Source organism: Pelodiscus sinensis, chromosome 3, assembly GCF_049634645.1.
Source record: "Pelodiscus sinensis isolate JC-2024 chromosome 3, ASM4963464v1, whole genome shotgun sequence".
Taxonomy (NCBI): Eukaryota; Metazoa; Chordata; order Testudines; family Trionychidae; genus Pelodiscus; species Pelodiscus sinensis.
Genome location: NC_134713.1, coordinates 123,402,647 through 123,546,825, shown reverse-complemented (window position 1 = coordinate 123,546,825; position 144,179 = coordinate 123,402,647). Strand labels below are relative to the sequence as shown.

Below are 144,179 nucleotides of genomic sequence, written 5' to 3'. Positions count from 1 at the left end.
ATTGTAAGGGTATGTCTACACTGCAATAAAACATTCATAGATGGTCCAGATCAGCTGATCCAGGCTTCTGGGCTCTAGCTGCAGGGCCATAAATTTACAGCATAGACATTTGGGTTCTGGATGGAGCTCAAGCTCTGGGACCCTCCTCCTCACAGGTGGGAAGGCAGGTTTGCAGAAATGTTGGTGATGACCAGAATTTCCAGAGCCTGCACCCTTCCCTAACTCAACCCTCCTTCCCCACCTGCTTACGGTTCTGAGAGGGTGTTTGCATGCTGGGTGAAGACTCTGGGTTGGAGCAGGAGATTGGGGAGCAGGAGGAAGTGCAGGCTCTGTGAGGAAGTTTGGATGCAGGAGGGGTGAGGGTGGGACTCTGGGGAGGTTTGGGTGCAGGTGGGGGTCTGGAATGCAGGTTCTGGGATGGAGTCTGGGTGCTGTCTCTGGCCTGGAATAGAGAGGGGTCCCAGGGTACAGGCCCTGGGAGAGAGTTTGGGGACTGTAGGGGGGCAGGAGTTTGTGGGCAGGATGGGGGATGGGAGAGGATGCAGGCTGTGGAGGGAGTGGGGTGCACAATCGGGTGAGGGAGAGTGGGAGATGCAGGGCACAGCACCGGCAGGCAGTGAGTTTTGGTAGAATCCAACCCCAGGCCAGAAATATTCCTGGTGCTGGGGCACCAAGGGCCCATATAACTGTCCACCTATGCTCACAGGGCCTCAGAGTCAGAGCCTAAGCTGTAGCCGGAGCCTGAACGTCTGCACTGCAATACCATAGCCCCTCAGCCACAGCCTTGCAAGCCCAAATCAGCTGACCTGGGCCAGCTACCCGTGTTTTATTGCAGTGTAGACACACCCAAGGCTTTTGGTATAAAGGAGAAATCAAATTGCCAGGTGTCTTGTCTGATGAAGAACTACAGGGTTGGGCCTGTAATGTCTTTCATCCCAAGCACTTTACAATTGCTGGTACAAACCAAGTACAGGCAGTCCCCGGGTTACATGGATCCGACTTACATCGGATCCCTACTTACAAACAGGGTGAGGCAACCCCGCACTAGCTGCTTCCCCCCCGCAGACCAGGGAGATGCGAAGCTAGCGCCCCCCCAGCAGACCAGGGAGATGTGGAGCAGCTTTTCTCAGCAGACACCTCAGCTTGAGAATAAAGGACTGAGGGAAGTGAGGTGTGGAAGAATAAAATTGAGCTCTGGAGAAATGTTTGGCTAGAGTTTCCCCTACAATATGTACCAGTTCCGACTTACATACAAATTCAACTTAAGAACAAACCTACAGTCCCTATCTTGTACGTAACCCAGGGACTGCCTGTACACAGTAGGTCCAGGAAGCATGACACTCCCGGTTGATAGATAGCCACTACAGCGATGAAAAGTGGTAGCTATTTGACAGGAAGAGAAACACCACACAAGAGCTTAGGGCCAGGAAGTATAGAATATCCCTTCCCTTTGATTCTGCAGGGGCAGCTTTTGGTAGGCAGAATGTAGTTATTCAGGCTAACATTTACTGATGACTACAGGGAAGATATCCCTACTTTTACCAAAAGACCCTATGGCTCTATAATGATCAGATGAGGAGGATCTTTTTTATGTGCTTATTTTTTTAATATCCCTACAACAGCAAAGGGGCCCTCGGGAATTTGGGGAACTGGTTCAGAAAGAAAAGTACCACCTACTAGATAATCAGTACGTCTGCATACTGCATTTACTGCAAGTCTTCCATCTAAGCACTGATCCATTCTAACCTGATTTCACTTAAGAGAGCTGACAGGATCATAGCACAAGGAGGGGAGCAAGCTACATACATGAAAAGCAGCATGACGTTATTTATATGCTTGTTCGCATTTTTAGTGTATATAAGTATAATAAATTGTGTCATTAAAAATTATCATATGTGCATTAATCAAGTGTATCTTGACTTTACCTCAGTGTGGTGTCTTGCATATACTTAGAGAATCCTTTCTAATTGGCTCTTCTGACTGAAATTTGATAAAGCATTGTAGAAATTCTTACTGTAACTTCAGGAATAGCCATGTAGCTATTTTGGTGTAAAACTGGAGGAGCGGAGTGGTGAATTGGGCCCCCAAATTTTGGATGGATTTGAAAAAAAAAATGGGATATATTCAGGCCATTAGCAACATTTGAAGTTATGTATGTCATAATAAAGATAATCAAATCCCTTTCGTTAGGACGTAGGTTGATCGCCTGCAAGGAACAAGAAGGAATTCTGTGTTCATGCATAGCACTGAATAATTGACTACATGAATTATGAGGTGGGGGTTGGGTTCCCTCAGTAGCACTGGATATTGTCCATTGTCAGAGGCAGAATACCAAATCTGATGGACCAATGGTCTGATATGAGATGCCAAATCCTTCTTTGCCATGGGGAAAACAGATATTTCAGTAACGAATAACATCTTTAATAGAATAGGACCTGCCCCATCCAGATCTAGCAGTCCTTATTAACAACCTGAGTAGACAATGGGACTTGGTTAGCATTTGTTTTTATAGACTTAATCAGGTAGAAGAACCAGAGACCTTGAAATTTTGCAGAGGTGAGTAGATTCCATATTGGTTAGTTTGAGGTTACCTTTGCAGTTACCTGGGGCAGAATTTCACCAGGCCAACAAGTGCTCTATGTCATTACTTTTGCTCTGACAGTAGTTGCTTTAGAAATTCTACATAGCTGGCAGTAATACAGGATGGATAAAAATCTTTTTTTTAATTAAAAAATCAGATTTGATTTGATTTTGAGGAAAATACCTATCTAAAGATAGTTTTAATTAAGATACAGTATAGCTCAGGGGTGGATAATAATTTTTGATGGAGGACCACTCCAAAATTTTGGAAAGTGGTCAAGGGCTGCACTCTTCAATGATATTAATGGAGGAGGTACGGGTTCTGGGATGGAGATTGAGAGCAGAAGGGAGCTTGGGTTAAGGAGGGCATGTGGGGTCTAGGAGCAATATTCCCTCTAAGATTTTCCATCCATGAGTGGAGTGAGTTTTGTCTTGCGCACCAGTGTTGAGTCATGTGTGCTTGCTCAGTCATGTGCCACCGTTGCACCCACCAATTACTAACATTATATATGTCATGGAAGAAAGAATAATAAAACAGCCCTTTCCCAGTCACAAAGACTAAAAAGAGCTGTGAAATCAGAACTTTCACCTAAGCATCCTTCTTATTATGGCTGACTCTAAGGGTACGTCTAGACTACATGCCTCTGCCGACAGAGGCATGTAAAATAGGCTACCCGACATAGTCAATGAAGTGGGGATTTAAATATCCCCCGCTTCATTAAAATAAAAATGGCCACCGCACTGTGCCAGCTCAGCTGATCGTCGGCACAGCGCGAGAGTCAAGACGTGGATCGGTCGACAAGGGAAGCCTTTGTCAACGGCTCCCTTATGCCTCGTGAAATGAGGTTTACAGGAGCAGTTGACAAAGGCTTCCCTTGTTGACCGATCCGCATCTTGATTCGCGCGCTGTGCCAACGATCAGCTCAGTCGGCACAGCACGGCGGCCATTTTTATTTTAATGAAGCTGGGGATATTTAAATCCCCACTTCATTGACTATGTCGGGTAGCCTATTTTACATGCCTCTGTCCGCAGAGGCATGTAGTCTATACGTACCCTAAGTGCCCATGTACAGGCAGTCCCTGAGTTACGCGGATCCGTCATACGTCGGATCCGCAGTTACAAATGGGGCCATCTCCCAGCCAGCAGTCCAGCTCATTTCTCAAGCAGGCTCCCTACCTGCTCCACCCCCGCACAGGCTGCAGGGGCCACGTGCATCTGTGAATAAGAGCCAAAGGAGTGAGGGAAGTGGTGCTTTTCATGCTGCTTGTTCTTCAAACAGGCAGCTCCCATTGGCCAGAAACTGGCCAATGGGATTGTGCTAAGGGTGGGGACAGCACATGAAGCCTCTCCCTCTCCTCCCCTCCCCCCATAGCTGTGAAACACAAACTGCCTGGCAGTCACTTTTCTCAGTGGCATGTAGGGGTGGGGCAAGCTAGAAGTTTTCCTTAGGCTCCCTGCTGCGTCTGGGGCCAGATCAAGTGACTTGGCAAACCAGATCCAGCCCTCTAGCCCTATTTTGCCTAGGCCTGTTATAGCTCAAAGATATCTCATCATGGAATAGGGATTATAAATTCTAATTCTATAGTATGAAATAATATATTGATGTACATTATGGTACTTTTTACAGGAGTGCTCACACCAGTTCTGGCCAGACAGGGAGGCTACTTGAGAAACAGGCTGGCGACTGTTGGAAGGAGAAATATGTGTCATTTCCTCAGCACACTGTGCAAAAAAACTGGGCGTTTGGGACCAACCCTATGGGAGCTTGTGGAACATGGACCAGGGAGCAGACTCAAGTGCACCACATCAGGTATAAAAAACAACATTGCAAGGGCACATGCAGCAGCCTTTGTCTTGCACAAACACCTGTGCATGAACACTCCACAGGCTTGAGAGACCCAGAAGGTGTCACTTTGAATTGGAGGCAGAGCTGGGTTCACTGTCCTGCTGAACTCAGTGAGAAACATGCTGAAAGAACAGTATATTTCCTACATTTCCTGGGAGCTCCCAGAAATAACCATACTTCTTGCAGCTTTCAAGGTGTACAGCCAATGCAATATCTTTTTAAAGGGTTCATTGTGAGTGTCCCAGCTAGCCTAGCCAGCTCTGAATACTCTGTGTGTGAGCCTGAAGTCTGCTTCCTGCTAATAATTTTGCCAATAGTGATAATGTTCACAGTTATATGCTATTTTCGATCATAGATTTCAAAGTGCTTTAACAAAGGAGGTATCATTGATCCCATTTTATGAATGGGGAAACTGAGCTATATCCAAGGTCATACAGCAGGTTTGGACTATATCAGGAAGAGAACAGAGATCTCCTAATTCCCTGGCCTATACACTAGGACATGTTGCCTGACTCAGCCAAAATCAATTCCTGTCAGAGAAGCCATTTCCTGTATATGTATTGTAACTGTTTTTATGATAAGCCAACACTTTTAAAAATAAGTATAGCATTTGTTATAATATATTGAAGTTTTGCTCTAAGCAGCTTGTATGATAACCTCCTGTTTATCCATAATTCAACCCTTCTTTAACCTAAGCATTTAAAAATCTTCATACTGGTCCCCTGGAACAAAAAACTTACCTATTTACTTCTGAATGGCATTGATAAACAAGTTACACTGCAATCAGATGTCCTAAGTAAGATAGCCCTGTACACAGTGCATGACTACAGGCAGTCCCCGACTTACGCGGATCCGACTTACGTCAGATCCGCACTTATGAACGGGGCTTTTCTCGCCCCGGAGCTCACGGGCGGCGGGTCGCCACCCGTGTCCTCTGGGGCGAGAAAAGCCTCTCCCGGTCTCCCTGGTCTGCTGGGGGGGGGGGTCCAACAAAGCCGCTGGACCCCCCCCCCAGCAGACCAGGAACACCAGAGCGAAGCCGCCGAGGCGGCGGGAGTCCCGCTGCCTGGGTGGCTTTGCTCGTTTGCCCCGGAGCAAGGCCGCCCAGGCAGCGGGACTCCCGCCACCTGGGCGGCTTTGCTCCTGTCCCCCTGGTCTGCTGGGGGGGGGGGGTCCAGCAAAGCCGCTGGACCCCCCCAGCAGACCAGGGACACCCGAGCAAAGCTGCCCAGGCGGCGGGAGTCCCGCTGCCTGGGAGGCTTTGCTCGTTTGCCCCGGAGCAAAGCCGCCCAGGCAGCGGGACTCCCGCCGCCTGGGTGGCTTTGCTCCTGTCCCCCTGGTCTGCTGGGGGGGTCCAGAAAAGCCACTGGACCCCCCCAGCAGACCAGGGACACCCAAGTAAAGCCGCCGCCTGGCCAAGGAGCCGCGCTACTGGAGCAACCCAGCAGCACCCCAGCTGCTCTGCCCCAGGCGTCCCCAAGTCAGCCGCTGCAGAAACTGACCAGCGGCTGACTACAGGAAGCCCGAGGCAGAGTTGCTCTGCCCCTGGCTTCCTGGAATCAGCCGCTGATCAGTTTCAGCAGCAGCTGACTTGGGGATGCCTGGGTTTCTTAAGTTGAATCTGTATGTAAGTCAGAACTGGCATCCAGATTCAGCCGCGGTTGAAACTGATCAGTTTCAGCAGCGGCTGACGCCAGTTCCGACTTACATACAGATTCAACTTAAGAACAAACCTACTGTCCCTATCTTGTACGTAACCCGGGGACTGCCTGTATATTCATGTTTTCTTGATTTTCCTCTTTTTTAGAGCATGAATATTCAGGTTAAAGTTTTACAAGGCCAGCAAATCTCACAGGAGGTTTTGTCTATTTACACGCTCTGCATGATACAGCAAAATAAGTCTCCACCTTTGTTTGATTGTGCTTCCTCACTGCAAACAAAGTCAAAACCTGTTATGGAATCCCAGGGCTTAGCTTTGCTGCACAACAGTGCCACGCACCTTGATCCCCTGAGGCTGTTTTCTGCCACTCTTAAAGTTGGATTAAACTAGTTACATGGGGAATCCTCAGGTGGCAGAGAGCCAGCGTGATGCACCTCTTCCCATCCCAAGGTGCCAGAGCAGATTATGCCAACTCTATAGCCTCTGCATATTCCCCCATGCCAGAGAAATAGTGTGGTGGGGAGACCAGTGGGCTGCTGGACAGAGTCTGCTAAAAAATTTACTGTTGAGGGAGGGGAAGAATGCATGTAGTATATAGCATTAACCAATAAGCTTTTACTTATCGGTTAATCAACGACACTATTACATCTCTAAGGGTACGTCTACACTTGCTCCCTAGTTCGAACTAGGGATGCAAATGTAGGCGACTGAAATTGCTAATGAAGCAGGGATTTAAATATCCCACACTTCATTAGCATGATCTCGCTGGCACGTTACTCCGCTCAACAGCTGTTTTGAAAGTGAAAGTGTGCGCCGGGACATGTTAGTTCGAACTAATGTTACTCCTCATTTTTTGAGGCGTATTTAAATCCCTGCTTCATTAGCAATTTCGGTCGCCTACATTTGCATCCCTAGTTCGAACTAGGGAGCAAGTGTAGACGTACCTTAATAGAATACCGAACAGGAATGTCCCATGGACCTGCCCCCTTACAATTCTGCACACATTTAGGCTCCCAGAAGCTGCAAGTAACAGCTTCACAGGGCAAGCTGACAGTAATAGCACAGCAGCAGTATACGACCAGAGAGAGTGAAAGGGCGTTTGACATTATTGCCCCCTTAGGAGAGGACTGAAACCACCCCACTTATTTCATTTTAATACCTTAGGTTTCATATAGAGTCCATTCCCAAAGGTGAGCAGCCAATTTCCTTCTCCATGAATAATTCAGCCTCCCAGTCTATTTGCTATTTCACGTATCATCTCCAGCTCTGTGTGTCACAGTTCATTTCTGACAGTATCTCCATACCGGGCTGGAAAATATTTTTACCTTTACTTGCTACACAAATATTTGCTAATTCTTCTGCTTGAAGATCAAAGCATTTGGACTTGCTCCAGGAAAGGATTTTCTAGCCCATGGCTGCATATCAACCACAGGTCTGGAAAGGTTCCAAGATCAAATGTTAGCATTGCTAGGGAAAGCTTTGCCTATGTTACTGAACATTTCAGCAGTGGAGTGAGAAAACAAAAGAGAACATTTCAATTTTCAAAACAAATCCAGGATCTGGAATTTTCAATAAGACAGAACCATTTTTTTTAACTTTTCCAAAACTATGATCCAAGGCACAAGGAAACAAATGGGAAATGTCTTTTCTAAGCATCTAATCCAACTCCAGTTAAAATCACTGAAAGGGGAAATGCCTGGATAGCTAAATAGAAGGCCAAGAATGCAAAAAGAATGTGTGGGGGGACAAATTTACAGATCAAAATTAGAGATGGATCTGATCTGCATCTGAACTGCCCCAAAATCAGGGGTGTTTGAATCCAGAGATTCAATTTTACCCCATTAAGGAGGAAAAGGTATCTACAAAGATTGAATTCAGATCCAAACTTCCTCCAGGTTCAGAGGTGTTTATATTTGGGATTTTGGCTCAGTCCCATCTTTCCTGCAAATAAGAAGGCTTGCCAGAGACAGGTTCCTTCCCACAATTTATATACTGTTTGTACTCTTATCCCGCACATAAGAAAAAGTAGATTACAAATCTGGACCAGATCCCTATCTCAGTTGCATGGCTTGTAACTGCAATTCTCCCCTGTTGGGATTGGAATCTAGCCTTTCTAGTTAAAAATCTAGGTGAGCTGAGCAAACCCTTCTAACACCAGCTTGGTGCTAATGAAATCAAGAAACTGTGTTATTAAAAGTTATGGCTGCTTTCCTTTTATTAGAAGTGCCTGTTTATTTTATGTTCAGCATTGCTAAAAAACAAAGGCCACGATACCCTTTATTTCAGATGCTAACAAGGGTATTATGGGGGAGACCCTGTCCTCAAGGTCTATCTGTGCTTCTACCAAGAGCATCATGAATGATGTTCATAACCCCCCTATGTTAAAACTTGTGTGAACCTTCATCTGTCACCTGGATCAAACTTCAGCTCTTTTTTTTTTCTTCCAGTTCATACAAGTTCAGATAAGGATCTGAATATCTGATCATTCATGCTTTAAGCACAGAGCCAGCTGCTGTCAGTCTTGTCAGATGTGCAACATGCTCTAGAACTTGTACAAATGGAGGGCAAACATTGGCCCAGAGTACGGGAGCTCCATATGCCCTGAGAGAAGAAAATAAACCTTCCAACTGGGCATCTCTGAAAGTAGTAATAACAAGATACCGTTATCTCCCTTCCTCCCCATAAAATAAAGCAACACTAACAAAGGCTGCTGATGGCTAAGGTTTATGTTTAGCCAATGACTTGCACGCTGTTTACCCAATGTGGATAAATAAACTGATGTCAGCGTAAAGGTCAATGGCATATTTGTCCTAACCCTAAATTACACAATAGCGTGTCAGACTGCAGACATTACTTCATAATAACTCGCCCTTCTTTGTGGTCTAGGGATATTTTCCCGTATTGGCACAGATGCATGCTTTTGCTTTTTAATGGGGTAAAGAACAAGTTTCAGGAAGTCCTGCACCAAAATGTTGCCATGTTGTAGAAAAATGGCTGCCAACCATAAGTAATATCTTGTCAGGAACAAGTTTAAATATTAAGACAATAACATTTTAAAAAGGAAAAGCTTGGAGCCAAGGGATGCAGAAAAGAAAACATCAAATCCTGCAGCCTGGTCACATGTTTCTGGTGAGTTTCATCCAGCTATGTGAGCCCCGCTGTGTGTCCCACTCTGTGTCCCACAGCGTTTACCCAACTGGAAAGCCAGGACATCATATCAATCTGCTCGTTCTGAGAGATACCTACCACTCTCCTGCAACATTGGGCATTTCTCTTCCTGGTTTTACGGTAATATCTTCTTGATGGATCAGAACCCTGAATGGAGGGTACAAATTAATATTATTACCCATTACTTATACAAGTTAAACCTCTAAAATCCAGGACTCTCTGGTGCTGGACCACAGATATTGCTGGACCAGAGAGCCTTGGCTGGCCAGATTCAGAATACTAGCCCATGCTGGGCTGGCAGTGGGGAACCAGTCCCCGGGGGGCCAGCATGGGGGAGAGCACAGACCTGGCCAGGGCTGGTGGTAAGGAGCTCAACCCCAGCCAAGGCTGGAGGTAACAGGGCCAGGAGTGCAGCTCCAGTTGGGGCTGGCATGTGGAAAGCGCAGCCTGAGCTGGGGCTGGCACAGTGTAGGAACACAGTCCCAGCTGTGGCTAGCAGCAAGGATCTCCGCCCCAGCCAGGGCTGGAGTCAGCTGGGTGTGCAGCCCAGACTGGTGCCGTGGGGGCAGGCACAGCCTCTGATGCAGCTGGAGGCAGCAGGGCCGGCCCCGTCCAGGGTTGGCGCAGTGGGGGATGCAGCCCTGGCCAGGCATTGCATGCTGTGGGGCTGGAGGCAGAGGCAGTGGCAGGTGGCAGGAAGTGCGGCCCCACCTGGAAGCATAATCTATAGCCAAGGGGGGAACCTTGACTTCCCCTCATCCGGCAAACTCCGTTGTTTGGGACCACTCAGGTCCCGAGAGTGCTGGAAAAAGGAGGTCCGACCTGTATCATGCCACTGCTTTGAGATCCCAACTGAGAAAGGAGCCGCACCGTGCTTGATGAAATACACTGCACCTCTTTGCACAAGCAGGATTCACCTTACCCTGGGACATTCACCAATAGGGGAGGGGGTGAATGGTACGTTCACTGCAGCCCTCCCTCGGGGATTCCACCTGAGGTAAAATTCTTAAACTGTGATCTGGACATCTGCGGAACTCTACTGGCCGAGGATGACAGCAGGGGATGTGCTACCAATGCATCTTTTGGCCACGCTTCCCTTTTAACCATCACCACCTCCTACTTTCAAAGCCCTCCGTGGAAAAATCATGTCTCTGTAACTTCCCTCCATGGACTCACTGCCTCATATGGCTCTGTGCCTAGGATTACCTCACTGGAAGATGGGATAATCCAGGGCTGAAACTATTGCAATGTGTTATCATGACATTTTAGACAATACTTTTCAGACAGAGTCTAACCTCCACTCATCCTTGGGAGCCAGGGACCGGGAGCATTAGGAAACCCTGCTGCTGCATATGTGATTATAGAGACGTCTTGTGCAATTAAAAAATACATAAAAGAACTGTGATTCTTATTATAGGTGGGGAAAAATCTGAAACTTGAATCCAAACCCCTGCGGATTTTGGAAAATTGAGATTCAAATCCCATCTTGACACCCTATGCCTCTGGCCTTGATTCAGAGTTGTATTCAAACAGAAGGGCTCTGTTCTCTGGATGCAGCAGTATTGCAACCTAAATCTCTGAGGCTGTGTCTACACTCGTGGCTTCTTGCGCAAATATGGCCGTTCTTGTGCAAGAATTCGCAGAACGTCTACACTGCCCACCCGCTCTTGCGCAAGAAAATTTACAGTGCGGCGTGGTAAGGGAATGCTTCTTGCGCAACAGCTACGCTCTTTTTTAACAGGTGTAAGCCCTCTGGTGCAGGACCTCTTGCACAAGAGGGCAGTGTGGAGGCTCTGCAGGGATTTCTTGTGTAAGAAAGCCTTATGGCTAAAATGGCCATCAGAGCTTTCTTGGGCAAGAGAGCGTCCACACTGCTATGGATGCTCTTGCCCAAAAGCACAGCACGCACATGGCAGTGTGGACATGTTGCTGCGCAAGATTTCTTGCACAAGAAGCAGCCAGTGTAGACATAGCCTGAGATTTTGGACCAAGTCTCAGAAGGTAAAGAAGACCTACCTTTGACCTATCGTTATATCAGCGATTGGCTCATATACAGACAGGATGAGTGATCTTCTTCCACGTCCTTCTTCACATATTCTTCCCTACATGGATTACAGTACACCCTTTCTGAGCCGGACTGTAAAACCACTATCCTCACTTATTAAGGACTCTATCCTACCACCACTATAGTCAATGGAATTTTTGTCATTGATTTAAACGAGCAGGCTCCAGACCATAAATCCCTTGTGAAGGCCTATTTCTTCCATTATACTTACAGGAACTAGCTAAGACACCTAACGGTTAAGTTCATATATTTATGCATGAAAGAATTACTCATACAGGCTTGTATGCAGGAATTTCTTTGGGGGGTGCTTTTTTGTAAATGTGGGCTGCAAGGGTGCAAACACTCCCCTCCCCTCCCATCATCCCTCAAGTAAGCATGCTCCCACTGGCCAGGGAAAAGCAGGAGTGGCACACTGCCCAAGTCTCCCTCCCCCACATGCTCCGGCCAACCAGGGAAAAGCTGGGGCTGATTTTCCCCCCTCTCACAGGAGCGAGGCCCATGGAGAACCGTGGGGGAGTACATTCACACACACCCTGCATACGGACCTGTCATATATGTAAACAGAAGGATACAACATCACTAGAACTGAGGCAGGGAAATAATATGAGAGAAGATGAGTAGGCTAAATTGTGGAGGGATGTTGTGACAATGTCCCGGTCACTCTCCTGATCATTTTCTCTGTATGTTCTACCCATTTTCCCAGCCTTCTGTCTGGTTGAGATTCTCGGTTCAAATCTTGAGAGAAAAATAGGAAATTCATTGTATGAATTATTCATCCAACTCTATTAAGGACGTTTTAACCCTAACTTTCAATTTTCAGACCTTAATATTGTTTTAATTATAGGTTAGCGATGATATATCTAAGAGTGCTGGGATTTCCTTCAAAAACACCCAATTGCCAGGACTATATAGCTCAGTGAAGCAAAACCCTCTCAGGTTGAAATGTGATACATTTAGTCCAGGAAGGCATTCTTTGCAGCATTTGGTAAAACAATCACCTAATCACATGCAAATGTAATCGCTGCCTCAGTTTGATGTACATGGTGCTACAGGTTAATAATGCATAGACGGTTTTTAAAATATTTTGCATTAAAATAAATTGCAGGATTTATTTTATACACAAAAAATAACTGAAAAATAGGGCATGTTAAATGTAAGAGGCTATTTTGTGTCACTTTAGTGCTTCTGATGTTCAAGCCTGACACTACGGGAGAACTGGATTCAACTCCTTGTTCCACCACTGGTTTTCTGTGTGGCCTTTGGCCATCATGAACATCCTTGACCATTATGATAAGCAGCTGCTCAAATGGTTCCCACTGCAGCTCTTACTCCCTCCGGGTATGTCTACACTACAAAGTTAATTCGAACTAACAGCCGTTAGTTTGAATTAACTTTGATAGGAGCTACACTTGCAAACCGCTAGTTCGAACTTAATTCGAACTAGCGGAGCACTTAATTCGAACTAGCTAATCCTCATTTCACGAGGACTAACGCCTACTTCGAATTAAGCAGTTCGAATTAAGGGCTGTGTAGCCACTTAATTCGAACTAGTGGGAGGCTAGCCCTCCCCAGCTTTCCCTGGTGGCCACTCTGGGCACCACCAGGGAAACTCGTCTGCCCCCCTCCCGGCCCCGAACCTCTTAAAGGGGCACGGGCTGGCTCCGGTGCCCGTGCCAGGTGCAAGCCTGCCAGCACCCAGCCAGCAGACCTTGCACCTGGCACGGCTCGAGCCAGCCATCCGCTGCCACCCAGACCTCCCCCTGTTTCCGGGACCAGGCTGGCGGCTCCCGGGAGCCTGCCCGGGTCCGCAAGAGGCGGGCGCCCGCCTGGTCTAGTGCGAACATCGTGGACCTCATCCATGACCTCCACACTAGGCACAGGAAAGTGGCCATCTAGGGCAGGAGAGCTGCCAGTCTGCCCACCCAGGAGCAGGTTTGCATGAAAATCAGGGTGGTCCAGGGAGACCCCCGACCCTGAACCCTGAGCGAAGAATGGCCGTACTGGGTCAGACCAAAGGTCCATCTAGCCCAATAGCTTGTCTGCCGACAGTGGCCAACACTAGGGACCCTGGAGGGGATGGACCGAAACAATGACCAAGCCATTTGTCTCGTGCCATCCATCTCCAGCCTTCCACAAACAGAGTCCAGGGACACCATTTCTACCCTCTGGCTAATAGCACTCCATGGACCCGGCCTCCATGACTTTATCTCACTTCTCTTTAAACTCTGTTCTAGTTCTAGCCTTTACAGCCTCCTGTAGCAAGGAGTTCCACAGGTTGACCATTTGCTTTGTGAAGAAGAACTTTCTGTTACTAGTTTGAAGCCTGCTACCCATTCATTTCCTTTGATGTCCTCTAGTCCTTCTTTATGGGAACTAATGAAGAACTTTTCTGTATGAACCCTCTCCACCCAACTCCTGCTTTTGGAGACCTCTATCCTGTCCCCCCTCCGTCTCCTCTTTTCTAAGCTGAAAAGTCCCAGTCTCTTTAGCCTCTCTTCATATGGGACCTGTTCCAAACCCCTGATCATTTTTGTTGCCCTCTCCTCTCCCACCCTCTCTCTTCCCCTCTCCCACCTCCTTTTCCCAGTCTCCCCGAGTTTTGTTCAATAAAGAGAGTTTCTATTTTTGACCACACGTTTTCTTTATTTTGTACATCAGGAAGGGGGACTAGGGAGGGGTAAATGGAAGGGGGTGAGGGAGGAATGGGGTACGAGCCCCCGATGGGGAGGACTGGGGTGGCTCTGCGGGCTCCTCGGGGTGGAAGCTCTCCTGCAACCCCCCGATTGACTCCCCCCCCGGATGGCAGCCTGCGGCAAGTGCAGCTGGGCTGATGGCCGAGTGCTGTGATGTGCCGAGTGTGGGCACTCAGGGCACTCCAAGCCAGGACTGCTTTGCAAGCGGGGAACCCCTGAGAACTGTCTGTCCGGGGTGGGAGTCGGGTCTCTTTAAGCACAGCCCTCGGCTAGCCTGAGACAGCAGCTCCACGCTCTAAGTCCTAATCTGATGCCCTGCCGGCACTGCTTCCGGCCATCCTTAACCCCGGTTCAGGATCCACTCAGTGTGGACATGCTAGTTTGAATTAGCAAAACGCTAATTCGAACTAGTTTTTAAGTCTAGATGCACTAATTCGAATTAGCTTAGTTCGAATTAACTAATTAGTTCGAATTAGCGCTGTAGTGTAGACCCGTGGTCCCCAACAGGTGCTCGGGGCTTGGCGGGGGGAGCGCCGACCCCGGGCGCGCGGCGCTTGGCGGGGGGGGCGCCGGCCCTGGGCGCGCAAGTGTCCCCGCCCCCTGGCGCCCGGCGGGCAAACGGCCACGCCCTCTGGCTCCCGACAACCTCAAAAGGTTGGGGACCACTGGTGTAGACATACCCTCCTTGTTCTGTCATGGCTGATGTATGACAACATCACATACTCCTTCCTCTCCCTTTCCATTTCCAAGAGCTGCTCTAATCTTTGTGGAAAGTCTCTATGGGTATGTCTACACTACAACGTTAATTCAAACTATCTTAGTTCGAATTAGTTAATTCGAACTAAGCTAATTCGAACTAATGGATCCAGACTAAAAAACTAGTTCGAATTAGCGTTTTGCTAATTCGAACTAGCATGTCCACATTAAGTGGATCCTGAAGCGGGGTTAAGGATGGCCGGAAGCAGTGCCGGCAGGGCATCAGAGGAGGACTTAGAGCGTGGAGATGCTGCCTCAGGCTAGCCGAGGGCTGTGCTTAAAGGGTCCCGACCCCCACCCCGGACAGACAGTTCTCAGGGGTGCCCCGCTTGCAAAGCAGTCCTGGCTTGCATTGCCCGGACTACCCACACTGGGCACATCACACCACTCAGCCATCAGCCCGGCTGCACTTACCGCAGGCTGCCATCTGGGGAGAGGGAGCAATTGGGGGGGCTGCAGGAGAGCTTCCACCCCCAGAAGCCCGCAGAGCCAGCCCAGTCCTCCCCATCGGGGGCTCGTGCCCCATTCCTCCCTCACCTCCTTCCACTTACCCTTCCCTAGCCCCTCTTCCTGATGTACAAAATAAAGATAACGTATCTTCCAAAATGGAATCTGTCTTTATTGAACAAAACTGGGGGAGACTGGGAAAAGGAGGTGGGAGAGGGGAACAGAAAGGCTGGGAGAGGGGAGGGCAACTAACATGATCAGGGGTTGGGAACAGGTCCCATATGAAGAGAAGCTAAAGAGACTGGGACTTTTCAGCTTAGAAAAGAGGAGACGGAGGGGGGACAGGATAGAGGTCTCCAAAAGCAGGAGTTGGGTGGAGAGGGTGCATACAGAAAAGTTCTTCATTAGTTCCCATAAAGAAGGACTAGAGGACACCAAAGGAAAGGAATGGGTAGCAGGCTTCAAACTAGTAACAGAAAGTTCTTCTTCACAAAGCAAATAGTCAACCTGTGGAACTCCTTGCTGCAGGAGGCTGTGAAGGCTACAACTAGAACAGAGTTTAAAGGGAAGTGAGATCAAGTCATGGAGGTTGGGTCCGTGGAGTGGTATTAGCCAGGGGGTAGAAATGGTGTCTCTGCCCAAGGTTTGTGGAAGGCTGGAGAGGGATGGCATGAGACAAATGGCTTGGTCACTGTCTTCAGTCCATCCCCTCCAGGGTCCCTGGGGTTGGCCGCTGTCGGCAGACAGGCTACTGGGCTAGATGGACCTTTGGTCTGACCCAGGATGGCCATTGTAAGCTCAGGGCTCAGGGTCGGGGGTCTCAGTGGACCCCCTTGATTCTCTTGCACACCTGCTCCTGGGTGGGCAGACTGGCAGCTCTTCTGCCCTAGCCGGCCACTTTCCTGTGCCTAGTGCGGAGATCGTGGACGAGGTCCATGATGTCTGCACTAGCCCAGGCGGGTGCCCGCCTCTTGCGGTCCCGGGCAAGTTCCCGGGAGCCGCCAGCCTGGTCCTGGGAAGAGGGGGAGGGCTGGGGGGCATCGGGTGGGTGGCTTGATCCATGCCAGGTGCAGGGTCTGCTGGCTGGGTGCTGGCAGGCTTGCACCTGGCGCGGGCACCGTAGCCAGCCCGTGCCCCTTTAAGGGATTCGGGGCCGGGAGGGGGGCAGACGAGTTTCCCTGGTGTTGGCCAGAGTGGCCACCAGGGAAACCTGGGGAGGGCTAGCCTCCCACTAGTTCGAACTAGGCTTAATCCTCGTAAAATGAGGTTTTCCTACTTCGAACTAAGCTCTCCGCTAGTTCGATTTAAATTCGAACTAGCGGAGCGCTAGTGTAGCGCCTATTAAAGTTAATTCGAACTAACATCTGTTAGTTCAAATTAACTTTGTAGTGTAGACATACCCTATGTGTGTCCTGAAGCAGGATGTTCCTAAGCCCTTTCTTTTTGGTCCCACTGGTTCAGGATCCTCTTCTCAATAGACTGCCTTGTACCATCTGAGGTAGAAGGTCCGGAAAAGCAATGCCGCATCCAAGGAACTCATCCGCTTTTCCGAAAAAAAATTCAGAAAAGCAGATGCATTCTTTCACCATCCCTGTAAACCTCATTATACCAGGAAGAAGGAATTACTCAAAAGAGCAGGTTTTTCCAAAATTTGGTGCTGTGTAGATGTGCCAAATTTTGGAAAAGCCTCTTTCATAAGAAAAGCAGAAAAAGATATGCAAATTGCAAATATTTTTTCCCGACTTTTCTTTGTAGTCTAGACGTAGCCTACGTCTCTCTCTGTGCCTCAGTTCCCCATCTGTAAAATGGGATTAGCACTTCCCTTCCTCACTGGAGTGTTATAAATACATTTGCGAGAGGCTCAGGGACTATGGTAATGGGGAGTCATAGGAGCACATTTGACTGACACTTTGGAATTAGGGCTGTCAGTCAACGCGCGTTAACACCTGCGATTAAGGCAGGGCAGAATGAATATGTTAAAAAAAATGTGCATTAATCTAGGGTTACCATATGTCCAGTTTTTCCCAGACATGTCCTTGTTTTCACTTGTTCAATCTCCGGCCAGCTGGCTTTTTACAATGGGGATTGGGGAGGAGGTGGTGGCATGTGCCTGTCAAATGGAAAGTTCAGAGCCATGAGCCCGGATTGTTCGCGGCCGTTCTGCACACGTGCCCCAGCGTCTGGAGGGAAAAGCACGTGGTTGCGGTGAGACCCAGGGCAGGTCCAATGTGGGGGGGTGTTGGCCCCTCCCACGGAATCACCACGTTATCCTCCAGCTGGTTAGGTTATGTTCCCGGTTCTGCGGGAGGGGTGGGGCTGTTTTCTTATTATTCTTATTATTGTTTTACAGAACGATTAATCACGATTAATTTGTTTAATTGCGGGATTAATCGCAATTAATTGTTTTAATCGCCTGACAGCCCTAATTGGAATGTTCTGTATTTTGCAAAAACTGATGCTTAGAATGATTAAAATAGTCACTGAAATTCTGAGCTGGCACTGTGCCAAAATATTGATAGGACTGTAGGCTAGGTGTGCATGTTTCTATTGAACATCAAAGATGGATGTGCCCCTCAGCTTGCCTGCTGGCTTGGAGTGCATTCCGATCCCTTCCCCCCAGTGGCTTTACTGGTTTCCTTTACTTGTGTTTAGTCCAATAGGAAGGAGTGGTCAGCATACATTGATTAGCTTATTACAAACATTTTGAGAATCCCCACATCCCCCGCGTAGCTTTGTGCTATAGGATGTCTTTACATTTGGAGCTGACTTCTAATCTTGACAAGTGCCTCCACAGCTGGTTTAATAAACAGCCTATCAAGACAAGAGTAAGGTATGTAAGATCATGAAGCCATCACTCATTTGCTTATACTGTATTTGGAAGTGCCATAAATGTTGTACTAAAAGGTATAGTCTGTGGAGCTGTATACCCTCAGAAATAAAGCTGAACCTGTGTTTTGTAACATCCTTTGCTCAACCCTGTCTCCAGTAACAGTGCCACAGAACAGGCACAGCAATGTCCTCCTGAGAGAAAACCATTTGAATGAGTCCGCATGGAATACACAGAGGCAGGAGTTAAAATTATCGTCCCTTCTTAGCTGAATCAATGTGAATCTCATTTCTGTGCATGGTGCTCAGATTCTGCCGTAACAGCTGTGTTACAAATGCATGGATAGGCGTATTATATCAATCACAGCTTTCACAGAAATAACTCCTGCAACCACTTTGGGAAGGAAACCCATGGGATTTATGACATTATAGGATTTTCCATTAAGAAGTATGCAGTTGATATTAGCTTTCTATGTAAGAACTTTATGCAGATCTAAATCTGATTTCTGGAGTTTCAACAGGGATTGCAGGGTTCAGCGGCTGTAGAGCTTTATCCTGATCCAAGAGCTAAAATTTACTGTACAGTCAGTTCATTGCAAATCTTAGGCAACTCTCCATCAATTAATCTATATCAAGAAGTCTCCCTTCACAAATAGGGAAGGTGACCTACACTGACTAGGTATGTTGTGCTGCTTTAATTGATCATGTTTATAAAAAGAATGTTGACACCAATATACAAGCAGGACTCTCTGAGCTAAATTAACAAAAATCCTGTGATCTGATCATGATGATCAGAGTCATTTGTGTTAACCTGCATAGGAGCTTGGAGAGGAACTTTCATTAGGTATTCTTATCTTTGACTGTGGCCCTCCTCAGCTAAGGTGGTTTCCTATAGTCCTGCAACACAGCCAAAAATCCATTGTGTTCTTTTGTCCTACGTAAAAGAGCATCATATATTTTTCTCCTGATCCTTATTTTGGTAATCCATTCCTCAGAGTATAGGCACCATTTCTGCATTGGGCTAAGCAGAATTTTCTCCTTTATTATTCAGCTTCTTTTTAGTGCCATTGACATGACCTTACAATGAACAATCTGGGCTTCTGTGCTGGCATATACATTCCTTATTTACTCAAACTGGGAGAAGGAGTAAAGGTTTCCAAGCTGCTACTGCAAGGCATAAGAACACAAAAATGGCCACGCTGGGTCAGAGTAATAGCCCATCTAGCCCAGTATCTTGTCTCTGACAATGGGCAGTGCCAGATGCTTCTAGGAGTTGTAACTTAAGGGGCACTCAGAGATTGGGTTTCATCCCTGAACATGTTGGCAAATAGTCATTGATAGACCTGCCTTCCGTGAATTTATCTCATTCTTCTCTGAACCTGCTTATAATTTTGGCCTTCATACTATCCCTTGGCAGCGAGTTCCATAGGTTGACTGTGTATTATATCAAGTACTTCCTATTGTTTGTTTTAAACCTGTTACCTATTTATTTCATTAGTTATTGTGTTATATGAAGAGGTAAATAATATTTCCTTCTTCACTTTCTCTATGCCATTCATTATTTTATCGACTTCTAGCATATCCCACCTTACTTGTCTCTTTTCTGAGAAGAACAGCCCAGTCCTTTAAATCTCTCCTCATATGAAATCTGTTCTGTCTCCCTAATCATTTTGGTTCCCCTCTTTGCACTTTCCAGTTCTAATATACTTGTTAAGATGGGGTGACTAGAGCTGCATTCAGACTTGAAGGTGTGGCCATAGCCATGGATTTACATAGAGACAATATGATTGATTGTTACTGAATTTCCTCTGGAGCATTTTTTAAAATTGGCATTGCTTTATCTACCCATTAGTCATTTGGTACAGAGGCTGATTTAAATGTTACATACCAGAATTACTGGTTGTGCAATTTAATATTTGAGTTTCTTCAGAACTCTTGGGAGAATACCATAGGATCCTAGTTACTTATCACTGGTTAGTTTATGCATTTGTTCCAAAATTTCCTCTACTAACACTTCTGTTTAGGTGACAAATCTGAGGAACAAATTGAATGGCTCAGGTGTGGAAATCACTGTATCTTATTTAGAAACTGCACATGTTCATGAGCCTTCTTTCCTCTGTAGCTTACACATTCATTTTATAACATGAAAGTCAACAAGTATGATCATGAGAAAAGAAGCATATGTAACCATTATACTTATACACACGCTGTGTGCAGAGATCTCCCTACAGTTACAATGGCACGTCCTAGGTTATGCAGGCCAGATATCTAAACCCACAGTTGCTTGGCACGTTTGTCCATGGCAAGGATCTGATCAGTTTATGTAGAGGCATACGGTCATTCTAATACATAGGCACATATGCAAGTATCCAATTATATGCACCAAATGTAGCTAATGAGGATAAGATGTCCAGCCAGGAACACCTAAACAGATGTCCAATCTGAATTTCTATGTTAATGGTTAAAGGAAAGAGCTATTGATATTGATACTCGGAACACAATATGAAATACGAGATGATTTCAAATTTGCTTTAAGCCCCCTTTACACTACCAGAATGGTGCAAAGGGATCTTAGTGTAAAAGAGAATGAGACACATTGAGTGTGGAAAGTAAGACCATGACTGCTTTGAATCTGAAGGAGGGTGAGTTGTTGTGTTAGCAAAATGTGTTGCAGTGGCGTGTAAAGTAGTGATTCCCCTGATATTGTAGGGGCAATTTCCCCTTCTTGAAGGACTTTGCTGTACACGTAGAAAAAAGGATTGTTAAACATCTACACCCTTATTTAATGTACTTGGTAAGCATCGGTTTAGGCAAAATGGATCTAAAAGACTTCCCACATTCTCCACTTATCCACAGAACCAGAGGTGAGTGGTGAGGGGTGACATGGCCACCTGCCATGTGATCACCCCAGCCAGGGGAAGAGCTGGGACAACCCCCCTTAGCCTCAGGCCCCACCTCACCCCATCCCAATCTACTCTCTCCCTGCTTTTTCCTCCAACCAAGGCAGCCTGGGGAACTAGTAGGGCACAGGGGCCAGCACTGGCAGCATAGTTGCCCCCCCACCCCCAGCACTCGCCGGCAGGGGAAGCAGAGTAAGGCAGCCCCTGGCTCGCTTGGCTCCCCTGGCCGTGTCACTCCGCTTCCCGCTTGGAAGTGAGGAATGGTCCTGCCCTCCCCCAAAGTGGCGCACTAGGAAAGCAAAGTAGGTAAGCATCCCCCTAAGCCAAGTCCTAACCCTGCCCACACTGTGCCCACTCCCCCAAATCCAGCAGCAGCTCATCCCTGTGGCACCTATAGTAATTGCTCAAATGGAAAAATATTAGGAAAGTTGTAATGTCTTTGAGCTTCTTATAGCAGCTGAAAACAAAGAAGAGAACCAGTAACATGACCAGCTAGTGCTCTGTGGATAACCAGCTATTGGTCTGCAGACCACCAATAGCCCATGGGTTTGAGAACCAAAGATCTAAACTGCACAAGATTTCTCTTTAATCAGATTTACTTGTACAGAAAAATAGACAAATATGAGGCTCCTGAGTTGGTCTAGATTCACCTGAGAGAGCCAATTCCAAAGACACTAAGGGTCAGATTTTTAAAGTTCCAGAGAGGCACTGACTGTCTGCCTATCCACCTCTTTAGGCACCTAAATACCTTTAAAACGTAGCCCTAAATCCTGAACTTGTGCAAAAAAATTGTACATTATGATTCTGATTTTATCAGGGTTGGGGAACTGCCAGCAGCAGGCCTTGAAATCCCAAAACAATTTGCCTTCAAGTGAATATGAAAAACATAATCATTGCTTAATAAGCAGAAAGTGAGATTAACTAGCATCACTTGCCATCCGTAAGTGTGGCTTGAAAACTTGTCTCTCACTAACAGAAGTTGGTCCAATAAAAGATACGTCTTCCAGCCATCTTGTCATTCTAGTATGCTGGGACCGAAACAGCTAAAAGCACATTGCATGTATGCAAATCAATAAATGCTGAGAGAGTTGTGGAATGGAATCAAGACCATTACATCATATCTTTGAGGATATTTGTTCCAAAAACATGATCTAGTTGATCAGATTTCTGTCACATGGTCTGGCTCCGAGTTCCTTAGAGGAGACCTTCACCTTCCAGAAGTTAAACTGCAGGCTCTGTGTATTCCCTAATAATCTATTAGGAAGCCTTGTGTTTCAAGGATGTTATGATAAAAAGTAGCAAGGACTTCAGCCATTTCTTATGTTTATAATGAATAAATGCAGCTTGTTATGTCTCAATATGACTACATCACCAGCATAAGAATTAGTTAAGTGTCACCATTAGGCTATATTGACAAATACATGCTGATGCTCCCATAGAGTTGTTTTCACCATAATCACTGCACATATTTGTGTTCTTCATAATATAACACAAATTTTCAAAAGTGGCTAGTGATCATGGATGCTTCCATTTTTGGGTGCCCAGCTTGAGATACTTTAAAGGATTTTTAGGCAGAAGCTGCTTAGCACTTTCTGGTATTCAGGCCCTTTTGGTGAATCTCAGATGGGGTGCCCCAAAATTTAAGTCATGCAAAATCACCAGTCACTTTTGAAAGCAGAACCTATTTTCCTTGTAAACTGTTTTTATATACCAGTGCAGGGCAACCTAGGCTAGTAAGTGGACTGCATGAGCAGCCCAGCCCTCCTTTATCTCAGTAGGCTGCAAGATTGTTGTAACCAAGACAGTCTTCCAGGATAGGGTAGTTATGCTAACTACGCTTGCAAACCTAGAATTTGCAGGGTGTGCCAATTGAACCGTAGCAGCACTTTGCTTGGATGTAGAGGGAGCACACAGCTCTCAGGGTCAATGTTGTGTGCCATCAGTATGCACCCCACTTCACACGTGTCACTTTTGTAATAGCAATAGGAAAAAAACAACGGAGACAGAAACCAGTAGACCTGGCAACCCTGTGCATGGACAATGGTAAACAAAATGCCTCATGGGCCACATAGAGAACCCTGATGGACTGTATAGAGCCCTTGGCCCACAGGTTGCCCACCACTGTCACGTGCTGTATATTTCTATTTGTGATACAGGGATTCTCTGCATATTTGTACCTTGTAACATCCCATGACCGTTTCATTATAACAAATAATTTAAAATGTTTATATAGTATTCTAGCGCACACAAAAAGATGAGGCCAGATGGTAGGCTGCATTAGGGCAATGTTGGACCATTCTACTGCCATAAAACGACCCTAAACCTAATTTATCCAACCACTAGAGGACACTCTCTGCATAGGCAGTTTCCTCAGATGACATAGAGCCACTGCAGAGGCTTCTGTGCTCTCTCTCCTCCATGCACGATTGGACCTTGACAAGCACTATCTACCAAAATAGTCCATGGCTAATAATGAGCATAATGTGAGAACTTCCTGGAATGGCTTGGAGCAGTTTCACTTATTCCAGAAGACCCTAGTGCAGAGTTACTGCACACCGGAGAGCACTCACAGGTAGATTAAAACCATTCCTCTTGCTCACTTACACCACTCTTTGGATTTGGTCCTTGGTATTTAAGTATCTGAAGCTTGAGGATAGTATATGGCACAACTTCTATTAGCTGTCAGTGTGGGTGTGTCTAGACTACATGCCTCCTTCGACGGAGGCATGTAGATTAGCCAGATCGGAAGAGGGAAATGAAGCCGCGATTAAAATAATCGCGGCTTCATTTAAATTTAAATGGCTGCCCCGATCTGCCGATCAGCTGTTTGTCGGCAGATCGGGGCAGTCTGGACGCGATGCGCCGACAAAGAAGCCTTTCTTCATCGGCACAGGTAAACCTGGTTTCACGAGGCTTACCTGTGCCGATGAAGAAAGGCTTCTTTGTCGGCGCGTCGCGTCCAGACTGCCCCGATCTGCCGACAAACAGCTGATCGGCAGATCGGGGCAGCCATTTAAATTTAAATGAAGCCGCGATTATTTTAATCGCGGCTTCATTTCCCTCTTCCGATCTGGCTAATCTACATGCCTCCGTCGAAGGAGGCATGTAGTCTAGACACACCCTGTGTGTGGATCAATGGCAGCATGTGGTCTTCAGTAGAAACCTAAAGGAGTTGGGGCCCAACTCCCAAATGATTTGGTGCTAGCAGGGTCATGTGCCTATCTCCTTTAGGTTTCTTTGAACATCAAAGCCATAACTATATATGTGTGTGTAATTTGGATTCTTTATCGCTGGTTCAATGGCACTTGAAGGCAATGACTTCCATCTGCAACAGATTCCCTCCGTCCTTCTGTGTCAAGTACCCATGAACTAGTAAAATATCACGAGAGAATAGGGTTGCCACCTAAAATGTCCGCTACTTTCTGATTTTTTCCCGGCCAGGAGGTGAAAATCCCGGGCTATCCAGCTCAATACAGAGGCAGCCTGGCAATCCTAGTGCTTACCGGGTTCCGCATGGGAGCTGTCCAGCCCAGCGAAGGGAGGCAAGATGGCAGGCAGCTGCTGGCAGCCTGTTAGGGCCAAAAAGCCTCACCACGCGGTTTTTAAAGGGGCCACGGTGGTGGTGGTGTTTTGCTTAACTCTTGGGGTCTTTTTTTTTGTTCGGTATTTTTTCTAAAACCATCTAGCAACCCTACGAGAGAAGAAGATTCCTGGCATCTTTCCTCCATTCCCTGAGCACCTGCGAGCTATGTGCAATACAGACCAGAATCATTAAAAGACAACACATAAACACACTTTTTGATTTCAGTGCCTTTTACTTGTGGCATTTTACTGCCACCTTCAGGTTAACCTTCAGATTACTCTGTGTGCTTTCATCTGAGAACGTTTGTCCTGCTGTTTTTCAAGACTACAAAGAAGCTATAGAATAGATCCTGAAGTAGATAATAGATCTGAACTTCAGATTCAGTTTGAATTTTGTATCCCTGTAACAGGCAGAAGCAAAACACCAAAATCTCATCAACTCCAAATTTGGGGATTTAAAAATCTAGATCCAGATTGGTACTTTACTACTGTCCCAATACTCAGGATATTTAACTTTGGAATATTATAGACAGAGGTTCCAGCTGCAATCTCACATTTGAATCCAGATCCCGGGTTCAGCTCTGAGGTTTTGATTCAAGAACATCTCCATTCATGAGGCATTATACACTCACATTTCTGGTAAACTGAAAATTTAAAATTTGTTGTACTGTAATTGTAAATGACCGAAGAAAAAAAGTCTAATGGGACTGACTTACCATTTTGTGCCTGCAATTTTGCACCCACAGTCAACTGCAGGCATAAAATTATGGTTGAAGTTAAATGTGTGCATAAATAACAGGATTTAAATGCTGTTGACCTGACAAGCCCTACCTTATATTTGCATGTTTACTTGCTATCTCATTCAAGCCTGCATATATTAGCAGGTGCAACTGGATATAGGCACAAAATCAGAAGGCATTTTTAATTAGCTCATTTTTAATGGGCCTATAATTTCCTCATTATCGCACTCATGTTAGATGCTGATGAAGTTAGTTCTATGCAATTTTTTTTAAGATTAATCAAAAATAATGGCCTGTAGTAAGATACGTACTTCCCAGTTTATGTGAATCTTTTTTCTTGATTTCTAAGTTTTACTTCCTGTTCTTATTTAATCATAAAAGCAAAACTACTTAAATACCCAATTCTATTCCAGCTCACTCTTTTATTTACTCTTAACTCAGACTTTAAGGTCAGCAGGAATCATTGTGCTCTACTCTGACCTCCACAGAACCTCACTTGCACACTCCTGTAAAAGACAAATAATCTCTGTCTGAATTATTAAAGTCCTCAAATCATTTAAACACTTCAAGCTATACAGAATTCATCATTTACACTGTTTTAAACCTGCAAGTGATCGATGCCCCATGCTTCATAGGAAGGTGATGGCCCCCAACCCTCTCCATGGTTTCTACCAATATAACCCAGGGGAAAATTCCTTCCCAACCTCAAATATGATGATCAAACCCTGAGCATGTGGGCAAGACTCACCAGGCAGATACCTTTAGATCCATTAGTGAATGCCAGGGCAAGTTAAAATGTTCCCCAACAGATTTCTGTGTGTTACCATTTCAAATATCTGATTTGTGTCCATTAATCCTTTGTTATAGAGACTGTCCAGTTTGGCCAATATACGTGGCAGAGTGTCTCTGCTGGCACTTAATGGCATAGATCACATTGGTGGATGTACAGTTATATGAGCCTCTGATGTGGTGGCTTATGTGGTTAGGTTCTGTGACGATGTCGCTTGTATAGATGTGTAGACAGAGTTAGCACCGGAGTTGACTGCAGGGGTGGGTTCCTGAATGAGTATGATGGATGTGTGCTGGTGGGTGCTGGAAAGAATTTGTTTGAGGCTAGGGGGTTGTTTGAACATGAGGATTAGCCTGTCGCATAAGGCCTGTGAGAGTGAGGGGTCATTTTCCAGGATAGGTTGTAGATTGTTAATAATGAGCAGGAGCAGTTTAAGTTGGGGGCTGTAGGTGATGACCAGTGGGATTCTGTTGTTTTCTTTGTTGGGCCCGTCTTGAAGAAGCTGAAGCCTGAGTACTCGTCTGGCTTTGTCAATCTGTTTTTTCTCTTCTCCGGGTGGGTATTTAAGTTTTAAGAATGCCTGATATATTTCCTTTAGGTGTTTGTCTCTGTCTTTGGGATTGGAGCAAATCTGGTTGTATCTCAGGGCCTGGCTGTATACCATTGATTGGGAAATGTGAGTTGGATAGAAGCTAGAGGCATGTAGGTAAATGTAACAGTCGGTAGGTTTCTGATATAAAGTGATGGAAATGTGGCTGTCATGTAATTGTAGTTGTACTGTAGTGTCAAGGAAGTGGATCTCTTGTTAGTGAAAATACTTCTGCTGTATTTCTGTGCATTTATCGATACTGGCGTAAAACCACTTATCTCTGACCAAGTGAATTCATTCTTTTTGTTTGATGGATATTGTAACTTTTTTATTTCACAAGGAAAAAGAAATCAATAGCCTCTATGCTGCAGGATTCTCTGACACAGGCTCCTTTGCCCAACCTTGCCCTCATAGAGTATGTCTACACTGCATGGTATCCCGAAATAGCTACCCCGCATCTTGACAAGTCGCCTGTTATTTTTAAATATTTTTTGAAATAATGGGCATGCTATTTCAGCATCCCTATAACCCTTGTTCCACAAGGGCTAAGGAATGTCTCAAAATAGTGCATTATTTTGAAATTTAGCGCTGTTTAGACACGCCAAATTTCAAAATAAGCTATTTTGAAATATAATCTAAATAAGGTACGCAATGTGTAGTGTATTTCAAGTTTAGCATGCTGTGTAGATGTACCCATGCTGAAGTAAAGCTGGCTCCTTTGATGTGCTGGTCCATGGTCCATGGCAGAGTAGCAAGCTCTGTACAAATTTCCTGCCTTCTGCTTTAGCCCCTGCAAAGCAGAACCATACCAAGGGACTTCTTAAATATTGTATTTTAGACCCTCATAAATGGTGCGTATCATGGACAGGGGAGAGGTATACAGAACTTCTTATGTACCGTTAAATACAGTACAATTTCTAGTAATATGCGGGATACTGAGCAAGTTTGAATAATTGAGGTTTTTAGGTAAACAAGGCATTTTAATTAAATGACATTATAGGTATGTCTACACTACAATGTTAGTTCGAACTAACGGACGTTAGTTCGAACTAACATTCATAGGCACTACACTAGCGCTCCGCTAGTTCGAATTTAAATCGAACTAGCGGAGCGCTTAGTTCGAACTAGGAAAACCTCATTTTACGAGGATTAAGCCTAGTTCGAATTTACTAGTTCGAATTAAGGGGTGTGTAGTCCCTTAATTCGAACTAGTGGGAGGCTAGCCCTCCCCAGGTTTCCCTGGTGGCCACTCTGGCCAACACCAGGGAAACTCTATTGCCCCCCTCCCGGCCCCGGACTCCTTAAAGGGACACGGGCTGGCTACGGTGCCCGTGCCAGGTGCAAGCCTGCCAGCACCCAGCCAGCAGACCCTGCACCTGGCACAGCACAGAGCCACCCACCCGATGTCCCCCAGCCCACCCCCTCTTCCCGGGACCAGGCTGGCGGCTCCCAGGAGCTTGCCCGGGACCACAAGAGGCGGGCACCTTCCTGGGCTAGTGCAGACATCGTGGACCTCGTCCACGATCTCCACACTAGGCACAGGAAAGTGGCCGTCTAGGGCAGGAGAGCTACCAGCCTGGCCACCCAGGAGCAGGTGTGCATGAAAATCAAGGGGGTCCACTCAGACCCCCGACCCTGAGCCCTGAGCTTACAATGGCCGTCCTGGGTCAGACCAAAGGTCCATCTAGCCCAGTAGCCTGTCTGCCGACAGCGGCCAACCCTAGGGACCCTGGAGGGGATGGACCGAAGACAGTGACCAAGCCATTTGTCTCGTGCCATCCCTCTCCAGCCTTCCACAAACTTTGGGCAGGGACACCACTCCTACCCCCTGGCTAAGACTACTCCACTGACCCAACCTCCATGACTTGATCTCACTTCCCTTTAAACTCTGTTCTAGTTGTAGCCTTCACAGCCTCCTGCAGCAAGGAGTTCCACAGGTTGACTATTTGCTTTCTGAAGAACAACTTTCTCTTACTAGTTTGAAGCCTGCTACCCATTCCTTTCCTTTGGTGTCCTCTAGTCCTTCTTTATGGGAACTCATGAAGAACTTTTCTGAATGCACCCTCTCCACCCAACCCCTGCTTTTAGAGACCTCTATCCTGTCCCCGCTCCATCTCCTCTTTTCTAAGCTGAACAGTCCCAGTCTCTGTAGCCTCTCTTCATCTGGGACCTGTTTCCAACCCCTGATCATGTTAGTTGCCCTCCCCTCTCCCAGCCTTTCTCTTCCCCTCTCCCACCTCCTTTTCCCAGTCTCCCCCAGTTTTGTTCAATAAAGACAGAGTCAATGTTGGAAGAAACGTTATCTTTATTTTGTACATCAGGAAGGGGGGCTAGGGAAGGGTAAGTGGAAGGAGGTGAGGGAGGAATGGGGTACGAGTCCCCGATGGGGAGGACTGGGCTGGCTCTGCGGGCTTCTGGGGGTGGAAGCTCTCCTGCAGCCCCCCAATTGCCCCCTCTCCCCAGATGGCAGCCTGCGGCAAGTGCAGCCGGGCTGATGGCCGAGTGCTGTGATGTGCCCAGTGTGGGCACTCAGGGCACTCCAAGCCAGGACTGGTTTGCAAGCGGGGCACCCCTGAGAACTGTCTGTCCGGGGTGGGGGTCGGGTCCCTTTAAGTGCAGCCCTCGGCTAGCCTGAGACAGCATCTCCACGCTCTAAGTCCTCCTCTGATGCCCTGCCGGCACTGCTTCCGGCCATCCTTAAGCCCTGTTCAGGGTCCACTCAATGTGGACATGCTAGTTCGAATTAGCAAAATGCTAATTCGAACTAGTTTTTAGTTCTAGACGTGTTAGTTCGAATTAGCTTAGTTCGAATTAACTAATTCGAACTAAGTTAGTTCGAACTAACTCTGTAGTGTAGACGTACCCTTAGAGATATGACCTGTTTTGGATAACAGAGATGATTAGATAATTAATGTTTGTCTAATCAGAGTCGCACCCTATTAAGAATGGGTTTAATTTCTTTATATAGGTAAACTGTTTACATCTCAGCACAAAAACATTTTTCTAAAGCTCAATAAATGCACTGATCAAAATAACACTGGCCTCTACAATATGGAGAATCTGGAGGGATTTTCTTGTCCAAGTTACCTTAGGGTAATTACCTGCTTGTCACATATTCAGAACTCGCACAGATTCCAGAGGGAATGTGGGCTGTGCAGGATCAGACCTTTATTATTATCTACCCAACAAAGCAGACTGTACTGACTGGTACTATGAACACCCACAAACATTATTTGAATCAGTATTGAATAATTAGCTATGTTCAAGCACGATCTTAAAATTCTACCTCTTCTCTCTTATGGAAAAGCCCTACATAATTTAAAAAAAATGAAAAAAGTAATATTCCATGGAAATGTAATACTTTTCTACAGAAGTGCTCTGAAAATGTGGATCTTTTCCACAGGTGATTTTTAAATTGTCTTCTACAAACCAGGAATAAAACAGTATACTGAACTGTATATAAATTCAAAAAAATTCACAAAACTTATCACTTCCTATTACATTATACAGGATTTTTATGAGATTGAGTTCTACGGGACTTTTTCATAAGGATTACCTCATACACTATTGCTATCTTTCAGACATTATTGAAAACTCCTTTCTAAGCACGCTTTTCCAATTTCAACATTTGAGTTATTATTTATGTCCCTCTCCACTGTTGCCTTTTCAAGGCAACCTGCTTTTCCATGTAGCCCTGAAATAAATTCTTCAGATGGTTAGATAAAGAGATCAAGCAATATATCAACCATAACCATCAGGAGACTATTGATAATGGAAAGAAGATACGAATGTTGATTCGTTAAAGGGAAATGCAATTTAAAAATCAACATGAATGAGTGTGTGTTTTGTTACAAGTAACATCTAAGATTTACAACACCTGAATGGAAATGGACAAAAAAAATGATGCCCCCACCCCAGTTTGTTTACTTTGTGCATATTAAGTGTCTGTTTCACTATTTTATCCTATATAATCAATTAGCTATTCAGTCAGTTTCTTCTACAGATTGAACCTTTTTAGTTCAGCACTCTCTGGTCCAGCAACATCCATTGTCCAGCATGATTTTAGTTTGCCAGATGTCCACTTATCATGGGCGTGGCTGTTTCCTGCAGTCCCATAAAGTTTGTTTACCGCCACCTCTCCTGGCTTTCAGTGTTCTGTGCTGTTATTTACCTCTAATTTATCCTTAAATGTCTTCTAAGACCCCAGGAAGCAGTGAAAGTGTTGATAATGCTGCTAGATAATATTGACCTCCGATCGTTTGGCAAATTCTCTGGTTTGGCACTGGTCAACTCTAGGGATGTGAACAACTAGTCAACAACTAGTCAACACACTAGTTGATTAGTCGCTTCCCCCCCCCCCCACCTTGCTGCCTCTATCAGAAAGAGGCAATAAATGGGGGAAGAAAAAGAGGGGGCTTCAAAGGGGCAGCGCTGCATAGAGCCCGGGGCCAGAACCTGGGCTCCACGCAGCGTTGCTGGTTTGAAATGCCTTGTGCAGCCCGGGGCAAGGCTCGTTTCAAAGTGGCAGAGTTGCATGGAGCCCGGGGTCAGCTGGGGACTCAAGAGTTCCCAGCTGACCTGGGTCTCCATGTGACGCTGCTGCTTTGAAATGCTGTGCGGCGCACGGGGCCAGTGAAGGACTGCTGGAGTACCTTCCTGACCCTGTGCTCACAGCGTTTTCACCTTTGAAGTGCAACAACAGCCCTGGGTTGCTTGACTGGTCATCTGAAAAAGTCAGCTGTGCCCACGAAAGCGCATGATACCATCTACAAGTTTTGTTAGTCTTTAAAGTGCTACTAGACTATTTGTTGTTTTTTAAGTTTATCCTGTACAGACTAACTTAGCTGCCCCTCTGATACATCACTTAAGTCATTTGTGACAGGATGAGGTCACATAAGACCCTTTGGGATTGTTCCTTGTGTGCTCACCATGCCACTGAAATCTGCCTTGTTGCTCTCTTGGGCTCCCTGCTACCCTGCCCTGCTGGACCTGATCCTCTAGTCTCCACCAAGGCACAGAGTTGGAGTTACCACCCCCCTGAAGAGCAATGTAGACACTGAACCACTTCCATTCTGGGAGAATGCAATTCTAGGGCACAGTATCCAGGAAACCAAGCTCCAAACGGGATCAAAATCCCAAATAAATCTGCCTTCTCTGTGTAAAAGTTTTACCCAAGTAAGGCTCATGAGGATGTTTGCCCTCTTTATCAATGAAAGAGAAATATGAAAACTGAAAGTCCTCCCTCCCCCAGGAAACAATTATTTACACCAAGCCTGATAGTAAACAAAGTGTTTTTATTAAGTACAAACAGGAGTTAAGTGGTTGCAAGTGAAAACAGACAGATTAAAATTACTAAATTAAAATAAAAGAAAACATATAGCTAGTGCTAATTCACTAAAAAACTTATTGCACGTGGATTCTTACCCTAAAGAGTTGTTCTTTTTCTAAGCATAATCTTCAAGTCAGAGACTCTTTTATCCTGAAGTGGGTCCCCAGTCCTCTATGGAGGGTGTCATGCCAGCAGAAGACAAAGGAACAATGCTTCCCCAGGGCTGGAACCTTTTGTTCTACCGCCCCTCCCCCTTCCATGGAAACCTACCAGCATCCAAATGGAATCCCTATACCAGGCGGTATTGTCACATGTCTTACTAGGTCACTCACCTTTGGATTTACAGGACAAACAAGGCTGTTTACAAGTCATTAAGTTGATCACCCAGTGGCTAATTCTTTGGGATGGGGAGGAAGCACTAGTAATGGCTCTCATTAGCACAATAAAAACTATAAAGTCTCATATTTCATATTTCTTACTTTACATACAAAAATGATACATGCACCAAAATAAGATATACAGATCCAGCTGTTTGTAACATTAAAATAGAGACATTACATGAGGAATTTTGACCAAAGCATCTCCAACTTATGCATATATATATTTATAAGCCAGTCTTCATAAAGCATGGGGGAAGGGGAAACCATCATATCACTGTGCTGGGGTGGGGATGAGAGTTTCAGTAGGCAGGCTTCCCTGGGGGGCGAGGAGTATACTAGCCCTCTCTCATCGCAGCAGCTTAGGGACCGGTGAGAAGTGCTTCTCCACAGCCCTGAAGCTCAAGATGGCAAGGCCAGGGGAGAGGTACATGTCCCTTGGGGGAGAGGAACATGCCCCCTGGCTGGAGCAGGTCCAGGTTTATCTGCCTCCTGCACCCCTTAGCCAGAGTGAGGTATGCAGCAAATTATGCACTTTTCCTGTCTCTGTGATAAAGGGGAACAGCCAGCAATGTCTCCCTTTGAATGGGAGAAGGGGGGAGGGGTTCATTCCCCACACCCAGCCTTCCTTAAGGGTCCTGGGGGGGGGGGAGAGTAGAAGGCTCAGGGACTGGGACAGTCCCAGATGCAGGGGGGAGCATCAATGTTTTAATTTTTTCCATCCATGTGTAGAATAAATGTTGTGTGCGCTAAGGCAGGTACATATGTGCACCACCAATCAAATACATGCTGCTGGCTGTAGGTGCTCTGCTATCAGCTGGACAGCATTGAAATCTCTCCTACATAGCTTCCCAAATGATTTTGTGTGTCCCTGTACAAATTAGGTGGGGAGCGCTAGCTCCCCCAAAGGATGCCTGAGAAATGGGAGTCACACCCCAGCCAGCCCCTTTCACCTGCCTGGTGATTGTATCTTTTCTGTATTATTTTCTGAGAAGTAATCGCATTTCAGGCACATCCCATTTTCCTGGCACAATCAAACCCTTACCTTTAAATTATGATCAGAGGAAGCTGTATACTGAATTTTGTGGTCCTACCTCAGAGGTAGGCAATAGTTTTTGAAAGGGGACCACTTCAGAAATTTCTGAAATGGCCCCGGGACACCCTGGAAGGGGCGGAGCGCTTTGGGTGGAAGGGGTGAGGCCAGAAGCCTTCTTGTGCTCCCACCCCACCCTATTGGCCTGGGGTGAAGGAATGAGATGAATCTTCCTCCCCTGCCCCCTAGAAACACCAGCTGTTTTTAAATAGCTGGCCATTCCCACTAGGCACCCTGCGGGAGGAGACCTCGCATGCACCTCCTACCCCCAGACCAATCAGGGCTTGAGGGTGGGGGAGCGTGCAAAGTCCCCTCACTCCCCACCTCCAGACCCTGATTGGCCTGGGGATGGAGGAGCAGCAGCAGGGCAGCCCTGGGCTGGATCCACCAGTTTGGTGGGCTGGATCCAACCTGCGGAGGGCCCTTTGCCCACCCTGTCCTAGCTTCTACTGTTTAGGAGTTCTTAAATAAATGGACTCACAGATGGATGGACAAACAGAAAGACAAAGTTTCTACAATACATAGTAAGACAATTAAATGACAAATATATTTAAAAAGAACATACTGTAGTTTAGGAATGCAGGAATTGCCATACAGGATAAGACTCAAGGTCCATTTCTGACAATGGACAGTACTAACCAGATGCTTCAGAGAAAGGCGTAAGAACCCTATTATAGGCAAGCATGGAATAATCTGCCTCCTGCAGAGGTCTCATGGGCTGTATCTAGACTGCATCCCTTTTCCGTAAAAGGGATGCAGATTAGACACATCGCAATTGCAAATGAAGCAGGGATTTAAATCCCCCCTGCTTCATTTGCATAAACATGGCTGCCGCTTTTTTCTGGCTCAGAGCTTTGCCGGAAAAAAGCACCAGTCTAGACACGGATCTTTCGGAAAATAAAGCCTTTTCCGAAAGATCCCTTAAATAAGGAATAAGGGGGGATTGCAATTGCGATGTGTCTAATTTGCATCCCTTTTATGGAAAAGGGATGCAGTCTAGACACAGCCATTGTGATCTCTAATAGGGAATGACTTAGTTCTTGAAGCACAAGATTTAATATCCCTTCCAACATTTTTGCTGTATATTAAATCAGTTTGTAAACAAGCAGAATGATTTTTACTAATCAAATGTTATGAACTAGATTATGCCATAATTTGATCTTTTGATCAGATGTCACCAGCCTTTCGTATGGGATTTTAGCCATTCATCCAAGCACTAGTTTGAGGTACAAATTTGCAGGATGCTCCTACACACTTTGTGGACCTCTTGAACTCCATTCATCTGAAGAAGTGGGTTGTGCCCACAAAAGCTCATGTTACCATCTACATTTTTTGTTAGTTTCTAATGTGCTGCAAGACTATCCCTTGTTTTTTTTTAAGTTTTTCCAGTTACAGACTAACTTGGCTACCCCTCTGAAATTTTGCACAATTGGGGGGGGGGGCAGAAAAAGGATGGGTTGGAGACTAATTATCAAGGATCTTCAGGATCTCCTAAATCTAACCATTTCCAAAACTCATCCCCTTAGTGTGCCTTGCATATAAATCCTTCCCCCTCAGAGACAAGAAAGTCCTTTGAGGTCATCTGCTCTTTCAGACAGCAGCCAAGAAAATCATTTAAAAGAGTGTGTGACAGGACCCAGCACAGGCAGCAAGAAGCACCCAAGGGTGGGCTGCATCCCCTAGAATCAAATATGATTTGGGGGGCACTGCTGGCAGCCCAGAGGTCCCCTAGGCAGCCCGGCCTTAGGCTGAGCAAAAGGGAGAAGGAGAAGCAAAAGCTAGAGCAAGACACAAGGAGCCACAATGCCCACACCTCAGCGCCCAGGAGCCACGTGCCCTGGCCAGCACACGAGGCTATGGGAGGCGCCCAGGCTTGATGCGGTGACACCGCCCACCCGCCTCACGTGCCTCGCGCAGAGCGATTGGCCCTGCAGCAGCCCCACCCTGCGTCCCCATGCGCGGCTAGCCACGCCCCCGTCACGTAGCCAGCTGGTCCCGCGACTCCTCCCAACGAGCTCCGCGGCTCGTTCTAAAGCCGCGCACGTGCGCTTTGTTTTGGGCAGAGCCGTTGGGGGCGGGGGTGAGGAGTGCGCGGGGGGTGGAAGAGCTGACGACGCGCATGTGCGAAGGAGAGACCACGCCCCGGGAGGTTGGGGGGAGAGAGGGGGGGGAGAGCTGCGCGCGCGTGCGTAGAAGGGCCAAGTGCGTGGCCGTTCCAAGCCAGTTACCGCTGCGGCGCCTTCTTGGGTCTGGGGGGGGGGAGGAGGGTTTGTAGCGGCGGCCGCTGCTGGGAGTCGCCCCCCGCCCCTCGTACCAGGCGTCCTGAGGCGCCCCCGCCACGCTCCAGCCGCAGGCGTGGGAGGAGGAGGAGGAGGCCGCGGCTCCCAAAATGTCGCAGACAGCCATGTCCGAGACCTACGGTAGGGGCCGGGCCGCGGCTCTGCGCGCGGGGGCCCGGGCGGGGCGAGCGGCGGGAGGGGTCCGGGCGGGAGGGGGACTCTGTGGAGGCGAGTGTGGCTCAAGAGGCATCGACTCCCCGGGCCCGCCTGTGCGGGCAGGAGCTGCCTCTTCGCCGGCGGGCTGCTGAGCTGCACGCTCATCGCTGGGGTGAGACCCGCAGCCTTGTGCCTTGCCCGGCGCTGCCCCCACCTGGAGTCGTGTGTCTAGTTCGCCCCCCCCCCCCCATAGAAAGGGTGTGGACGCAGTGGAGAGGGTCCAGCGGAGGGCAACCAAAATGATGAGGGGGCTGGAGCACATGACCTACGAGGGGCGGCTGAGGGATTTGGGTTTGTTTAGTCTGCAGAAGAGAAGTGAGGGGGGATTTGATAGCAGCCTTCAACTTCCTCAAGGGAGGTTCCAGAGAGGGTGGAGAGAGGCTGTTCACAGTAGGGAGACAGGGCAGAACAAGGAGCAATGGCCTCAAGTTACAGTGGGGTAGGTCTAGGTTGGACATTAGGAAAAACTATTTCACTAGGAGGCCGGTGATGCACAGGAATGGGTTACCTAGGGAGGTGATAGAATCTGCATCCCTAGAGGTGTTTCAAGTCTCAGCTGGACAAAGCCCTGGCTGGGTTGATTTAGTTGGGATTGGTCCTGCTTTGGTTAGAGGGCTGGACTTGATGACCTCCTGAGCTCTCTTCCCGCCCTGTGATTCTAAGCCTGGCCTAGTCTGGCAGATCCCCTCAGGTCATCAACTGCAGCAGGCCTCTGCCCTTCGCCAGACTCTTACGTTTGTACTTCAGGTGTTTTTGCATCATCTGCGTCTTCAGCTTCCCGGATTTTGCCTGGTCCTTCCCTTTGATGCTCAGTGCAGGCCGCCTAAACTTAGAACGCCTTGTTTAATACATGCATTTGATGAAGTGGGTCTTTGGCCATGAAAGCTTATGCTCCGACCCATCTGTTAGTCTATAAGGTGCCACAGGACTCCTTGTCGCTTTTTGTTTAATACTGATATCGCTGTTGAGAGTTGATGAGCTATTTGGCTTGGGGAAGTTCAAGCCATGAATCTTAAGAAGAAACTTCCGTTTCCTTGAATTTTAAATGGCTTCAGAAGGAATATTGGCATTTCATTGGCTTAGCAGGAGTTGATGTATAATTTGATGGCAATGCTCAGAGGTTTTAATTAGTATTAGAGCAGGGCTGGGAAAAATTAGGCTCAGGGGCCAGATCCCGCCCACCAAGCCAGCCTGCTGGGACCCTCAGTTATACAGCAGCTATGGTTTAAAGCACAGTCTATGCATCTCTTTGCTACGGAGGGAGGGAGAGACTTCATGTGATCTCCCCATCGACAGCCCAATCCTCAGTTCTTGTTGGCTGGAGACAACCAGAGATTGGCCTGGGGGATGGGTGCAGTGCATGCCTCTTCCCTGCTCAGGAAGCTGAGGTGGAGGGAACAGCCTGCAGTTTAAAGTGATCTGGGGCTGCAGCAGGTAGCCCAGCCTACCTTGGAGATGCTGCAAGGCTGCTGGATGGGAGACACTTAAGTAAATGCCTCTCAGCCAGAGCCTGCCTCTAGCACCCCAGTCCCTCCTGCACCCCAACTCTCTCCCCCAGGTGGTATCCAAACCATCTGCTTTCTTCTCCTCTCCCCCCCCCCCCCCCACGCCCCAGGTCACAATTCCCTCCAAGAACCTGTACCCCCCCCCCCACACACACACACACCTTCCCCAGGCCAGACTCCTCTTCTGCACCCAGACATTCTCACAGACCCTGAACCCCACTCCCCTACCCCAAGTCACCACCCAAACCCTCCTCAATCTGAACCCCTTTTCCCCTTCTCTCGGGTCACAATTCTCTCCCAGACTTTACACCCCCTCCTAGTTCCCTCTCCCAGGCCAGAATCCTCTCTTGCACCCATACTCCCTCCCTTACCCTACACCCAACCCCCCTGACTGAGGTCACAACCCCCTCCTTTGCCCAAACTCCCTCTCAGAAATCACTCCATCTCCTGCACCCAAGTCCCTTACCCTATATACCCTTCCACACCCAACCTTCATTCTAGACCCCGCAGCTGCTCTACAGAAAAGTGTGGCCCTTGACCACTTTCCAAAACCTTGGCGTGGCCCCCCCCCCAAAAAAAATATTATTGCCCACTCTATCATAGTCTTGTGCTAGAGCATGTGTTTATAGTTCAAGTTTGTATGGAGCCTATCTCCAAAAAGCTTAAAATCAAAGATAATGTATGCAAGTCTAGCAAACCATAGGAGGGAATGGAGAAAAAGGACACGGTAAAAGTGATAGCTTGGCTACCTAAGTATATGTTAGAGAGGCCCAGTTAAGCTAATCGTTACCAATTGCTACCACATGGTCCCCACTCCACACTACAACTGAGGGTGGTAGGGCTCTTCTCCCATCCTAGAGAGGTGAGAGCACAGTTCATGGATGTATTTGTAGTTACCCTTACAATGATGTAAGGAGGGGATCCTCAACTTACAGGACAAATATCTGAATTAGGGATACTAAATCCTGTTTAAAAAGTTAACCAGTTAACTGGCATCCTGCAGGTGAGGAGCTTGGCTGGGCTGGAGCAGGCGTCAGGACGCAAGCAAATGTCTGCTCCAGCCCAAGCCTGCTGTGGACAGAAGGCTGCTCCAGCCCAGCCAGAGCTCTGGTTAACCACTACTGGGTAATAGTGGTATTAGAGTGTAACTGGTTAACCATTTATCCGTTAAGCTGATGCTCATTGGTTAATTGTCATGGTTATACAACTAACTTCTGGGGAAGTAGCTTTGCTGCTGCAGGGCCAGCAGAGGCTGATGAGCCCCACTCCAAGGGAGGCTTCACTACAATGTGGGACCATGTAACTGATGAAAATCTCAGCAGTTATGTGGTTACCTATTTAGCAAACTTAATGTCACTAAGACAGCACTCTAGGAAAAGCTTCAGGGAGTAGCCAAGTTAGTCTGTAACTGGAAAATATCTTTCATCCCATATGAAAATCAGTATGGTGTCATTTGAACAGTTTCATTTAGGAATTCCGATCAGGGCATTCACAGCTAATACTTGCTTTTGGTATCTTGTTTACGTATATTGATGCCCGTCTCTCTGTCAGTTACTAGTTTACAAACTAAGCATGGCCGTGTCTTAAGTCTTCTGTGCAAAGTACACTAATTCTAGCTAGGCTGAGAGAAATTATTTGCAATGGAATGCTTCTTGCAAGCATGTAATAGACTTTCTAGACTGGTATAATATAAAAGAAATAATTGACTAGAAATGGAATTGAGAGCATTAGCTTTCACAGGTACTTTTGGCAGCCAATAAAACACATGGTATTTGTTTTGGTGTCTTATGAATTTTTGTGGCTGTGGTACTTACTTTGGAACTCTCCACTTGTCACAAATTAGTCTATAGGATATAGCAGTGTTTTTCAAACTGTGGGTTGCAACCCCAGGGCGGTCACGAGCATCTTGGGGAGGGGGGGGGGGGGTTGCAGCTGGATTCAGTTTTTTACTTGCAACCCCTCTCTCCCGGGCTGCAAAGAGTGGCGGGGCGGCGGAAGGTAGCCGCTGGCAAGCCATGCACCGTGGCTTGGGCCACGGGACTCCAGGAGCACAGCTCGCCTGCAGCAAGAAGCTAGACAGCGGGAGAGTGAGGCAGAGGCCAGCACAGGAGCGGACGTGCGAGGAGCAGGCTGGGGCACGGTTGCTGGGCGACTGAACGCTTACCCGGCTGGGATAGGGCGGGGTCACTCAGGCATTGGGCTGGGGGATTGGGTTGGGGCAGAGGACCCAGAGGTAAATAAGAGCATGTGGGGGTCAGAGGAGGAGGCAGAGGGGATATGGGAGAGGAGAGGAGGAACCAAAGGGACATGGAGCAGAAAAGGGGCACCGAGGAGAAAAAGATGGGGGGGGGGGGAGCCTGCATGGGGGAAGTGCGTTGAGGACCACAAACGCTGTGAAGGAACCCCAGGAGGGCAAGGAGTCTGGTGAGAAGGGGGGAGGAAGTAACCCAGGGCAGTGAGGGTGGGGAAGGTGACACACATTCATCTAGCATTTTAGGGGGTCATGATATCACACAGTTTGTGATCCCCTGGGATATAGGTTTTCCTTATTTAAAAAAAAAAAGAGAAAGGAACTTAAAATGTTTTTCTGAGCATGTAGATGTCTTTCTAATAGTATGAAATACAGTAATTCCTCACTTAACACATGCCCGCTTAGCATGTTTTCATGATAGCACGATTTTTTTAAGTAACATTTTTAAACAACATGACACCATCCCTGCAATAATGCTATTTCCTCTAGGACCGGCTGGTGGCCAGCAGCTGCTCAAGGCTTCCCCTGCCGCCCTGCAGAGCTGTGGAGGTTTGCCACTCGCAACACCGTTCCCTGGTGACCCCCTCTGGCCGGACGCAAGGCATCTGTCCAGAGGGGATCCGCGAGTGGCAAACCTCCGCTGCTTTGTAAGGAGGCAGAGGAAGCCCCATGCAGCTGCTGGCAACAGGCCATCTGGGGAAACCCAGCTGCCGGTTGCAAGCCTCCTTCCCTTTCCTTCTCCAGAGCCAAACACATCCCCTCCTTGCTATAACCCAGTCCCCTTTCTCCCCCAACCTTATGTCCTAACAAGTGCAGGCTGGAGCTGCTAGCTCATGTGCACTTGAAACACAACCCCCACCTTTTCTGTTATTTTCAATGGGAAAATTGACCCTGCATAACACGTTTTCACTTAGCACGATCATTTTCTGAAATGTATCTACCATGTTAAATGAGGAGTTACTGTACCATTTTTGAGAAGTAAGGTGGGTGAGGTAATATCTCTTATTGGTCCAACTACTGTTGGAAAGAGACAAACTGTTGAGACCCACACAACTTTTTTTTGTTTGAAAACTTGTCTTGTCAATTGAAATGGGTCTTACTGCAAGCTCCTTGTCTCATATCCTTGTACTGATACCTCTAGACTTAACACTGCATACAACAACTAAAACCATCACCAATGATATATTTAAACAGATGGCCAGCTAACTTGTCTGTCTACTGATTCCAAACTAGTTCCTATGCTTTGAAGTTTCAAAAGTTTTGTTTCCTATCTAGCAATCAGAACCTTCAGATTCTCATTACCTTTTGAATTGCAGGTTGTGCAAAGATCTATGATGCAGAAAAATGAAAATATGGGGAATAGCATATAATGTGATTTCACTATTAAAACAGCACAAAGCTTACTGTACTGACTGTTTTCTTATTAAATTCAGTTTTCAATTTTAAATGAAGCTACTGCAGGATTGTTTCACCAGTACCACAGAAAAGTGCCATTTTGCAGACTCTGAAATCTAGCTTACCATGGTGTATGCAAGGCCTCAGTTTGATCCTGCTTCAGGTGAAATCTTCTTCCTTATGCTGCATTTTGGTCATAACTCAGAAGTATGTGGGAGGCCGCCCCATGTATACTTCTACTGGATTCACTATTGCAAAGAGCCAGGTCCATGGAAAGTGCCTATATTTCAAAACACACACCCCTGATTGTGTTTTGCAGGTTAAAAGTACAGGAGAAATAACATTTTTTGTTTCTGTATATTCAGTAAGGTTCATGTTGCATCATCATAGCTGGAACAATTGTGCTTCTGAACCTTTGAAATGTTAAACTAATGTCACCAATATTATATTTGAGCACTTCTGTAATATAGCACGTGTTCTATACAGCATAAGAAAAGACTGTCCTAGCCTTTACAATAGGGGTGGGCAATTTTTTACTGTGGGCCGCTTCCAGAATTTTTGAAGTGGCCCACGCATGCCGTGGAAGGGGGCAGAGTCAGGATGCTTCCATGATTCCCCATCCACAGACTGGGGATTGGTCTGGGGATGGAGGAGCATGTGAAGTCTTTGCCCCTGCCCGGTGCCTGTGTCCCTGGTGGTGGGAGGAGATTTTGCTTGCTGCCCCCTACCTTCACATCAAGCAGGGCCTGGGAGCAGGGGGAGCATGCAAAGTCCACCTCTGCCCTGCAAGGGAGCGTTGGACTTAAGCAGCAGCTGGCAGTTGACTGAGTGCTGAGCCCCTTGCAGGGTGGGAGGAGACTTTGCATGCTCCCCCAGGCCAGCAGGGCTTACAGGAAGGGGAGCATGCAAAGTCTCCTCCCATCCTACCCCTGTCCTGCAAGGGGCAGGGCAGGAGGAGATATCACACACTTTCCCCTGCCCTTTGGCCTTGATTGGCCTGGGCACAAGGGGAGCTCACTCCCTGCCCTCCGGTTTGTGGCACTTAGTCAACCGTCAATGTTGATTCTAAGCACCCCATGCTCCCCCATCCCTAGGCCCTGATTGGCCTGGGGGCAGGGGAGCAGCAGGACCTCCACGGGCTGGATCAGTTCACTTGGTGGGCCGAATTCGGCCCACACAGGCCCTTTTGCCCACTTCTGCTCTACAGAGTACCCATGCTAATTTAACCACGATGTCCCATGATATCTGGAAACATTCAGAACCGGTCTCCATTACAAATACTTACCAAAACAGATGTGCTGGTAAAGCTATTTTGGATTCCCTTAGTGGAGACTCATACCAGCAAAAGGAAGTCTTGTAGGTATAGCTAATCCAATTCTCAGAATGACATAAGGTAACTAGCGAAGGAGTTATTTTTGTAATAGTGACATCTCTCTGCCAGCCAAATGGCCTGTGTACATGAACCCTGCCCCACTACACCCCCCACATCTGACAGGCATAGCTTTTCAACACAACATTGCAGTGTAGAAGTAATCCCACATTTTTCAGATTGGTTCTTGGACTCTAACAACAGCAAATTAATTATATTGGGATGTTCTCTTCCAGCTAACTTTGCTGCTGATAGCATTTTGAAAAAAGGAAGGTAGCTGTTTTGCTAAGGAGGTGGTGTTAGTTCGTCTCACAGTCAGAGTAGTTCTAGTAACCTTAATGATTCATGTGTAGGTAACATATCCAGATGAACTTGAAATTAGGGATGTCAATGAGTAGTCGACTAGATGATTAATCGATAAGCCTATGTTTATTGGTTAATCTTGTTGACTACTCGCATCCCTTCCCCTCCTCCCCACTGCAACTGTGCTGGGGGGGGGGAGAGCTGGCTTAAAAGCTGGGTTTCCTCCCCAGCACTGGCTCTGTGGTGGGCTTCTCTGCCCCTCCCCTCCACACACACACACCCTGTGAAGCAGCCTCTGTCTGCAATGGGTAGCAGCCCCTCTCTGTGGGTGGGGCTCCAAGCTCCCTGCAGACAGCAGCTGCTGTGCATCTCCCATACATCTCACAGAGGCAGCAGTGCAGGGAGGCAGGAGCTGGCTTAAAAGTTGGCTCCCTGCAAGCACCGACACCACCTCTTCCGCCCTCCCACAGTGAGTAAACATGTAACTGCTGAAATTTTTCATCAGATACACATTTATACAAACACTCTTTAACATCTCTAGTCCCTAGTAATGTTTAAAAAACATGATTGAAATCATAGAATACTAGGACTAGAAGGGACCTTGAAAGGTCATCGAGTCCAGTCCCCTGCCCTCATGGCAGGACCAAATACCGGCTAGACCATCCCTAATAGACATTTATCTAACCTACTCTTAAATATTTCCAGAGAGAGTTTCCACAACCTCCCTGAGCAATTTATTACAGTGTTTGACTACCCTGACAGTTAGGAACTTTTTCGTAATGTCCAACTTAAATCTCCCTTGATGCAGTTTAATCCCATTGCTTCTTGTTCTATCTTCAGAGGCCAAGATGAACAAGGTTTCTCCCTCCTCCTTATGACACCCTTTTAGATACTTGAAAACTGCTATCATGTCTCCCCTCAATCTTCTCTTTTCTAAACTAAACAAACCCAGTTCTTTCAGCCTTCCTTCTCTAGACCTTTAATCATTCTTGTTGCTCTTCTCTGGACCCTCTCCAATTTCTCCACATCTTTCTTGAAATGTGGTGCCCAGAACTGGAGACAATACTCCAACTGAGGCCTAACCAGTGCAGAGTAGAGCGGAAGAATGCCTTCTCATGTCTTGCTCACAATACACCTGTTAATGCATCTTAAAATCATATTTGCTTTTTTTGCAACAGCATCACACTGCTGACTCATATTCAGCTTGTATTCCACTATAACCCCTAGATCCCTGTCTTCCATACTCCTTCCTAGACAGTCGCTTCCCATTCTGTATGTGTGAAACTGATTGTTCCTCACTAAGTGGAGCACTTTGCATTTGTCTTTATTAAACTTCATCCTGTTTACCTCAGACCATTTCTCCAATTTGTCCAGATCATTTTGAATTATGACCCTATTCTCCAGAGCAGTCGCAACCCCTCCCAGCTTGGTATCGTCTGCAAACTTAATAATCGTACTTTCTATGCCAATATCTAAATCGTTGAGGAAGATATTGAACAGAGCCGGTCCCAAAACAGATCTCTGCGGAACCCCACTTCCTATACCTTTCCAGCAGGATTGTGAACCGTTAACTACTCTCTGAGTACGGTTATCCAGCCAGTTATGCACCCACCTTATAGTAGCCCCGTCTAAGTTGTATGTGCCTAGTTTATTGATAAGAATATCATGCGAGACCGTATCAAACGCCTTACTAAAGACTAGGTATACCACATCCACTGCTTCTCCCTTATCCACAAGACTAGTTATTCTATCAAAGAAAGCTATTAGATTGGTGTGACATGATTTGTTCTTTACAAATCCATGCTGGCTGTTCCCTATCACCTTGCCACCTTCCAAGTGTTTCAGATGATACCCTTAATTACTTGGTCCATTATCTTCCCTGGCACAGAAGTTAAACTAACTTTTCTGGGTTGTTCTTATTTCCCTTTTTATAAATGGACACTATATTTGCCCTTTTCCAGTCTTCTGGAATCTCTCCTGTCTCCTATGATTTTCCAAAGATGGTAGCTAGAGGCTCAGATACCTCCTCTATCCTTGAGTATTCTAAGATGCATTTCATCAGGCCCTGGTGACTTGCAGGCATCTAACTTTTCTAGGTGATTTTTAACTTGTTCTTTTTTTATTTTTATCTTCTAAACCTACCCCCTTCCCATTAGCATTCACTGTTAGGCATTCCTTCAGACTTCTCGGAGAAGACTGAAACAAGTGTCATTAAGCATCTCTGCCATTTCCAAGTTTCCTATTACTATTTCTCCTTTCTCACTTACCAGTGGGCCTACCCTGTCCTTGGTCTTCCTCTTGCTTCTAATGTATTTATAGAAAGTCGTCTTGTTTCCCTTTATTTCCGTGGCTAGTTTGAGCTTATTTTGTGCTTTTGCCTTTCTAATCTTGCCCCTGCATTCCTGTGCTGTTCGCCTAAATTTATCCTTTGTAATTTGTCCTACTTTCCATTTTTTATATGACTCCTTTTTTATTTTTAGATCATGCAAGATCTCATGGTTAAGCCAAGGCGGTCTTTTGCCGTATTTTCCATCTTTCTGACGCAGTGGAATAGCTTCCTTTTGGGCCCTTAACAATGTCCCTTTGAAAAACTGCCAACTCCCCTCAGTTTTTTTTCCCCTCAGTCTTGATTCCCATCGGACCTTACCTATTAGCTCTCTGAGCTTACCAAAATCCACCTTCCTGAAATCCATTGTCTCTATTTTGCTGTTCTCCCTTCTACTGTTTCTTAGAATTATGAACTCTATGGTTTCATGATCACTTTCACCCAAGCTGCCTTCCACTTTCAAATTCTCAACCAGTTCCTTCCTATTTGTTAGGATCAAATCTAAAACAGCTTCCCCCGGTAGCTTTTTCAACCTTCTGAAATAAAAAGTTGTCTCCAATGCAGTCCAAGAACTTATTGGATAGTCTGTGCCCCGCTGTGTTAGTTTCCCAACATATATCCGGATAATTGAAGTGCCCCATCACCACCAAATCTTGGGCTTTGAAGGATTTTGTTAGTTGTTTAAAAAAAAAAAAAAAAGCCTCATCCACTTCTTCCACCTGGGTTGGTGGCCTGTAGTAGACTCCTAGCATGACATCACCCTTGTTTTTAACCCCTTTTAGCCTAACCCAGAGACTCTCAACACTTCCGTCTCCTATGTCCATCTCCACCTCACTCCAAGTGTTCATTTTTAATATATAAAGCAACACCTCCTCCCTTTTTTCCCTGTATATCCTTCCGGAGCAAGCTGTACCCTTCCATGCAAACTTTCCAATCGTGTGTATTATCCCACCAAGTTTCTGTGATGCCAACAATGTCATAATTGTACTTATTAGCACTTCCAGTTTTTCCTGCTTATTACCCATACTTCTCACTTGTGTATATAGGCATCTAAAATAGGGTATGTCTACACTACAGCGCTAGTTCGAACTAACTTAGTTCGAATTAGTTAATTCGAACTAAGCTAGTTCGAACTAACGCATCTAGAACTAAAAACTAGTTCGAACTAGCAAGTCCACATTGAGTGGACTCTGAACAGGGCTTAAGGATGGCCGGAAGCAGTGCCGGCAGGGCATAAAAGGAGGACTTGGAGCATGGAGATACTGTCTCAGGCTAGCCGAGGGCTGCGCTTAAAGGGTCCCGACCCCCACCCCGGACACACAGTTCTAAGGGGTGCCCCGCTTCCACACTGGGCACATCACAGCACTCGGCCATCAGCCCGGCTTCACTTGCCGCAGGCTGCCATCTGGGGAGAGGGAGTAATTGGGGGGCTGCAGGAGAGCTTCCACCCCCAGAAGCCCGCAGAGCCAGCCCAGTCCTCCCCATCGGGGGCTCGTACCCCATTCCTCCCTCACCTCCTTCCACTTACCCTTCCCTAGCCCCCCTTCTTATTGATGTACAAAATAAAGATAACGTTTCTTCCAACATTGACTCTGTCTTTATTGAAAAAAACTGGGGGAGACTGGGAAAAGGAGGTGGGAGAGGGGAAGAGAAAGGCTGGGAGAGGGGAGGGCAACTAACATGATCAGGGGTTGGGAACAGGTCCCAGATGAAGAAAGGCTACAGAGACTGGGACTGTTCAGCTTAGAAAAGAGGAGACGGAGGGGGGACAGGATAGAGGTCTCTAAAAGCAGGGGTTGGGTGGAGAGGGTGCATTCAGAAAAGTTCTTCCTGAGTTCCCATAAAGAAGGACTAGAGGACACCAAAGGAAAGGAATGGGTAGCAGGCTTCAAACTAGTAAGAGAAAGTTGTTCTTGACAAAGCAAATAGTTAACCTGTGGAACTCCTTGCTGCAGGAGGCTGTGAAGGCTACAACTAGAACAGAGTTTAAAGGGAAGTGAGATCAAGTCATGGAGGTTGGGTCCATGGAGTCCTATTAGCCAGAGGGTAGGAGTGGTGTCCCTGCCCAAAGTTTGTGGAAGGCTGGAGAGGGATGGCACGAGACAAATGGCTTGGTCATTGTCTTCGGTCCATCCCCTCCAGGGTCCCTAGGGTTGGCCGCTGTTGGCAGACAGGCTACTGGGCTAGATGGACCTTTGGTCTGACCCAAGACGGCCATTGTAAGCTCAGGGCTCAGTGTCGGGGGTCTCAGTGGACCCCCTTGATTTTCATGCACACCTGCTCCTGGGTGGCCAGGCTGGCAGCTCTCCTGCCCTAGACGGCCACTTTCCTGTGCCTAGTGCGGAGATCGTGGACGAGGTCCACGATGTCCGCACTAGCCCAGGAAGGTGCCCGCCTCTTGCGGTCCAGGGCAAGCTCCCGGGAGCTGCCAGCCTGGTCCCGGCAAGAGGGGGTGGGCTGGGGGGCATCGGGTGGGTGGCTCTGTGCCGTGCCAGGTGCAGGGTCTGCTAGCTGGGTGCTGGCAGGCTTGCACCTGGCACGGGCACCGTAGCCATCCCGTGCCCCTTTAAGGGGTCCGGGGCCGGGAGGGGGGCATAGAGTTTCCCTGGTGTTGGCCAGAGTGGCCACCAGGGAAACCTGGGGAGGGCTAGCCTCCCACTAGTTCGAACTAAAGGGCTACACAGCCCTTAGTTCGAACTAGCTAGTTCGAACTAGGCGTTAGTCCTCGTAAAATGAGGTTTTCCTAGTTCGAACTAAGCGCTCCGCTAGTTCGATTCAAATTCGAACTAGCGGAGCGCTAGTGTAGCACCTATTAAAGTTAGTTCGAACTAACGTCCGTTAGTTCGAACTAACTTTGTAGTGTAGACATACCCATACTGATTTGACCTTGCCTCCAAGTTTTGCTCTGACCCTCTTTCTCTCTGCTATTATAGTCCACGCTCCCTCCAATTTCCGTCCCATCTCCCAGGTCTCCAAGTTCTCCACTTTCCTGTGGGCTTTGCTCTCCTGTCCCTATCGAACCTAGTTTAAAGCCCTCCTCACTAGGTTAGCCAGTCTGTGTCCAAATGGGGTCTTCCCCCTCCTTGAAAGGTGAATGCAATCTCTGCCCAGCAGTCCTTCCTGGAATAGCATCCCATGGTCGAGGAAGCCAAAGCCCTCCTGGTGACACCATTCTCTCACTCAGGCATTCACCTCCAGGATGCACCTGTCTCTGCCCGGGCCTCTACCTTCAACAGGAAGGATTGAAGAGAATACCACCTGCGCTCCAGACTCCTTCACCCGTACTCCCAGAGCCCTGTAGTCACTCTTGATCTGCTCAGGGTCACACCTCACAGTATTATTTGTGCCCACATGGATGAGTAGCATGGGGTAGTAGTCAGAGGGCCGGATAATCCTCGACAATGCCTCCGTAACATCTCTGATACGGGCAGACATCATACGTCCCGAGATGAAATGTCAGGAGGACAGATGGGTGCCTCCGTCCCCCTCAGAAGAGAGTCTCTGACCACCACTACCCTATGTTTCTTAATGTAGTGGTGGGAGCAGATCTCCCAGCCTTGGGTGTACGAGGCTTCTCCTCCTCCGTTGTAGGGGGTGATTCCTTATCTCCTATATAAAGAAGAGCATAACGGTTTCCTAGTACAGTAAAACTCCTTTGGTCTGGCATCCAATGCTCCGGCACTCCTGATGGTCCGGCACCATCAGGAACCTGGAAGTGCTCTGGCTGCCAGACAGTTGGAGCTGCTCTGCTCCGGCTTCCCCGACTCAGCCGCTGCTGAAACTGACCAGCAGCTGAATCGGGAAAGCTGGGGGTGCTGCGGGTTGGTCCCGTAGTGCTGCCCCTCGGGACTGCGGGACCAACCCGGCAGCACCCCGGCTGTCCTGTTCCAGGCGTCCCCAAGTCAGATGCTGCTGAAACTGATCAGTGGCTGACTTCAGGAAGCCCGGGGCAGAGCTGCTCTGCCATGGGCTTCCTGGAGTCAGCTGCTGATCAGTTTTGGCAGCAGCTGACTTGGGGACACCTGGGGCAGAGAAGCTGAGGTGCTGCCGGGTTGGTCCGGTAGCGCCGCCCTTCGGCACTGCGAGACCAACCCGGCAGCACCCCAGCTGCTCTTGGGGACGCCTGGGACAGAGCAGCTGGGGTGCTGCCGGGTTGGTCTCGCAGTGCCGAAGGGCGGCGCTACCGGACCAACCTGGCTGCACCCCGGCTGCTCTGCCCCAGGCGTCCCCAAGTCAGCTGTTGCTGAAACTGACCAGCAGCAGCTGAATCGGGGACGCCTGGAGCAGAGCTGGACTATTGGAAGGGGGGGCTATCTGATAATCTGTCACTCTCTGGGTCCTAAAGGTGCCGGATTATCGGAAGATTACTGTACTGTTTTTAAGAACTGAGTTTTTCTTAATTTATCATTGTAGGTGACGTTATTATACTAGAAACTTATTTATTCCCTACAAATTGGCTTATATATTTGGTTAAATGCATCTTACTTGAATTCAGCCGTTTTATTTGTGCTGTTTATGCCACAGTGTTTTCTGGACTCTAACAATCATTTTGTGAAACAGTACATCTGGAATTGAATATACATTTAGTCCAGCATGCTAGTGAATTTCTTGTTAGTTACAAATCACAATGCTTCATTTTCTCTTGACTGTCTTAAAATTGGCTTTTTCTGTGTTCTCTGGATGTAAGAACTAGTGAAGCTGATCAGTTTTCATTTGTTTAAAATAAATCCTCTCTTGTGCTGTGGGGTGTGAAAATGTTACTAATTCTAAGTAATATCACTTCTGCATTTAATGATAAGAACTAATTCCCAGATCTTTGAGTATATGACTTTCGTTCTGACTTTAAAAAAAGTCCTCACATGTAAGAACTGTGTTGTAATGTCCAAGCAACTTAAAATGACTCCATCCCCTATTTATTTTGGAACTGGACTTTTAATAACTCCATACATCTGAAGAAGTGGGTTATACCCAAGAAATCTAATGATTCCATCTACATGTTTTGTTAGTCTGTAACTGGAAAAAACTTTAAAAAATTGAATAGTTTAGCAGCACCTTAAAGACTAACTCGGCTAACCCTTGGAAGCTTTTCAAAATAGTGTTAGGGCTCTCATTGAGAGAAATGAGGATTCCGGAAAAACAAGAACATAGCTTTGTGGAATACTAAAAGGCCACCTACCTTTGGTGTTGGTTTGTTTTCTCCCTGCCTCCCCGCCCTTCTTCGCAACGGCCCTCTTAATCCAGCTCTTCTGCTTTTTAACGTATCTATCCTTGTAGCTCCATAAACAGTGCTCTAGCTTTAACTCCTTTATAGATACTCTTTTCCTTACGTTTATGGCCGTTTTTCTAAGTTTCCTATCTATTCTTCCTCTTTAGAATAACAGCTGTTGGCTGACTGAAGACTTTTCTCCTTACCATTACTTTTTCTGTTTACAATACAAAAAGTGGATCCTAAAGCAGTAGTAAATGTCTCATAGTTGGTTCTTTCAGTGTTCATATTTGTCTTTTTTTTTTTTTTTTATTATTCAGATTTCCTGTTTAAATTCTTAGTTATTGGAAATGCTGGAACGGGCAAGTCCTGTTTACTTCATCAGTTTATTGAGAAGAAATGTAAGTAATTTATATCTGGTCATAGTGATGTCTGTTTCACCGTATGGTAGTTTTAAAGCTCAGTCCACACTGGCACCTACTTTTTCCTACTAGCAACATTTCTTTAACCAGTGCAGATAATGTTTTGTCTGAGAATTGTGTTCAGAACCATGTTCTAAAACTGCGCTGTAGTCTACAGCAGGAGATAATCTATGCTCTAATGCACAGTAATTTATGTTCACACTGTCCAAGTAAGCCATACTAGGGCATGCTAGTAGTGAGCATTTAAGCAAAGTAAAGCTACCAAGTTTCTGATGCCAGAATGGACTGCGCTAACACTTGTTAATACAATAGACAGATGTACACTCATTTATGTTCAGTGGCAAAAAATTGCTTTAATACAGAGTTAAAGTTGCTTGTTGGCATGTCATTCCTGTGCAGAATATTGAGTTCTGAAAACCAGCAATGCTGCCATACGCCCCATTAACATGCATATATTTACTCTGCCAACTCCAGTTGCTGAGCTCTTTGCTTCCTTTTACAGCCTCTGTTTTCCCCCAGGATTCCACTTAACGGTATTATAGAACAAAAAGGAAGAACAGATTGTCCATATCCTCTTCAAGCAATGTCTTATTATGCACAGTGGCTCTTGGCATGGGGGAGGGATAGCTCAGTGGTTTGAGCATTGGCCTGCTAAACCCAAGGTTATGAGTTCAATCCTTGCGGAGGCCATTTGGAAAAAAAATTTGTCAGGGATGGTACTTGGTCCTGCTGTGAAGGCAGGGGACTGGACATAATGACCTTTCAAAGTCCCTTCCAATTCTAGGAGATAAGTAATCTCCATTAATTAAGGTTCAGGAGGATCTAGATCCTGACATACATTCACACTTAGCCAGCTCCTCAGAAAGAATAGCCTACATATTTCAGGGGGTTGAGAGTTATGTCTTCCTCACTTAAGCCCCGGATCTCTCACCACCCCTACCATCCCATCTTCATATTTCCCCTCCCTTCAGTGCAGCCCCAATCCTGCACTGTTCCTTTGTAGCCTTCACACATTCAACACCTCTCCCCCAGTAGTTTGATCCCCTCCAAAATGAAACTGCTTCCCTTATTGTCAGGTCTTGTCTAGTCTTAAAATGCTGCAGCAGTGAAGAAACTACCTACACCAACGGGAGGACTTCTCCCCTTGGAATAGATCAGGGTGGGCAATAATTTTTGGTCAGGGGCCACTCCAAGATTTTGTAAAGTGGTGAAGGGCTGCACTTCCCTGTAGAGTTGGTGCAGGGTCTAGGATGGAGGCTGGGGCGCAGAAGGGTGCATGAGTTAAGGGACTGGTGTGAGGTCTGAAAGGGAGTTTGAGCAAAGGAGGAGGTTGTGATCTAGGTTAGGAGATTGGAGTGTAGGATCAGGGAGGGAGTATGGGTGCAGGAGAGGATTCTGGGCCAGGAAAGAAGTGTGTGTGGGGGGGGGGGGAGAAATAGGGTCTTGGGTGGGAGTTGTGACCTGGGGGGCAGAGCAGAGGGCTTGGATGGTGATCTGGGGAGGGAATTGGGGTGCAGGAGGGGTGGGGGGCCAGAGGCAGGCTCTGGCTGGGAGGAGCTTACCTAAGTGTCTCCCAGCCAGCAGCCCTGCAGTACCCTGCAGGCAGGCTGGGCTACCTAACTGCTGCAACTCCAGATCACTTTAAATTGCAGGCTTCTCCCTCCGTGTGGCTCTCTTCCCCATCTGGGAGCTGAGTCTTGCACTGCCGCATCCCCCAGGCCAATCTCTCAGTTCCTATTGGCTGGTTGTTTCCAGCCAATAGGAGTTGAGGATTGGGCTCTCAGTGGGAAGATCACATGAAGCCTCCCCCTCCTTCTGTAGGAAAGAGCTGCACGAACAGTGCTTTAAACTGCAGCAGCTGTATGAGGGTCCCAAGAGAGTGGCTTGGCAGGCTGGATATGACCCCCAGGCCATGTTTTGCCCAGCCCTGGCATAGCTACATGTAGAGGGGTGGGGGTGGATTATCTATGTCAACAGGAGAAGTGCTTTCATCAACATAGTGTTGTTTACACTTAGAATTAGGTACATAAAACCCTGCTGGCTCAGGAGTATTGATTTTATAGATGTTTTCCTTTTATACAATCCCTGAACAACATAGTTATAGTGGTACAAGTTGCTACTGTAGAACAAAGATATGTCTACATTAGTAGATTTAATTTACACTGGCATACAGCTTCTGCAGCAATTGCATCATTTGTGTGTCTACGCTTTGCTCCTTGTGTCAGCAAGCATATGCTCACCAGGAGCTTTCCTACTGTCTATGTAGGTGTTGTGGGATATTTTTGCAAAGGCAGTCAGTGTCAGTGTAAGCAGTGCAGTGTCTAGCTTGGCACTACTTTGCTCTGACATGAGCTTTAACTCTCTGTGCCTTTCACGGAGATGGAGTGAAGCTGACAAAGTGGGTCAGATACAATGGTGGATGAAACTTTAGTGTAGACGCTTATTAAAGTTAAATCAACATAAGCCACCTATAGTGTAGGCCAGGCCCAAGCCTCAAATTGCAGCAACCTCCAGCCTCTCAGTTCAAAACTCTTTTGTATTAAGTGGGGAGTTATGATTATGTTAATTGAATGGTGAGTTCACAGGCATTGAGGTCTGTGACTCATCCATTTCTAATATCTCTGTTTAAGGGTATAAGGCAGCAGAAGTAACCATTTTGTTAGGGTGCTATAACGTGGGAACCTCTTGGTCAAATGACCCCAAATTTGGATCACAAACACTATCGTGTGTCCCCATGAAGCATACCAGATTTTAGAGTAATCTAATTAATTTTTAGAGTACTTACAAGAGACCAGTTTAAAGCATATGGGTGATAGCTATGGAAATTCTGATGATTTACAGTGTACATGTTCCAATACAGAAAAAACAGAAGTTTGATCTCTGGAACTCTAGGCTAAAATTACTCCAGATTTGTGTGTCCAATCTTACCTGCTCGTGCACACCAGAATTCAGAGGAATCTTCTTCTTCTTTTTTTTTTTTTTGCACAGATGTCGAGTCAGCCTTAGCTATAAAGGCACTCTTATGCCACTATGAGGGAAGGTAATGCATAATGCTCTCGAAGCATTTTACAAAGATGAGAAGGTTTTATTGCTATTTATCTAGATGGGCAGCCAAAGCAGAAAGAATTTAGTTTCCCAAGGACACCTAGAAAGTCTCAATATTTAGTCTCTTGCTGTGACTGATAGACAACCCTACCTTTCATGTTAAGTAGCTGGCAGATATTTTGACGCTTGTTGTGGGGCCAAATGTTTCACTGGTTTATCTTACATTTATCGGTTTGAGTCTTGCATTCCTTATCACAGGGGTGGGGAACCATCCGGCCCTTGGCTTGCCTGGATCCAGCCCACAAGGCTTGGGGCTTCCCTTCCCCCAGCATTGAAGAGCTTGTGCTGGCACTCCAGCCCTTCTGCTGTCCCTCTGCGGCCTGGCACGCACAAAATCTACTAGTCCAGGCCTCTCCAGGCTCTGGTGTGCAAAGGGAATGTGTAAAGTGTCTTTCTACTCCTCAGTTGGGGGCCACATCAGTGAAGTGGATTGTGGTTTTTTTTTTTTTTTTTTTTTAACTTCTCCCTTGTGTGTGGCCACTGACTGTTTTTTTTTTTTTTTTTTTTTTTTTTAATTTTTTTTTCCCTGTTGGTCAGCAGCCTCCGATCCAAAAAAGGTTCCCCTCCCCTGCCTTACGATGTTTAAACAAAAGAATTGAGATTCTGAAACATAGAAGTATGCATCATGTACTGTTTATTTTGGCTAGTTAATGAACTGTTTTACTTCCTCTGTGACCCATACAGCACTCATATGGACCCATAATTATGCACTGGGGCGTGGTCCTATGCTTAAGCTTTTACTTTATGGCAAAAGAGAGCCTGCGTATTTGTGGACAAGACTGAGTCCTTTCTGTTCTACTATTGCAGTGAATTGCTCAGTTTTTAAAATGTAGAGCCTTAGTAAACAGACATTAAAATTATTCAAAAAATTGCTAGTGAATTCAGTATTACAAAGTGGCTTTCTTTTAAAAAAGAACCTTTCCTGCAGTGGTATTTTGAATTGAGCAGTGCATTCAAAAATGTTGAGGGGAAAATGTGTTGCTGACACTGAATATGTGCTGGATTATAGGTAATTCATCTGGTCCTTTGATCAATTTGTAACTTCATGGCTACATCTGAAGAGTTTTGATCCAGGCTATAGAGAGAGCATATGCTTCATTTATTTAGTATTTGCCGTAAATGGTAGACATCTATTTTTAATGGCACTTTTGCTGTCTCTGCTCTTGCCTTCGCAATGAATGAATATGTATTGAAATGTTTCCAAGTTCAGTAAAAGCATCTAATCATAAACATGAAATGTTCTCAAAATACTAAATCTGTTTTTTCTTTCTATTTTAGTCAAAGATGACTCAAATCATACTATAGGAGTGGAATTTGGTTCAAAGATAATAAATGTAGGGGGTAAATATGTAAAGTTACAGATATGGGACACAGCAGGACAAGAGAGATTCAGGTATTTTTTTAATTTACTTTATTACAGAATATTTAATACTAAATTGGAGATGTAGGTATTATGGACCAAATTCAGCCCTTATGTAAATGGGTACAGTTAATACCTGAGTTTTTGGAGTTGTATCTGCTTATGTCATGACTCGATCTGTTCCACTGAGCCAGATCCACAACTTTTTTAAACTGGCATAGCTCCATTACCTTCAGTAGAATTATGTTTACTTGCATCATCTAAGGTTCTGGCCTTTTGTTTTTGATACAGATTTGTGACGCTGTGAAACGTCACTCACATGGTCAATTGTAAGTGTGCTAACTAAATTCAAACATGCTATCAAATTTTGAGTACTCGGATTTGTGTAGAAAACCTCTGACTGGAACAAGGAAATGCCAGCCACACTATGCCAATCAAAATGTACAAGAAAATAATTTGTATTCCTTTAATCTGTCATGAAAATAGTTCTAGTCCAGTTGTCAAATATGTTCATAGTCTGCAGAATACACTTCTAGAGAAACTGAATCATTTAAGTGAGTAGAGCGAAGTAATACCCTTCACTTGTCAAAACCAAAGCACTAACGTGCCTTTTACAATATATTGTACCTATATCAGCATGTCTCGGGCAAAAATCAGAGTTATTTATTATCTAGTACACTGTTTCTCAACCTTTTTTATAAAGTACCCCTTTAAAAAAAAAAAAAGGTACCGCCATTACGTACAGTTTTCAGACACACAGCATTTTTTGTCTACCATTGCAACACATCTGTTTAAACAACTTAACAGTCAGGCAATGACATTTTTGGGTGTAAAAAGTACAAAAATAATAAAGCACTGTAAAACTTAAAACAAAAATGCAGCTTTCTCCAAATTTTAGTTGTGTTGACGTACCCCCGGACTTCTCTTGAGTACCCCTAAGGGTACTTGTACCACTAGTTGAGAAACACTGATCTAGTATATTCCAGGATCCCAATGGAAATGTAGGTCCTGAAAGCTTTGATGCAAATTTTTGAATGAACCTCTGTCTAAAACTACTGAACAATGAGTTGCATCTACTACAGTATTCTTTAAATAGAATGGTTGATCAAAACTCCAGTTAGAAATTCTTTTAGTTGTTCAGGGCTAAACTACAGCTGAGCTACACCTGGATGACTTTATTTATCTGGTGATATTGCAACTTTTTTTAATGTCCGAATCAGTGGACTTGCATTGTAGTGTGGAGAGTTAGTGGAACTCTGGTTAGCAGACCCTGGTTTGTAACTTCAAGTTGGAATTATTGAATTCTTGGACTCCAATATCTCCACTGAATAAAGCAGGCCCAAGTCCAACCACCCAAATCCCGGATTTTGTAGCACCCTCACAAAATGTGGCTGCTTTAGCCTGTGTATGATACAACTTTGGGGAACTTCCCTACCCACCAAATTTGATTGTCTAGAGCAGGGGTCGGCAACCTTTTCGAACCAGAGCACCAAACTACATCAAAAATCAGAACAAGTGGTCAACAAAAGAAAATATACAATGTAATATTATTGATAATTGACCTAATCATTAATAGCATAAATTAAACATTGTACTCATAGACTTTATTTAATGGGACTTCTGCAGCGGCATCTTTTCACACATTTCTTTGTTCATGCAATCAGGCTGTCTTCTGTCAATATTATGTCAGGAGGCTGGTGATGTGGGGGTGCAGAAGACTGGGTTAGTGTGTACGAAGGCCTGAGGGCAGGAGATTGAGTGTATGATGGACTCAGGGCACAAGGTTGGGATGTGTGGAGGTACAGGAGTGTTATGGCAAGGGACTGGGGATGTGGAGATATGGGGAGGTTCAGGTTAGGGATGTTAAATATAGGTTAATTGAATAGTTGAGTAACCTCATGAATTCTTATTGGTTAAAGTTGACTACAGGCAGTCCCCGGGTTACGTACAAGATAGGGACTGTAGGTTTGTTCTTAAGTTGAATCTGTACGTAAGTCGGAACTGGCATCCAGATTCAGCCGCTGCTGAAACTGACCAGCGGCTGACTACAGGAAGCCCGAGGCAGAGTTGCTCTGCCCCGGGCTTCCTGGAATCAGCCGCTGATCAGTTTCAACAGGCTGAATCTGGACGCCAGTTCTTACATACAGATTCAACTTAAGAACCCCAGGCGTCCCCAAGTCAGCTGCTGCTGAAACTGATCAGCAGCTGATTCCAGGAAGCCCCGGGGCAGAGCAACTCTGCCTTGGGCTTCCTGTAGTCAGCGCTGGTCAGTTTCAGCAGTGGCTGACTTGGGGACGCCTGGGGCAGAGAAGCTGGGGTGCTGTCGGGTTGGTCCTGTAGCGCCCAGAGTGGCGCTACGGGACCAACCAGCAGTGCCCCAGCTGCTGTACCACAGGCGTCCGGAGCAAAGCCGTGGAGCATGGGGGCAGCTGGACAGCCCAGACGCGCCGCGGCTGTCCTGCTGCCTGCGTGCTCCGCGGCTTTGCTCCCCGTCTCCCTGGTCTGCTGGTGACCAGCAGACCAGGGAGACAGGGAGCAAAGCCGCGGAGCATGCCGGCAGCGGGACAGCCGCAGCGGGTCTGGGCTGTCCGCTGCCCGTGTGCTCCCCGGCTTTGCTTCCTGTCTCCCTGGTCTGCTGGTCTCCAGCAGACCAGGGAGACGGGCAGCAAACCCCGTTCGTAACTGTGGATCCGACATAAGTCGGATCCACGTAACTCAGGGACTGCCTGTATTCTATAGTCCCCGGGTGTGGGGCCAGCAGCCACTGTATCAGGGGCAACAGCGTGGGTTGTCAGGCAGGAGCTGGCCTGCGAGGGGAACCAGTTTAAAAACCAGCTCCCCTCACGGACTGGCTGCTTATTGCCCAATGCTGCTGCCTTGGATAGAGGCAGCAGCACGGGGTGGCAGCAGCCCCTGCTTAGGGAGGGTCTGAGCTCCTGGACCTGGCATGAGTTAGAACTGAGCTGGGCTGCCTGCCTGCCCCATTCCTAATACAGTTTAAATGCAAGGCTGCAGCATGAGCCAGGACTGAGCTGGACTTCTGACTAGCCTGCTAAAAAAAATTTACTGGTGCAGGGAGGGAGGAGAGGGAAATGCGTTTAGTCTATAACATTAACCTATAAGCTTTCACTTATCAGTTAAGCAATTACACTGTTACATCTCTAATTTAGGTGTATGATGGACTCAGGGTTGGTGTGTGCAAGAGTGTTATGACACTGTGGCCAGATGGGATCTGGGTCGCTATTGTGGGCTTGTTGGCCAGGCTTCATTCTAAAGTGAAATATTATGGCCAACAGTTTCAACATTGTCCTGATTTATGGCAAGGGTGGGGAACCTTTTTTGGGCCAAGGGCCACTGACCCATAGAAAAATCAATAGTGGACCACACAGTGAGAAGCAAAAAAATCCTCGAAAAATCTCCTGCCCTCACTGATGTGACTCCCACCTGAAACAACACCTCTCTCCCCTGGTGCTCCAGCCTCATAGTGGGGGCAGGGAGGATTGACACTCGAGGCCCCAGGCCAGATATACTCTTCTGGGGTTCCAGGGTTGGGCCAAAAATGAACAGTTAAGTGTGTGGGACAGGGCTATCAGTGAATGGGATAGGGATGGGAGTGCAGGATCTGGGCAGGAGGAGGTGGTATGTAGGAGAGGGTGAGGGTATGAAGTCTGGCCAGAGGGCAGGCTGCCTGGCCAGAGGGCAGGGAGCAGGATCAGGAAGGGGGTGTCCAGCCAGGGGGCTGAGGATAAGGAGGATTGAGGACAGGGAGTGCCTGGCCAGGATGCTGGGGGATTTTGGCCCGGGGCAGGGGCTGTCTGTCCAGGGAGTGGGGAGGGGAAGGGGCGCACTTGTTTGCACACTGTGTGGCAGGCACTGTGTAACATCCAGGAAGGATTTGCAGGGGAAGTCTCCAGGGAAGTGTTTCCAAAAGGGACGAAAAAGGGCGGTGTGCATGGAGCCATTTTGGCTGCTTGTTTCCCATATGTGGAGGGAAGGAAAAGAGCAGAGCGGAGACTGACTTTTTTTGCTCTGCTTGTTCCCTGCATGCTGGATCCAGTGCAGAACCTTGGGGCTTTCTTCCACTGTCCCCCCACCTCAGGAAGCTGGCTGACACTCCAGTCTTGTGAGGGGAGTATAAATTTGTAGCACCAGCATGGGTTTCCTGCTCCAGGAGGAATAAGGGGGACTGAGTTGGGCTCCCAAAGAGTCATATCAGGCTCCCTAGAGAGCCATATTTAGATCTGAGCCATAGGTTGCTGACTCTTGGTCTAGAGGGCAAAGAAGGTTGGTCCATGGGATTGTGAAATATTTTTGGCAGACTCCCAGGCTACATCTAGACTTTTTGCGGAAAAAAGCACTTTTTGCGGAAAAGCGTCCTTACCAATCTAGACGCAGTTTTGCACAAGAAAGCCCCGATTGCCATTTTCGCCATCGGGGCTTTTTTGCGCCAAACAATACCGCATTGTCTACACTGGCCCGCTTGCGCAAAAGCATTTGCGCAAGAGGGCTTTTGCCCGAACGGGAGCAGCATAGCATTTCCGCAAGAAGCACTGATTTCAGACAGTAGGAAGTCAGTGTTCTTGCGGAAATTCAAGTGGCCGGTGCAGACAGCTGGCAAGTTTTTCCGCAAAAGCAGCTGCTTTTGCAGAAAAACTTGCCAGTCTAGACGCAGCCCCAATGTCTGATGGGGCTGTGCCTTCCCTGCATAGCAATAGGGCTTGATCTGTAGGGTCCTAACTGGGTTAGTGCTATTTGTATGTATGCAACAGAGGAAGTTAGGCTTGAGCCAGCATTCAGAACCTGGATTTCCTTGCAGACAGTGTAAATTATTATAGCCACTAAGAGCCTCTTAGGAATTCCTCCACTGAAGGTCATACAAGACAGATCAAAAAGTAAGAGAAATTAATTTTAAAGCTGAAGCCTCCTGAGAATGTCCCACTCCAGGGCAATTGTGATAATCTGAGGTGCATGAACAGTTTCCTAGTTTAAACAGGCAATGCCCTACAGTAGAGCAATCTTCCATGGAGCCACATCCCAAAGAATTTGGGGCTCCATTGGTCAAACCAACAGTTCACAATCTAGTTGGAAATAACTCGGTAATCCGTGCAGATCCAAAACGCAAGGGAAAGGGCTTCCTTTAAGAAAGTGCTTAATTAATAGCTTAAGTGTCTGATTTGTTTGAAAATTAGCCCTGTGTAGAACACATCATGGTAACCCAGATGTGAGATGACAGAGCATTCTGGGAGCATAATTGTGTAATTTAAAATTCCCTTTCAGGTCTGTAACAAGAAGTTACTACAGAGGTGCAGCAGGTGCTTTGCTTGTCTATGACATTACCAGGTAATAAAAATTAATCATTTCTGGCTTTTTCTTTAGGATTTTATAATTCATTTGGTAATAGATGCAGTTAATTATTCAAATGTTTTTCTTTAAATTCAATATCTGGTGGCTTATCAATAGAAGTGACAGGAGGAGAAAGACCTAGTTTGTTGGTCAGTCACAGGATGATTTAATGTGGAATGGTTTTGAAATAAGGCGAATGTGCTCCTAATATATATCAGGAAAGCTATTTCCAGAGCAACAGAAGTATTAATGCTATTGTGCAAAACTTTTCCGTTAAAAGCATTTGCGGAAAATCATGCCAGTCTAGACGTAGCCTAGTTTACCAAGCCCAGGGTGTCAGAAGTAAAGAGCAAAATTTAACCCTTTGACTGAAGGAAACAAATTTCTTTCCTGGAAATCTGACTAATCCGTGTGCTGGCATGGAAACTCCCCTTGTTCTCTCTGGAGAAAGTGAAGTGTTTGGCTGGATCCCCCAGATTTGGAAGATACAGCTCCTGATGTAGTACTACAATTACTTCTGTTCTTGGCTTTGCCTTTTTTAATTTTAGGGTTCACTGAGATTTCTTGGCTGGTAATGAAACCCAGTTCCCAACAGTGAGTCAAATAGCTATGTTAACTTTTATAGGCATTGAGTTTTTAGGATTGAATGTCTTCTCCCTGGTGATGCTCTGTAACTAAATTCTTGTGGCACACCAGTCTGATCAGACTGTAACTTGACTGTTGTATATCGTTGAAAATCTTTAGGTGTTCTTGCTTAATATGGCAGTCAGTAGGTCCTGTAAAAACAACACTAAACTAGATAGCTAATCAAAATGTTTAGCTAGATGAATTTGTATTACTATAAAAATGAGAACATATATCAAATGTTTTATTTCATTATACTTGACTAGCAGTTTACTGGTGTACATGTGAGTTTCCCCCTTCCCTCCAAAAAAAAATACTACTAGCCTAAAGCTCTTGTGCTAAACTTCATTCCAAAGTGAACTCTTATTGCTGAATTATAAACACTGGTAAAAATTTTCACAAAAATAAATACTGATATGACTAGTGTACAAAACGACTAGATGACTCAAAGCAGTAACTTTGTTGTGTGTGAAATATGGATATATAATTGGAGTGAACTGCCACTTTTATTTCACAATACCCACAAGCAAGGATATGTTGGTAAGCACCCATTGTTAAAGCAAGCATCCTACCCTGATAGGAGGTATGAAATAAAGCTTTGAATGAGAAATTGACTAGACTGCTGTACACCTCCTGTGCTTAAATGGCAAATCTAATGTAATCCTCCTGAGCATTATCCTGACACTTAGTTTCTTCATATAGTGAGACTGCAAAGGGAGATCTGGCTTATTGGCTCCAAAGATTCTGGATGGCTACGTCTACATTGGCCCCTTTTCCGGAAGGGGCATGTTAATTTCACGAGTCGTAATAGGGAAATCCGCGGGGGATTTAAATATCCCCCGCGGCATTTAAATAAAAATGTCCGCCGCTTTTTTCCGGCTTTTGAAGTAGGAATAAGATCCTCTGGAAAAGGGCGCTTTTTCCGGAGGATCGGGGCCAGTGTAGACGCTCTTTTCCGGCTTTTCTAAAAGCCGGAAAAAAGCGGCCGACAGTTAGTGGCAAAACAGTGATTAAGAGCAGCATTTATTCCTCTGCATTGATTCCAAGGGCAGAGCTTCAGCAATTTTTTAAACATCACACTCTGCTCAGTCTTGAAGAACCTTCAGTCTGAATAGGGGCTAGCTTGTTCTCCACTAACACAAAGGATACTATGTTCACTACTATGTCCTTGTGAGCATACCAACCTCCCAAAGGACGCCTCGGGTAAGTCTTTAGGTAATGGAGACAAAAATATCCAACTTCATCTGCTTCCTCCTGTTTTAATCAAAGACAGCAGTACCAACACTAACAGGTTCTCCTTTGGTGTTGGAAAGGAGGATACTATAAGCCACAAATAAAGATCAGGAAGACCAAATTATTTTCTGGATTGGACCTAAGGCCACAGATTCGATCTGAGGTCCAAGAATTATGAACCAATAAGAAACCATATCTCCCTTTAACACTTCATTTTGATCCCACCTATATTATATTTAGAATGTTGTCTGCTTATCCCATTCCAAAGTGGGCATTTGGAAATAAAGTGGATGTGTGAGTCAATTCAAATACTTCACACCCTCCTTTCCTAGTCACATAGCAAGAGAGACTTGTTTTGATAGAAGTGGTTTAGTTTGTTTTTGTTTGGTTGGTTTTTTTAAAAGACATTCCACTTCACACTAGGGATGTGACCGGTTAGCAATTACTCAGGAGCAGTCCATTGCCTGCTGTGGGCAGAGAGCTGCTCCGACCCCACGGGGCTGCTTGCTCCCAGCCCACATAGGCTTGGAATTGGTAGTGTTGCATGGGAGAGAGGAAGCAGCAGCGGGGGAGGGCTGCTGCCTTCCGGACTTGGAGCTTGCCACACCCCTTTCCCCCCCCCCCCCAACTGCTGTTTCTGCCAAATGTGAGCCTGTTGACTCCCAGCCCACAAGCCTGTGTGGGATGGGAACCAGCAGCCTCTACCCATACACACATGCTATTGCTGGTTTCCACTCCATGCAGGCTCGGGGCCAGCAGCCCCTTGGGCTGGAGCAGTTTCTGCCCACAGCCCAGGAGCCACTCCCTCCCCACCCATCCCCATTTAATCGTTAACCAATTAAGCTTATGGTTTAAGCCATTAACTAATTAAACGGGATTTCACGTCCCTACTTCACATGGTTTTCCTTGGACAGGATGCCAGAACCAACAAGAAGTGACAGGTGTCACGTTGCTTAATGCACTATCACTTACTACAGTGATAATACCTTCTTGATTATGACAGTCTTGCTGCCCACTGAGCTGGAGGGTCACTCATGCAGCCCACTCGCTAGACTAGGTTGCCCATTATTGGACCTAAGTCTCCGTCAGAAAGTTTCTGTTCTGGGTTTTAACCCTAGCATCTATTCTATCTTCCTTTGTCCTTCAACATTGGTTTGGAGTGCTTAGTCTCAAGGATGTATGTTTCATATGCACAGAAAATATCTTCATTTTGTAGTGAGGAGAAAGAACATTCCAGTACAATGTCCTCCCATGTGTTCACTGTCTGTAGTGGCAGCACATTTACAGAAGTAAGAAATTCATGCATACCTGTGCTTAGACAATTGGCTAATCAAAGCAGTTTCAAAAGTAAGCCTTTCCAGAGCTATATCCTACACAACCTGTCTGCCTTCTCAGCAGACTAAAATTCATGACACAAAATCACTTTTGCTTTCCACTCAAAGCATCCTTTGCCTAAGAGTGATTCTGGAAGACTGTTCCTACCTGAGGCTTCAAAGGACAATTTTTTAAAAATTCTTTCAGCTATTAATTTCTGTTCTTCCTTGAAGGTCTGACTATTATTCTGGACTTCAGGAGGTAGTAGAAGTCATGGCCCCTTTTATAGTCTGACTCATTGTTGAGAAACAATTAAAATAGTAGAAGGGGGTGAGTGAGTGCTCTGACAGGTTCTATCAAATTCCACGATCAGAACTGCACCATTGGCAAGTCTCACAAGAGTGAATATATGGAATCTATCTCAAAACTCTTACGACCGTAAATAATGTCTAGTAATGCTTTTCATCTGTAGATCTCAACGTGCTTTACAAAGGAGATCAATTTGAACTCCATTTTGCAAATGGTGAAACTGAGGTGAAGTGACTTGTCTGAGGTCACTTTGCATATTAATGGCAGAGACAGAACTGGAAACTAGGTCTGAGTTCTAACCTCTAGACCACCCTGGTCCAAAGGTTAATACAATATTTATAATCGTATATTAAATGTTTTTGTGTTATGCAGCCGAGAAACCTACAACGCACTTACTAATTGGTTGACAGATGCAAGGATGCTAGCAAGTCAAAATATTGTGATCATTCTGTGTGGGAACAAAAAGGATCTTGATGCAGATCGTGAAGTTACTTTTTTAGAAGCATCCAGGTTTGCACAAGAAAATGGTAGGTGGCAGTACAATGTCTAAACTAGTAGTGAAGATATTTTACTTCACATTATTCAGCTCTTGTCTAAGGAACTAATGTGTTTACCCATTTTGTATTTAATACTAAATTAAGGGGAATTCAACACTATTAGGATTTTAACAGATGGCTTTGCTGAAAGCAGGAGGAGAAAGGAAATGTGATTATTTGAGGCTCCCATTATGTTTTTTCCTGAGAGTTTTGTTCACTGGTTCCCTTCCCCAGCAAAGACCAATGGAGGTGGCCCAAGAAGTCCCCTTGTTCCCAAGAATCCATAGGAGGTTAGAACAATCCACTTAAGGACTGTGTACCTCAGCTGCTTCCTGTCCTTTGTTTCCTAATAGTACAGCTTCATTGAATCCACACTACCAACTATTCCTCCTACACATTACTATTCTCTGGGTCCCCTTAAAGGAAGATTCCTGATTATAGAGAAGATCTGCTGAGGAAATACAGCAGCCATATGGGCAATGCAGCTCTAGGCTATATTTCCATAGGATTAAGGAAAGTATGATAAATAGGATTTTCTAGCTCCCACTCCTTGCCCCTGTGAGGATCCCTCTTTCGTGGAGATCCCTTTGCAGATTCTTGGGGTAGAATGATGTCACAGACATCTTCCATGTGGGAGGGGTGAGATCCAAGCATGGAGGTTCACCTACCTATATAGATCTGGAAGAGCACTACCTGGGTTGAAAATATTAGTTTTAGGCCAGCTGATCCTTTTCTGAGATATTAGGGGGGAAAGGGAGAGAAAAAGACAGTTTAAAGAAAAAATCTAAACTGTTCAGTCTCTTGCATGATTTTGCTGTGATCCAAAAATTGCAGGCAATGCAGTGGTGTTCTGTGAGGATTGGTAATTTTGCTCTGTTAACTGGTGGTAAGATATAGTACAGGTACTTGCATTAAGCCACTGTGGAGCAATATTGATTAACCTTGTCAAGGGAAGTTAAGCTTGCTGCTGTAAATGTAACCTGAATGTTGTTGGTTGGCAGGCAGGCAACATGATAGGCTTCCTGTGACGAGCAGGAGTGACGAAGGCAGCCTAGCAATGCCTGTAAAATGACAGTCCTCTAGCCACTAGATCAAGTCAAGCTGGTATTGTCTTTCCAAAATGAAAATATGCCCTTGGTTTGGATAGTGGGAGAAGGCATCTTAGTGCTATTCTTTTCAGCAATAGACTGTTTCCCTGCCCCCCTTTCCTCCTAATTTAACTACTCCCTTTCCACCTTTAAAACTAATCTTTCCTAAGTAGTATAATATATTTGTTAGTCTCTAAGGTGCCACAGGACTGCTTGTTGTTTTTAAAGTTACAGACTAACATGGCTACCTCTCTGAGACTTTTTATTGAGGACTGAAGTTTTTGAATGGGTCTCTGAAATCTTAAAACCGAATTTTATAACTGAAAGGGGAAGGAAGGATTTTACCAAGTAAACTTAAGATATGATAGCAAGGCAATTATTTGGCTTCTAAATAAAGTAGTCAAATGAATTTTCATTCAAGAACTAGTTCATCATGCTATAGAGTCCATATGCAGACTTTTGTAGTCCAGAACAACATTTTTAGTTTGTAATGCTCAAATATGTTTGGTGAAAGTAATGTTATTTGTGATCTGTTTGGAAAATATTAGCCATTTATTTATCTCTTCTTTAAAGTTTTAAATTGCTCAAAATAACTATTTTAGGTTTGTCTTGGAGCTGCTTCATAGTTTGGTATTCACATCAGTTTCCTTTGTCACTAAGTTTGCAGCTTTTATGGCATTCTTTTAAACTAATCACAAGAAAACACTTGTGCTGAATAACAGCACGGTGAGTTACAGGGATGTAGAACACAATCAGAGAATCTATATCTGTATTATTGAAACCTCTTAAATCTGGATGAGTATGTGCAGTTGGCTGTATATTTTGGTTGCTATGCACTATCACAATGCTATTGTTTGGGTTTGGGATTTCAGCACTTGAAGGAGAATGTTTAAATCTAAGTGTTTCAGTTGCATACAATCATGAATGTCATTATTCAGTAGAACTAGAACTACAGGCAGTCCCCGGGTTACATACAAGATAGGGACTGTAGGTTTGTTCTTAAGTTGAATTTGTATGCAAGTCGGAACTGGTACATATTATAGGGGAAACTCTAGCCAAACATTTCTCCAGAGCTCAGTTTTATTCTCCCACACCTCACTTCCCTCAGTCCTTTATTCTCAAGCTGAGGTGTCTGCTGAGAAAAGCCACTCCACATCTCCCTGGTCTGCTGGGAGAGGAAGTGGGGGGGGCACACTAGCTTCGCGTCTCCCTGGTCTGCTGGGGGGAAGCAGCTAGTGTGGGGTTGCCTCACCCCGTTTGTAAGTAGGGATCTGATGTAAGTCGGATCCATGTAACCCGGGGACTGCCTGTACTACCTTCATAACCTAATTTATGGGAGGAAAGGGGAGCTAAACTGCTTCAGTCTCACTTTAAAAATAGCTTCTCTTTAAAATAAATTCTTACCATTCTGACAAACTTTTTCAAATACTACAACAAAGCATTTCAAAATGTTAATGACTTGAGATTTTATTTTTCTGGCATCAGAACTGATGTTTTTGGAAACAAGTGCACTAACCGGAGAGAATGTCGAAGAGGCCTTTGTACAGTGCGCAAGAAAAATACTAAATAAAATTGAATCAGGTAAATAGCACTATTATGATTGTTAGAATGTGTTGTCTCTTCTTGCACCCACAGTGAAAACTATAGTATCTTGCTGCTTTGCAATTGCCTGATCAGCTGTTTGTCGGCTCAGCGCAGCAGCCATGTAAATTTAAATGAAGCGGCGATTATTTAAATCGCTGCTTCATTTTCCTATGTCTGGTAGCCTAATCTACGTGCCTCTGGCGACAGAGGCATGTAGTCTAGACGTACCCTAAGTTTTTACTATATCAACAGTTACGTGTAATAGATTATATGTATAAATAGATTAAATATGTACATTCTCTTGGATAAACAAAGATCTTTTTCTAAAACTTCTTACCACCCCATATGTGCTAATGAGAATGAATATTAATCAAAAGGAAAATGTTCACCCTCAGCATTTCTTAATGTTAGACTTAATATTTAGCTCTGATTGCAGGCTGCATGCTCTGTGGCCTTCTTTGTCTCCACAACCATGGAGCTTCTGAATTAAGAAGACTTTAAAAGTTTTAGCAACTTTCTGTGCTGTATCACTATCAGGGCAGACATGACTTCAGATCACTTTTGCACCTGCTTTTATATAGAGAGAGAATCATATCAAGGTGATGTAATAGATCATATACTAAGCATAGGAGACTTTCCCCTCCCAGAAGTGTTCTGATTGACCTACCTGGCTTCTTCTTGGGGTTAACTTTATTTTTACAGGCTCCAGATAACACAAGGTGCCTCCCAGTGCAATAGTGATAGAAATGTAGCCGTGTTAGTCTGGGGCAGTTGAAGCAAAATGCAGGACAATGTAGCACTTTAAAGACTAACAAGATGGTTTATTAGATGATGAGCTTTCGTGGGCCAGACCCACTTCCTCAGATCAAATAGTGGAAGAAAGTAGTCACAACCATATATACTTGATTGTGGTTTTAGTCATTGCAACAAATCCACTTTAAAACTTTATGGAGGCACCAGACAGACTAGAAAGTCAGCAGAATCAGGAAACTCAGTGTAGTATGGAGCCAGTTTCCATGTTTTGAATTCTAAGGACTTATTTTGAATGTCCAGGAACTCTGTATTGCAAATTACTCATCTTTTAAACTCAGTCAAGGTTGCCAAAACTCAGTTATTTTCATTTAAAATACGCATAAAAAGCCAAAACAGAGCTCATGGCTAGTGTATCAGACTGATCTATCTGTCCCAGGTTTGTTATGGAACTCTTAAGCCTTCCTTATTGGTTTGAAAGTGGTCTTTAAAACTGGGTAGCTTTTTTTTTTTTTCAGAATGAAATTAGAACTATAAAGCAAATATTAGTTAGTTTGGAATTTAATTACCTCTTTATAAGGGGGGGAAATCGTACTGTAGTCAAAAAGCTTGTCTGCACAAGGAAGTTAATGCACAGTAAGGTAGGTGGTGAGTTGAAAGGGCACCAGCTGCTTTGCACCAATCTCCCCATGTGGACGTACTTCTGCATGCTAACATTCCGTCTAAACTACGTACCATTTTGTGGCATGTAGGGTACGTGTAGCTAAATGCCACTGAAAGAGGCCAATCTGCTGTATGTAGCTACTCTGGGGGAGGAGAGGCTGCGAGGAAAGGCTTCAGCTGCTCCGAGCTGCCAGAACATTTCCTTGCTATCTCCGCCCTGCCAAAGCCTTTTCCCACTATGAAAGCCTGAGTACCTCCTCTCCCTACCTGCCACTTACCCTGAGCCTTTTTCTGCTTCCAGTGCCTTTCCCCACAGAAGGGAAGTGCTCTGGGCCACAGGAGTTGGCAGCCTTTCCCTGCCAAGTGACCACTGCTGTAGTCTTGTACTGCAGAGGGAAAGGCTCCAGCAGCAGCAGGATGCAGCACTGCTAAAAGTAGCAGTGAAGATGGGAGGCATGGCTTGGGCCACTAGAGGACATATGTATGTTCTCTGGTACATAGTGCCTGTACTCTACTACTGGCTTAATCCATATCTCACCATCTACACTGCTACTTTTAGCAGTGCTGCATCCTGCTGCTGCTGGAGCCTTTCCCTCTGTTAAAGGGCTGTGCAAATATGCCCACTGCCAAAAAAAACCTGCAGTGTAGAGACATTTGTACCTGTTCAAAGTGCAGTAAGCTACTGTGCACAAAGGCCTAGTGTGCATTGTAAGTAGTCACACAGGGAGCTAGTGCACACCAGCCACTGAGGGCTTGTCTACTTGGGAACAAAAGCCAAACTCACTTGTAAGATGCACCATTTTAGTTGTGTTCAGGAGCTGGACAATTTGAAACTGCTGTGGAAAATGAGAGGTGGATGATCCACTTCCTTAAGTGTGGGATAGGGAAACATAAATGCTAACAACTTTTAGTGTTAACAGTTTTTACTTGTAATGTGTATTTATAAATGAGAACAGCTTATATGGCAATTTTATTTCTCATCAGGAGAACTGGATCCAGAACGGATGGGCTCAGGAATTCAGTATGGAGATGCTGCCTTGAGACAGCTGAGATCACCACGTAGAGCACAAGCTCAAAGTGCTCAAGAATGTGGCTGTTAAAAAAAGCAAAACAAAACAAACTGACCACTTATTCTAGAAACAAAAGGTAAGCTATATAAAGTGAGACTAAGCATCTTTGGTAGGTTGCTCTACCTCACTATGGTCCTGGAGCCCTGCACCCCAGCTGCCCCTGGCGGCGCACCCACCTCCAAGTTTAAAATTATTGAATTTCTTGTTTTGGAGAGCTAAGAAGTTTTCCTAATAGGGATAGATTTTTAAGTTGATAGGAGCACTTGTTCTTGCTATTGGAATTTATGCAGAAGTTGAAAGACAGAAGTATAAAACCCTTGAAAGTGCCTTTCCAGCCCCAGCAATTATTCTAATACTCTTGGGCATTGTAATGTTTCTTGTATCCTTTGTGGGTGTATTGGCTTATTTAAGGAGACAACTTATGCCTTCTTCAAGCATTCATGTACATCCTTAGTATTTGTCTCTTCATTGAATTGATTGGAGGAGCTGTGGCACTGATCTTCAGAAATCTAGACGATTGATTTTTTTAAATGACAGTATCCAAAGAGGAATTCAGAATTACTATGATGATCTCGACTTCAAAAACATAATGGATTTTGTTCAGAAGCAGATCAGCTACTAGAAGTGGGCCTCATCCTCCCTGATTCGATCCACATCGTCATCTCTAGCCTGATTCTGGCCTGCGTATTTATACCTGCCTCTGGAAATTTCCACTACATGCATCTAACGAAGTGGGTCTTTGCCCACGAAAGCTTTATGCTCCAACACTTCGGTTAGTCTATAAGGTGCCACAGGATTCCTTGCCGCTTTTGCAGATTCAGACTAACACAACTACCCCTCTGATACTCACTAGTTGTGTATTGATATCACAAAATATAAAGGCATGTGTATTGTGGTGATGGATTTTTTTTCCACAGCTACACTGTTTGATGGTTTTTGGGAACCCAAGGTGGGATATTGTCACATTTTACCCCCTTGCCTCCAGCATGAGAGATGCTTGTGCTTAGCTGGCAAGCACCACCAGCCTATTACTCACCCGAGTATACTTCTCTGGGGTATACCAGCCTTTTCCACAATTCCTCAAGGTCATTAAGTCCAAAGCTGATGGCAGAGTTGTACAGAGATCTTGCTGAACTGAGTGACTGGGCAAGAAATGACAGATTAAATTAGATGTAGATACATGCAAAGTTTCTGTAAACAACTGAGATCCTGGTTTAAAGTGAATTTGAAGTCAAGGGACAAGATAGTGTATATTAAAAATAAATCTGGTCTTTGAAGCCCAATAACTGGATTATTTTCTCTATCCATTTTGTCCTGAGTGTGATACAGTATGAGGAGGAGATATCCTCTTCATCCAAGCTGTTAACAGAAACCTGAGCAAAGGAGGGTGAAACTTAAAATTTAAATCTGCAGATATTGATTTCTTAAATAAACAATCTATTCTGTGTGTGATCTGTGGATTGGTAATCCCTTGGGCAAAGGGTTTTGTGTCCTAAAAATGAAGGAAAACTCAGGGGATGCATCTTTGAAGGATCTTGAGTTTCAAATGGCTTAAAGCAGGGGTTGGGAACCTTTTTTGGGTCAGGGGCCACTGACCCATGGAGAAATCAGTCAGGGGCTGCACACAAGTGAGAAGCAAAACAAAAGCAAACTCTCATTGATGTGGCCCCTGACTGAGGAGGAGAAAGACACTCCCTGCATTCCCCTCCTACCAGAGCCTAGGGGAGCCTTGGCTAGGGATGTTAGATTAACTAATCAAATAGTCGATGGGATTTCCATTGACTAGTCTATAAGGATGCCTCTACCTTTGAACTGTAGCAAGAGCCCTGCAGTGAGCATGGAGCTTCCTTTTGAAATATACAAGAGCCCCAGTGAGAATCTTGTACATTTCAAAAGGAAGTCCTGTAGGGAGTGGGGGACCCCTGTGCTTCCTGTGGTGTCCCAGCCTTTGTAAGCTTGCTGGGGTTCTTGTACAGTGCAGGCTCAATACTGGGGGGCAGCCCTGAGCCAGCCCTTGGGCCTTAGGTTCCCCACCCCTGGCTTAAAGAATGCATCCAAGGACTACGAATGTCAATGGGGCTCCACATAGGTGCATGTTCATAGGCTCAAATCCTGCAATTGGATCTTTTTAATTCTAGATTTAGATTAAATTTTGTAATGTTTACAGCAATGATTTGTTTATTTTTCAGATGTCCATGCACTTGGTGTTTGTAGCAACAACTGACACAGCTTGAAGGTGGTGCAGTTTTTTAAAACATCTTTACTACTGTATGAACAGAAAAGCCACTGCTGGAAAAACTGTACTGTAAGGTGACAGGCAAGAATGTGCATATGACACACTACAAAACAAACCTGACTATTCAGTGGACAATACTGAGACTCTCACCTATATGTAAACATTCTTCTGTTTAATATTTGTCACCTTTAGTTTAAAGTATTGCTGTATACTGTATATAATGTAACAGTTTCCAAAGCATGATAGACTTATGTTTGATACAATAAATGTTGCACTAAAAGCAATTATTTTATTTTTTTAATCATATTAACTAAAACTTGTTAACTGGGTTAGGTTTTATCATGTTTGTGTTAATTGCACATTAGGTTGCGTTCATGACCTGAAATACAAGCCACTGGCACTGTCAGTGATTTTCCTACTTAACTACATTTGCCACATTCTGTGAGGTGTTTACATGACATTAAGTACAGTTAAGACATTACTTGTCAAATTTGGCAGGGGCATTTTTACTGAAGTGCATCTATCCTGTTTTCTGACATTCTTAAATAATTTTCTCTCAAATGTATTTTTCCTACCTTTTAGGTTAAAAATGCTGCTGCTAAGTTTCTGAAATGACTACTGTCTGATTGTGGAAATTTCCTCTGGATCTCTTCTTTCCCCTTTTTTTACTTCTGTTATATAGAAGTAGGTCAGTTGGGTTGATTTGACAAAACTGTATCTTCTACTTTAATAAATCTAGTGCTACATGAGATCATGATTTCTTGTGAGAGCCATGTCTGTAAGGTATTAACTTAGTCTTGTTATAGTGCACTTCTAACAAAATCCTTTAACTACTACTAAAGTAATCTTACAGAAAGCAGTGGATGCTGCTAAAATACATATCTGTTCAATGAGACCGAGTGTTTCAAATGTACATTAAGAGGAAATGCAATCACCTATGCTGAATGTAATTTAATTATTACAGTATTTAGGTTTTGATGGTCCTAATTGGAGGGTCTATTCATGCAAGCCACCCACTCCAAGGAATACTCCTCTCTGCTGTCAGACCCTACTGAAGGTATTCATGGTGTTGGGATTTATATACATGAGAAAATGGGATAAAGGTGGCCCATTTCCATGTTCTTTTCACCCCCTGGAAACCATTAGGTGATATTTGCTTTAGTGCAGAGTTGTTTAGGATGTTAGCACCACCCTCCAGGTCTTTTGATTGGGGGGGTGAAACAGCCAGCCCAGGAAATCCCATTGTCATGAATCCATTAGAACTATACTAAGGAAGTGGGGGAGAATCAAATGACAGCATGAAGCCTAGGTGTCTCAATCACATCACTGGAGTGGTGGGGAAATCTACTTAAGTTTTGTATTGCCACTTTTGTGGAGTAGGGACACTTCTATCACATTCCTGTCAGAAAGGCTTCTCATGAATGTAAGTCCCGAATAACTACTTTGAGCTTACACTACATTCTAACTGAACAGGATTTGGTCCTAGAAACCTAGCAGCATAGAAAATTACTTCAGTTAAACATCTGTATTACAATTTCCTGGGCTAAAACTGCACTATGTAGGCTACCTAAATCCTCATTTGTTAAAGGAAATGAGCATAATGTGTCAGAACTAAAAAAACCTGATTTATGGTGCTATATTTCCAGAAGGCATTAATACACAGCACAGCTAGAGTGCTTGAGGTAGATAAGATACTAAGGCCCCTCAGTGGAGTTTTAATCATACATTTAAAAATATCCTGTGGGGAGGCTTGGTTCTGTTTTTTCCCCAAAGTTGTGGCTCTGAGTCTAAACAATGTAAAAGCAAAAGGATTAAACTGAATCGCTTTATATCATAGTATAGGAAAATCTACCTTTGAAGTCTTGCATGCCATTACAAAGTTACTTGGGTTATAAGGTCTCTCTCAAATTGGTCACATGAAATACTGGATTTACCTAATGTGTAGAAAAGAGGCTCATATTACTCGAATTCTGCATGACAATTCTACATGCAATATTTTATAATTCTGCATATTTTGTCAGAGCAGCTTCAATTGTTGAGATTTATTTCGAGATACCCACTGCAACTACCTGTATCAATGCAGATGACAAAACAAGATTCAGGAAATGACAGATTTCTTAATGGGTATATTAATAGAGCATAGTGAATAATTCATTTAAACTACAGCACACCCATACTTCTTGCGTGAGTCAGGAGTAATGGCAGAGCTGAGGGAGACAAGTAATTACAGGGAAGGATCTGGATGTGAACACTAGAGTTGAGTGGCTTTTTGGAGGGTGTGCAGAGGGACCACTGACTCCTCTCAGCCATCCTCCTTTCCATGTGGGCCTGTGCCTCCACTTCCAGTCTGTCCTCCCCTGCTGTGCCTTATGAGCACCCCTGTCTAACCCCTCCAGCCGCCCCCATACTGACTCTTACCATATCCTGACCTGTAGTGAAGATGATAGGCTCTTTCTCTTCCCTATACTGGCTGGGGCTGGCCAGGAACAGCAACTGTTCTACTGCAACAGTGCTCCCTAGTGGGCAAAAGGCAGAACTGAAGCAACTTTTTCAGCAGATGCTATCTGTATATGAAACATGCACAGTGGTGCAGCATTCCCCCAGGAATATTATGACAAATGTGTTATGCCTCACTAGCCCTGGGCTGAACACAGCATTTCAAAGCAGCAGTGCAGCATGGCACTTAAGGTCTCCCCCACTGACCTTAGGCTCCATATGGCACTGCTACTTTGAAATGCCATGGGGGAAGCATGGGGCCAGTAAGGGCCCTGTGCTCCCTGCCATGTTTTTGCCTTTCAAGTGTAGCAACACCCCTGGACTGTTGCTACACTTGAAAGTCAGAAGCCCCCTTATTGACACATTGCATTGACTGACTAGTCTATTAACCAAATTGAATTTTCGCATCCCTAAAATAGAGAAAACTGCCGCCCTGATACTGCATTTCAAAGTCTAAAATAATGCCAACAAACTCAAATATCACCCTTGAGCCCAATTCCTGGGTTGTCTTCCAATGCATAATGTGGGAGTGCTTTCTACCACTGCCCCTCTGTTTCTCCTCCCCACAAGAGAATGTAGTCAAGGAGTTTAATATAGCATACTTGGAAGAAACTGCTAAAGACTTTGCCTGCCTTTTGATCCCAAACACTACTGATGGTAGTTCAGTGGGATACATTATCATCTTACCCTGCTTCTCAACTTTAGCATTTGTATCCTGCTTTCCACAACACCAAACAGCAGCTAACTGTGAAGTGTCTATCCCATTTTCACCTTTATGCCTTCTATTCAACTTTTTGGTTGATGGTGGGAAAAGGAGAAGGCTGCCTGACCTAGTTTTGAAATGTAGTGTAAGCCATGATATCTCTTTCATGGCAGGTGAAACTTTAATGGAGTAGCTTCCTATTATCAGCACCCTTAACTCGGTTTGCATAATTCCAAGGTTCTCTAACTATTGCTAATTGTATTGTGGCCTCAGGTAACTTTCTCTGCCCTCATTTTCCTTTACTCTGTAACAGGAAGAAAAGAGTGGCAGTTACCTTCACTGTTAAGGACCAAGATTCTTGTTCTTTCCAACTAAGACTGAAACTAACTGATCCAGCTTTGGTTTGAGTGACAAAACTAGTGCCCTGCCATTTATGTACAAAACTGATAGTACTAATAGAGTTTACTTGAATAGTTGGGTCAATTTTCTGGAACTAAAAATAAGCTAAGCACAACTTTTTTCCTATAATCAATTATCTTAAGCTTCCAGACTCCCTTGCTGTAATAAGCTACTTATTCTACAGTAAGCCTTAGTATATATGCTTGATTTAACATCTAAGTGTTTCTAAAAATAAGGTATTCAGACAGTGCACATTAACACAGTTAAAGTGCATGACATAAGGTTAACTGTGGTGCATATTTCATTTTAGCGACCAGTTGGTACTGGGAAGCTTTGGGAAAAATTTAATCATGACAGAGGGTAGCTCTCCAGAGCATGTAGAGTAAATATTTATTATGCCACAGTGCTAGACTTGAAGTTGTTAAATGTTGTTCCAGGAACATCGCACAGATTAGTTCAGGTTTGGCTCTAAAATGTTAACCATATGTGTTACAAACCAGATTCATAGGTAAAGACTACATTTGTCAGACCCCTTACCTTTCCTATACATAATGGCATGCATTCCATGTACAGTGAAGCTTATCAAAGCTTTCCTACCACACTGGGACATCTGAAATCTGTAATTCATTGTTCATGGACATTTTAGCTAAACCTCCAAACTTTAAATATTTTATAAAAGTCCTATGTTCAGTGTGTTGCTGCACTATGCCATTATATTTGATGCTTGTATCTAATCTTGAATAAAGTTTTCTGAAGAGTCATAGGTGTTCTGAAGTAAGTTTCTTATTTCGTACCTCTAAGTGCAGAGCTGGTTTAACTCTGTTAACAGTTGCTCTCAATGTGATTAAACAGACCCTGTTGAGGACCACTCACTTTTTTCAGGGGGCAGGAAGGGATTTGTGGTGGAGAGCCAGTGTATAAAATCCATTTACATTTTTATTTTAAGTAGCACTCTAAAAATGCACAATTAAATAGACCTTCACTTGTCAGTTTCATAAACTTTAATGCATTAATATTTAAATACAAAAAAATATTAAATAATGGCTTGCTAACAATGCTTAAGAAAAATCAGATCACTGATCTGGAGAAAGCCACTGGCCAAATACCTGGTACCAGCATCTGAAATGCTAAACCAGTTTTTGATACAGCAAAAAAAAGTCATTTCAGTTTATTCAACTAGTTCAGCTCAAAGAAGAGTTTAAAGTTAATCAACTGGGAGCTGAAAAACCAAGAAAGCTTTATTTCTAAACCAGAAGCCGCAGGGGGAGGGGGGGCGGGAGAAAGACACACACTAGGTGTGAGAAATCTACTGCAGGTTGAACCTGCACTAGATTTCAGTTCAGTGCCAAACCAGAAAATTTGCAGAACCATGGGAGGTCAATATTGTTTAGGAGCATTTCCAACACTTCCACTGCTTACTGGGCTTTTAGCTGTAAATTAGAGATAAATAAATGGTAGAGCCAGGATGGGTGTCTGAACAAGCTTTATGGAATGATAGGAAACTTGGCCATACCAATAAGTGGACATCTGGTTAATTAAAACCCTGTCAGACCAGAGATTCAACCTGTAGTTCTAAAATCTTAGACACTGATGATCAGGTCACTAATTACAACTAATATTTGATTTGATTAATATCATTTTATAAACTTCAAGAAATTTTCCTAAATAATGTTTATTTACCCAATACAAATAAGCAAATCTAACATTTTCTACTGTAAAATATCTAAAGGTAAACTAAGCTTAAGGAATGAGGCAGAACAGCAGTGAAAATGGTCTAATGATCCAGCAGCTGAATGTTATCCTGGGGAATTAGATGCTGTTTGTCAGGGTTCCTCTACCATGTTCAGCAATTCAAACCAAACTTTGCCAGAAGCCAGAGCTGTCCCAAATTTTCTGGGTATCCAGCTTGATATGCTGGGAGTGGATTCCCAGAATAGTTCTGCACTCATCTACAATGGAGGTCTCAACAGTGGTATACCACATATTGGGGCACAGGGGAAAAAAGCCCTTTAGGCATCTCAAATTGGGCACCTCAAAGTAGAGATGTTTAGATAGGTGGTTACAGGACTATTCAACTACATGACATCTTAGTGCAGTGGTTCCCAACCTTTTCACTAGTGCAGACCCCCAATAATCACCTCCCCCCAACTGTTTAGGCCCTCCAAGCCAATTCTAGCATGTCATTAAATGAAAAAGGAAACAAACATTTAACACAATACATACCTATTTCCAACATCACAACAATTCGATTGCACATCTCATAACAAAGTACCACAACTAGTAGGCCTACATAGCAACAAAAACTTTTGGCTTACCTAGTGAGATTCCTGGTGTTGTTTCACTGACTTCAAAGACTGGATGTCAGGTTGGATCCATAGTCTCAGTCACTGTCTGATTCAACACACAGCCAACTCTGGTATTTGGTTTTTATTGCCTCGAGCTGAGAAAGCTGCTTTGCACATATGTTGTGGCAAAGGGCATCAAATTGTGTGGCCATCTTGGACAGCTCTGGGTACTCGGCAGCAACATGAAGCCAATACTCAGTGAGGAACTTGTGAGAAGACCAGCTTTAAAGTAGTGTCACAAGACATTTCAATTAGACTGTTTTGCTCTTTTGATGTTAAACTAGCTAGGGTATCAGCACATTCAAAGGGATTTCTAATCCAGTCGGTTTTGGTCTTGAACCTGAAAGTACTCGCATCTGTGTTTTCAGGCTTTGCAGATGCTCCTTGACTGTATATTTAACATCACTGAGGAGCTGCATTTCAAATGTAATCAAAAAGTCAGAAAGATTGTGTTGGTCAACTGATCCATTTGACTAGACCACAGTTCTAATTTCTTTATCATTGCTTCAGTTTTGTCTTGAAAACATGTCACTGCTTTCCCCTGCAGATTCACGTTAAGACCATTAAGATGGCCAAAAACATCATTTAAGTAAGCCAATTTAGCCAGCCAATTAAAATCATGAAAGCAATGGGCAAACTCTAACTTTGTCCCCATCAGAATTCTCACTTTGCGTCTCAGCTCAAAAATACTGGACAGCCAGCAGATCTCCACATGCAGCAACAGTTGATGGTGATCACTGTCCATCTCATCACATAGAACTGCAAACAATCTTGAAGTGAGAGGACAGGCCTTGATATAGGTTAACAACCTTCACAGATTCATACAATATGCTCTTTACATCAGCAGGGATTATCTTAGTGGCTAGGACCTCCCTGTAAATGCTACATTGCATATGGAGTAATTGATTTAATATAAGTGATAACTCCACAGTGTTGACCAAACAGCAAGAGCCCCATCTGTGCTAACCCCAACATGTTCTCTAATCAATATTTTTCCCAACAAAAAAAAAAGTTCAGATCAAAAGTTGCCTTTTCAGCTGTGCATGTGGGAAGTGGTGTGTTTGTAAGTCCTTGTTTAGCTCCCCGCTGTGTTCATTCTGACAAAGACAAGTTGTGCCAGGTTTGTGATGTCAGTGGTTTCATCCTTTTGTAGTGCATAGAAGCAGGTCTGGTATATGCTATTCATCAACTGTTCCCTCATGTTCTTGGCCATTTCCTCAATTTTGCACTGAACTGTATTATTCGACAATGGGATCAGACTGGTTTGTATTTCCTCTTCAAGCATAGTATTTAAAATTGTCTTGGCTGCCGGCAATATTAGCTCCCTTACCGATTATGTCTGGCTTTCTCATCTTGGTTTTTAGGTGGGCTACCCCGTAGGAGGCCTCTGTTGCCCTTGTATTGTCACTACCCATTACAATTATGATTTTTGCTTTTGTCTAACTCAGTAAACTTGGGGAAAAAAAATCGAGAGGCTTGGACTCTCAAACGCCATGCTTCTGTGTTAGGCAACAGCGAAGGCTGGCTGGTTTTAGGCTCTCATTGGCTAACACCTCATAGCACAGGACGCACATGGATTGCGGTTCATCCTCACTGCCAGAACAAGTAAATCTAAATTAAGTGGTCAGTGGAATATTTTCTCACCTTTCATTTACTTATTCCACTTGAGGAATGTCTCCTCTCTCTTCAGCAAGCCTGCTTTCAGCCACAGATCCACGTTGAATGTATGGCTAATGTTTGTATGCTTCTAACCATCAATTGTTTCGTCACACAAAGGTGCCACAACATTTGGACAGCAATTAGCATTACTGGAAAATATTTAATTTAAAAATACTGAATTGTAACTTTGCAATTTACTTAACTTCTCTTCTATGCTCATTTTTATTTTTTATATTTTCCCCCATAGATCCCTTGCAATATGCTTGTAGACCCCGGGTTGGGCACCACTGTCTTAGTGGTTACATGACTACCAGAGGCAGCAGCGTAGGGTGGCTGGTGGAAGCCTGTTTAAAAAAAAAAAAAAAACCAAGCAGCTCTGGCCTGCTGTGGACAGAGGCTCCTTTGGGGGCAGCCACCCCTCCCCACCTCCGCTGCTGCCTCTAATAGATTATTCATCACGATTTAAGTCAAGAGTCTAAGGCAGTTAAGAGTCACTCAAATTTTATTCACATGTACAAGATGACCCCACAGAGTGTTAAATACAAATACAGAAGCTTTAAAAACAAAATACTATTTAAAAACATTCTAAAAAAGTCACATATTGCTTCAAGCTTAGATGGTATTTTCCCTAAAACTTTTTTAAAGTGAATTCAGTGCTCACAGAAGCTAACAAAACAGCATGAGGCAGCTTTCCCCCTTTTACCCCTATTTTTAGAGGAGCCAACTAGCGTTGAGAGTCAAGCTCCATTTATGGCTTTGCTGCTGAGTGATCTAGGAATGGACTGAAAACTCATTGCACATAGATCCTCAAATTAACTTTTGGTCACTATAACCATGTGCCAATCTCAAAAAGGCTTTTTCAGTGCCAGTGAATTACATTATAAAATATTTCAAGGCAGGTGTACTTTCCCCAGAAGAAACAATTGGATTGTGTGCATCTGCTGCCTCTGAAGTAGATCAACACAAATTATTAGGAATACAAGACAAATAAGTCAAATTTGGCTCCACATCAAAACAAGCATCTTTCAGCATCTGAAACTTTGTTATACTGAAAGCTAATTCTGTGATGCAAGGAAAATGTGACAGCATGATTGAACACAAGCATGCTACTCTATTATACAAAGACTTTTTTCTTTTTTTAAATACAGTTTTCATTGCAACACTGTACACCAAGTACACCAAACCAGTCTTCATAGAACTTGTGTAGTTGACAAACTACAGCATGATATTAGTGAAATTCATAAAGTTTCACTCATGGAGAGTGCTGTTAAGTATCGAGTGAATGAAGAGACACCCTTCAATTTTAGTGAAGACTTAGCAAAACTGAAGTATTACCACAAAGTTTTGTAAGTGTAACAAAACAAGTATGGTCTTTAAAAATAGACTTCATAAAGCTAGTAGATTTAGTTCTCTTTAAAATCAACACAGTGCAAGACAAGCTTCTGTCTCCTCTAAACTGACAGGGCTGTGATATTTAGTCTAATTGTTTTTAATGTTTCTCATTGTCAAAGAGGCCTGCTGCTTCATTCAGTGAATTAATCTCTAAATCACAGTAGCTGTAGTTAGCTAAACCATTAGAGATAGGTTCCTGCTCGCCAAGGTAGCTTGCTTTTGCATCAAGACTCCTCCAATACCATATTACCCAAGTTTACTTTAAAAGTGGTTGAACTATAAAACCAATGCATTCAGAAACTGCCTTTAGGCAGTCATGACCCCATGTTCGGGTAGGTCTACACTTACGGTGGCATGTGGAGTACAGTCACTGCTAGCACAGGTCTGACCAGCAATGCAGATAGTGAGGCACAACAGGAGCAAGGAAAGTGTCCTACACATCTCTACCTGCCCAAGCCAACCTCTCATATCTACACTGCTATTTTTAACAGCATAGTATCTCAGGATGTAGAAATGCATTAAGACAGTTAATGGTTCAATGAGGGACTGCTTCCTGCTGGTGGCCACTGTGGGTCCAGCTGGAGCTGTTCCAGCTGGCTGGTTAACAAAATTACCTTGTAAGAAGGCCAATAAGCCTACTACTTACCAGGTAACCTCTTCCATCCCGGATAGTGTCCTGCTGCCTTCCCTGCTGCTGTGAAAGGCTCCAGCAGTGAGAGGCTGTCTCAGGAGAAGGCGCCAGCAGCTGCCCATGCTTAAGCCTTTCCCCACCTCCGTGAAAGGCTCCAGCAGCGAAGGGGCTGCAGGAAAAGGCTTCACAAGCATCATGCAGCCTGAGCCTTTCAGCTGCCTCCCCCACCAGCACATTGCATTATGGTAACTCAGTACACCTCATCAGTCAGGATGCAGCCTGCCCTTCACTGCAACAGGAAGCGGTGTCATCTAAACACCACCACAAGCTCTTCAGAGGTCACTGCTTAAAAGCACCCACAATTGATGGCAAGCTCAAAGCAGTCAGAGTTGGGGCCATATTTTTAAACTCCTATCCATGAGGGTTTATTTTCAAAAGGTTACTGATGAGGATAAGGATCAGCAGCTTTTCCAATTTAAAAAAAGTCTTCCAAAAACCTTGCCTCAATGCAGACTTTACCTGAGTTAACTCACTTTTTTGGATGTTTTGGTAATGCAAGTCATTCAATGAGGCTTTTAGCCACAGCTTAGGGAGGCAGAACAATCTCACTGACAGACATAGGACCCGATTGGTGACACTATTGTTGTTTAGCAAGTTAATTTTGACAGGAACAGCTATTGATTAACTTGACCAGAGTGAAAACAGAACAGCCCCTTTAAAAGGAAGTTGTTGGAGAAACTCTGATGCTGTAGCTCAGATAGGACATAAGCCTCACAAGGGTATTTAGACAAGCCTGCTAGATGTTTGAATACTAGAAGCCCAAGGAAGTAATTTGGCCGATTTGATATCTGAATTGAAAGTATGGCATAAAAAAACCCTACACAATTAGGTACTTCAAAAACAGCCCTGAAAATATTCTGGAAATGCATCAAATTTTCAAAGTAAAAACAGTTTTAGTATAATGGCAGCAGAGAAACAGGCATCACCACTTTTGTTTTTATCCAATACAGTTACTAGTATCTTGCAACTGCAGTTCCTGTGCTGCAGTCTGAGGGAGACAAACCAACCCAGAGAACAGAAAAGGGCATTTAGAAACTAGACCACATTTAGAGCAGACATATCTTATGTGAGCGTAAGCTAGGCCCCAAATAATAGACAGAAGTCTCACATAGGTTTAAAAAATGACCTGCAATGGACTAGGATGTTTACCTGCAATTACAAGGCCATTGATCTGGAAGAAGGGAGATCTACTAAGATTCTCAATTTAGTCAATATTACTAGTCACAAAACTACAGAATATTTTCAAATGTAGACAGAAATTTGATCCTAAAGACAAGTTGTCTCTTGTCTATTAAAAATCTCTGGTGACTAGTTTTTGAAGGTTAGGCTTATAGAAAGTTGAACAAAACCTAATATTCAATGTTTTGATTCTTTTGTATAATTGTAAGTGAAACTTTTTTAAAGCCAGAAAGTGAGGTCTATCTTAAGTATTATTAAAATACAGGATTTAATTAGTTTTAATTCTCTGGCCTCAGTGACATACAACTTTTAAAATATAAACTAATAGTATCCCTTTAAACACATATAAAAGCCATGTTTGCTCAGTCAATTTAGCTAGTTCCAGTCAGCCTTTCATTGAGGAAAACCTGACTATTCTAGACTTAGTCACATCAACTAATACATTACTGCTAACCTTAGATTTTTGGATTCCAGTTTACTTATTGCCATTTGTTTACTTTCTGCATTTCACTAAAATGCAGCTAAGAAGACTGGTCAAATGCACTAAACACAATTACTATACCTCCAGTAACAGGGGAACATTTTTTTTGCAGTTGTATGTAAAACAAGTCAGAAATGTCAAGTGTGATCAAGCTATGTTGAAGGCAGATAGTGCTTCTAAAGCAGTCTGAAAGAATGAATCGCAAAACTATTACATTGCAACCATCACACTTCAAAGATCTCAAAAAGCACACAATTATTGCACAGATCTGCTTAAGCTCACATTTTCTACAAGAATTAAGAGAATTCCACTTAGAACGGCAGAAATAAATAGATGATCCAACATCAATTAGTGGCAGTCGTACTTTGTACAAACACAGACCCTACCAATTAAAAATAGCCAAAGATTTCATTAGTCTCCTATTTCTAAGTGGTTTATTTTCTTTCCCTTTGGCAGGGAGTTATGAACACACCTCCAGGACAACTATGACCATACGAAAACTTCATTTGCAAATGTTTATCAAAATTGTTCTGCAAGTCTAAAACCTTTAGCCAAGTATAACCATACTAAACCAAATGGAATGCACGCGAGGTAAAATACACTCTCCAGATACAAACTTTAAAAATAAACTGGACTTTACTGACCAGACACCAGCTGATTCATTAAAGCAGATTTTTAAATATATACAGTTTTCATTGAGAGCTTGGTGTCTAAATGATTAAGCACAAAATGGGTGTTTTTAACTACTTCAGTATGATGGTGTCAGGCCAAGACAGGCACAAGCACCTGTGTTGACCAACAGCCATCAGATAATGATTGTCTACATCAGTCATTTGGTGTAATAGTCATAGTAATCAAATTAACCCTGTGACTTCTTGCTTGGAAAATAAATTGCCACATCTATTGGGATATTAAATTTATTCCACTCACATTTTAAAAGAGCAATGAAACTCAGTTGAAGAATATCTGCATGATTCACTAATTACTTCAAGTTTTGAGAAATATTACCAAGTTTTTAAAAGTCTCTAGTATATAACCAAACAACCCCTAACATCAGTCTTCCTGAGGCCAGTATTTAGTGTGGCTCAAATTATCTTGTACCAGAGCCACCAGCTTCTAGGTTAGACATTGTAATCTATGTGGTATTTTGAAGCCTTGAATCAAGTATTTTAAATAATGCAATGGCACATACACTGCACCTTATGAAAAGTTTCCAATACACCACCACGGTCCCCTGATCTGGAAGCTAAATTTGGTTTTTTGGAAGGAGCAGTTGAATGTTTGTGAAATGAACCAATTCTTAAAAAGATTTTGTAAAAATGTACTTAGACTTTCAGTATTTTGAAGTCAAAAAGGTCCCTAGAAATACCTCTTTAAAAGACTTCAGAAAAAAAGGAGAAGTATTTAAAACGTAAGTAACTATATTTAAAAATGTTATGGCTCTAGCTCTATTCCCTACAGATGAGGTAGGTAGCCAAAATACAAACATTAACAGACTGCTGGAAACCCCTTATAAAAACCTTGCATAAGTAATTTGCACCAATGTCCTGACTGAATATAAATATTTTAAGTTAGAGAAAGATTTCCAAGTCAGCCGTGATTCACCGAGCTCTTGCTGAGTAGCATCTCATGTACTCAGTCATCCAGGGATTATCTGGTGGGGAAGACTTTGCTTTCCAGGTTCGGTCCACATCTGCAGAGCGCACTCGCCTCTGAGACAATTTCCTTTTCTCCACTTGCCGTCTGTTCCTTGCTCGCAGTGCAGACTCATGGATCTAGCAAGAATTTAGAATTACTCAATTATGTGGAGAGAGAAAAATTCACCCTCAACCTTCACTCCCCAAGCCAACAAAGGGAACAATTTGATTCCACATAACCATAGGATTCCAAATAGATGAATTATGGAACACACGTTGGGGCCACTAATCATGAAAGGGAGACATTTCAGTATTTGTGGTCTCAAATTAGAGGACACTAAACTTTACCAACATTTGGGGTTTCCACCCCCCACTGTGTTTCTCCCTTTTTGGTTTCACTTCAAGATAGAGTTGAGGTTGTTTGGGAGCTTGGAGTTCGCATTCCAATATCTCACCATGTTTGAATCGGCCAACTGTAACCCTAACTCACTTTCATGCATTTGAAGGGCAACATCCCTGTAATTTTCATCTTACCCTTAAAGTAGAGGGACATACCCAACTGTACCTCCATCTTAATGTCCTTCCTCTTGGAATTTGTGATTTTTAAAACATTAAAAAAATTCACACATGAACACTCAGTCCCACAGACTACAGAAGTTTTACCATTTTGGAGTAACAAGTTTGTGTTCTGACATAACAGTATACCAGCCAGCAACACTATCAGGCACAAGATTTACAACTTCATAATGTTACTCAGCTTCCAAGGGACTGATGCAGAGGAATTCGCTCCTCAATAGCTGAGCCACTTGGGTCACTGCTAGACTTGAGCTCATCTACCTGCCTGCCTGCATTAGGACACTTGCTGCTAACTGCCCGCTTCTGACAGACTCTTTCATGGAGTTCAGACCGTGGGGATACATTTACTTCATCCATTTTTGTCTTATTTCAGCGCTACCGGGGAAAAAAGAAAAAAGTTATGCATTAATCAGGGGCTGCAGCAACAGGTCATTTAGTCTGGAACCTTTAGAAATTAGTCAGCTTTGCCTTAGCTTACATTTAAAATATCTACTTGCACACCTATAAAAACACCAATTGACACAGCTATGTAGACAAATACCCCAGTACAGACACAGCTGTACTGACAGAAGAGTGATTCTGTTAGCATAATTATCATGGTGTGGGGGGAGCATAATTATCATGGTGTGGGGGGAGCATAATTATCATGGTGTGGGGAAGGAGGAGGGAGGGTGTGTTCCTACAGTGGCAGAAAAAACTTGTCAGCATAGGCCACGTCTACACTCAGGAGCTATGTAGCCATAGGCTCTGTAGTGTGGACTAACCATAGTAGTATTCTTAGCTCCAAACAAAGCCAGCTATAGACTATTCACTGTTCCATTCTTACAACAGAAGACACAGAAGTAATCAGTGCACTTGAAGAAAAAAAAAAAAAATGAGTGCTAGGACCAAGTATTGGTCCTAGTTCTCAGATTCTTCAGACAAGAGATTGATTCATCAAACTAGTTGCTCCTCCAACCCCCCCAAGCCTCCACACTACCTATAACACAAGACATTACCATGTCCAATCACAACTGGGTAAGTGGCATTTACATAGGTAACAGGACCAATCTTCAGCATCTCACAGGAGCAGGCCTTTAATGAAGAGGAGAGAGGAAGATTGGGATGTGCCTTCACTAAACTATTGGTCTAGTAAGAAGTTCCTACAATTATGTATTGCAGATAAAGTAGTACCACCACACCAATTAAGACTAAGGCATTTTAGTTTGTGTAGTCCAGTGGTCACCAACCTTTTGAGGTTGTCGGGCGCCAGGGGGCGTGGCCGTTCGCCCGCTGGGTGCCCGGGGCCAGCGCTCTCCCCCCCCCCCCCCCCGCTCCCTGTGCGCCATGTGCCCGGGGCCAGGCCAGCCCCGAGCACCTGGCGGGTGCATGCAAATGCCCCCGCGGGCGCCATGGCGCCCGCGGGCACCGTGTTGGGGACCACGGGAGTAGTCATTACTAGGGATGTCAAATAGCAGTTAGTAAGCTAATTGAATAGTTGATGGAATTTCCATCAACTACTTGATAAGGGGGTTAGCCGAGCCTCTGCTTTTTAAAGGTAGTAAGAGCCTAGTGGCTCTTACTACTTTTAAAAAGCAGAGGCATAGCATCTGGGACCCAGCATGAGCTGGGACTGAGCAGTCCCAGCTTGCACCAGGTGCCCTGCTTGCACCTCTGCCTCCTCTCCACCCTCTCCCCCTGGGGGAGGGGAGGAGAGGAGAATAGCTTTTAAGCTGGCTCTCCCTGGCTTCTGCTCCTCCCACTTGCTGCCCCTAATACAGTGCAAGGGGTGGGGAAGCAACTAGTGAAGCAGTGACTCAACTAGTCACTTACATCCCTAGTCATTACTAAAATGAAGGTTTGATTGAATCTGATTTTCTTCAGGGTAGAATTAAGCTAGGATGTGTTTCTCATTTGAAGAGTGCAACCTTAACTGAATTTCCTGAAGCGTTTTTTAATTCTAACATTCTTGAAAGGAACCACCATGGATACAGATTTCAGCAGCGGTCTGAATTGAAATGGGTATAAGGAATCTATGCATTTATACACTGGGACAGAGCGAGACACAATGAAAGGAAAGGTATCTATTAGAAGAGCCAATCTGGTATCTTCAGGGCAAGAAATTCCTAAAGTGATGCTTCTGTTTTTAGATGGCCAGCTCAGTGGTTTGAGCATTGGCCTGCTAAACCCAGGGTTGTGAGTTCAACCCTTGCGAAGGCCATTAGGGATTTGGGGCAAAAATTTGTCAGGGATGGTACTTAGTCCTGCTGTGAAGGCAGGGGACTGGACTCGATGACCTTTCAAGGTCCCTTCCAGTTCTAGGAGATAGGCAATCTCCATTAATTTAAAATTTATTTTAACCCAAGTTTGAGGGTGGGTACTTAGCACAACCTGAAAGTCAGGCCTGCAGTCTATCAAAGTGGGCACCCCCAACATTTTCAGGAAGTGACTTTTTTTTGGCTGTTTAAGTCTTTGCTTTACGTGCATAGGGCAAAAGACAACTACTATTTAAATGAAACTCTGCCAGGAACTCTGTTTTCCCCCAAACTTGTAAAAGTTAAGCCAAGTGAGTCCTATTGGATTCAGGCCTGGAGCTCTAGAGCAGGGGTTCCCAAACTTTTTACTTTAGTTGGAACCCTTTTTTTCCCCAGTACTGTTTTTTGCAGCCCAAAAATATAAACACATAAAAAGCAAACTGAGAAAATACCAGACACCTAATGAGAAAATACCAGACATGTTATATAAGTTTTATTATTACTAGATGTATCAGTTTGTAGTTTCGAACTGCGTGGCTGGTAAATGTGCTCAGGCTGCATGAGTGTGTCTACCAGCCAGCCAGTTCGCAACTACTCAAGGGTGGAGGGAGGGGGGGGGACGACGACAACAGAATCCCTGGGCCGGACTAACTCGTGCTTTGCGGGGAGGAGAGATGGGGGGAAAGGGGGGCAGCGCCCTGAGATCTACATATGGCAGGGTCAGTTCCCCATACGCCTCTGGCCAGCCCCGCTTCCCCCAACCCCCTCCCGGACAGCCAGTTCTCCCCAGCTTCTCCGCCCAATCTTCCTTGGCCAGCCCCGCTGCCCGCATCCAGCCCTGCTTCCGGCGGCCGCTTCTCCCCTCCCGCATCTTCCCCAGCCAGCTCCTACCCCCGACCTCGTGCCCCCCAGCAGCCTTGCTTCCACCAGCCCCTCAATCTCTCCAGCCCGCCCTGCCCCGATTCCCCCGTCCAGTGCTGCTTCCAGTGGCCGGCTCTCCCCTCCTCCTCCCCCCACCGCGCTTCCCTAGCTAGGACTCTGCCGGGAGCCGGAACATCCAGCTGCAGATTCTGCCCAGGCCAGCAGAGGGTTTGGGGGACCCGGCGCCACACGGGCACCCCGGGAGCATGGAACACCCCGGCAACCACACTGAGGGCCGGTAGTTTTTTCCTGCGGCCCGGTACCAGGCCAAGGCCCATAGTTTGGGAAACGCTGCTCTAGAGAATTTAGTGTTTCAAACCTAATGCCTCCCAGTCCACCACTCCCAAAATGTCATTCCTCCTGACTAATATGGAGTGGCAAAAATCACATAGCAGGACTATGGTAGGAAAACTAAGATATTAATGCCCCAAAGTAGTCCTGGACGCAGGTTAAAGAACATTAGAACATTAACAAGTAATAAGAGTAAATTTTATAATATTAACCTTCTTTCCCTATAGATGTGGGGAGGGACTTTAAAAAATATTCCAGTATTTACTTACTTCATGCACTGAGGCAGAAGCACAGACGTTGTGAGTTTTCTGGCTCCCTGTATCTGTATGTTTTTCTCCCCAGCCATATAAAGCAAATGGATGTTTATGCTCCTTTGCCACATCTGTCCTTTGAGGACTTTTGGCTGATCTTCGATCATTCCGACTGGACAAGGCACTTTGACTTGGATGTTGTCCTGTACGGCTGGTTGACTTGTCAGTTTGTTTTACTGAACTCCATTCTGCAGCTTTTCCTTGATTGTCTTTCTTGACTTCTTTTTCTAAAGGGAATGGAAACAACCAGTTTGGTTTTAAAACTTTTAAGAACAAAGACTGTATATGTACATATGTAGTGTTGTTGAAAGAGAAACAGCACTTAGATAAACAGCGCCTAGGTGCATGACAGATGCACTCCATCAAGTCTCATTTATACAAAACATTTTCCCATGCTTAGTGTCAGAGTTGCATAAGTAGAGATGTGAATGGTTAACTGGTAGGCATCACTAAACAGGTGATGCTTACCAGTTCTATTTAACCAGGGGGGTGCTGGAGCACCCCCTGTCCATGGCAGGCCTGATTCAAGAGCTGCTCCTGCCCACCCTCCCTTTGATCAATTAACTAGTTAAATATTTACATTACACCAGTTAGACAGGATTTTACATCTCTAATAAGGAGTATAAGAAGTCATTTTGGACATCAAGTATCCTTGATGGCTCTCACGGTACTCAGTCCATCAGCAGCATTTCCAACACCACTCTAGCCCAGTGTTTCTCAACCTTCCCCCAACCCCATAAAGTATCCCTTTTTCAAAACAAAAAATAAGTACTTCCTGTATCTAAAGTTTTCAGACAATTTTTTTCCTACCATTGCACCACATTTGTTTAAACAACTTAATTGTAGCCAGTTGATGACATTTTTGGGTGTAAAAAGTAAAAAAATAAAATAAAGCGCTGTAAAACTTAACAAAAAATTCAGTTTTCTCCAAATTTCAGTTCTGTTGACGTACTCCTAGACTTCTCTCGAATACCCTTAAGAGTACTCGAACCACTGGTTGAGAAACACTGCTCTAGCCTATCTAATTCTATCCCCTTCTTGCAACTTTTTCCATGTAGTCAACACACTGACATACAGCAATTAGTCCTGGCCTGGCATACTGAAGATAGCGACAGACTTCTTCACTCTATAGGAGCATCTAGCCTTACAAAAAATGACTTTGAATTTTGACTTCCTCTGTGAAAGCTTTCATGTTTCCTAAGTTTACACACTGCTGACATTTGACCTCATGAATTTTGGGAAGTGTGTTATGTCTAAGTGTCAAACTTAACACTATGCTTGGCCCAGTCTGTAATACTGCACACTGCAGATTCCCGTCAAAACACCAAAAGCCAACAGAGTTATATTGTTTTCCAGGTATCTTGATGCTGTTTGAAGGAAGTAGTTTTCTACAAGTGTATTTAAAATATACAATGAAAGCTTGGTTAGTAACTCAACTGTCCAGCACTGTAGGACTTCATTGTTCAAGATCCACCTTGCTCCTAAAAATGTCAAGTTTTGTTTCACAACCACGTCTATTCTGCATTTGTGAGCAAAAATTAGACTGTTGCTTGCCTTCAGATTACCGGAGCTTAGTCAAAAAGCCTCTACTCATTCTCCCTTGCATCAGATCAATAGATGAGCCCCACCACTCAACATACCCAGCTATGTGCACAGCTCCCAAAGCATCACTTTTGACTATTCTCCATCATATGCCACTCTACTGGCAGGAGCACTCTGTTTGATCTTCCACCACAGCTGTTTATTGTGCTTCCTCTCAGCCTTTTCAGACATCCTTTACTCAGACTAGCAACTCATCACCCCTGCCCCTGATGTTAGTCACCCTGCCCAGAAGGAAGGGAAAGTGACACTTTACCTAACTGCACTTCTACTTGGTCTGAGTGGACACTAAGATTTTTCCTCCAGTTTGATCAGCACAATTCCAAGGACTGTTCTCCATGCATTCAAGAACCACCTTGACAGGGCCTTCCCCCCCCCTCCCCCCCCCCCCCCCCCGGACACCAACCCCTGGCTCTCACCACAGTCAATTAGCTGTTCCAAAGTTTCCTCAAATGCCTGAAGGCTTCACTCCTTTTTGTAAAAACAAAACATTTCCCAACCCTGAAGATGAAACACTGAAGTTTAAAAAAAAAAAAGTGCACAGCATAGCTCTCCCTGCCCTGAATTGTTATATTTTTGCCCATCCAGACTGGTAACAAGTTATGCAAGGGAAATTTTCCTTTGAAATGTACAAAGTGCTTTAAAAGTTTGTGACAAAAATATCAGGGCACAAGAAGTTATTATGGGAAAGCCCTCAGAATAAACTAGCCCTGCAGGTTCTTCTTTAAAGAAAACCCATCTTTCTGTTATGAAGACAGAGTCACCACAATGTAGATCAAAGTTCTGCTACCCTAAGTGCTCTGTGCTCCAATGCAAGGCTACCCCCAAGCATCCAGTTTTGATACTCCACCATGGTACCTGGTGGGCAGCACCACCCCTTCTAGGGATGCAAATGGTTAACCGGTACGCATCCCTCCTTAACAGGAGAGGCTTACTGGTTCAGGTTAACCAGTGGGGGGCAGGGGGAGATAAGGGGACAAGCTGCTCAAATTGATTAACCAATTAAATAAAACATTTAACCAGCTAAGCAGGATTTCACATCCCTAAACCCCACCCCAAGACTCATGTGAAGTTCATACTGTTGCTCAGTCTGCTCTACATGTGGCCCAGGGGCTAGATCCAACCCACCTAAAACTTTGATCTGACCCACAGACTGCATCTGGTCACTTTATGTTTATATCCTGGCTGCCCATTTCCAGGCCCTACCTCAGGCAGGAGGATCCTGTTTTATTTAAATGGCTCCCAGCTCCTGGTTTCGATACTACCCCGGCAGAGGCCAGAGCCATGGGCTTTTTAACTAGCCGCACCAAACCCACGCAGCTGCCAGACAATGCAGCAGTGGCCGTGAGCCCTACACTGTATTTTTAATTCAAAGCTTCTGGCCCAGATTAGCCTCCTCCCAGGGTTGTCTACTGCCCTGCCCCACCCCTTTTTCTCCAGGCCCCACCTCTTCCAAAGGCGAAGCTGGTCTGTGACCATACACCAAAATTCATTAAGTGGCCCCTCTCCAAAAATTATTGCCCACCCCTGCTGTACAGTATATTGGGAGCTGACTTAGGGATGTTAAATGTAGATTAATAGGCTAATCAAATAGTCGATGCAAATTACATCGACTATTTAGTCAATAAGTGCTCCTCCGCCTTTGAAGTATAGCATTGGCCCCAGAGATGTTACTACATTTCAGAGGTGAAAGCTCTGTGGGGAGCACAGGGCCAGCAGGGGGCTCAAGTAGTTGCCCACTGGCTCCGTGCTCCCCACGACATTTCAAAGCGGCAGCGCCACATGAAGCGCAGGGTCAGTGGGGGAGACCCCAGCTAACCGCAGGCTTCATGTGGTGCTGCCGCTTTGAAACACCACATGCAGCCCAGCACCAGCTGGGGACTCCATGCAGCACTGGATCTGGCCCCGGGCTCCACACAGCGCTGCCGCTTTAAAGCACCCCCTCCTCTTCCTGCCTCGGATAGAGGCAGCAAGGGGGCAGAGGAAGCAACTAGCTGACTAATCGATAAACATTTACTTATCCAATAGTCAACAAGTCATTCACATCCCTACCCTGACTTTCCACTCCCTCTATCAGGACACCAACAGTATGCACAGCAATATACCCTCAATGAGGAAGCAAAAGCAAACTAATAAATTCCTCAAGAATGGAAAATTTGATTAAGCTACAATAAAACCAAAATAAAGAGCTATATGGATGAAGGTAAAAAAAAAAATACCCATACCTTATATAGAGCTCCTACTGGATCCACTTTTCAAGAGCATGCTTATGATTTCACTGAGCATGGAAACTCTAGCACAGTTTGCTAGCACAAGAGGAAATAGTCAATTTTTAGGCTTGGTGGTTTTGGTCATAGGCGGTCATAAGACATCTGCCCACTGTGGCAACTAAGAACAAACTCACTCTGTAGCCAAGAGAGATGGACTGCCCCTGGAAAATAGGACAGTATATAACTGAATTGGTGTCCCATTATTCTGAATTCTTAGTACCTTGAAGCTATGGGATGTGGGGAAATTCATCTCTTTTGAGGTTTAAGTAGCTAGTGGCCTGAAGAGATCAATAGGAGGAAGACTGTTTAAGCACATTATAAAAACACACAGATTCAGTAATATAATTGGCCTCCAAAGCTCCAGAAACAAAAGGGCATCTTGGAAGGCTACAAGAATTTAGGTGCGAGAAAAAATATCCTCTATATAAATCAAGCACAAGATGAAGAGTCTGTAGAGTGCATGCAATTCCAGTCAATATTTCTTTAAGCCACTTGACTCTGGATTGGTTCAAGCTAGTAACATAACATTTGAATAATTTTCTAGCACAGGCCTTGTCTGCACAAGAACATGCAACCAGCAAAAAAATTACACTTAATAAAACCAGGTTGAGTCCAATCATTGGAGTTTTTAAAGGAACAAGATAGACAAATACCAGTCAGAGACACTCTAGGTATATTCTCATGGCAAGGAGCGGGACTAAATGACTGAGATCCCTTCCAGCTACACATCTATGAGCCTATAAACGTGTAATGTGGACGCACCAGGTTAAGAAAAGAAAGAGTTTAAGTTAATTGACAAAAGCCACATGGATTATTTGGCACTCTGCAACTTTGTCTGTTAAGGGGTTCCCTTGCAAACGAACATACGCCTGTGAGAACTTTCTGTTGCGGTAAGTCTTAAATATGTGCACTAACCATCCAGCACTGAAATCTAAATAGGACTTTTATTTCTTTGGGAAAGACTGCTACACAAAAGGCTCAAGGAAGGAAGAAGCAGTAGTCCATTAACGTTGCTGCAGTGGTGAAATATAATAAAAGCTTTAGCGTAAAAAAACAAATGGTCTGGTAGCACACTATAGACTAACAAAACATGTAGATGGTATCATAAGCTTTGTTGTTTTTTATGTTTATCCTGTACAGACTAACTCTGCTACCCCCGAAGCAATAAAAGCTTTGTTATCCAACATGAGACTACAAGGGATGCCGGTTACCCAGCATTCAGGGCAGAGCAAGAGCAGCACATGCCCAGCTCTCCTCCCCCATGGCCATCCCTCTCCGGAGCAGCGGGCATGGAGCCAGCCAGCCCTCTGTCACTCAAAAGAAATGCCGGTTTATAGAGCTTTCCGGATTATACAGGGCCAGATAGCACCGCTTGCCGTGTGTTCCTAAATTAGAACAAGAAGTGCTAGCAAAAAAAGTAGAGACAAGACTTCAAGTACAATACTAACCTAATGAATGCAGCCTTGGCTCTTAAAAAGAAATGCATAGTGCAGGATAACAAACAAGCCCATCTCCGGGTAAGACCCTATCAGATAACTGCAGTGTGTGGGTGGATGTCAGTCACAAAGCTTGGAGGAGCTAAAGAAAATGCTATTGCACTGAGCTGATATTTAGCTACCCACACATCACTTCTAACTGTAATTAAATTTTTCAAAAGCAGTGGCTGGAAAGCACAGATACTGCCTCTTCATAAACGCTCATTTTTCTTTCCTCGTGCTTTGAAAATTATAGGCACTGGACAAAGAATAAAATTGCGGGATGAGGTGTTTAACTGAGTAACCAATAGGGATTCTGAGCTAACGCGTGTAATACCCAGCACAACTGTTTGCAATAGGACCAGAGGAGAGGGACTTTTCCTAAAAAAACAAAACAAAAATAACTTTGTTCTGTAATTGTACACAATCTAAATCTCATGGCACAAAGAACAAAAAGACAGACCCCCTACCCCCAGAGAGCTCTTTCCCAGAAGCCTTTGCTGATTAGGGAATTCTTGTTGCCATGCAGAGCTCTGAGGGCAGGACGGTCTTTTTATTCTCCATTTATCCTAGACGTTCCTGCAACGCAATTAAAGAGGACACTCAGGATCTTTTATCAATAGAGTTGCAGTGTGGAGCATATTAATATAATACGCTATTATATAGCAATTTCACTTCACATGTCCCTGCCTAGGATAGGGACAAGCATAGATACAGCCCATGGGCCAAATCCACTGCACCACGATACTCTGGGCCACCAGGGTCCTGGAGGGCTGCAGGACCATCAGGAAGTTTCCCTCCCTGCCACACCCCCACACATTGCTCAAAGTAGCTGGCCGCTGGGCTCAAAATGTGTCTCTCTGAATGGTGAGAGTTTCCATGCGCTGACCATGCCCCCAGCACAATCCTCCCAGCTCTTGTTGGATGGAAACCCCATCAAAAATTACCGCCCACCCCAGCGTAGAAGGCCAACTTTCGCAGAACAGCCACGGTCTGCCTTAAGCAAGGAACACTATAACTAATCTAGCCTGGAAGCATCAAAAGCAGCACAGACCACTATGTCTGCATCTAAGCAAAATAAGGAGTGTGATACTCTTGCTGAAGAGCTAAGATTAGGCTACAACTTTGCCCTGGACTAGGTTCTAGACCTAGATGCTAATGACTTCTCAGTTATGTCACAAGCAGATATCTACATTTAACTGCTGCACCCACCCTCTCATCTTAAATTGTACCACTCTTCCAATTCCTGTCAGCAGCCCGTTTAGCCTCGGCCAAGACCCGCACCCTAGACTGCGAGCATACTGGGGGTAAAATACAACTTCTGAAGTCAGCCAGCCTGCCTTCCTCTGGATGCCAGACTTGCTGCTTCCTGTGCCATTGTTCATCCAAGACTGGCACTGAGTGGGAAACACTGATGTGCATAAACAGCTGCCACAAAAGAATGTTGTGCCATCAGTCTTGGCAAGTCAGCAGGAGCCACAGGCATTTGTGGAGGTGGTTTTTTTTTGGGGGGGGGGGAGGAGAAAGAGTTTCTCTTATTTGCACCCATTGGCAACACTGTCAGCCTCACATGGGGCAGGTTGTTTTCAGTCAGTCAAAGCCCTCCATACAGTTTTAAGATGATGTCACTCCAGTGTTGCTCCCCAAAACAGAAGTTATATGTTAGTGTGGCTAAAGCAACCACTTATGCTACAGGCAGTGGTGTGCCAACTCCTGAGCTACACTACTGCAAAGCATTCCACTGGAAAAACCATCAGCACTGGGACGGATGTTAGTAGAACGTTTGCCTCTTCTCGTTTCCCTCCCCCCCGAGGCTCCTACTAATTTCTGCTCCACACAGATTGTAAAGGGCTGATCTACCAAGTACCCAGGTGGAAAGTTCTGGCCACCATCTTAGATTTCCTTAACGTATGTGGCCAGAGTTTGTCTCTCCTTGGTAAGTGATACTTAGATAAATGCAGTCAACCACCCACATCAGCAAAATAAATCATCTGCATATATGTACTTATTGTCAGGTCATCAGTATACAGGCTGAAAAGGAAAGGAGCATAAATGCATGTAGGGAACTTATGGAGATGCTATACAGTATCTTCCATAACTGAGTTGCTACAGAGGAAGCCAACCATGATTTCTGTCATTTCCCCCCGATCACCAGAATCAGTGCTATAGTACAAAGATTGAAACATGAGCTACAAGTCTCCATCCACGTTTTTATTTTTGCTACTCATTAGGGCATCTGAAGAACAGTAATGTCTAATCCAGCTGGTGGAAGAGTTGTAACCATGTAAACACACAGTCAGCACTTGAACACAGAGCTGCTCATGATACCCACCAGTAGTTTTCTTTCACTGATAAGGGGGGAACAAAAGAGGATGGATCTCTATAGGATCCTATTCATGAGGTCTCCCACTGAAAATGAGCAATTATCAAGATCATCTGATACCAGCACTTTTCCTCACTTCCTTCTCACACCAGAGTCTTTCACAGTCATGTGTAATTACACAACACATAGCTACAAATACTCTACATGCCATCAGTGGTGTGCCACATAGACATACTCTAAACATGCAATGTTTTCAAAACTCCAGTAACAGGCCCGGAGCCTTCCTTGCCGCTACTGCTTTTTGCCAGAGAACCTGCTTATGTAATTATGATGCTACACGGATACCATAGCAACAATTTACATAAGTAACTGTGACTCACAATGAGAATTGTTGCCACAGTTTGTCTCTTTAAAGATGCTCCACAAATACTGCAGTTACAGCTCCCCAGGTCATGACAATTCAGGATTTAGTCATGAATGTACACAGTATTTCAATACCGCCTTCGTTTTTCCAGAAGTGCTACAAGAAAGGTGTTAAAAGGAACACACAGAACTTCAGTGGTTAAAGTGTTTTGCTTCATGAGGCACTACCTAGCACAGATCCCCTAATACATTCAGGCAAGGGGGTTGACAGGATTGCCAAGCCCTTGAGCAATGTGGGAAGGGGTAGCTCCATGCTCCCAGAAGGGGCAAAGCTGGGACAGCCAGCCCTCAGCACCACCCAGACCACACCATGTTCCCCCTCCACCAACCCTCTGAGCCACCTGGAGCATGCTGCGCAGGGTTCTGCAGTCTGTTATGCCATGCTCCCAAATCAATTTAAAGGGCCCGAGGCTCCAGCAGAGCCCTTTAGAATTGCTGAGCACTGAGGCAATTGCTGCCTTTGCCCACCCCTCCTGTAGCTGGAGCCAGAATACATGGTATGACTGGTTATCATTGAGGTTTTTTGCAACATCTTCCATTTTGAGTTCTGCATTTTTACTTAACTGACTCGTGTTAGTATAAAGCCTGACTTTCAGGTATTGTAGATGCCACACACCCATTCATGGCAATGGGTGACTCAAATGCTCAGGAACTCCCTCCCCAAGGATTAGGCCATATGGGGTCCACACAAATCACTTGTTCCTAATCACCTGTGTGACTGGCTATAACTCAATACTTTCAGTTTATCACTGAATTGTAATTACTATACAATGCTGGGTGACAAGAACACGTTATGATAACTAGCACTTGTGTTGGTAGTCTTGACAGAAGATAAAGAACGAACGAGCATGAGAATCAGATGCACTGTCCTTAGAGTAGCCTATCCGAGGTATGAAAGGCACATGAGCAGCGCAGCCCAGGAAAACGTGCACAAGTGCTGCCCATATGGTACATAATTTCCGTTTCCAAGGTTATTGTGTTTATGAAACCTGCTAGCATTCACTTAACCTGGAATTATTGACTCCCTCAGCTACAAATGTACCACAAAGTAGAATTCAGCATCTCATTCTGTTGTTTTTAATAGCCTTATTATTGCTAGGATAACCCAGAGGATGGTCTATACTTCAGTTACAGATAGAACTCAAAGAAGGGTCTTTTCTTTAAGATGATTATTTACAGTGCCAATAACACCAAGAATCATTTTCACAGATTAAAATATTTATTCTGTATATAAAGACATTTAATGAAATCGGTCTACATTTCCAGTTCTGAAGTTCTCTAAATATATCCATCATCTAAGCACTGAAAATAAGGTAAAATGAAAAGTAAGGGACTCAAGTGGACCAGAGCCTAGGGGATAGTCACTTGTACTTGCACTTCCCCATTCCACCTCAAGTCACCACTTCTGTTATCACAAATAAACTTCAACACTTCATTCTGCATCAGGTTATGAAGGCAGGAAGATTAGAATACAATCTTAGTACACACTCGTGAAACAGTTTGCCAAACACTTAAAATACATTGTCTCTAGCCACCAGTAGCATCACTCTGGGTGCTTCCAGTTCTACATGCCTGATAACAGAGAGGTGTTGGTGGAAGATTGGGCACTTGGGGATGTTGAAATGTGTTTAAATATGTAACCACTGAAATTCAGGGATTACCCGCAGGGCAGCAATTGGCTCCCCAGGAACTGGTTTCTAAGCCAAATCCCTGCACGTACAGTATGATCCTTCCTACCTGCACTGCTGCCGCTGATACAGAGGCAGCAGCACACAGATGGGGAGAGGTACCTCCCCAGGAGCCAGTGCACTTGTCCAGGAGCCTGCATGTAACCACTTTAAACTGTTGCACAGTTACACTAATCTCTACTGAGAACCAAGTGGCAGGCACTGAGTCTTTTTGGTCCAAGCTCTTCAAGAATTCTAATGGGACCAGGACCTTTAGTTGAACTCAGAAGCAACTGGAAAAGTAATCAAGAAGATGAGGGGGAATTGTGCTCTGTAGTTAGCCTTGTTTAGGTAAAGAGTACTGAATTATAAAAATAGAACTCAACTGCTAGACCCTCTAGCCTCCAAGCAAACAATAAGATACTAGGCTGCAAGTAAACAGAAACAGGTTGAGCCAGGAGGCTTTAAAACATTACTTGCATTTCAGCCTTGGCAAGCAGGAAAGTGATCATGTCAAATAAGGAGACCTACATAGGTCCTGCAGAATTTAAACCTTATTAAAATATAATCCTATATGTTTCTGTGTAAGTCGGGGGGGGGGGGGGGGGAGCCTTCCAAATGGAAACTGAGCAGAACCGAAGCAGGGTTATCTTTCTAGGCCTGCAGGCATGTCCTCCTAACAGGCAACAGCTTTAAGAAAAGTGAAATTAACAAGACCTTCGCAAGGCATGTTTTCAGGGACTGTGCTTTAGGCACCAAGTCATCACATTCACAAGCGGGTTGAGTTTGGTGCGTTACCTTTTGGGTGGGGCACTGAAAACGCTTACTGCCCTGCGGGACAGACCTGGGACCATCCCTGGATCCTCACCCATTCCCGAGAGGCTTTGTGGGCATCAGCCAAGCCGAGCTGTCAGGAATCACATGACTCTGCTGCTGCGGAGAGCGACAGAGGCTGGAAGGCCCCACCGCGGGAGAGAAGCAGAGGGGCCAGCGGGGCAGACGGTCCTGTCCCCCACCCAGGGCCCCGCAGGCAGCGGCCTTCGCCCTGCCCCACCCAGCCTTGGGGGCAGCGATGGGGGGGGGGGGTAAATCAAGGGACCCGCTCGCTGGAGGCTGCCACGGGCGATGGGGAACCGAGCGGTGTCATGGCCGCTACCTCCCACCCTGCCTCTCCCAGCCCCACGCCACGGCCCAGCCCCTCGGAAGCCGGGTTCTCGGCCCGCCTGCTACCTACCCGCTGCACGCGGGGGCTCCGCCGGGCTCGCCCTCCCCGCTGCGCCCGGCTCCCCAGCGTGGCTGCTGCTGCCAGCGGCGGGACCGGGCGCTGCCTCTTGCTGCTGCGCGGCCGGGGGGCTGGCGCTGGGGGGCGAGGGGGAGCCGGCGCTGCTGCCGCTGCTGTCCGGCTCCCAGCCGTCCCAGAGCCAGGGCCGGTGCGCCTGCTCCAGCAGGCGGCGGCTGAGGCGGTAGCGCAGCAGCTCCCGGTAGCAGGGGCCGCACGCCTCCCACTGGGGCTCCTTGAAGCGCTTCATGTACTCGCTCTTCACGCGGGGCCGCGCGGGCACCATGCCGGGGCCGCTGCCAGCAACCTGCCGCGCCGAGACCCCGCTCAGCGCCGCCTCCCCCGCCCGCACTGCCCGGGATCTAGGCCCGCCCCTCCCGCTGGAACGTTTAAACCCAAACAGCGACGTTCTGCGCCCGCCCCTACTCTGTTCTGGCCAATCACCGCGGCCGGCAGGGACGCTAGCGCGTCTCCCCCGACTTACGTCACAAAGGAGCCCTGTAGCGCGGAGATGGGAAGCGGACGCGCTGCGGTTCTTCCCGGGGGGCCGCTCTGCCCGCGGTCCCGGCATCGTGGGGAGCGGACCCGCAGGGGCTGGAGCAGCGCGCCCCGTCCCCCTCCCAAGCGGGAGCTGCCGCGCCCCAGTGATGCCAGCAGGGCCCACTGGTGCCTGCAGGCGAGAGGGGGAACAGGAGCGGCAAGTGGGGGCACCCCAATTAGCAATTAAAATTTTGGCCGGGCCTGAAGCATAGAGGGGCTGCACCTCCTGACGGCCGCCCCACGCCACCTATGGCTGCCAGGGTGGGGCCTAGCCCCTAAACTCGAAGGGACAACCAGGGGGACACTAGCAGGTGTTACTGCTTGATAACAAGGAGGGGGGAATAGGTGGAGCCCAGAGCCAGGTTGATGGGTGCAGGAGACCAAAGTGCAAGAGGCAGCCTGGCTCTTCCCTAACCTGATCCTGAGCCATGGGTACAATGTGCAGCCTCCCTCTGTTGTATCACCCCATCATTCCTCTTAATATACTCTTCAATTTTCACTAGGCCAAAGGATGGAATTGGGCCAGGTCAGCAACTCAGGTTTTTTTGGTTTTTTTTTTTAAATGATGCCAACTTTTTCTCCAGAATTTCAAATAATAATGAAACCCCCTATCCCTTGTGATTATAATACAAATATTTACAGCTTGAACATCCATTAAAGGATGTGGCGATGTCTGCCTGGATCTCCAGGCAACTTGAAGCCATCATTCTGGGATGTTTAAGCTGCCCTCTTCACCATTCTGAAATGGTAACTGAGATGCCTTGTCTTTAAACGTCAACGTAACTGGCTATTTCACTGCTGCTAAAAGCATGAAGAACTGCACAATATACAACTCAGTTTGGGGCCATGAATGAGTGACCGCTATTCTGAAAGAAGGGCAAAATGTACACAGCGTAAGACATAGAATCATAGAAAACAAGACTGGAAGGGACCTAGAGAGGTCATCGAGTCCAGACCCCTGCCCTCATGGCAGGACCAAATACTGTCAAGACCATCTCTGATAGACATTTATTTAACCTACTCCTAAATAGCTCCAGAGATGGAGATTCCACAACCTCCCTGAGCAATTTATTCCAATGTTTATTCCTAATGTCCAACCTCGTTTGATGCAGTTTAAGCCCATTGCATCTTGTTCTATCACTAGAGGCTAAGATGAACATGTTTTCTCCCTCTTCCTTATGTCACTTTTTTGGATACATGAAAACTGCTATCATGTCCCGCCTCAATCTTCTCTTTTCTAAACTAAACAAACCCAATTCTTTCAGCCTTCCTTCATAGGTCATGTTCTCTAGACCTTTAATCATTCTTTTTGCTCTTCTCTGGACCCTCTCCAATTTCTCCACATCTTTCTTGAAATGCGGTGCCCAGAACTGAACACAGTACTCCAAGGCTATGTCTACACTCTTTTTGCGCAAGAACATCTTGCGCAAGAAAACGTCCACACTGCCATTTGCACGCTGTGCTTTCACACAAGAGCTCCCATAGCAGTGTGGACGCTCTCCTGCACAAAAAAGCTCCGACAGCCATTTTAGCCATAGGGCTTTCTTGCGCAAGAAATCCCTGCCGAGCATCCACACTGCCCTCTTGCACAAGAGCTCCTGCACAAGAGGGCTTACACCTGTTGAAAAAGAGCATAGCTCTTGCACAAGAAGCCCTCTCTTACCACACCATACTGTAAATTTCCGTGCGCAAGAGCGGGCAGGCAGAGTAGACGCTCTGCGGATTCTTGTGCAAGAACGGCCATACTTGCACAAGAAGCCGCGAGTGTAGACATAGCCCAACTGAGGCCTAACCAGCACAGAGTAGAGCGGAAGAATGACTTCGTGTCTTGCTCACAACACACCTGTTGTTGCATCCCAGAATCATGTTTGCTTTTTTTGCAACAGCACCACACTGCTGACTCATATTCAGCTTGTATTCCACTATAACCCCTAGATCCCTTTCTGTCATACTCCTTCCTAGACAGTTGCTTCCCATTCTGTATGTATGGAACTGATTGTTCCTCACTAAGTGGAGCACTTTGCATTTGTCTTTATTAAACTTCATCCCGTTTACCTCAGACTATTTCTCCAATATGTCCAGATCATTTTGAATTATGACCCTATCCTCCAGAGCAGTCGCAACTCCTTCCAGCTTGGTATCGTCTGCAAACTTAATAAGCGTACTTTCTTTGCCAATATCTAAATCATTGATGAAGATATTGAACGGAGCCAGTCCCAAAACAGATCTCTGTGGAACCCCACTTCTTATACCTTTCCAGCAGGATTGTGAACCATTAATAACTACTCTCTGAGTACGGTTATCCAGCCAGTAATGCACCCACCTTATAGTAGCCCTATCTAAGTTGCATGTGCCTAGTTTATTGATAAGACTATCATGCGAGACTGTATCAAATGCCTTACTAAAGTCTAGGTATACCACACCCACTGTTTCTCCCTTATCTAAAAGGCTCAGTAGCCTATCAAAGAAAGCTATCAGATTGATTTGACATGATTTATTCTTTACAAATCCCTGCTGGCTGTTCCCTATCACCTTGCCACCTTCCAAGTGTTTACAGATGATTTACCTAATTACTTGCTCCATTTTCTTCCCTGGCATAGAAGTTAAACGAACTGCTCTATAGTTTCCTGGGTTGTTCTTGTTTCCCTTTTTATAGATGGGCACTATATTTGCCCTCTTCCAGTCTTCTGGAATCTCTCCTGTCTCCCATGATTTTCCAAAGATGATAGAGGAGGTACCTGAGCCTCCAGCTATCAGCTCCTTGAGCGTTCTAGGATGCATTTCATCAGGCCCTGGTGACTTGCAGGCATCTAACTTTTCTAGGTGATTTTTAACTTGTTCTTTTTTTATTTTTATATTCTAAACCTACCCCCTTCCCACTAGCATTTACTATGTTAGGCATTCCTTCAGACTTCTCGGTGAAGACCGAAACAAAGAAGTCATTAAGCATCTCTGCCATTTCTAAGTTTCCTGTTACTGCTTCTCCCTCCGCACTGACCAGTGGGCCTACCCTGTCTTTCGTCTTCCTCTTGCTTCTAATGTATTTATAAAAAGTCATCTTGTTTCCCTTTATTCCCCGTAGCTAGTTTTAGCTCATTTTGTGCCTTTGCCTTTCTAATCTTGCCCCTGCATTCCTGTGCTGTTGGATTTATATAGGATGAATATAAGCTAAGTAATTTGGCCTACTTTCCATTTTTTATATGACTCCTTTTTTATGTTTAGATCATGCAAGATCTCTTGGTTAAGCCAAGGCAGTCTTTTGCCATATTTTCTATCTTTCTGACACAGCAGAATAGCTTGCTTTTGGGCCCTTAATAATGTCCCTTTGAAAAACTGCCAACTCTCTTCAGTTGTTTTTCCCCTCAGTCTTGATTCCCATGGAAACCTATCCATTCTCTGAGCTTACCAAAATCCACCTTCCTGAAATCCATTGTCTCTATTTTGCTGTTCTCCTCACTACCGTTTTAGAATTATGAACTCTGATTTCATGATCACTTTCACCCAAGCTGCCTTCCACTTTCAAATTCTCAACCAGTTCCTCCTTATTTGTTAGGATCAAATCTAAAACAGCTTCCCCCCAGTAGCTTTTTCAACCTTCTGAAATAAAAAGTTGTCTCCAATGCAGTTCAAGAACTTATTGGATGGTCTGTGCCCCACTGTGTTAGTTTCCCAACATATATCTGGATAATTGAAGTCCCCCATCACCACCAAATCTTGGGCTTTGGATGATAGTTGTTTAAAAATAAGCCTCGTCCACTTCTTCCACCTGGGTAGGTGGCCTGTAGTAGACTCCTAGCATGACATCACCCTTGTTTTTAACCCCTATTAGCCTAACCCAGAGACTCTCAACACTTCCGTTCCCTATGTCCATCTCCACCTCACTCCAAGTGTGTTCATTTTTAATATATAAGGCTACACCTCCTCCCTTTTTTCCCCTGTCTATCCCTCCTGAGCAAGCTGTACCCTTCTATAGAAACATTCCAATCATGTGTATTATCCCACCAAGTTTCTGTGATGCCAACAATGTCATAATTGTACTTATTTATTAGCACTTCCAGTTCTTCATGCTTATTACCCATATTTCTCAAATTTGTATATAGGCATCTAAGATGCTGATTTGACCTTTCCTCCCATAACTGGAAGGGAATACTTGAGTCATTAAGTCTAGTCACCATTATCACATAAGTGTTAAATTGATAATTTGCAAGCACAAAGGTGGGCATCTACTAGCAGATTGCTCAGAGATGCAGATGAAGGGATATGCCGGAACCAGCCACAAAGCCATGTGAAAGCCAAGAAACTGTAGCAGGTACGCCAGAGGGGCCAGAAACTGAGCTGGTGCCAGCCCACAGATCTACCGCTTTCACAACAAGCTGCATGCCATACTTGTCAGAAACCCCACCACTGCCCTACACACAACCAGCAATATCTACAGGGAACTCAGGTCACAGGTGCCTGCCATCAACAGTGAAGGCGAGAGAGGGTGGAAAAGGAGGAGGAGGAGGGACAGGCAACTGAGCAATCCTGCTGTGTAGCAAGCCAAGAGCTGGTTTTAACTTCACTACAGTCCAGCCTGTCCCACCTCTGGATCACAGGTGAGCCTGATGCAGCAGAAGGAACCTCAGGTAAATGTATGAATACATTTCCCATTATAGGGATAATATCCCCAAATTAGCAGGACACATTTTGACTTTTCATTAATTTACTAGTACTGTACTAGAAAAGGATACCAATGCTAACTGCTTATTTCCCTCCAGAGTTAGGCCAGCAGGGGGTGCATGCAGGACAGTTTATGTACACAGGGATTTCCCTTAAATCAAGATCTCTCAGGAGGAACAGTTTAATCTCTTGTAGGGATGGCAGCCTTATTTCTTCCTTCAAAGTAAGGCACTTTCCTGTGCCAGGCAGTGATAACTCCCACGGGCATTATTGCAGCACACAGGTTAGCAGCTTTTCCAGGTGGCTTCAGGACGCCAGCAGCAGCTGTGCTCTTTGTGCCCTCGTTACTCTCAGGAGTACAATATCAGCTAACATCACCATCACATGTGGCGAATGGTGCCAGTATTTGGTGACACTGCCCTATGCACATAGTTTCATGGATTGGAGCAATTCCCTAACCATTTCCTTCACCCCCTGGTGGATCACACTCACCATGGGCTGAGCTGAGAGTGGCACCTGGGATCAGGAATTCAAAGCAGAAGTGTCAATAAAGCTTCTGTTTCAAACTTTAAGTGAGCAAGGGAAGGAGCAAGTTCCAGAAACAACTGCTGGGGGAAGACACAAGGAGTTATCAGCCACCTGATTGCTCCCTGCACCACTCCAAGCTGGGGGGGGGGTGGGCTGTCCCTTGGAGGGTGTGGGGTAAGGGACAACCCACCTCTGCTCCTTCCCACCCCCACCTTGCCCCCTCCATCCCTTTCCCAACCCCTGCCCCCCCTCCACCTCTTCCTCTAAGACCCCTCCCCCAAGTAACGCAGTCTGGGAGATTTGCAGGGGATCTGGCGTTGGCAGCAGGGGTCGGGCCCCCTTCCCTGCACTGACACGTGATGGCAGGAGGAAAGTTTGAGGTGACATCTGGAAATAGGAACATGGTGGCAGAGGCCGGGATAGAATCCAGCTCTGCAGAGTGGCATTCAGCTACTCTAAAAAGTGGCTGTAAAAATAGCGGTGAAGGTTTTATTTGAATTTTACTGCTTCCATATAAAATTTACACTGTATACAAATAAAACGGAGTTTTTCTCCTTCACTATTAGGCTTATCAATTTGGTTTGAAATGGAGCACCAAGCTGGATTTATTGCTTTTTTATGCACCATCCCCAGTAATAAAGATGATACAGTGATTCCCCCAGTGACTTCTGGGCAAATCCCATTGTTTTCAGATCATGTCCCTGATTGCACCTGTGCAATCCCATTGTCTTCCAGCTCTGCCCTCAGTCATATCTTTTTCAACAGAAGGCATTTGCTGGAAAAGAATGAGGCTGCACAGCTGTATCTGAAAGCATAATGTGGCCTCCAGCATCTTTATAATTGAGCAAACACAGATATAACTGAGAGAATAATCAGTGATTTAATAATGAAATAAGTTTGCAGTAACCTCCATAGGCTTAGGGGACAAGAGACTCTTAATTGATTAAGAATTATGGCATATTGCAGGATAGTGACCTTCTGTGACATTTCCTTGGATCCAGGATTACTAACATCTTTCATGTAAGAGGACATGCTCCCAAGTTGGTAATTTTATTTTATTTGTGAATCGAAAAGTTGTTCAGTCTATGAATAGAAAAATACCAAATATCTCTGGGCAGCTGTGACTCAGAGAAAGCCATTCAATCAAATACATTATTTTAGAAATGTTGATCACCCTTTTCCTTAAGAGAAAGTTCCCACCAATTTGTGAGGAGCTGGTAAGCTGTAAGGTGCAAAGAAGCTGTCAGGTGACTTATGGCCGACATTTTGCAAATCAGATATGCCTCTTGTATAACTCGGTTGACTTCAGTAAACTGCCTACTGAAAACACATGTCTTATAAGAAGCCCTATATGTGTTAATGCTTATGGGCATTGGGTGAAGTTAGAGCTGGAGAAGACAAGCCCCTAGCCCCACCCCTGTGAAAACCAAGCCACCCCATCCCCCAGCACCACAACAAGGTAAGAGGGCATGCAACCTCAGCCTCCCCAGCCCCAGAGCACAGGGAGGGAGAAGGGTGTGTGGCTCCAGCCTCTCCAGCCCCAGACCACGGGAAGGGCAGGCACTCGAATGCAGCAATATTCTGCCCCCAGAATGTCTACAGTAGGCATTCTGGGGGCAGAGAATGGGTGGGACCAAGCTGGTGGTTTGGGCTGTGCCTTCCCCCCACCTTTTATACCGGCTGCCCCAGCTACTTCTTCCCTCTACATCATTTTTAAAAACGAATTATTTAAAACAAGTCATCAGACCAAACAGGTAAGAACAAGTTCTGTCACTTCCATTGTATTGCTTCCCATTCCATGTCCTTCTGTATGTTGCAGATTTTTTGCTAGCTGCTTTCATGAATCCTTTTCCATCATGTACTATTTGCCTTTTAGTAGTTTTTCCTGGGCAACATGAGAATCCGGATTCATACCCCACTGTACACCTTAAAAAGTTGTGGTTTCACTCTAAGACCAAAGAGTCCTCACTCATCTATACACCTATGGGTTTCCCAATTTACAGTTTGCATGTCGATACCACACTGTTGGTTTCTTAGAAAAACCTAAACTAGCACATCTTCAGCTAATAACAGAACACAAAAACTTGGGTGCTGGAGACCTAAGCTACTAAACTTAGCTGAGCAAAAAGAGCAGTTTTGTTAGCTCAGCTTGGGAAGGGACTGGAGGTACAAATGAGCAAGCATGTCTAATATATTCCACCCAGTAGATGGCAGCAATAATCATGCACAAGCCACTACATACCATATTGTCCCTTATAGAAAACATAGTAAATCATAGGACCATAGAACTGGAAGGGACCTCAGGACTAAGTATAGTACTTGATCAGGGCAGAAAAAATATATTAAACTTTGAGATATTATTTGAATAGCTCCTTGTGCACCTTACAAAAATATATGTTCACTTGACAGCAGTAACCCAGATACACAGCCCAACATGCTTGTATCTACAGCCCCCAAGAAGTTCCAGATGAAAGAAGAAGGATGTTAGGAGAGGATGGGTACATTTTGACCTTCATACATGTAGGCTGCATCTAGACTGACAAGTTTTTCCGCAAAATCAGCTGCTTTTGCAGAAAAACTTGCCAGCTGTCTACACTGCCCGCTTGAATTTCCGCAAGAACACTGACTTCCTACTATCTGTAATCAGTGCTTCTTGCGGAAATACTATGCTGCTCCCGTTCGGGCAAAAGTCCCTTTTGCATAAAGCTTTTGCGCAAAAGGGCCAGTGTAGACAGCTCAGATTTGTTTTGCGCAAAAAAGCCCCAATCGCGAAAATGGCTATCGGGGCTTTTTTGCGGAAAAGCGCGTCTAGATTGGCACGGATGCTTTTCCGCAAAAAGTGCTTTCTAGACGCTCTGTTCCGAAAATGCTTTTAACAGAAAACTTTTCCGTTACAAGCATTTGTGGAAAATCATGCCAGTCTAGACGTCGCCATAAGGTAGAGCAGCTTTCAGATACTGATCTTTGAGATGTGTGACAAACTTCTTGAGATAAAGGCATATCTATCGAAGTCTAACTAATTAAAGTGTTTTTGCTTTCTTGCCCACTTTCAAGGGGAATATACTTTAGATTTCAATATTGTTTTCACTGTTTCTGCAACCTGTATATTGGAGACACAAGAAAGTGGGTAAGGTGATATTTGTATTAGACTAACTTCGGTTGGTGAAAGAGACATACTCGTGAGCTGAGCAGACTGAAGAAGAGCTCTGTGTAGCTTAAAAACTTGGGTCTTTCATGAGCAGAAAAACATCTAACACAAAACATTACCTCAGCCCCTTTTGTTATCAATATTTCAGTAGTCATCAATCTTAAGAACAAAGGAATTGCCAGACTGGATATCAGATCCAAGGCCCATCTAATCCAGTGTCCTGTCAGACAGTGGCCAGCACCGATTACTTCAGAGGAAGGGTCAAGAAACCCCACAGTTGGCAGTTATGGAACACCTTACTCAACAGAAGGTTTCTTTTGGAACCCCCTCAGAGTTGATGCTTCAATGAGTGTCCACATGCTGTCCAATATCTGTTTTTGCATCCTTGCTGTTGTAATTCTGGATATTCTCATTTATTCATATAACTGTCCAATTTTTTTCTAATCCTGATGAGCTCAGTGATATCTTGTGGCAACAAGATCCACAGGCTAATTATATCAAACTCTTAAATAACTCCAGCTGTATGGTTTCTAGAAATGATGATCCTCCCAAAGCTACTGTTAAGATGTCCCTGAAATCGCCATGGTGCAAATGAATAATTAACAAGATACAGGCAGTCCCCGGGTTACGTACAAGATAGGGACTGTAGGTTTGTTCTTAAGTTGAATTTGTATGTAAGTCGGAACTGGTACATATTGTAGGGGAAACTCTAGCCAAACATTTCTCCAGAGCTCAGTTTTATTCTCCCACATCTCACTTCCCTTAGTCCTTTATTCTCAAGCTGAGGTGTCTGCTGAGAAAAGCTGTTCCGCGTCTCCCTGGTCTGTTGGGGGGAAGCAGCTAGTGCGGGGTTGCCTCACCCCATTTGTAAGTAGGGATCCGATGTAAGTCGGATCCATGTAACCCGGGGATGGCCTGTAATTAGAATTATAATATTAGAATTATAATAATACTCTGCACTTTTAGGGCATGCTTCATTTGAAGATTTTAAATCACTTTACAGACACTAATTAAGCTTTACAATATCCTTCTACCCTATGTTGCAAGTGGGGAAAAAAAAAGTCCAGGTAAGTTAAGTGCCTTATTAGTGTAGCCCACACACCTACTGGGTGTGGAGAAGATTTTAGATTTCACTTGTAGCGCCAACAGGCAGAACCCGGGACCTCTGGAGCTTAGTACATGAGCTTCTACAGCTTGAGGTATAAAGCCAGCTGACTACCAGCTAAGGCTGTAGAGCAAACTCATTCGCTCTCACTCACACACTGACTGTAAGTGGTATAAATGCCATTACATGGCACCATGAACCACACCCAGTAGGTGTGTGGATTACACTGGGTTTGCACACCACGCCAGCAGCAGAGTTGGGAACATAACCAAAGAGCCACATCTCCCATTCCTGTCCTACTCTAACAAGGATACTGTTTCTCATTACAAAAGGAAGATAGACAAAAAAGCTACATGGACTGGAAACAGTACTTATTTACATTTGGAACAATCCTTAGGGCTGCATCTACATTGGCAGCTTCTTGCGCAAGAACAGTCGTTCTTCCGCAAAAACTTGCCTGCTGTCTACACTGCACGACTGTTCTTCCAGAAGTAAATTTACAGCACAGCGTTGTAAAATAGGGCTTCTTCCAGAAGAGTTATTCCTCTCCCCACGAGGAATAAGCCCTCTTGTGCAAGAGCTCTTCCAGAAGAGGCCAGTGTAGACAGGCAACATGAATTTCTTGTGCAAGAAGCCCCTATTGTTAAAATGGCCATCAGAGCTTTCTTGTGCAAGACAGCATCTACACTGCCATGGATGCTCTTGTGCAAAAGCACATGGCAGTGTAGACGCGCTCTTGTGGAAGAGTTTTTGCACAAGAACTCTTCCACAAAAGAGTTCTTGCACAAGAAGCTGCCAGTGTAGACATAGCGCTATAGTAGATCAGTAAATCAGGTGCAAGGAAGATAAGATGATTGTTCGTCTGAAAGGAGGAAATAACAAAAGTAAACACTAGTCTCTTTTCTCCCCATGAAACTTCTAGGAAAAGTAATTATAATCATGTATACTATATGCCAAAGTGCTTATTTGCAATTCAAAGTGATAAGAGAGGCTAGCAGCTGCACTATATGTAGTAGAGGTGGAAAATTATGTGTCAACATAGCTTTTCAAGCTGCAGTCTGGCCCTAGGCCAAAATGGGAATGGTGATGATCTGAAATGGGACTGCTGAACAAGCCTTTTGGATAATGGCTGGGTGAGTGTGAACCACAGAGGGAGAAAAGCAGGTTGTTTCTTAGTCCTGGTCTACAGTAGGGAGTTATTTTGAAATAACTCCCCCTTATTTCAAAATAACAGGCTGGTTATTTTGAAATCTGTACTCTAGCATATTCCCCAAGGACAGCAGATTTCAAAATAGTTATTTCAGGAGTTATTATTTCAAATTTAGTTATTTCAAAATAATTTCCTAGTGTAGACATGCTCTTAGAGAGACACAGGTACTTTAGTACCTGCGGGTATGTCTACACTACCCCCCTAATTCGAAGTGGGAAGGGGTAATGTAGTCATACGGAGTTGCAAATGAAGCCCGGGATTTGAATTTCCCGGGCTTCATTTGCATGAAGCCGGCTGGCGCCATTTTTAAATGCCGGCTAGTTCGGACTGCGTGCCGCGCGGCTACACGTGGCACAAACTAGCTAGTTCGGATTAGGCTTCCTAATCCGAACTAGCTGTATGCCTCGTGGAACATTAGGAAGCCTAATCCGAACTAGCTAGTTTGTGCCGCGTGTAGCCGCGCAGCACGCAGTCCGAACTAACCGGCATTTAAAAATGGCGCCGGCCAGCTTCATGCAAATGAAGTCTGGGAAATTCAAATCCCGGGCTTCATTTGCAACTCCGTATGACTACATTACCCCCGCTAGTTCGAACTAGGGGGGTAGTGTAGACATACCCTGCCTGATTCACTAAGCAAATTAAGCAGCAGGAAAATCCAACAAATGGGCAAAATAAGGCCAGTAGGTGATAAATTGCCCAGACCTGCATCCACCAATTAAATGATGCAAAAAACTAGAGCAAACTGTCTCGAGCCTAGATAATCATACTTGTAACAGAAGGCCAGTTAATCCAGCAATTACTGGGTTTTTTATTTCATTGGATGTTATCCCTTTAGGCTGACACCAACTGTGCAAAGAGTAATGCTGCCCTGGGGGAAAGATCAAAGGAGCTGGTGCAGATGCTATACAAAGCAGTTTAGCAGAAAGCAATCTATTTTGCTGCAAAAAGTACCCTAGTCACAAGGCTGGTTCTAGAGGCGGGTGAGCAGGGTAGACTCTAGGGTTGCCAGTTTTGGTTCAATGTATTATTTCTGGAAGTCTCACCACATGGCATAACTCCAGGACAATCCTGGTGGGTTGGCAACATCAATGCATGGCCAACTGCCAAGGGATGTTCAACTGCTATCAGGTTAATGCTCTTTTGTGTGTGTGTTCTGCTCATAAGTGGTTGGCTTTTTTTGTTTGTTTTGTTTTTGGCTCAACTGCTGGCGGGAGCGGTGTTCTGAAAATCTCTTTCCCGATCTCAAGTGATTTACACTGGTATTACATGTGAAGGGAACTGAAAAGGCTGCATTTTGGACCGTCTAAATTGCTCTAGTTTATAGCATCCAAGCCACCCTTTGATCCTCTGGGATATGGCTTCCAAACTATAACCTTTGAAACAGCTTGTGTTTCTATAGCAACTGCCACAGCCATGTCTCACACCAGGACATCTTACTATTGATGGTAACAGAATGATGAAAAATAATTCAGTTTCTTGATAACTCCCTTTACAATTACTTGGTGGATAGGCATCAGGCCCATATGCAGGAATTTCTGGGGGCGGGGAGGGAATGCTTTTTTTGTAAATGTGGACTGCAATTTTTTGTTAAATATAAAGGAGTTCAAAATAGTCATGCAATGAGTGTGCGTGAGAGAGGTTAATGAAAAATTTGGAAAAAGTGATTGGTAAAAATGATTGTTATACTAAAATTCTATACAGTAATAAAAGGTTTTATAAATTCTAAATCATAATTATAATTTATCATTTTGGCCAAAACCCTTTGGATGCGAGAAGCGATCAATTATAAATCCCGCAGGGATTTTGATGCGGGACAGGGCTGGGAAGGGTTGGTGATTGTCACCAGCTGAGAGGGGAGCATTATCAATTGCACATTTTAGACCCATCAACACCTCTGGGGTGGCCACAGGTCTGAGCTCTCCTCACGCCGCCAGCAAGACAGTGATTGCTCCCGGTTCAGATCTGTGCATTCATCAAGGCTTTCCGTTCAGTTCCCTGCCCATACGAGCTCAAATCCAGGCAGGTAACTGCTCCTGCCTCAGCTGCCTCCACCCAGATTGGGCCCCGCTGCCTATTAATCTTTGCTCTGAGCAGCTTTGGAGCTGTGGCTGCGGGGGAGCAGGGACCTGAGATGGGACGGGTGAAATCCTAGCCCTGAGCCAATCCCACCCCGGGACTTCTGTGAGGTCCAGATTTCACTGGCAATCTGGCAAGGGCCTGTGAGGCTCCGGGTGCCCTAGCAGAGTGCCCTGGTGCTCCAGTCGAGCCCCAGTACAGACCCAAGGGGAAGGGGCCCTCTCCCAGTGACATGGCCCAGCGCTGTGCCCAGCTTGGCACCCTGGAAAAGCCAGAGCACTCCAAACCCCGCGGGGCTGTGGTCATGGATGGTGCTGTTGTGTGGGGCAGGTGGACCATGGGGAGTGCATTTGCAACCCCCCCCCCCCAAATCGTACGGGCGTGGGTGTCTCCTTTACCTACCCCCATATCTCCTTGCTCCACAGATTGCCTCTTATTGTCTCTCTGATTTTCTCTTTCTATCCTCCCATCCCCCTAGTTCATTCCCCTGGGTCTCGGCTCTTGGCTCCCTCAGTCACTAGAGGGCTGTCAACTACCTGCTGCCTTCCTCACAGCAGCACAATGTGGGGGGAGACAATGGGCATAGTTTGTGGCAGGATAAGGAGCTGTCCCCCCCCCCAAACTGCAAGACTCAGGCATTTGCTCCTCCTCCTTCTCCTCCCCTGGATAGCCCCAGGCCTAACTAGAACTGCCTGCCCAGACCCCCACCACAGAAATAAAGAAGCCCAATTCTGCCTGGGGGGGGAACTAAAGTGGATCCAAGGTTCTCCACACCCACACTGCTCCTCTCCTTCACCCGCCTTGTCCTCTCCTGGACTGGTCTGCCATCACACCATCCGGAAAACACTGACTCAAAGTACAGTCATAGGAATCATGGGATGAATTCTCTGCCCTGCTCTGCTCCATTTATGTTCCAGCCTTTGACACCCTGCTGAAGAACCAAGGCTGTAATCAGTGGCCCATGGTACGCAGGGACCCAGCAGGAGGGCCTCCACACTACAGAGGTCCCGCATAAAACCAGGACTGGAGGAGTTGTACAGTGGGCTTCTGAACTTCCAATGGGCTGCAGAAAGGTCTCTGTGCCAGCAGCACCATAGAGCCTGGCCTTGAAATCACAGTGGAACATGCTGGAGTCAGGGCACAGGACCCTTCTATAGACCTGTGGCCTTAGCAACTCACCCCTCTAGCACGGAGGAGCTGAGGCTGCTGTGTCAGCCATAGGGGAATAGCAGCCAGGGGATGGACAGCCTACATAGGACCAAGACCAGTAGGTGTGGCTGCTAAGGGGTGGTGGATATCCCCTCTCCAACCTGTCTGTTCCTCCCCCACATACACCGCACAAATACTGCAGTTTTTGCCCATTGTTTAGTAAACTACACATTTAAAGTGCACTCAAACAGCTTGTTTAGCAGATGCAAGTTATTCGATGCGACCCTGATCTGCGTTGCGCTTGAATAAATGGGCCTGAACACCTGAGAAGGGTTCCTGGATTTTCATCCGTATCACTAAGAACAGTGAGTGGCTCCTTATCTACCAGCAGGAATCTGCTGTGGAGATTTAGCTGTGTCTGACTTTAACAGCACTATTGCCCATAATCCTCTTGATCTGCTGGCCTGCTCCTTTGCCTGTGGCCTATGTCTTAGGCTTAAAATTATGATCCAATCATCATCCAATTGCTCACAGCAAAGCGAAACACACTCCTTTTCTATCTCCTTAAACTCTTGGGCTATGTCTACACTGCAGGCTTCTTGCACAAGAACGACGGTTCTTGAGCAAAAACTTGCGGAGCGTCCATACTACAAGCCCATTCTTGCACAAGAATGTTTATAGTAGATCATCAGAAGAGAGGGCTCTTTGTGAAAGAGTTATTCCCCTCCGCACGAGGAATAAGCCTTTTTGCGCAAGAGCTCTTGTGCAAGAAGGCAGCGTGGAGGGGAACAGGTGTTTCTTGCGTAAGAAAAGCCTATGGCTAAAATAGCCATCAGAGCTTTCTTGCATAAGACAGCGTCCACACTGCCAGGGACGCTCTTGTGCAAAAGCACATCTCTTGTGCAAAAGCACATGGCAGTGTGGACGTACTCTTGTGCAAGAACTTTTGCGCAAGAACTGTTGTGCAAAAAGTTCTTGCGTAAAAAGCCTGCAGTATAGACGTAGCCTTAGAGCACTTTTCCGTGAAGCTGCTTAACAGAGTTGTATGCTCAGACCCACCTAGATCCTCAACTTCCCTCTGAACATATACCCTCCTTCTGCTCCTAGCAGTCTAATCCTTGCAGCCAATTTTGCCTTTCCCCCCCTGGATTGTGACGTATTTGCTGACTCCCTCTCCCTGGTATCTCCTGTTGAGTGAAATGCACTTGCTAAATTGGTCACCACAGCTATAATATCATGGGCAGACTCAGCAGCTGTTATCACTGCTGGATTTCTTGTGTCTGGTCACAATCATCACTCTCTAGAAAAATATCCCTGAGTGGTCAGTGAACTGTTCACCTCCCAGCCTGCCCCCTAGTCCATCCACGTATGAGCCTTTCATCTTTGTCATGCATGCCTGCACCTGAAAGCGTGAAGGCCAGACTCCCCGCCCCCTTCCAATAGAAGCCAGCCCGTACCCACAGCAATCAATGCAGCTCAGCTGACTTACGCCAGCTGAGGCTGTGGCCCGGCATGGCTGTCTCTGGAGGGAATAGCAGGTGCTGGATCATGTTGCTGCAAGCAAGAGCTGCCAAGTTCCAGCCGAAGGTGAGAAATTTGCTTGGTGTGGGAAGGTGATTCTATTTGTGCCTCCCTTTGTTCTTCCCCCAAAGCCGGCCCCCATGTCGGCTTCCTCTTTGCTTTTAGTTCTCCCCCTTCACTAGCTCTCCCACACGGTTGGCGTGTTCTCATGGGTGCTGTACAGAAACAAAACTGAACAGCCGTAGTGCCCCAAAGATCTTGCAATTCTGGGCCACGTTCTGCCCCCATTCCTCACACTGAGCAACACCTTGCACCTCTGGTAGCCCCAGTGATATCAATAGGTCACTCAAGGAGTAAAGTGTCACTCACCATGAGCAAGGACAAAAGAATCTAGGCCAAACGCGGCAGCGGATGACATTCAGACACACAGTGCCCCATTAAGGGGGGAAGGCAGATGTTGGACTTGTCTCTGATGTCCTACCCACAGGGGCGGCCTGTGCCTATAGGCAAACTAGGCAGCCGCCTAGGGTGCCCAAGTTACATGGGGTGCCAAATTCCAAACCCTGCCCCTTCCATTTCCCCTTTCCTTTCCGGTGCCTTACCTGGAGCACAACTTCCCTGTGGCCAGGAGGGGGGTAAGTCCTGGGAGAGGCAGTGCACAGGGGGGTTTCCCCCTGTGCCGTGAGGGGGGGTCGCCCCCAGGGGAGGAGGAACATGGGGGGTTTCCCCTGCCCCGGGGGGGGGGGGTCGGCCTCGGGGAGGCACGCGACGGCTTCCCCTGTGCTGCGGGGGGGGGCACCCCAGGGGAGGCCCATGCCAGCTTCTCTCTGGGGGGGTGGGCTCTTGAGAGGAGGCGGGTGCAGGGGTCTCTCTCCCCGGCCTGGCACCCTGTTACCTCTCCCCGGCCCCCAGCCCCTAAACTCCATCCCCAGCCCCCCAGCCCCAGCACAGAACCAAAACCCTCAGTCGATATCTGCCCTTGGAGTTGGGGGAGGGAGGGAGTGCCGATTGCATGGTTTGCCTAGGGCACCAGTTGCTAGCAGCTAGTCTAGGGCTGCCTCTACCTACCCATCTTCCTCCTCCCTCACCCAGGACATGAGGGTCCACTCACCGCTTTTTCCCCTCCTCACACTAGTAATTTGTGCTCTCCCCATGCTGCCAAACAGTCACGGCCAGAACATGAAGTCGAGCGCTGTTCCTAGGAACATGCCCATGTGTCAAGCAAAGTGAAGACCTCTCATCTCAGCTCATCTGAGTGGGGAAGAGGAGCAGACCCCAGGCAGCCCTCGTTGAGCAACTAAAACATTAATTTCTCTGTAACCCTTCACCAACAGTCACTGACCTCTGACCAGTGCAACCCGACAACAGTATCAGTCACCAGAGCTATGTCGGGGGGAAGGGGAAGGTAAGTGTTACTTCATTTTAGTAGCTTACGAGCAGTGAAATGCTTAACAAGGCCACTATTCAAATGGGTCGTCACTGGACTTCAGGGTTAGCAGTAAGTTGAGCTGAATGGGAGAGTTCCCACCACTCAGAACTGTTCTTTCAGGCTCGCTGGCTGAGAAGTACATTCAGACCCAAGAAGGCTAGATATTTGTGTTTTTATGTGACATCCAGGGCCGTCCTTAGGCGTGTGGTATCTGGGACAAACCCCCTTGGTCCCAAGTCCTGCACCCAAACCATCACCATTCCTCCGCCCCCTTCCTCATCCCACATTTTCTGACAACCCCCCCCCCCAGCGGACCAGGGAGACGCGGAGCGTACTTTCTCGCTGCGGCATTGCTCTGCCTCTTCCCTGGTCTCCTGGGGGAGGTTTTTCCAAAGGCAGCATTGGCAAGCCGCCGCTTTTTTTCATTTTCATTTTCCTTTTTTTTTTTTTTTTTAAATGAGGAACGGGAGTGAGGGCTCGGAAGAGCAGAGGCAAAGACAAAAAGACTGTGGGGAAGGGGCGGAGCCTGTCTGCATATGAGCCCCGGGGTCTGCCGGGAAGGGAGGAAGGCAGGAGGGAGGGAGGGAGGAGAGCTGGGCGCCGCCCAGAGGGACCCCGACGCCCCACCACCACCTGGGCCTCCCTGGGGCGAGGGAGGGTAGGCCGGAAGAGGCACGCGGGGTGGGTGAGTCGGTCGGTCTCGCTCCGGTCGCCGTGAGCGAGGAGAGGGTGGCGGACGGTGAGCGAGCGGGCGGGACTTAGAAAATTTCTATTCCCCCGCGCTGGGGGATGTTTTGGGAGGGGGAGAGTACGTCTGTGTGCGCCGTAAGGTGAGGTAAGCTCGAGTGTAGTATCCGCCCGGGGTCCTGTTTGAAGATCGCCTGATTAAGCAACCGCCTGGGATCGAATCCTTTGCTCCCTGGGACCCGGTCTGATCCATCCCTTTTTAGGGCTTCTGACACCAAAACTCTGCAATCAACAGCCTTATTTCTAGGCCCCTTGGAAACCGCTCCGGAGCCTGAAAGGCTCCAGTTGTGTGCGGTTTCTTTTTTTTAGCCTGGAAGGGATTTAAACCCCTACCGCGGTTTTTCTGCCGGCCGCTCTACAGCTGATCTGCAATCAGCTGTTCAGGCCCCGCCCAGGCACGTCCTTTGAGACTGCCTATTGGAGGAGGCTCTTCTGTTGCCTTAAAGCAACAGCTGCTCTTTCCTTTTTGCTGCACTGGATCCTCTGCTATCGGCTGTGGATCTGCTCCGTTGGATCTGGATCTGGATCTGGACATTTGCTCCGCGTCTGCCTGGACTACTGGCCCCCTGCCGCCCCCCCCCCCCCCATCTGCTGCCCCCCCAGCAGACCAGGGAGACTCCGAGCAATGCTGCAGGGAGCAAAGCCACTCCGCGTCTCCCTGGTCCGCTGGGGGGAACCCCCAGCGGACCAGGGAGACGCGGAGCATACTTTCTCGCTGCGGCATTGCTCTGCCTCTCCCTGGTCTCCTGGGGGAGGTTTTTCCAAAGGCAGCATTGGCAAGCCGCCGCTTTTTTTCATTTTCCTTTTTTTTTTTTTTAAATCAGGAACGGGAGTGAGGGCTCGGAAGAGCAGAGGCAAAGACAAAAAGACTGTGGGGAGGGGGCGGAGCCTTTCTGCAGATGAGCCCCGGGGGCTGCCGGGAAGGGAGGAAGGCAGGAGGGAGGGAGGAAGGAGAGCTGGGCGCCGCCCAGAGGGACCCCGACGCCCCACCACCACCTGGGCCTCCCTGGGGCGAGGGAGGGTAGGCCGGAAGAGGCACGCGGGGTGGGTGAGTCGGTCGGTCTCGCTCCGGTCGCCGTGAGCGAGGAGAGGGTGGCGGACGGTGAGCGAGCGAGCGGGCGGGACTTAGAAAATTTCTATTCCCCCGCGCTGGGGGATGTCTTGGGAGGGGGAGAGTACGTCTGTGTGCGCCGTAAGGTGAGGTAAGCTCGAGTGTAGTATCCGCCCGGGGTCCTGTTTGAAGATCGCCTGATTAAGCAACCGCCTGGGATCGAATCCTTTGCGCCCTGGGACCCGGTCTGATCCATCCCTTTTTAGGGCTTCTGACACCAAAACTCTGCAATCAACAGCCTTATTTCTAGGCCCCTTGGAAACCGCTCCGGAGCCTGAAAGGCTCCAGTTGTGTGCGGTTTCTTTGTTTTAGCCTGGAAGGGATTTAAACCCCTACCGCGGTTTTTCTGCCGGCCGCTCTACAGCTGATCTGCAATCAGCTGTTCAGGCCCCGCCCAGGCACATCCTTTGAGACTGCCTATTGGCGGAGGCTCTTCTGTTGCCTTAAAGCAACAGCTGCTCTTTCCTTTGTGCTGCACTGGATCCTCTGCTATCGGCTGTGGATCTGCTCCGTTGGATCTGGATCTGGATCTGGACATTTGCTCCGCGTCTGCCTGGTCTACTGGCCCCCTGCCGCCCCCCCCCCCACGTCTGCTGCCCCCCCAGCAGACCAGGGAGACACCGAGCAATGCTGCAGGGAGCAAAGCCACTCCGCGTCTCCCTGGTCCGCTGGGGGGAACCCCCAGCGGACCAGGGAGACGCGGAGCGTACTTTCTCGCTGCGGCATTGCTCTGCCTCTCCCTGGTCTCCTGGGGGAGGTTTTTCCAAAGGCAGCATTGGCAAGCCGCCGCTTTTTTTTCCATTTTCCTTTTTTTTTTTTTTTTTTTTAAAAATCAGGAACGGGAGTGAGGGCTCGGAGGAGCAGAGGATCTGGATCTGGACCTTTGCTCCGCGTCTGCCTGGTCTGCTGGCCCCCTGCCGCACTCCCCCCCCCCCCATCTGCTGCCCCCCCAGAAGTCCAGGAAGACACCGAGCAAAGCTGCGGGGAGCAAAGCCACTCTGCGTCTCCCTGGTCCGCTGGGGATCCAGGGGCTATGCGTCCCCTGAAGTATGGGGTAGAGGAGAAAGGGGCCAAAGCACAGGATCTATTGCAACCACCCCGAACCATTCAATGTTTTGGACAGCTCTGGTGTCATCCTACCTTCTGCAGAAACTAAAAGGAGCCACTAAAGGAGGCCTGCTGCTTAATGCATCGTAAAAGCTCAGTCCAAGCTCGAGTGCCATTTAGAGGGGGCTGCTCCTTTCACTACCTCTTTATTAGTGAAAGGAACCTTGCTGGTTGCTGCATGACTGGGAGTCAGATTGTAGGAAACCTGAGAGGAGAGGCTTGCTATTGGGATTTGGTGAATGGCATTCCATTTATGGTAGTAGCTTCTGTGATTGGTGGGAGATGCTTGGGAGGGTGAGAATGTAGTCCCTTATAAAAGCATCCAGTTCCTCACATGAATGCAAACCTTTCTGGGTTTTAGCAGAGAGAGGGTGAGGCCAGCTTGATATGTGAACCAAGTGTGCCTCTTGGATATTATCCAGGCTTTCTTGGGTTTCAGCACAGCAGTAAGTGGTTGTCAGGGCTATGTATAGCTTATAATATTGTCCAGAATTTGATGGACTTCAGCAAAGAAAGCCCTTGTATCCCTTTTCCAAGTAATGCTTGGCTTCTGACAGCACCTCTCTTGTACTATAGTACGTCACCCTGATAGAACGTCCACTTGTAAAGTAATAATTGTGGCTGTGATATCACTATGCTGCATTTTGAGCACCACCATGCCCATGTAAATCCCAGAAGAACTCTACTACAATAAAGGATTTACACCCTTATAAGTGATCTTATGCCTTGTCTATATGAGAAAAGCTGCACCAGTTTCACTAATCATTTTAAAATTAAACTGGGGCAAGGGGGCAAGCCAATAATGTAGACACACTCAAACAGGTTTAACACTTACTCTTACTGCAATCAGTTTAGCTTAATTTGGTAACATACGGATCTAAAAACAGATTTAAATGCAGGTTAAACTAAGCTAGTTAAGTGCGTTATGGCTACTCCACAGAGCTTCCAGTGGGACACTGCACTATAAGGATATAAGTGCAGCTGCCCTGCTGTAAGCTCTCTCACGTAGTCAGTCTAAGCCAGTAAGAGAGAGCTCTCTTGTAGACCTAACAAGCCCCCAATGAGCAGTGGCAGGAGAAGCTCTTCTACCCATGCAGTGCTGCATGCACTGGTGCTTAAGTCAGTGTGACTTACATTGCTCAGGGCACGACTTATTCACACTTCAGAACAACATCATTCATACCAACATACGCAGTAATGTAGGCATTGCCTGAGACTACATTAGGGAGTTTAAAAAGTACATAATTGCTTGCCTGAGTTGTATTTTACCATAATTCCTAGGAGCCCTAGGCATGGACCAGGGGGACCCCATTGTGTTAAGCACTGTACAAACACAAAACAAAAAGACAGTCACTGACCCAAGAAGCTACGTTAAGCCGGAATAACATTCCAGCTTAAGCCGGAATAAGTTTTTTCACTCAGGGGTGTGAATAAGCCACTCTCTGTGTGGTGTAAGTCACAATTCCCTAAGTGCTGGTGGGCACAGCTCTATGGTGGCAAGAGGGCTTCTCTTGCAGAGATAGCTACTTCCGATCACTGCAGGGAGGATTAATTATATCAACAGGAGAACTTTCTGCTGACTACACTACTAAATTCTGTAGGGTAGCCATAGCCTTAGAGAAGGCCTTACTTAGAGAAGCTTAATTATTTGTGACATTGCATGTTCCATCTTAAAAATCCAGCAAACATTGTTGCAACCGCTGTTACATGCTTGCACCAAATCCTGTACAAAGTGGGCCAAGTGAGGGATCTATAGAAAACTGATTTGCTGATTCTGTTTATACTGCTCGGCTACGTCTACACTGGCATGATTTTCCGAAAATGCTTTTAACGGAAAACTTTTCTGTTAAAAGCATTTTCGGAAAAGCACGTCTAGATTGGCAGGATGCTTTTCCACAAAAGCACTTTTTGCGGAAAAGCATCCGTGGCCAATCTAGACGCGGTTTTCCGCAAAAAAGCCCCGATCTCCATTTTCGCCATTGGGGCTTTTTTGCGGAAAACGCTACTGTGCTGTCTACACTGGCCCTTTACTGGCCCTTTTGTGCAAAAGTCTTTTGGAAAAAGACTTTTGCCTGAACAGGAGCAGCATAGTATTTCCGGAAAAGCACTGACAATCTTACATGAGATCATCAGTGCTTTTGCGGAAATTCAAGCTGCCAGTGTAGACAGCTGGCAAGTTTTTCCCGCAAAAACAGATGATTTTGCAGAAAAACTTGCCAGTCTAGACACAGCCCTCATGTTTGTATTTGAAGTTAGGAGTAGTGGCGACGTACTTGTCTTTCAAATGTTTGCATCTGGGAGATAGCAACGGGCTTTGCCCATTTAGGCTGTGTCCAGATTTAGGGTTTTTTTTGGGAAAAGTAGCCTTTTCCCGAAAAAACTTCCCCTGCGTCCAGACTCAAGCCGCGTTCTTTCGAAATTATTTCGAAAGAACGCGGCTTTTCTTTCGATGGCAGTAAACCTCGTTTCATGAGGAAGAACGCCTTCTTTCGAAAGTTCCTCTTTCGAAAGAAGGCGTTCTTCAATGTAAATAGGGCTTCCTCGAAAGAGAGCATCCAGACTCGCTGGGTGCTCTCTTTCGAAAAAGCGGATTGCTCTTTCGAAAGATCCGCCTGCAGTCTAGACGCGATCTTTCGAAAGAGGCTCTTTCGAAAGAAGCCTGCAGTCTAGACATAGCCCTACTGTGAAGGATTCACTAGTCAAATGAATAGCTGTACTTCACTGACAATGCACCTCAGGTGGTGCCAATGCACCTCTCGGGTACTTTGCTATGAACGTTCAGACTAGCATGCAAGCAATGGCTGCTATGGTCTGAGGGACTGAGTCATGCATGGACAGGTGACTGGCTTATGTGACAAATACCATTTTGGGAGGTACATTCACACAAGGAGAGCAATGGAATTCCCTCCACATGGTCAAGGGTATAAAGAGGGCCCTGAGGGTTCCTCCGTTTTTGTCTTCATTCCAGCTCATCACTTCTGGAGCATTTTTGCTGTGAACTGAGCCCAGAAGGACTGATGACCCATCCTAATAGAGGATGTATCCCAGAGACTTTTAAGATGTCAGTTTATTCCATCTCTGCTACCAGCCTGCACCAGGAACTTTGTAATTGGTGTATATAATCTGATTCCTTTAACAATTCTACTCTCAACCTTTACTTTTTCTTTTTATTAATAAGCCTTTAGAGATTTTATATTCTAAAGGATTGGCACAGCCTGGTCTTTTAGGTAAGATCGGAGGTACAAATTGACCTGGGACTGTAGCTGGTGTTTTGGGATCAGAAGAGCCTGATTGGGTTTGGTGAGATTGGTTTTCATAACTTCTCAGCTGTGGCAGGTGTGGTACAGGAGATGTTGAAGCGTCTGAGGGGATTCCTTGTGTGGCTTCTTGCTGGCCAGTAGAAATGCTTTTTGTGACTGGTTTGGTGCCTTATAGTGGAGGATCCCCAGTCTTGGGCTATAAATAGCTCTGTTTCTAAGCAATTTGCCCTGATTTGACCCTGTCAGTGGTGCCCCCAGGACCCTGTAATATTATACCATTATCTGTAGGATGATTGCTGATAAATTATTCTGCCTTGTGCCCTCTCTCTGCTTTGTTGTGGCTGTCTCCCTCTCCTTCAGGTCATGGGCTTAGAAGTGCTCCCTTGGGAGAAAAAGTGAAGTCAAAAACTTGGTTTTCCCTTCCTCTGGCTTTCCATTTGCCTCCTCAGACTGTAGCTGTGATGAGTGGGTTCTCTGATTCCCATGTGCCTATCTGTTTCTACATTCACTAATGACACCCACTTCTCTGTGCTTTTCCCAAGTCCACCTCTCCCAACTTCAGTCAGTGTAGAATGCTGCTAGCTGATTTCTCACATGTACAAAATATCCCATGTCCTCACTGACTCCATTGGCTCCCTCATGCACTGCAGGCTCCAAATCCAACTAGTCTTTGTTAAATGCACCACAGACTTGCTCCTCAGCTGGTGGACTTGGTCCCAGGCTTCCTCGTGTAGATTTGGCCACCTCCGTGATTCTGTCACACAGTCTGCCCCCATTGGTGTGAGAACCTTCCCCTTTGCAGGCTGTGCCATTTGGAACAGCCTGCCTGTGTCACTCCATTTGCTGTCACTCCATCTCAGTTCAATATCTGTTCTTATTTGACTAAACCTAAGAAAGGATGGGTCTCTACCATAGAAGGAGCAGGCACTCTTACCTGGGGTTTTCCCTTGCTCCCCACAACAAGCCCTATCACCTAACTTTGTGGTGCTTTCAACCCAGGCTAGTTGGCATGGCTGAAGGCAAAGGCTACAGTTCCCATGTCACTTATTCTTGATAACCCAGCTGCTTGGCAGTGAGGACACTTGCTAAATGACTCAAGTGCTGAGTGTCCTTTCATGCCTTCACATGTTTCCCTCCAGGTGCCCAGGACAGAAAAATTCTCCCACAATTCACTGGGGAAGAATCAGAGTGGCTCAGCTTAGTGCGGCCCAGAGAAACATGGGATATGTCCCCAGAAATCCTAGCAACACTGTAACAGTGTTCCAGAGGTGCAATCCAGACCAGTGAGGGTCTGTATCACCACTTGCCCTGCAATCCTAGCTGCCTCACACTGCCTTGCTGCTGTAACTTCCAACCTGGGACAGTCAGTCAGCAGAAATCATACAGGTTCCACCGTGGGTGTGCCATGCAGCCATCCCTGGTTCAGTTGCTCTGACCCCAAAAGCCTGTCTACAGCATCACAGTCCCACTCTGTCTTCCACCAGCCTTGGTTACAATCAGAAAGGTGACCCCAACACACTCCCTGTTCTCCCAAAACATGTCCTGAAATATCCAGCTCTCTCCTGGACTCCTCAGAGAAAAGAGACGGAAGCACATTATAACTTATTAACTTCAGTGGAATAAATTCACCCTTCCCTTCAAACACAGCCCTGAATTGGTTTAGAGTAAAAATAAAACAAATGCATTAACAATAGTGGGTTAAGTGATGCCAAGGAATAAAAGTGGAAGGAATAAACTTTGAAAGGTTACAAGCAAATAAGTAAAAACATGAAATAAATAAAATTGAAAAAGTATAAAGGGTAATCCAGCGAGGTGCAAGCTTTGTTCAAGATGATTTCTCTCACCAATAGCTCTTGTTCCTAGTAGGTCTGTCAAGCAATTAAATTTAATCGCATGCACCTCCTCTGAGCTGACCCCGGGCTCCATGCAGCGCTGGTTCCTTTAAAGCGCTGCAGCGGCATTTCCAAGGGGCAGTACATTAGGAGCCAGGGATCAGCTGGGGACTCCAGCATTGCAAAGCCCCTTTGAAGCACTGGAGCGGCACTTCAAAGGGTCAGTGCAGCCTTAACGCCTGCGATTAACCCATTAAAAAAAATCATGTGTTAATCCTGTCCTGCGTTAATCGCAGGCATTAATGCAGGTCAATTGACAGCCCTAATAATCAGTGCCATAGGTTTACATAAAATGCCTCACTCAATACGCTTTTAGAACACAGTAATGTTGTATAGAATCAGTTGATTCAGTTTCTTATCACTTGAAGTCCAGCCCCCTCTTTATAGACCAATACATCTTTGCAATATATGCTCTGAAAAGTAAAACCCAAACCACGCTTCTCTCTCCTACTGGGTGTAGATACTCAGTTGTCTCCTCCCCCATTTCTTAGCTTCATGGCTTTGTTAACCTGATATGTAAATGTACCTTCATTGTCTCTGTCTGGTAACCCAGCTGGATAGAAAAGCAAAACACATTCCTTTGTGTTTAACAGCTCCCCCGACATGCCTGTTCTAAACACATTTAGTTTTTAGTCATCATTGCGGCATATATTCATAACTCTTAATGCAGACCACATACCCCAGACAAGGATATCAACGGGTGGTGAGTTATTTTTTCCAGTGATACCTCACAAAGCATATTTTGTACAAAGGGTATTACAATAGCATGAACACACGGGGTGCGTAGGGCAACAGATGCACACCAGGGAACACAGCAGCACTAAGTAAACAATAACTCAAGCATGGCAACACAGCACGGCCACTCGCCCAGATGAGGCTACACCAGGTGCTGAGTTAACTCTGAAGTGAAGACAAACCCAAAGCTCCTTCTGCTGACTTTAGAGCAGGGGTCTCCAACCTTTTTAAGCACGAGATCCCTTTTTGAATTGAAGTGCAATCCAGGATCTACCTCAGACCCAAACACCCTTTGCCCACCTCCTTCCTGCCCCTTCTCCAAGGCCCCGCCCCTGTTCACTCCGTCCCTCATCCTCACTCACTTTTATCAGGCTGGGGGGCAGGGAGGATTCAGGACTGGGGCTGGGGTTTGGAATGCGAGCTCCAGCTGGGCACCACTTACCACAGGTGGCTTCTGGGTTGTTGTGCAGGGGGCTAAGGCAGGCTCACCCCCCTACCCTGGCTCTGCACCACTCCCAAAAGCAGCCAGCAAACTCTCTCCATCCTTGCCCCCCTCTGCTCTGTGGAGATGGGGTACAGGGTGAAGGGAGGGGCACCCTGATATCAGCACCCCCTTCCTTTTCTTCCCAGGCCCTGCCCAGCAAGCAAGAGGCTCCCAGGAGTGAGGGGCACCTCCCAGGCAGAGGGCAGTGCTGGAAGGGGCAGACAAATTGCCAAACCTGTCAGGATCACCTGTCAGAGTTTCCAAGATCTACCAGTAGATCCCGATCTATTAGATGGTGACTACTGCTTTAGAGCACATCCCAGGAGACACATAGTTTGAAAGACTCCTTTACAAAATACACATGCTTTGCTTGTTCCTTTTGGTTCTCCTCAGTATAATTTACCACCACCCAGCCTGAGGAAGACCTAACTGACTGCAGGAACTGGCAGCCATTACCTGAACAAATATTCACTGTGCTAAGGCACCAAAAAAGAACATGGAGGTGCTCAGTGCCTGGAGAAAGGAGGGAAAGGGCAAAATCTACAGTGGCAAAAGTTCACACTGTTGCCTAGAACAGCCAAAAGACCCTATCTTGCTCTTGCATCAGCTGAGGCACACCAAACAATCACCTCCTGAACACGTGCCAATGTCTCTAATATCTATTGCATAGCAGGCACCACACACGATGCAGCCGAATGACCCAGAAACGTGCTGGCAAATGCTGTTTATTTCCCAGTATAAAACGGAGACAAATGGATGAACAACATCTAGGAAGGGAAGCTGTCCCTAGACACCCGTGGTTAAAAACAAACCATCCAAACGGCCTTGAGCAAAATGCCACTGCCAAGACATTTCCTCAGATCGCGCAGCGAGAGGAAGTGTTAGAATAGAAATGCATTAGGGTACAGGAATGGCGTGTCACACCTTTAAATGGACATGAAAGGAGCTACAAAGGGGTGGGCTTTATTTTTAACTCTTTGGCGTCTGCAGATGTATGGGTATATGTGCAGCTAGAGAGAGGTACTTAATCAGTCATTTGGATAACTGTCTGGAAAATGCAGTGTCCTCGGGGTTAATTTAGTCTTCCACTAGACCAGAGGACTAAAGTCTTAGGATGTTTCTTCTTTTGGGTTTACCAAAAGCCCAGCTGGCTAACTGCCTGCCTGCGCTAAACACTCCTCCCTCCTCCTGTACATCAACTTTGCAGTTTTGCCTTCCAAAGGTACTGTTTAGTCAGAGTTCCTAACCTACGTGTTCGGTCTGACAGCCTCTGTGTGACAGAGACAACAGCTGTGTGACGCCAGGGAGCCCCAAGAAGGGTGAAACGTATATTTGTAGCTTGCTGGTGGCTGTTTCAGCCAGGACAGGGCTATTGTGGAGGCTTCTGGTGTCTATCAGCATTGCTGTGAAGTTAGCATTACTGGTTGTTGGCTTTTTTGACCTATTGCATAGCATTATTCAGAATACTAGAAGGCTGTACTGTTACCATTCCTGCCCTAGCATAGGGGTGGACTAGCTGACCTAATAATTCTTTTCCAGCTCTAGCGCTATAATTAAACAGGAGACCTACATTTAGGTGAAGCAGAGAGGGCTCACATACAGTATTACAAGTTGCTCTCTGCCCTAATATATTCATGTGAAGGTTTCTATATCTTGCCTTCTTATGATGAAAAGTCAAAGGCAGCATAATTGCTCATAGAAAAGTAGACGGGAGATTATAAACAACAGTGATCAAACACTGCTACAAAAGTTTTCTGTGACTATGTAATGAATTCACTTTATGTTTGTGCCCCTTTTGTGTTCTCTATGCACAAATATTCTAATCTCTGCACAAGCGTGATTACAAACACAGCGGATCATAATTATAGAAGCTGCAACATGCCCCTGGAAAGCAAACTTCAAAATTTGTGATAGAGATGTAGCTGTGTTAGTCTGGTGTAGCTGAAACAAAATACAGGACTATGTAGCACTTTAAAGACTAACAAGATGGTTTATTAGATGATGAGCTTTCGTGGGCCAGACCCACTTCCTCAGATCAAATAATAATCTGAGGATTCAAAATTTGTGATCACACACATTGATTTGAGAAATTTGATTCAGATCAAATAATAATCTGAGGATTCAAAATTTGTGATCACACACATTGATTTGAGAAATTTGATTCTGAAAGTTAAAGTTTTCCACTCAGGCTATGTCTATATTGCACGCTTCTTGAGCAAGAAGCTTTTTGCAGAACAGATCTTCCGCAAAAACTTCTTGTGCAAGAGCATGTCCATGCTGCAAAAGCGCATTGGAAAAGTGATGCGCTTTTGCACAAGAGAGCATCCAGACTGCATGGACGCTCTCTTGCAAGAAAGCTCTGATGGCCATTAACAGAATGGCCACCGGGGCACCTATGCTTCTTCCGATAGGGTTGTTTTTGCGCAAAAACAACCCTGTTTCCCATCTACACACACCTTTTTGTGCAAGAGCTCTTGCGCAAAAAGGAGTTATTCCTCGTGGAAAGAGGAATACCTATACTGCAAAAACCCCTCTGTTCTGTGGAATCGCTGTAAATTTTCTTGTGCAAAAACACACTTGAAGTGTGGACGCTCCATGGGTTTTTGTGCAAAAACCCCCTAGTGCAGATATAGCCTCAGGGGAGAGATATATATACACACCAAGTGGCTGGCACACCCAATTAAAGCCACCTGAATTTCCAATGCTGGATCTCCCCAGGGATGATGGAGAGGTGTTCACAAGGGTTTCCTGAGAGAATGATTTTGAGTAAGGAATACATTTGATGGAATTCATGGACAATGTATGATGAGGCTCAGCTGACATTTGTCAGTTACATTGTTTATTTTGAGGTATTTACCCAACAGACGGAACTGGGAGTGGCTGGTTTGAATGTAATCTAGGCAACCAGTGACCAAAACCTGTTCCAGTCTGAGGCCCAGTCACATCCTTGTGACATGCTTGCTGACCCTTCGTGAAATGAGTAGGGATGATCATCAAGCCCCGACTACCACTAGTAAACTTGCTGAGTAGCCTCAGCAAGGAGACCTTGAACTCAGGAAGCACAAAGAATTAAAAATGTCCACTGACTCCTCCAGGTGTTAGCTTCAGAAAGGGAGAAAAGATTGCCCATGATGGGTCAGTCCTGTACTGCGGAAGAGAGCAGGCTTTGGTATGCAGCTTCTGCTTATCAAAACTTAAAGCAAGGTCAGGGTTTGGTTGTGCCAGGCAATGGCATGTGTGTAGAATGCAATCGCAAGAGAGGGTTTTAAGGAGGGATAGTTATACTCATGAAAGACCACAGGGGGACAGCAAGCACCCTAGCCCAAGGGAGCAGCCACTGACTGGCAGCATGGCCCCACTACCCTAGCCTGTCCAGAGCAGCAGCTGCTGGCTTCATGGCCCCTGACACCCTGGGCCACCATGTTACATGGCCCGTACTATACTGGGCTGCCACTGGGCACCAGCTACTGACCATGCTGTGTGCCTCCTCCCTTGCCACAGACTGGCCCAAAGGAGGAGCCAAGGGGCAGTCCCCACCCCACCCCAGGCCAGCCCTGAAGAGAAACCGGTGGTCAGGCCTTGCAGTCCCTGTCAACTCCGGGCTGGCCCCGGACCTGGGCAATGTCAGGTAAGTTTTCTTGTAGTCTAATAATCCAGACATTGGCCATGATGTGTGTGAAGGTTCTACCTACATCAGTGCCTTGCGGCCCCTGTTCAGACATGGAGTTCAGCGGCGTTGCCTTCGGAGTCTCCCATTTAACAGAGCCAACTGCAGCCCTGAAATGCTGAAGGCTCCATCCTGCTCTGGGGACAAGGCTCAGTCTCATGAGCACTGATGGCTACAAGTACAACAGGGCTACCATGTGTCTCCATAGCCCCACCATGGCAGAGATCCTAGCATAGAGGTGTGGCTGCAGCTCCTGACTTACCTTATCAAGCAGATAGATTTAGTCATACCTTGACTGTCATGGCTGCACAGGGAGGGGTGAAGCTCTGCAAGGTGGGATGGGGGTGGGGGTGGGGGGGGAAGAGGAGTAGTCATCTGCCTTCTGGTAGGAGCTGATTGGCTTCCCCCAGCTTGTACTGTCCATTAGACTTTAACAGGCTGCATTCTCATGGACAACTATTCCTGCATTCCAGTGGGAGGACAGAGATAGAGGAGACAGGCCCACCCCCTTTTGAGAGGAGGTGTGTGAAAAGAAGTATTTAAAAGTTATAATCCCTACCCTAAGTATTGTGGGAACTGTGGGATTTAGGGGCACTAACAGCCAAAGCCACCAAAAAAACTCAGTGGAAAATTATGAACACAGTACATTTCAGAAACGAAATATCCTATCTTTGAGGAAGGCAGATGTGATACAGTCTCTGGAACCATAAAGTCCTAACCGCATGAAGGAAGATTGCACAAATGTAACTTCATGAATGTGCCAAGAATCAGAGGGTAGCCTTGTCAGTCTGTATCCACAAAAACAACAAAGGGTCCTGTGGTACCTTGAAGGCTATCAGGGTATGTCTACACTACCCCGCTAGTTCGAACTAGCGGGGTAATGTAGGCATACCGCACTTGCAAATGAAGCCCAGGATTTGAATTTCCCGGGCTTCATTTGCATAAGCGGGGAGCTGCCATTTTTAAAACCCCGCTGGTTCGAACCCTGTGCAGCGCGGCTACACGGGGCTCGAACTAGGTAGTTCGGACTAGGTTCCTATTCCGAACTACCGGTACACCTCGTTCCACGGTACCACAGGAGCCTTCAAGATACCACAGGACCCTTTGTTGTTTTTGTGGATACAGACTGACAAGGCTACTCTCTGATTCTTGGCACATTCACGAGGTGTACCGGTAGTTCGGAATAGGAAGCCTAGTCCGAACTACTTAGTTCGAGCTCCGTGTAGCCACGCTGCACGGGGTTCGAATCAGCGGGGTTTTAAAAATGGCGGCTCCCCGCTTATACAAATGAAGCCCGGGAAATTCAAATCCCGGGCTTCATTTGCAAGTGCGGTATGCCTACATTACCCTCCTAGTTCGAACTAGCGGGGTAGTGTAGACATACCCTTAGATTTTTTAGGGCATAAGCTTTTCTGTGTGGAGTGTAATGTAGGCAGGAGTACATATACTAGCACCTGAAAAGAAGGGAGTTCCCTTATCAAGTGGAGGACCAGTGCTAACTAGGCCAATTCAGTCAGGGTGGATGTGGCCCACTCCCAAGAATTGAAGAGGAGGTGTGAATACCCAGAGAGGGAAAATTGCTTTTGTAGTGAGCCAGCCATTCCCAGTACCTATTCAAACCCAGATTAATAGTGTCAAATTTTCACATGAATTACAGCTCTCTAGCTTCTCTTTGAAGTCTGTTTTTGAAGTGGTGTTATTTGTTGTTGTTACTGTTGAAGGGTGGACACTTAAATCGCATGCAGAGTGTCCAGGTAGATTGTAGTGTTCTCCTGCAGGGGTTTTTAATGTTACCATTCCTGATGTCTAATTTGTGTCCATTTATTCTTTTATGCAGAGACTGTTCGGTTTGGCCAATATACATGGTAGAGGGCCATTGCTGGCAGTTGATGGCATAGATCACATTAACAGATGTGCAGGTGAATGAGCCCCTAATGGTGTAGCTGATGTGGTTAGATCCTATAATGGTAGCTCTTGAATAGATATGTGAGCAGAGCTGGCAATGGGGTTTGTTGCAGGGATATTGGTTCTTGGGTTAATGTTTCTGCGGTGTGTTGTGTGGCTGGCTGCTGGTAAGTATTTGCTTCATGTTGGGGTGTTGTATGTAGGCGATAGTTGGCCTGCCTCCCAAGGTCTGTGAGAGCGAGGGATTGGTTTCCAGGATAGATTGCAGATCATTGATGATGTACTGGAGAGGTTGTAGCTGAGGACTGTCTTGTAGTAGGTGTCTTCTAGTTACCCACCAGGCTCTGTTGCTCTGTTTTCTCACTTTCCCAGATGGGCATGGTAGTTCTAAGAATGCTTGATAAAGATCTTGTCAGTGTTCATCTCTGAGGGATTGGAGCAATTGTGGTTGTCTCTTAGGGCCAGGATGTAGACAATGGATCACGTGATGTGTCAAGGATGGAAGCTGCATGCCTTTAGGTGAGTACAGCAGTCAGTACGTTTCTAGTACAAACACCTGATTAAAGCACATCAGTGTGAGTGCAAGGCTTGAACCTATTAAAGCCCTCTACTCTTATTTGGAGTGGAAATAGACAGTAGCTGCCTTATTATACCAGTCTTGCTGACCACGTCTCAGAGGGACAAAGTCACCAGACATATTAGCCATTGCTAGGGATCAGAGGGTTCCACGGTCACCTCCAAAAGAGCCAATTTCTGCATTGTGCACAGGCTTGGGCTGCAAGCATGGCTAATGGCCTACGAGAAGGGAGGGCGAGACCACAAGCACAGGGGAATGCTCTAAGACAAAAGGGACTCTGTACCAGGAATGAGAACCAGGCCAAGGAACTTCAGCCCTAGTCCAGATGAGGGCACAGCACTCCGCCAGCACACCACTCTCCTGATGTAATGAACTAGACACGCACAGCAAGGCAGACTTACCAGGTAAATTCCATGCCAGGGTGGGGGGCAGGGCGGAAGCTGTGAGAGGGAGGGGCCAGGGCTCACTCCCCGAGGAGTGTTTGGGGTAAAGCCAACTAAGCTTATATCTAAAAGCTGCTGCCACTGCCCATTCAAAGCATGCAGGGTAGTGAGCAGCCCCATGTAGGCATGGCCCACAACCCACAGCAGCCAGGATTCTTCACCAAGGCTGTGCCTGGGCAATGGGACTCAGTCCTGTCCTCCCTAGGAACTCCTAACCCCCACTGCTCTGAGCCCCACAGGGCCCATGGGAAGGGAGGCTGCCCCTAGCTGCTCTGCATGTGTCATGGCTCCTTCCCCACTCTGGCATGATAAATGCAGAAGTGAGGCCAGCAAAAGTACCCCAAAACCTTATCTACCAGGCTTTGGTATAAAACTTCCCCCCAAAATCTTAACCTAGATTTTGGGAATGAAATCTCCTCTGCCACCACCCAAGTATTGATACAAAAATCAGGGGAAAGATCACTTGGGAAATTTCACCTCTAAAGTACAAACCAGGACACAACCATTAACCAATACCAGCTTGATAAAAGGAAAGAGAAAGAACTTTTATTATCACCACAATATTCCTCTTGCAAGCACAATGACTGGATGAAAAAGTAACAAAATAATATACTCACGGAGGAGAAATTTACCATGGGCCAGGACTTAGTTACCAAGGAGAGCAAAACCCATTTTGAAATGCACAGACATCAGATCCCAGTTCCCAAACCATAAAACAATAAAACCTAACAGATTTATCTAAACTTTATCCTACTTACAGACCGTGAAGAGTATTTTCTTAGAGGGAGACATCCTGTCCCCTTCAATAGCTGAAGAGAACTCTACTCAGGACAAAAGGAGGGAAACCCAAAAATTCCTTTGTCCCAGTTTGAAATTCCTACCTACATTCCTATTGGCCAACTCTACCTGAGTTAGGTATAGTTAACCCCTTAGTTCCCAGGTGGCTGGCTAACCCTCATGATCATGACAGCATGGGACACCAGATAAGAGAACGGCTCTGAGGTAAACATCCAAATGTGGTCCCACTAATCTGCACAGCAGCTGGCTCACCTGCGATCGTGGAGCCCAGAGACGCTGCCCTGCTGTGGCCCCATCCAGACAGGCAGAGGAGGGAGGATGCTGCAGACACTGCTGGATTGGAACACACAGTCCTTATCATGGATTCAAATCTCATGCTAAAGCCTTTTAGGTCTTACAGCTTCAAATCCCAGGCCACATTCTACAAGACCTTCAGCCTACGCCAGAAGTTCAGTGAGCTGGAAATCTTGCAGGATCCAGCCTGCAAGATCCTGTTGCCCTTTCCAATCCCAGAAGCCACCACAGCACACCCCTCACTAGACTAGGTCTCTCTGGTAGTGTTATCTACTTAGAATACCAAGGAAGAACCATGGCGAGAGATAATGAAGAGAACTTACTGAAAAACAAGACACGGTTTTCCAGTAGAGAGTGAGAGTGGACCAGGTGAATCCTGGGTGAAACTCCATTGACATTCCACCGGAGTCTGATATGGCCAAGAGATAAAAGCAAAGTGAAGGGGCTTTAATTAAATGTAGTAAACAATGGGCAATTTCAGCTCCAAACACAAGGCTCCATGGCTAATAATGGCACATGGACATCATACCTGCCTGCTTCAAGATTCCCAGAGGCTATAAACAGACAGGCCAGCAGTACAAAGGAGACATGAGGGGCTGGATTTGTTGATCAGAGAGACTGGAACAGCGTGTGAGTGAGAGAGAAATGGAATTTAACAGCCTGGAGGATCTGATTAGGGTCCCGAAAAAGGAACCTTTTAGTCTCCAATTTTTTCCCCCCCACTCTAATGCTAATGGATTTGGTGACACCAAGAACTGACCTAGAGTTCCGTCCCATAAGGCTCTGCCAACATTTTGGCTCCAGTTGCCTCTAAAGCCCAGAAAAAGCTAAAAGGCCACAGCTGAGAAAAGAGGGCTAATGTTCAACCTTGTTTTTACAAAGTTATTGAATGTCACTGTCCTTCTCTTGGCCTTTTCAGTCTGGAGAGCAGCCAGTGTAAGACAGGTCAAGAATTGTTCCTATTGCGCTCATTACAATGTCACTACACAGCCTGCCTGTGATTTTCATTCCATGTCTTTTATCCCTCCTTCCTTTCATAAGATTCTGGGGCAGCTTATTTACTAAGTCTAATGTGAATGCAAGAAAGATAAAGCATGGCTTTTAAATAAAGCAACCGCTTTAGCTCGTATTCTTTAGTCCTAAGGAGACAATCTCCTGTTTCAAATCTCCAAGAAAGCTCACACGTAGAATGACTGGTAAAATGCATGGAACATTTTACTGTAGTAATTAAATACAGCATTCCAGTTGGTGGGGGGAGGGAGACTTTCCCTGCCTCTGGTGCAGATACTATAATGATGGGTGCTTTATAAATGTCACAGATAGCTAGTTTATCCCTCTCCCTAGGCACTGAAAACTATTCTTGCCAAGGAGAGCTATTATTCCTAGCTCAGATAAAAGAACTCTCAAGAGGGATATTTTTTGCCTCTGGACTAAGCCAGATCGCATCAAAAGACGTGAAGTTTGAAACAGTTTTCCTGTGGAAGGATACCAGTACAATACTTACTAGTTGCATAGTCAGATTAATAGAGAGGATCAAAATGTCCAAATATTTTAAACAGAAAATGCCCTTTTATTCTAAATACAAATTCCCTCTAGTTTTTAAAATATTAAAAAAATCTTCCCCTCAACCACCAACTTTTTTCAAAATCTAAAAAATTTCTTATTTTCATCCTCCACTCATTTCTCATTCTCTCTCCCCCCCTCCCCCGCCCCCTCCCCCCCCCCCCCCATGGACACAGGACAGGCAGGGAATTAGAAAGGAGGACTGAAAACATCTTGGAGTGGGGTTTGGGATATTTCATGAAAATGTCCTTCCCCCACACCAAAAAAAAAAAAAAAATTGCAGGACATATTTGGGAATGAAAGCTTCAGGGAGTAGCTGAGTTAGTCTGTACAGGATAAACTTAAAAAACAACAAATGGTTTGGTAGCACTTTATAGACTAACAAAACATGAAGATGGTATCATGAGCTTTTGTGGGCACAGCCCACTTCTTCAGATGACTGGAGTTTGTTTTTTAATATTTGAGAATGTTATATATATTTACAATACATTATAATTTCTTGTAAAAATGGCATTTTCAACCAGTTCTACTTATACAGAAGCTAAAACAGCACCTATCCAGAATATAGTTGATGCTTATTATGGTAGTACCTAGATGTAACACAACCATTGGTGCCATCTGGAATCTGGCAGAGTTGCCGGTGAAGATCAGGGAACAACTGTATCAGACCTGAAAAACTCACTGCATGGTATTTATCCATGAGAGGTAGCATGTGAGGACTCTACTGAAAGCTTGTAACTTATCAGTGCTCATAATCAGTGTGAGAGGCATGTACAAGTCATAAGGAAAACTATACCTAAAAGTGAGCCCCTAGGGAATCATCTGTCTTTGTAAAGGTCCATTCAAGTAGGAGGGAGTGGCTCACTGTTGTGACAACTCACAAAAGTCAATGGAAAATCATCAAATAACCTACAAACAACAAAACTACTTAGGGGTGAAAAGGAACAATATGACAGCAAGGGAATAACCCTGTCAAAGGGTATGGCTACACTAGCTCGTTAATTCGAGCTAGATAGGCAAATGAGGTGACCGGAGTTGCAAATGAAGCCTGGGATTTAAATATCCCGGGCTTTATTTGCATATTCCCGTCCAGCTGGCACTTTGAAATTTCACTAGCCCGAACTCACTGCCGCGCGGCTACCTGCAGCAGTGAAACATTAATTCGAACTAATGTTTCACTGCCGCGTGTAGCCTCGCGGCAGTGAGTTCGGGCTAGTGAAGTTTAAAAATGGCGACCGGATGGGAACATGCAAATAAAGCCCAGGATATTTAAATCCTAGGCTTCATTTGCAACTCCGGTTGCCTCATTTGCCTACCTAGCTCGAATTAATGAGCTAGTGTAGACATACCCAAAGGGAATAACCATGGGACAAAGGAGTAAGTCAGCATATCACAGGCAGAAGAAAGACACTCCATCAGTTCACTGTGGAAGGGTGCTTCATGACAGATAGGGATGTGGCTGCTAGCAAATACTGCAACAAAGTGAGCCTGTGTAGAAAAACTTCTCCATTAGATAGGAAACAGTGATTAATAAGTGTTCCCCACTCCCTGTTCCATAGTTTGGTTTGTATGTAACCATGCGTTTCCCACACACATTCCTGCTTCTATTGGATTCTTGTCCTTGTCTTAAATACATTTCCTTTTGTTCTACTGTACCTGAACTCAGGTGGGTGGCCTAAGGTTAAATTGGGGTAGATGGTTCTTTTGGAAACAGAGGATTTGGGATTTCTGGGGGTAGCCAGTAGGAAGGGGCTAGGTACCACAAGGGGACCCTTTTGAAGGGACTTGGGGCTGAGGTGAGTCTATTGCTAGTCAGCAGGGCTGGTACAGGCTAGAAGAGTATGACAGGGTGCGTCTACATTGCACCGTTATTTCAAGATACAAGCGTCTACATAGCCATTCCATTATTTTGAAATAACGGACGGCTTATTTCGAAATCTGTAAACCTCATTCTATGAGGACTAATACCTATTCCTAAATATCTATTTCTAAATAAGGTGTATGCAGATGCTCCACTTCTGCTATTTCAAAATAGCCCCTCACCAGGGCCGTTCTAAGTTATTCCTCCCCAGTACCTCCTGGGGCTGTAAATCAAGATAGCACGTCTACAGTAGGGAAGCCTGCCTCAGACTACTTTTGAGGCTTCCCTGCAGTGTAGACGTGCTATTTCAAAATAAGCTATTCCAGAATAACTATTTTGACATAAGCATGCAGTGTAGATGTACCCTGAGTGATTGGCTGACAGTCTGCCCGTTTTAGGGATTTAACTACCCAGCCAGTACAGATAAGCAGGGCTCAACAATTAGTGTAATCTACTCGCGCATGGCGAGTAGATTACAAGCCGTCACAGCCGCGCAGCGCGGTCTGCGCATGCACAGCGTGCCGAACCGCGCAGCTGGCAAGCAGAGCTCACCGCCGCTTGGCGAGCCCTGCAGATAAGACTCCCTCACTTTGGAAGCAGAGGACAACAAAGTGACTCACTATGGAGCAGTCAAAGGTGGGGGAACGTTATGCTATGCATTGTACAAACCCAGAATCACAGATGGCCCTTGCCCCAAGGAGCTTACTGTCTAAATCTGTGGTGTCCAGCCAGTTCTGAAGCAGTAGCTACCATAGTGGCTACTGTGATAGCGAATTTAGCCAAATGTGGCTATTTGGCCAGTTAAGTCTGGCTGTGTGCTGGACACCATGGGTCTAAATAGAGAAGACAGACACAGGGCAGGGGAAGGGGACAGAACTTAGGGAGCAGCATAAAAGGTTGAAAATAGCGTATAGCAGCACCGTGATTTATTGGGTGAGGTTTCATTAAGGGGGCAGCATTAGCTTACAGAAAGATAAAGGGAGGGAGAGGGTGTAAAGGTGTGACAAGCTGTTGAGGTCTAGTGGCTGGGTTGGCACACTGGTTGCTGTAGTCTCAATTAATTTCCCAAGCGATGGCGGATTGAGGAAATGGGAGTAATTAGCTACTGAGGTTAAGTCAACGCTGGTATTTATAGTGCTGTAACTTTCTGGTTCAAGGGTGTGAAAACGCACACGCACACGCAGCAAGTTGCAACACTAACGCACCAGTGTTAGCTACTCACCTCATAGAGGTGGTTTACCTAGTGCACTCAGAGAGCTCTCGCCCAGCGCTCCTGCCATGGACACACTTTCCCTTTAAAAGCACAGCAGCAACAGTTCTTTACACCTTATGTGCAGACAAAGCCTAAGACAAGGAAGCTGGGTGAGTTAAATTAACTAGCCCATCAGCTGACTCGCTGGATGAAAGGTGAGAAGGAAGCGCAGGTGGAGGACTGGTCTGGAATGGAGGGGAAGGGTGGATAGTTGAAGGAAGAGAGCCTCTTTGCATCCCAAAGCAGGCTGCAGATCACAGGAATTAAGACAGTTGTGTGGCTCTGTATAGGCGTAGCTAGAGAGGACTGAAATAAATTATATAGCCTGGGCACTGAAAGTGTGTGGGCAGTTCCTGAAGTAGCCAAGGATGGGGGCCCATGTGTCCGGGGGAGGGGAGGAGATTCCAAGGAAGAGAGTCTCTCTGCATCCCAGAGTACCTTAGCTTGACTTTTGGTATTTTGACTATGGGGAGAAGAGTCTCTGCCAAATGGCAGACGTACCCCTAGAGGTGAAGGGGAAATTGAGGTGGAAGTGGATAGTTCAACCTCTCTAGTTGTAGTGGGTGGGCATGGTGCTGGGACTTTTCATTGCAATCTCAAACCAACACTCCAGCTGACATTGAGATCAGCTCCACAGGTGGCAGCAAAGGAGAGAATGGTTTTGGACAGTTCTCTTTTGCAGGCGAGGCTAGAGAGCTCCCACAGAGACAGTGCTCCTCTGCATCAGACAGAGCTTCCGAGCCTGAACTTCCAGCATGGGCTGCGTCACCCTCCACACAAAAGGGGTTAAGTGGCCTGAGAAGCCAACTGACCAACCAGGCTGCACCTGGAGGGGTCTTAGGCATAACTGGTGATCAAACCCAGCCAGGGAAAGAAGGGCAAAGGGCTTCTAGAGGAGGTAGCAGCCTATCCCTGTCCTCACCCCTCCCCATGGGCGACCCCATAGCTTGGGGAGGCAAGTCCCCCAATCCCACCCACCAGAGCCCAGGCTTCCCCACCTCATGGCCACTGCTGACCACTGCCCAGTCTGCATCCTATCCACCCCTCCTCCCCCCCCTCAGCATGTGGCTTTTGGTCCTTGCCCCCTCCCTGCCCCACAGTAGCATTCCCAGCCTCTGCTGCCCCAGAGTCCCGGCGCAGCTGAAGCCTGTCCCAGCCCCAGAAACCCGCAGGGCTGGCGGGTGGCACAGCTGCTGTCCACCCCACTTCTGATAGGCTGGAGAGCTGGCCACAGGCTTAACGTAGGGCTGGGGCCATGCTGCCTGCACTCCTGACCAGCAAGGCCCTCCCCGCAGCTGAGTGACCAGCCCCAGAGCAGGATGGGGTCACAGTCCCCAACTCGCTTGCCGCGCCCTCTGGAATCACAACAGCAGGCTGGGCTGGAAGATTGAGCCCAGAGCTGAACCCTGACTGCACACGGGCTAATCGGGACCTGGGGGAGAGAGAACATGGAAGCCCCTGGTATTAGGAGAGAAACCCAGGAACTGGGATGGCTTGAAGCTGGGGCTAGTCTGCCTGCAAGAGGGAAACCTGCTGGGCTGAATGTTTAGTTGTTTCGCTGTTTCCTATCAGAGTTCTAAGCAAAGGGCTTTGAGGCCCGGCAAAGGGTTAGATTTTGTGACCTGACTTGGCTGAAGGCCAGAACATGCCAACAATGGAACACACCAGAGAAGACACAGGGGAAACTGAAGCACTCTGCATATAGTCCCTAGGGGCATAGTGCAGCCATAACTTTGCTTCACATCCCATTGACTTATAGGGATGCTTTCCTGGGTTAGCCTCACTTTCACCCTCCCTCTCCTAAAAGAGCAGCAATTCGTGCTATGACCCATGACAACACGCAGCTAGGAAGAAGGAATCTTCGCACAGATTTGCTGTGCCTTTGGTAATTACCCTTACACTTCTAAATTATTCCCTAGCTCCTATAATATATCACCCAAATCCAGCCACAATTTGGAATGCTTATTTAACAAGTCAGATATAGCAAGGCACGACTTTATAAATAGAGAGGGCCATGGTTTGGGGACTGAGCAATGTGACTCATAAATCAAACTGACAGGGGACAACTTATCAGATGTTCATTTTAAACATTCAGCTAGCAAGTCCATGCAATGGCTTATAGCTTGTCATTACATTTGTCATATAAGCACCACGAACATGTTAAATCCATTTGATATAGGGTGATTTTGCCAAAACTAGTCTGAAGCCATTTACCATCCTGCTGTTGAGATATAAACCATGATGTAACCCCCCCCCCCCCCCGCCACAAAAGCCAACCTCAGCATCTTGCTAACAGATTGAGGGTTGCATAGAATGACTGACTTATAATGAATTGTTAATGATCAAATTAAAAGTTTTCTTGCTCTATTTTAAAAAAGATTTGTAGTTACAAATAGCGAACAAGTACAGATGAGAACTCTCAGAACAAGTCCTTTCTGGCATAAATGTGGTTTTGCCAAATCTTATATAGAATTGCTAATATGTTTAAAATGTCATTGCTGACAGACCTCAAGTAAAGCATTGTGTTAGAAGGTGTAAGTAAAAGATACACAAACAGGGAATGAGAAATAAACTCTGCTTCTTCTGGCAAAGAGAGGGTGGCACACAATGTGAATCAAACTGTAAAATCAGCCCCCCAAAATTCACAAGTTGGATCACTGAATCTGGCACGTTCATAATGTACAGATTACCTAAAACCCAAAGGGCTGATGTGCTAAAAACCAATTTGATAAACATGAATTAGTCTGTAATGTAGAAATGTATAAAAGACCTCAGTTAAGTTGGGCCCAAACTGGAGAAACACTGGCCCAGACACTGAAGAATGTAACTGAAGGCCACATGAGGGGAGCAGAGATGACGACAACCAACATGGATGGTGGACGGACTCCCAATACCCCAGTCCAGTTCAGTCTTGTCTGCCATTATCTGCCCTGCACAAATGTATGCCCAGGCACCTTAAGTGACAAGAATTCTGTCTGAAAGTGTGCTAAATAAAGATTAAAATGTATTAAGCCTACATTGAGTGGACTGCTGACTCAGTTTCCCTGATCTTACCCCCAGCAGCTCTCACTTATTGCATCTACAGCCAGATCCTGCCCATACTTCTGCATGGGAGTAATTATAGCCACATGAATTTTTCCCTATTTGCTTCACATGGGACCATACCTGAGTCAAGCTACTCACATTTCTAAGTGTGAATGTTAAATAAAGAATTTGGGCTGAGTGTTGCAAAGTTCCAAGTTCCTTTCAGGCCCTAAAGGCCAAATCCAACTCTATCAACTTACACCACCTGAAAATTTGGCTTTGACTGTACAGTTATGAGAACAGACTTAATAGGAGCACTCAGTTGGCATTCGCCATCATTTTATAGAGCTCATTCATACCTCCTGTCTCTTTGCTCCTCCAGACAAAGAGCTGGATTCAGAGCACTTTATTCCCAGATAATTCTGTCATGTAAGTAAAGTGAGTGGCTCCAAGTGACCCCAAGATTTTTCATCTCTCCTTCTACCTGACATCTTCCTCATAGCTCCAGTCACTTTCACTCCATCCCTCTGGAGTTTTTCTGTCTTTATTGAGCTGTTGGTATCAAAATTTGGGCCAGTGTCCACAGGGAGGGTGTTCCATCAGCACAAATGCTGGGACTACAATATTTTCCTTATGATTCTTTCTTCTCTCCTCACAGCAACCTATTCCCCTTGCTTTTCAAGCAATGCTCCTTGTTGAGTAGATGTTTTCACTGACCTCTCCATGAAGATCGTTAAATCTCTGCAACTTCCCAGGACAGATCATTCAGAAATCAACATTGTTTACAAGTAGGATACACATTAGAAGCTATAAGTTATTATCTTGCACTTGTCCCTGCTAACATTTCATCTGGTTTCATGTTGTCTAATCACTCAGGTCACTCCAGCGATGTTTGGAGTAATTCATAATCCACCGGTACTATTTACTAACCAGTAATTTTGCAGTTGTACATCTCTTCTAGAACTTTTCTAAATATATTGGACAACCTGACTGTGAACCCAGCAGCCAGCTCTTTTTCAATGAAGAACTTCTTCTTCACATGTCTGACAATTTGTCCCCCTAAGTCAAAACAAAGAGCCAGCCTTTCAAGCCATGCTCTCCAAGCTGGGCCTAGTTGTACAGATAGTCACTTGGACATCACTGGGCCTACTCACAGGAGTAAAGACCCTCGCAGGAGTAAGGGTCAGAGCATTAGGTCTAAAACAGAATACTGTACATGTCCTCAAAGGTGTATCCCCAATGACATTTTGGGTGTGAGTAGATTGACTAACTCTGCTAAATGTAACAGTTCCTAATGCTCTCTTTAAAAAAAAATGTTTAGCTCAGACAGGTTCTGGAAGTGAAATAGTGACTTGTACACAAACAAAAAATGCCACAGTGAAAAAAATTGTTCCATATTTTATTGAAAAATTGCTACATTTTGAGGGGTTTTTTGTAAACCAGTACCCGGCTCCTTAGACCCTCACTGGCTCCAACCACAGCCTTTTGGATTTGGCCCATTATCCTTGTATGTTGTAAAACAGCACCTGCTCCAGTTGTTCATGGTCGTGGCATGAACAAATCTGTGAAAAGGGCTGCTGGGATACTCAGAAAAGGAGTGCATGTGCCCCAAAAGGAGAGGCCTCCAGCCTGGGATCCCATAAAAAGATCAATACTGCAATACCTCATAACCAAAGCAGTGCCCGGTTTTCAGTTGTGAATTTTAGAACTTTTGGGGGTATTTGTATTGTAAAAATGGGCACTAACTTGTGATTTGTGGAGTTCAATTTAGAATGATTAGGGCTTGGTTTACACTTGAACGGGATATGGGCATA

The 144,179-nt window shown here is 45.7% G+C and overlaps 2 protein-coding genes across 5 annotated transcripts; one reads left to right on the top strand and one right to left on the bottom strand.

Annotated features, from left to right (window-relative positions):
- Positions 1–35,596: 35,596 nt before the first annotated feature.
- On the top strand, positions 35,597–76,288 carry RAB4A (RAB4A, member RAS oncogene family). Of its 2 annotated transcripts, XM_075924731.1 has the most exons (8): positions 35,599–35,862; positions 50,613–50,693; positions 55,098–55,212; positions 60,457–60,519; positions 64,375–64,529; positions 67,112–67,207; positions 69,608–69,769; positions 71,883–76,288. In XM_075924731.1, exons 1-7 carry the CDS (start codon positions 35,832–35,834, stop codon positions 69,721–69,723), a joined length of 657 nt encoding a protein of 218 aa, XP_075780846.1. In that variant the 5' UTR covers positions 35,599–35,831; the 3' UTR covers positions 69,724–69,769; positions 71,883–76,288. The 2 variants fall into 2 exon arrangements, with proteins under 2 accessions (XP_075780847.1, XP_075780846.1); XM_075924732.1 differs by lacking the exon at positions 55,098–55,212 and having other exon boundaries at positions 35,597–35,862.
- Positions 76,289–80,015: 3,727 nt separating this feature from the next.
- On the bottom strand, positions 80,016–100,688 carry CCSAP (centriole, cilia and spindle associated protein). 3 transcript variants are annotated; one of them, XR_012902785.1, is made up of 5 exons: positions 100,236–100,688; positions 89,203–89,471; positions 86,486–86,561; positions 85,749–85,862; positions 84,915–85,049 (listed from the first exon to the last, which is right to left on the bottom strand). XR_012902785.1 is itself a non-coding variant. In XM_075924730.1 (4 exons), the coding sequence occupies exons 1-4, from the start codon at positions 100,564–100,566 to the stop codon at positions 85,042–85,044; spliced, it is 684 nt and encodes a 227-aa protein (XP_075780845.1). In that variant the 5' UTR covers positions 100,567–100,688; the 3' UTR covers positions 84,932–85,041. The 3 variants fall into 3 exon arrangements, 2 of the variants coding, with proteins under 2 accessions (XP_075780844.1, XP_075780845.1); XM_075924730.1 differs by lacking the exon at positions 85,749–85,862 and having other exon boundaries at positions 84,932–85,049; XM_075924729.1 differs by lacking the exons at positions 85,749–85,862; positions 86,486–86,561 and having other exon boundaries at positions 80,016–85,049; positions 100,236–100,687.
- Between the last annotated feature and the right edge of the window lie 43,491 nt (positions 100,689–144,179).

Bases quoted from the DNA above. Each gene is read 5' to 3' on its own strand.
- RAB4A (XM_075924731.1), top strand. From the start codon at position 35,832: ATGTCGCAGACAGCCATGTCCGAGACCTACG. The intron at 60,520-64,374 runs GTAATAAAAATT...TGTGTTATGCAG, and splicing joins CTTGTCTATGACATTACCAG to CCGAGAAACCTACAACGCAC. The intron at 67,208-69,607 runs GTAAATAGCACT...ATTTCTCATCAG, and splicing joins ACTAAATAAAATTGAATCAG to GAGAACTGGATCCAGAACGG.
- CCSAP (XM_075924729.1), bottom strand. From the start codon at position 100,566: ATGGTGCCCGCGCGGCCCCGCGTGAAGAGCGAGTACATGAAGCGCTTC. The intron at 89,472-100,235 runs GTAGGTAGCAGG...CATTCCCTTTAG, and splicing joins GGAGCCCCCGCGTGCAGCGG to AAAAAGAAGTCAAGAAAGAC. The intron at 85,050-89,202 runs GTAAGTAAATAC...AATTCTTGCTAG, and splicing joins CTTCTGCCTCAGTGCATGAA to ATCCATGAGTCTGCACTGCG.